The sequence below is a fragment of the Delphinus delphis genome, chromosome 5, assembly GCF_949987515.2.
Source record: "Delphinus delphis chromosome 5, mDelDel1.2, whole genome shotgun sequence".
Classification (NCBI taxonomy): Eukaryota; Metazoa; Chordata; class Mammalia; order Artiodactyla; family Delphinidae; genus Delphinus; species Delphinus delphis.
The window spans coordinates 111,602,128-111,746,306 of record NC_082687.1 but is presented as its reverse complement, the minus strand read 5'-3'; the positions used below and the strand labels follow the sequence as shown (position 1 = coordinate 111,746,306).

At 37.7% G+C, this 144,179-nt stretch overlaps 2 protein-coding genes and 1 pseudogene across 4 annotated transcripts; 1 reads left to right on the top strand and 2 right to left on the bottom strand.

The window, feature by feature from the left end:
* Nucleotides 1–41,635: 41,635 nt before the first annotated feature.
* Nucleotides 41,636–61,346, bottom strand: LARP7 (La ribonucleoprotein 7, transcriptional regulator). Of its 3 annotated transcripts, none has more exons than XM_060012910.1 (13): nucleotides 61,207–61,346; nucleotides 54,950–55,157; nucleotides 54,365–54,465; nucleotides 54,209–54,292; nucleotides 53,911–54,075; nucleotides 53,739–53,832; nucleotides 53,318–53,659; nucleotides 53,095–53,239; nucleotides 51,053–51,204; nucleotides 50,148–50,266; nucleotides 46,623–46,782; nucleotides 46,284–46,375; nucleotides 41,637–42,355 (listed from the first exon to the last, which is right to left on the bottom strand). In XM_060012910.1, exons 2-13 carry the CDS (start codon nucleotides 55,146–55,148, stop codon nucleotides 42,275–42,277), a joined length of 1,734 nt encoding a protein of 577 aa, XP_059868893.1. In that variant the 5' UTR covers nucleotides 55,149–55,157; nucleotides 61,207–61,346; the 3' UTR covers nucleotides 41,637–42,274. The 3 variants fall into 3 exon arrangements, with proteins under 3 accessions (XP_059868890.1, XP_059868893.1, XP_059868892.1); XM_060012909.1 differs by having other exon boundaries at nucleotides 41,642–42,355; nucleotides 53,318–53,662; XM_060012907.1 differs by having other exon boundaries at nucleotides 41,636–42,355; nucleotides 53,318–53,662; nucleotides 54,209–54,465.
* Nucleotides 61,347–61,605: 259 nt separating this feature from the next.
* On the top strand, nucleotides 61,606–132,718 carry ZGRF1 (zinc finger GRF-type containing 1). Its single transcript, XM_060011839.1, has 28 exons — nucleotides 61,606–61,725; nucleotides 65,103–65,190; nucleotides 66,324–66,404; nucleotides 72,714–72,773; nucleotides 75,089–75,274; nucleotides 75,580–77,791; nucleotides 87,768–87,841; nucleotides 89,403–89,453; nucleotides 91,312–91,395; nucleotides 93,517–93,702; nucleotides 106,581–106,731; nucleotides 108,523–109,175; nucleotides 109,901–110,039; nucleotides 110,536–110,720; nucleotides 112,356–112,552; nucleotides 113,751–113,890; nucleotides 115,657–115,800; nucleotides 117,080–117,194; nucleotides 118,619–118,881; nucleotides 120,599–120,758; nucleotides 124,266–124,343; nucleotides 124,548–124,695; nucleotides 126,316–126,443; nucleotides 128,330–128,453; nucleotides 130,878–131,054; nucleotides 131,193–131,327; nucleotides 132,046–132,307; nucleotides 132,483–132,718. The coding sequence occupies exons 2-28, from the start codon at nucleotides 65,170–65,172 to the stop codon at nucleotides 132,638–132,640; spliced, it is 6,312 nt and encodes a 2,103-aa protein (XP_059867822.1). The 5' UTR covers nucleotides 61,606–61,725; nucleotides 65,103–65,169; the 3' UTR covers nucleotides 132,641–132,718.
* A 5,829-nt stretch (nucleotides 132,719–138,547) lies between these two features.
* LOC132426317 (periodic tryptophan protein 1 homolog pseudogene) lies at nucleotides 138,548–139,638 on the bottom strand (annotated as a pseudogene).
* Between the last annotated feature and the right edge of the window lie 4,541 nt (nucleotides 139,639–144,179).

The following is a 144,179-nucleotide window of genomic DNA, read 5'->3' as shown; positions in this document are numbered from 1 at the left end:
ACGCAGGCCTCTCACTGTTGTGGCCTCTCCCATTGCAGAGCACAGGCTCCGGACGCGCAGTTTCAGCGGCCATGGCTCATGGGCCCAGCTGCTCCGCGGCATGTGGGATCCTCCCGGACCAGGGCACGAACCCGTGTCCCCTGCATCGGCAGGCGGATTCTCAGCCACCGCACCACCAGGGAAGCCCTATACATAACTTTTTTTTTTTTTTTTATACATAACTTTTGACTTCGAAAATAATCATGAACAAGAGTAAAGATTTTTTTCTACTGCAGCAGTCTTTATAATAGTAAAACAAATAAATAACAACCTGGAAATCACCTAAATATTCTAAAGGAAAAATTGAGTGCATAAATTATATAAATTCTGCATATTGGGATGTATAATGGAATGCTATTCAGGCCATTCACATAATACTTTAGGCAACTATTTCAGGTATAGTTGTTGTCATAATAAAATTGTTTCAAGTTATTAGTTGGTTGGGGTTCTTTCCCTTTAGTGCCTGCCCTTCCCAATCTTTCCACAGCTGGCCTTTGAGCCTGTCTCCTTCTGTTTCTCATTCATGTTCTTTTCCTGCCACTCCTCAGTTCTAAAAGCCAGCCTTGCCTGTGACCGGGGCCTCACACATGCTGGGTTCTCTCTGCCCAGAATGCCCTCACCTCTCTTCTTCATCTGACTAACATCTGTGTACCTTGCAACACCTAGATCAAGAGAAAGCCATCCTGACTCCCTCAGACCGATTAGAGTTTTGTTCTCTGGGTCCCACAAGCAATTTTTCCTAGTTCTATTTTAATACTTGACATCTGTAAATTGTCTGTCTACACAGTTATCTCCCCAACCAGACTATGAGCTCCCAAGGGTTAAGACTGGGTTTTATTTTTTTCTGAATTCTCAGTGCCTAGCATAGTTCTTCACATTTAATAAATACTCAGTAAAGCTTGTGATTTAAAAAAGCACAACTTCAAACAGTATTGAATCATAACCTATAACTAGAGATAGCTGATTGCACTGAGGTTCCACCAAACTGTGTGTGTGAAAGAAAGTGTGTGTGTGGGTGTGTGTTTGTATAAATAATTTGGAGAGATCATTGTATCAAATATGAAGCAAAGAAACATAACCACATAATTCTTAACTTACAGTTCTCAGAAGTCTTCTCAAAGGTCAATGCTTTGTTTCCTCTAAGAGATTATAACTTCTTACAGAGTAACAGGAATGTACATATAAAATTTTAAAAAATCAAAATAAATTTATTATCTTGTATTTTCTTAGATTCACAAAACTCCCCAAATAGTATTATATATAATGTAATATATATGTTAATAATATATTTTAAATATGTATTAATAAGCACTTCAATCAAGCTTCAAAACACACAGGGCCCCCAACCTCTCAAATGTTTCCAATTAGCTCCTGATCTCTATTTCATAACAGAGACTCATTACCCTCATTGCCAGAACACATAGATATTTGTGCAGGTCTAAAAAAGTAAAGGTATGTATTTTGGTGTGACAAACTTGGCTTTGAGTTTGGATTCTGTCTCTTATAATCTGTGACATTAGGCAAGTTACCTCTCCAAACCTCATGGGTTGTTTTGTGTGTGTATGTATGTGTCTAGTGGGGTAGAGGCTCTAAATGCAGTATAAAACACTCATTACTGGGTCTGGGAACTAAATGAGTGAGAAACAATATTGGGTATTATTTTTTCCTTAATCTGAAATTCCCATTAGGATTACTTTTTCATTTGCAGGCTTTTATACCTATCACACATTTGATCTTCACAAATACAACGTGGAGCAGCAAGACCACATTACACCTATGTTACAGTTAAGGAAAATAAGACCCAGCGAAGTTTAGTTCTATGACCCTGGTCACGTGGCTAGTAACGTTTTCAGAGCCCTTGTCAAGCACTTTCTGCTGAATTATACTACTGTGGAACTTTATTAAAATTCCCAGGTGTTTTCTAATTCTGACTAAAAAGCACTCTTTTCTTTCCTTTTCTTTTCTGACTCTGGAGCTTGATTTCCCTCCACCTGCTTTTACTCGTTTGCTCAGATGAACTGAAGACCATGTATAACATGAAATAAGTGCTTCAATGTGTAACCAGACTAGATCATGTGAAATGCTGAATTAAATTCCTAGGAAGTTATGGGTCTGCCACTAATGTGCCATTACTCTACCCCTTCTGATGTTTATCACAGGCTGCACTCCCGAGGATCAAATATATGTGATAGCACATTGTAAATGATAAGGGCCATGGCATACAAATGTCAAGGATCATTACCTGCAGCACACCACCTGGCCACAGCATTTGTAATTAGCTTACAGGTATTTCCTCCTCCTCTACCTCCATATATAACTGGAAAAGAAGCTAAGGACCCATCTTACTCATAAGAGAATATAGTTTTAATACAGTATAATTGATACTTTAGCTCGGATTTATAACCTAAAACCCTAGACCTTGGAACTTCCCTGGTGGCCCAGTGGTTAAGAATCCGCCTGCCAATGCAGGAGTCACAGGTTCGAGCCCTCGTAAGGGAGCCCTTAGTTGCTCCCACATGCCGTGGAGCAACTAAGCCCATGTGCCACAACTACTGAGCCTGCATGCCACAACTACTGAAACCCATGCACCTAGAGTCCACGCTCCACAACACAGAGAAGTCACTGCAGTGAGAAGCCTGCGCGCCGCAAGAAGAGCAGCCCCCACTCGCCGCAGCTAGAGAAAGACGCGCACAGCAGCAAAGACCCAACAGAGACAAAAATAAATTTATAAAAAAATGTATATATATATAAAAAAATAAAACCCTAGACCTTGCTTTCCACACTATACCCTAGCAAAGGTTTAAAAAGTCTCTCTCCAGTTTCCAGACAAAATTGAGAGGGTAGTAAATCTCTAAAGAGAATTGGGCCCTTTTCCAAATAAACATACTAAACCAATATGCAAAGGTCCAAAACAGTCTTAAAGCTGATCAACTAAAAGGACAGGAGTTTTAGTTACACAAAACGAATCAATAGGCTGAAATTCAGATATTCGATCTTACATAGATCTTGATCCAAGTTCTATTTTCATATTAAATATAGACTGAGGGCTTCCCTGGTGGCGCAGTGGTTGGGAGTCTGCCTGCTGATGCAGGGGACACGGGTTCGTGCCCCGGTCTGGGAAGATCCCACATGCCGTGGAACAGCTGGGCCCGTGAGCCATGGCCGCTGAGCCTGCGCGTCCGGAGCCTGTGCTCCGCGATGGGAGAGGCCACAACAGTGAGAGGCCCGCGTACCGCAAAAAAAAAAAAAAAAAAAAAAAAAAAAAAAATATATATATATATATATATATATATATATATATATATATAGACTGAACGTTAGGAAGGTGACATGAAGACTTCATATTAGGACTGATCTGCTTCTTTTCGATTTTATTTCCTATCTTTTCTCTACATAAATCTTTGTAGAGCTTAATCAGTCTACTCTCTCTTAAATAAGTCCCCACATTTATTTTGGCCTGCTAGCAAAAGTATTATTAGATTTTCCTAAACTTCTGTAACTACCTCATCCTCTGATAATTTACCAGCACTTACTGTCTGTAGCAAGTATATAACTCTTACATATATATAATATTTATGTATAACACTTATTATACAGTTATCTATATTTTATTTATATACTCTATTTCTCAGTAGCTATATCATCAACATCTTGAAGTCAGAGGCTATATCATATGCTTGCTTTTATTCTCAGAAACTAGCACATGTACTACAAATAGTGGGCATGAAATAAGAATGATGATTATTGATGATTTGAAGAAGTTGCCAGAAATAGGGAAAAAATGTTAGAAATGGGCTTTTTCTTACACAGGAACTTTTTTTAAAAAGGATTATTTTTCTCATTTTCAAGCCATTTTTGGCTTCATCAAAATAATAGGGAGCATAGAGAAGCAAGTTTTGAAGAACACGTTGGTCTTTAGTTGACAACTTATTGATACCATATTACTTAAAGTTATTCCAGATGTTTTTGACTCTCATGTTTACAAGTATCTCAGTACTTCACAAACTTTCATTAAGATTTAAGATAGTTATGAAGCTGTAATCTTTTTTGTAAAATGTTGATTATTAAAGGTAATAGGGGGCTTCCCTGGTGGCGCAGTGGTTGAGAGTCCGCCTGCCGATGCAGGGGACACGGGTTCGTGCCCCGGTCCGGGAAGATCCCACATGCCGCGGAGTGGGTGGGCCCGTGAGCCATGGCCGCTGAGCCTGCGCGTCCGGAGCCTGTGCTCCGCAACGGGAGAGGCCACAACAGTGAGAGGCCCGCGTACCGAAAAAAAAAAAAAAAAAAAAAAAGTAATAAATGCTCATGATAAACAACACACAAACATTACAAAACTATATAAAGTGAAAAATGAGTCCTCCATTCCCCATTATTCTAGTCCCATGACCCAGCAGTAAACTACCATAAACTGTTTCTTATTTGTCCTTCCAGAATTCTTAGCACACACATCTGCAGATATAAGTATAATTTAGGGATCGTGTTATACAGCCTACTTTTTTTTCACTTTACAGTATAGTGTGTTTCCATATCAGTACACATAAATCTACTTTGTTTCTTTAACTTTAATATAATACTGATACCTACAAACAACTTATGTAACAAATATATAATAATTAAAACAAAATATGAGCCTATTTGAGATAATTGTAGATTCACCTGTAGTTGTAAGAAATAATACAGCAAGATCCCCTGTACACATTGCCCAGTCACCCTCCATGGTAACATTTTACAGTTATAGCATAATATCACAACCAGGATATTGACTTTGATACAATCTACCAATTCAGATTTCCCCAGTGTTATATAAGGGGAATCATATAGTATGTTACCTTTTGAGATTAACTTTTTGTTAAATTCCCAGTCAAGTTGTTGCATGCATCAATGGTTCATCCCTTTTATTGCAGAGTGGTCTAAGTTAGAATCTTAATACTATAAGCAGCAAGGTATTATCAGATGCCACAGCATCTTCTATCACAACATGTTTCAAGAAATCAAATCGAAGTGACTCTAAAAGTCAAGGATTGTGTTATGAAATTAATACAGGCCCAGCTTGTTTTCAGGAGTGTAATGGGAACTTTATGAATACGGTCCTGGGTGAGGCCCAGGACAGTCTTTCCAGTAGAAAATGTATAAAGTTCAAAAATACCATTCCATTTGTACGTGTTTTATCATTTGGTAACATGATTTAATTTGAACTTAAGAGACAAAAACAGCAACCTTAGGTTGAAGGAAACCCAGAAGACTTCTGACCTTCTTCTCTACTGGGATATCCTCCAGCTCACCCAGGGCAGAATGCCTGGTACATGAAGAGCCAATGTGAAAATCAGCTATCTGAGTAGGTCAAACGGGTAAGCACCCTTTTATGGACTCGCTCTAGTGTTTGAAACAACTTCCTGAAGGACAGGGAGTATCTTAGTGTATTAAGATAATATTGCCCCTTCGGAGCAGTTAGCAAACTGTGAAAGAAAAGGAAGACTGAGGAAAACTACAAATTTAGGACACATTTAACCTCACAATTTCTGAAACAGCTATATAATGTGTTTCAGAAAATGTGAAATAATATGCTGTCAAAAAGCACTGTTCTAAAAGAGGAAACTAGAATAGAAAAAAAATTTACAAATATATAAGAATTCTTCCATAACGGGGCTTCCCTGGTGGCGCAGTGGTTAAGAATCTGCCTGCCAATGCAGAAGACACGGGTTCGAGCCCTGGGCCGGGAAGATCCCACATGCCGCGGAGCAAATAAGCCTGTGCGCCACAAGTACTGAGCCTGAGCTCTAGAGCCTGCGAGCCACAACAATTGATCCCACGTGCCGCAACTACTGAAGCCAGTATGCCTAGAACCCGTGCTCCGCAACAAGAGAAGCCACTGCAATGAGAAGCCCGCGCACTGCGATAAAGAGTAGGCCCCTGCTCACCGCAACTAGAGAAAGCCCGCGCACAGCAACGGAGACCCAACACAGCCAAAAATAAATAAAATAAAATAAATTTATTAAAAAAAAAAGAATTCTTCCATATTGGGGCTTTCCTGGTGGCGCAGTCATTGGGAATCTGCCTGCCAATGCAGGGGACACAGGTTTTAGCCTTGGTCCAGGAAGATCCCACATGCCGTGGAGCAACAAAGTCCATGCGCCACAACTACTGAGCCTGCGCTTTAGAACCCGCAAGCCACACTACTGAGGCCGTGCACCACAACTGCGGAAGCCCGCGTGCCTAGAGCCCGTGCTTCGCAACAAGAGAAGCCACCGCAACGAGAAGCCCGCACACGGCAGCAAGGAGTAGCTCCCGCTCGCCGCAACTAGAGAAAAGCCCGCGTGCAGCAGCGAAGACCCAACGCAGCCAAAAACAATAAATAAATAAATAAAAGAAATAAATTTATTTGTTTTTTAAAAAGAATTTTTCCATATGATAGAATTTTTTTCCTTAGCAATGTTAGTGCTTAGGAGGGAATACAAGCACAGGAAATCAAGTTAGACATAGGTTTATAGATGGGACAATGTGCATTTGACCTTTTATTTTCTTTTTATCAATTAAAATGTGATCTAAGGATCTGTAAATAGAAGTAGAATGTTCATAGGCAACTAGGAAAATTTGAAGAGCAAATTTCATTGGTTTGCAGATGGTACATAAATATGACTGTAAAAATAAATCAGAAAGAACGGGAGAGAAATGGAGAGTAGTTTATTTCAGTGACAAAGAAAATAATGTGTGGATCTCCAAACTAAACAATTATTTTCCTATTTCTGCAAAAATGCTTATATGTTAGCTTTTAAGATAAATATCTCTATTTTTTCAATTTGACACACAAGCAAATTTCAGTTTGTGTCCTTGAAATACTTTCTTCACTTATATGCATCTTTTTTTTTTTTTTTTTTTGCTAGGCCTTTTGGCTTGTGGGATCTTAGTTTCCCTACCAGGGATTGTACCTGGGCCCTTGGCAGTGAAAGCAAGGAGTCCTAAACACTGGTCGGCCAGGGAATTCCCTACATCCTTTTTTTTTAACAGCGCAAAAGGGGATATGGAGAATAATAATGAAAGACTAGAATGAGGATAAAACAGCCTTTATAGGTCAACTATTCAGGCCCAGGAAGCATCTCTAACTCAGCATGTCCACAACCACCTTGGCTGCTTCTCTGTGTTCTCATAGTGAAATCCCAGAGATTCAGGGATTATCCCAAATCTCCTTCCTCTTTTTGTCTAATCATCCCCACATCAGATATTAAATTCCCTTTATACCAATTTATTTTGTATCAGTTCCCTTCTCTTTCTTCACAGTTGCCATAATCTCAATTCAGGCTCTCACTGCTTTTTTTTTTCCTGTTTTACTGCAGGGATTTCTTTTTTTTTTTGCGGTACGCGGGCCTCTCACTGTTGTAGCCTCTCCCATTGCAGAGCACAGGCACCGGACGCGCAGGCTTAGCGGCCATGGCTCATGGGCCCAGCCGCTCTACGGCATGTGGGATCTTCCCGGACTGGGGCACGAACCCGTGTCCCCTGCATCAGCAGGCGGACTCTCAACCACTGCGCCACCAGGGAAGCCCTACTGCAGGGATTTCTTGACTGGTCTCTCCCACTTCAATCCTGTGATCTATCCTGGAATGATCTTTCTAAAATGAATGTTTAATCAGGGGGCACATCTGCTTCCACTTCTTCAAAGGTTCTGCATAGTATTCAGGATAAACTCTAAACTCCTTAGCTCAATGCACAAAGCTCTTCACAATCTGGCCCCTGCCTGTGGCTCTTGCATCATCATCTGCCATTCCTACACACTACACACTGCACACTGCACACATTTTTCACCATCTTGCCTTCAGACATCCTGCCCCCAGTAACTCAAATGCTTTTCCCCTCTTTAAAACACAACTTAAGGTCCTTTTTTGGGTTCTGCTACCCCTACCCCACCATCAGTTTAATTTAAATTCCTCTGTCTTGGGGACTTCCCTGGTGGTCCAGCAGTTAGGACTCTGTGCTCCCAGTGCAGGGGGCCTGGGTTCAATCCCTGGCTGGGGAACTAGAGCCTGAATGCTGCAACTAAGACCTGGCACAGCCAAATAGATAAATAAATAAATAGTTTTTAAAAAGATAAATAAATTCCTCTGTCTTATGCTCTCATTTTACCTGTGTTACTCCTTCATTCATTCAACAAATATTTGAGTGTCTACCATGTGCCAGGTATTATATTATATTGTCACAATGTGGTGATGATTTATGTCTCTCCTCCCGGCTTGAATGTAAACTCCTTGGATACTGGGTTCAATTTGAATACAGTGTCTAGTTGGTGGATGGGTGGATGGATGGATGGATGGATGGATGGAGATATTTAAGGATGGCTGACAGTATTCCTTATAAGCAACAAAAATATTTTTATATTAATCATTTTATGTAGAAAAATTTCTAAGACATATTATAACCTCCCTGCCTTCTAAAAAATTACTAAGACTGTTTGACTCTTCTAAATGACTCCTTATTACTATTCTTTGAAGTAGTTTTTTTCTATATTTTCTGTTAGCTTCCTTGCTGACATGAAATCGCTTGTCGCTTATTACTGCTGTCCATATGCCACCTGAGTCAGCTCTTCTTCCACTAATACCATTCTGACCTGTTACAAGTTTGGGAGACACATCATGAAAATTGCTGTAACTGTATGCAAAACACAAGTAGATTCAGAATGAGGTTCTGGACACTCTCTTATAAGAATCGTCATGAACTCTAGGGCAGTAGTCTTAATGACAATTATATTTGCCTAACAGAATACTTTCCTTACTTCATGACTCTTTGGGCTCTGGATAGGAATGGTATTAATGTATAAGATTTAGTACCGTTTCAGAAACTAAATCTGGGACTTCCCCAGCAGTCCAGTGGTTAAGACTCTGCTTTCCAATGCAGGGGGCACTGGTTTGATCCCTGGTTGGCGAACTAAGGTCCCACATGCCGCAGGATGCAGCCAAAAATTAAAAGAGAAGAAAAGAAATGAAAAACTACCAAATAGAAATAAATATCTGAACATATACCAAATTAGGAAATAGTGGTAAGATATGGTATTTTAAAAAGACATATCACAAAATCAATTTGATTTAAATATCTGACACAGTCTATGTTCTCTTCAATATATGGTGAAATGAAAAGAGCATGGACTTTGGAAACAGATAAATTCAGGCCCAAATCTTTGTTCATTCTTTGGATGACTTAGCTATTCTCCCTTGATTTCATCTATAAGATCCCTAGGCCGGAAAATGGAGATAAAAACACTCTTCTTACTGAGTTGTTAGCAAATAGATTAAGATAATAATTTAAATAGTCAACAGCAATGTACATTTAAAAATTTGTTGAGAGAGTAGCTCTCATGTTAAGTGGACTTAACAGTAAAACAAAAAAGTTTTTAAAAGATAATATTTAAGAGCAGTTGCCTATTTGGCATTTCCTCTTGCAAAAATGAGTACCTGCAAAATAAGATAGTGGTAACATCAGTAATTAGAAAAAGAAAGCTAAAGTCTCAGCAAAGTGATAGATCATTAATGTTTTACTGGGCAAATCTTGTAAATCCTTGCAAATGTATGCTCTCAGTGCCTCTTTCAAGCAACCTTGTGACCTTTGCTAACTCATGATTACAGCCTTACTCAGCCTCCTGTCAGGAGATCTCCCCTCCTCTACTCCGAGTGGCAACAAGCTCCTCTTCCCCTACAGACCACCAGGCCATTCTTGGAGAGGGTTTTGTTTTATAAACTCTGAAACTGTGCTAAGCACTTCATAACTAATAACATTTAATCACACGAGACAGGTCTTTTTTTTAATGTTATCTTTATTTTTTTAGTGAGGTATAATTGACAACATTGTATTAATTTGAGGTATACAACATGATTTCCATATTTGTATTACTGCAAAATTATCACAAGTCTAGTTAACATCCACCACCATACATAGTTACAAAATTTCTTTTTCTTGTGAGAACTTTTAAGATCTACTTTCTTAGCAACTTTCAAATATGCAATACAGTATTATTAACTATAGTCACCATGCTATCCATTACATCCCCAGGACTTATTTATTTTATAACTGGAACTTTGTACCTTTTGACCTCCCTTTACCCATTTCACCCACCTCCCCACCCTCCAGACCTTACCGTTCTTACACACACTTTACAGCTAGGAAAACTGAGGCAGAAGTTTAAGCCTGAGTTGTTCAACACAGTAGCCACTAGCCCATGTAACATTTGAGCACTTGAAATGTAGCTTGTGTCAATTGAGATGTAGGGGTGAAGCACATATAAGATTTCAAAGACTTAGCACACATTAAAAGATTGTAAACTACCTCATTAATATTAGTTTACATTAGGGAATTCCCTGGCGGTCCAGTGATTAGGAATCTGCGCTTCCACTGCAGAGGGCATGGGTTCGATCCCTGTTCAGGGAACTAAGATCCTGCAAGCCACACGGTGCGGCCAATAAGTAAATAAATAAATAAATACATGTAAAAGTTTACACTGATTGCATGTTCAAGTAACATTTCGTGTATATTGGCATAAGTGAAATACGTTATTAAAGTTGATTTCATTTGTTTCTTTTACTTTCTTTAACATGGCTACTAGAAAATTTAAATTGCTTATGTGTCTCCTATTATGCTTCTATGGGACAACTCTGGTTTAAGCAAGTTGCCCCAGATGACCCTGGTGGTGTCAGAGGCAGGTTAGAACCAGGTGGTCTGGTCCCAGAGCAAGAGCTCTTCATCGCTGGGCTCTAAATATGCATAAAGCACTTAGTGCTTCTGGGCATATACTGGTAGCACAAATTCAGTGAATGCAGGTTTCCTTCTATGTTCACTAATGATATATCCCTTTTCCTGCACCTCTGCTTCCTTCTAAAGTACTTAATAGATAGTATACGATTTAATTTCTATAATAAGCCGATTAATTGCCTGCTATCATTATCCCCATTTTACAGACAAGGATATTGCAGTTGAGAGAGGTTAAGTCCCATGGCCAAGATCACAAAGCCAATGAGGAGTTAAACTATCTCAGAATATGTACATTAACAAGGATCATAATATTCAGTCCATCTGAATTGCCTGAGACAACTGTATGGAGCATGCTCTGTGGAACCAGTGTTTCTAGGTAATTGTTAAGACAATCTGCTATCAGGAGGTTGAAATCAAGTTTCAAGTCCCCAGTAGTCATATTCACAGAGACACAACCTCAGAAAAGTATCAAGCAATAACTGCTGCCATATTTCTTCTGTCATAAGCTATATATCATTTTCAATATGAATTAATGTTAACCAATATATTAATTTTATTTATTTATTTATTTTTTTCCCGGTATGCGGGCCTCTCACTGTTGTGGCCTCTCCCGTTGCGGAGCACAGGCTCCGAACGTGCAGGCTCAGCGGCCGTGGCTCACGGGACCAGCCGCTCCGCGGCATGTGGGATCTTCCCGGACCGGGGCACGAACCCGTGTCCCCTGCATCGGCAGGCAGACTCTCAACCACTGTGCCACCAGGGAAGCCCTCATCAATAATCTTTTAACAGTTAGTAATTGTGTTTTAATTTTCAAAAAATTAATTTTGTGTCTAGCAGTAAAAAAAACAACAAGAAAATCCCCTGCGTCAATGGAGCTTACATTCTAGCCGGGGGATAGGAGGGGAGATAGATGTTACAAATGAATATGTATTATTTCAGGTGGTTAAAGGGGCTATGAAGAAAAACAAAGCAGAGTAAAGGCACAGAGAATGACAGGAGAGTGATGGATGGAAATGGTGCTATTTTTAGTAGGAGAATCTGGGAAGTCCTCTTTGATATGCTGACATTTACACAGGGGCCTAAATGAAGTGATGCACGCTTTGCAGTTATTCTGGGGAAAGAATTCCAGGCAGAGGGAAAGGCAGGGGCAGAGGACCTAAGGAAGGAGCAAAAAGCTAATATGGCTAGAATGGAGTGAACAAGGGTAGATCATGAGGTTAGAGAGATGTGGAGTGGGGGGCAGATGCAGAGTCTGACAGGCCGCTGTAAGGACTTTTGACTTCATTTTGATTGACACTGAAAGTCATTGGAGGTTTTAGAACAGAAGAGTGAGAAATTCTGAGTCACACTCTTACTGCTTTATGGAGAATAGATTGTAGGCAGCAAAAATGAAAGTAGGGGTGTCCGTTAAGAGGCTATTGCAATTGCCTAGTTGTGCAAGTGTGGTAGCTTAGACTAGGATGGTACCAGTGTAGGTGATGAAAAAGGTCGGACGTGGGTTATTTATGGAGTTAAGGCCGACAAAATCTGGTTGGATGTGAGATGTGGGAAAAAGATAGCAGTTAAACTGGCCTGAATGCATAGGACTTTGTTTTCTTTCATTCATTCATTCACTCGTCCTTTCATAGGCTCTGAACTCTGCCACTTGTCCTGTGCCCAAACCCAAACTCGTGCTCATACAGAGTAACCCCTCTTGCTCTTGGGTTTTTGTTTTGTTTTGTTTTTTATTTATTTTTGACTGCTTTGGGTCTTCGTGGCTGTGCCCGGGCTTTCTCTAGTTGTGGTGAGCGGGGGCTACTCTTCCTCACGGTGCGCGGGCTTCTCATTGCGGTGGCTTCTCTTGTTGCGGAGCACGGGCTCTAGGTGCATGGGCTTCAGTAGTTGTGGCTTGCGGGCTCTAGAGCACAGGCTCAGTAGTTGTGGCGCACAGGCTTAGTTACTCCGCGGCATGTGGGATCTTCCCGGAACAGGGCTCGAACCTGTGGCCCCTGCATTGACAGGCGGATTCTTAACCACTGTGCCACCAGGGAAGCCCTCTTGGGTTGTTTTTTGAGTGTTCTTTTTTTTTTTTTTTAGATAATTTTTCCCTTTTAAAAGCAAACTACATCTATAAAAAAAATTTTTTTTGAAGAAAATAGGTGGAAAATCAACCTAATTTCATCTCCCTAAATCTAATTTTAATATTTTGTATATTCTTTTCCTAGTACTTTGCAAAATGCCCGCATAGTTTTACATAATGACATTATTGGGAATAACCTATCATCTGTATTGCATATTCAACTTTGCCTTTTGTCTACATGGTATTCAAAAGTAGCATTTATAATTGTTGTATAATGCAGAGGATATATATTACTATTTCAGTCACTATTTCACTTACAGTTTCTTCTAATTCTTCCTTATTATAAATAGCCCTGAAGGAACGTTCCTATTTTGGGATTATAATATTAGGTCAAGTTTTCAGATTTGGATTGCTGGGTCAAAAATAATGAATATTTTGTCTAATATATTAAAATTCATTTAAAATTTATCTCTCTATTCAGTATCTGTATAAGACCAAAATTAAACTGAACTTGGTGAACATAAAAATTTTAAAAAGCTTCTAAATTTTCAGTGAAAGATCCCAATCTTTCTCAAATTGTTTGATTAATATATGAAAAGGAGTTACTTTTAAATTTGTATTACTATGGCTTTTCTGTTTATTTCAAATGTAACACACTTACTTTAAAATTTTTAGAAATGCTGAAAGATAGAAGTAGGAAAAACACTTTACTCATGTCCCATCCTCAAAGTCACTGATAGACTATTAGTGGATTTCCTTCCAGTCTTTTTTTAATGCTTAGATTATTTTTATTTTTTAAAAAACTTATTTGTATTCCTACTATAAATACAATTTCACATTCCAATTTATTCAACATTTTTCCACATAATTAAAGTTTTCATAAATATACTTTTTTTTTTAGATAATTTTATTTTATTTTTTAACATCTTTATTGGGGTATAATTGCTTTACAATGGTGTGTTAGTTTCTGCTTTACAACAAAGTGAATCAGTTATACATATACATATGTTCCCATATCTCTTCCCTCTTGCGTCTCCCTCCCTCCCAACCTCCCTATCCCACCCCTCCAGGCAGTCACAAAGCACGGAGCTGATATCCCTGTGCTATGCGGCTGCTTCCCACTAGGTATCTACCTTACGTTTGGTAGTGTATATATGTCCATGCCTCTCTCTCGCTTTGCATAAATATACTTTTTAAAAAATGTTTATTTATTTATTTATTTTGGCCATGCGGCTTGTGGGATCTTAGTTTCCTGACTAGAGATTGAACCTGGGCCCCAGCAGTGAAAGCACCGAGTCCTAACCACTGGACCACCAGGGAATTCCCATCGCAACATACTTTTTTATTTTATTTATTTATTTATTTATTTTGCGGTAAACGGGCCTCTCACTGTTGTGGCCTCTCCCGTTGCGGAGCACAGGCTCCGGACGCACAGGCTCAGCGGCCATGGCTCACGGGCCCAGCCACTCCGCGGCATGTGGGATCCTCCCGGACCAGGGAACGAACTCGTGTCCCCTGCATCGGCAGGCGGACTCTCAACCACTGCGCCACCAGGGAAGCCCCAACATACTTTCTTAATGACTGTAATGTTCTGTGGAATTTACTTGGATATTAGTACGATCTATCTCTGACTATTGTTAACCCAACCATCAGAGTTTAATCAGGTTGACCCGTCAAGCTAAGTGGTGGTTTTAGCCCTTCCTTAGCACACCATTAGGGTCCACTGAACAAATTTTCCCAAAAGTAGGCTTATAGACGTCTCCATGCTAGACCCTCTACAGATTTTCCTTAACTCTTCACCTATTATTTTTAGTTTCTTTAATTCTATCTTGGTGCTACATCTGTCCTTATATAGCCTTTCCAATTTATATATTGTTTTCCACTTTTAAATATATTGGTAAGTCATCATATATGCATTTTTTAAAATGAAATGTAATCTTCATCTCCTTTATTAAAGAAGCAATACCTGTTTACTAAAGAGCATCATAAAATATACAAGGGAAAAAAAGGAAAAAGAAATCCAAGAGATGTATTCCAAGCAACAACGTTAATTCCTGGCATATACCGTACTACATCTTTTTTTTTTTAATGTATGTATATATACCCCTTGCACTTCACCTGCACTTGTCTGTGTTATTTATCATCAACAATGGAGAATAACCTACTTTTTCATCTTGGAGGAATAAAAGCTGCCTCCTTGAGCTGAAGTTTCATATTGTTGTAATGTTTTTCTCAGAGGGATTTAGGAAGCCTCACCTATTCATTTCAGGGAACAGAAAACACAAAGTGAGAGAAGGTTGATGCTGGATATAAAAGAAAGTGGAAAAAATAAGTCAAGGTCAAAGAGGAAGGATGGGTTTCAGAGGCCCTGGATCCTCAGCTGCTGTTGCTTCTCATTTTGCACCTGGCCTCCTGCCGGACACCAGTGCCTGCCCTTAACCCTCCTCCTCCATCCTGCCCTTGAGGAGACACACATTAAGACAGGGTAAGCCTAAACTCCCACTCTCCTGTTCTAACTGCATAATGCAAATGCCCATGACATTTAGGCTGGTACTGAGTGATCCCTTAGGGTTCCTAATGATCAGCATTGCTTTAGGCAACCTCCTTGGGTTTGGGCAACATTCTCACCTCAATAAAAGATCAAAGAGGGGCTTCCCTGGTGGCGCAGTGGTTGAGAGTATGCCTGCCGCTGCAGGGGACACGGGTTCATGCCCCAGTCCGGGAAGATCCCACATGCCGCAGAGCGGCTGGGCCCGTGAGCCATGGCCGCTGAGCCTGCGCATCTGGAGCCTGTGCTCTGCAACCGGAGAGGCCAAAACAGTGAGAGGCCCGCGCATCGCAAAAAAAAAAAAAAAAAAAAAAAAGATCAAAGAGATCTGTCTTGCCATAGGGATACACAATTTAAAGAGTTTACTTATGTTTAATGTTCCACGAAATAATGAAACTATATATGGACTGTATGCTTGATATTTATATGCTATTTTACAAAATGTTATCATTGGTGCTGGTAAAACGTGGGCTTTGATGTCAGATAAACTTGAAATCTTACTCCTGACTTTGCCACTTATTAATTGTGGGAACTTCATTAAGCAATTTTTACTTCTCTAAAGTTCAATTTGTTTAGACGAATTGAAGCTAATAGTACCCAACTGCAAATTTAAGTGCTGAATGAAATAATATATTCAAAAAGACCAATAGAGTGCCAGGCAGATAGTTTTTTTAAACCTTTATTTCTTAGCACAGCTAGAATGGTGTCTCATGTGTATTCGTTGCAACTGAATTAAATAGATGAGCACGTATATACATGAGTTTAATTCTTTGCCAGCATGACATCTGAGAAGTTTTGCAAGGGAGAGAGAAATCTCCTTGGCCCTTCAATGTCACAAAATGGTGCCCAGCACTGCCACTCACATGTACATACCCCAGGTTATGAAGTCTACTTGGCTCCATGTCAAAGAAGAGAAAGGGGGTGAGAATTTAAGAGTGGCCAGTGGGACACAGATCCAGGAATTTTCTGCTGTGTTGCCATAGAGCCTGCACTACTGAATTGACAGCAGAGCCACACAGGACTTTGCATTAGCCATCAACTTCAGGGACTCTCAATATAAATCTGGTTCAGGCAGAGAATTTAGAAAAGGAAGACGAGAGAAATAATGGTCCTGCCTCATCCTAGAAAGAATGTAGGATCCAACAGGAGAGAGAATATGAAATGCTAAGAGTTGGTCAGCATACTTTTATGATGAGTTAGCAATGATGGGTCCCCATCTAATGATGGGTTCATACTAAGAATAATATTTCTGGAACAATGTAATTTGATACTTTTCTCTTTATTTCTTATTTTACCTCTAGTCACTAAAAGAAGACCTTCATTCTCACATCGCTAACAAAGTTCAGGGTACTACCTTGTTGGTCCTGTCTATAGATAGGGGAAGAGAGAAAATGAGGTGATTTCAGAAAGAAGATATCCCTTGCCCAAAAATATCTTCCTACCCCTGAAATTCTATTTCAGAATCTCCTTGTAAAATGCCTAGCACAGTGCCAGCACATATTTATTAATTGTTCAATATATCATGGCTATTTCTATTACCATATAATATATATATAATATTACATATTATCTTTACTTTTTTTTTTTTTTTTGGCCATGTTGCGTGGCATGTGGGAATCTTACTTCCCTGACCAGGGAACCAACCTGGGCCCTCTCAGTGGAAGCGCAGATTCCTAACCACTGAGCCACCAGGGAATTCCCTATTTTTACTTTATCTCTACAGTTTTGTAGTCTTGGAAGGGACAGTACTCTAAGATGTTTTAGATCACATCATTCTCCTCAAAACCCTCCAGTGGCTTCTCATCTCCCTTAGAATCAAAATAAAGAATTTTTACAGTGACCACCCCCCAAGTCCCTACATCATCTGATCTCCAGCTCCATGCTTACCCTCATATTCTACCACTCTTACCTACTCCGCAGCTGCTCTGCTGGCCTTCTTTTTCTACCTCAATATCCAAGGCACACTCCCACCTCAGCGACTTTGCATTTGATATTCCTGGACTTAAAACCTAGACTCCCCCTATCTCACATCCTTCAGGTTCTTTGCTCAGATATCATCTTCACAATGAGACCAACCCTCCCTGGCTTTATTTTTCTCCATAGATGTGTCAAAATCCAAAATAGCACATATGCATTTATATATTGATTGCTATCTCTGTCCACTTATGCTCTCTCCAGAGCATAAGCTCAACAGGGCAGATATATATTTTATTGCTGATGCTTAGCCATTAATAGCTACACAATAAATATTTGTTGAAAGAATAAGTGAATAAGTCATATACCTTGCCATTTGAAATGGATTACCTAAGAAAATATTTTCTAAAAGTACAATCATGAGAGGAAGCATGAGAATCAGATGGGACACACATGGAGGTAAAGGGCATGGAACAGGACAGTCTTGGAGGTCTGAAAATAAACTCGTCTACCTGATCATTTTGCAGAAAGCCAAGCCTTTTTGGTGGGCCAGAAACAATATTGCATTAATCCAGGCAATTGAAGAAAACCCAAACCTCATCTCAGAAATTCCACTGTATTAAAACTCTTTTGTGGCCATTTCTCATTCATGTTAATAGATCTCTCCTTTTCCTCTAAGAGCAGTAGAGGAAAAAAGAAATTTACTTCAAGGGCCCAGAAGGGAATGACTTAACTAAATATAGCCACCTCGTACTGTAAGAAATAAAGACTAGGCACCGGTCCGCACGGGGAAGCAGTAGGGACGGAGCCTGGCACCACCTCCTGGTTCTCCCTCCAGGGAAACCAGGAAAACAAGAACTAGCAAGAGCGTGACAAACGCCTGGCTTTGAACTGGAGACCATTCACCTGCCTATTGCTTCATTCCTGGAAATTTCATTGCAACTAAGTAAGGAAAAAAATACCAAGAAAGAAAACAAAGAACAAAATACCCGAGAATTCCTAAAGAACGATACACTAGAAATACATCTACACGTGGAACAACTCCTACAGAACACCTACTGAACGCTGGCAGAAGATCTCAGACCACCCAAAAGGCAAGAAACCCCCCACGTACCTGGCTGTGTGGATGAAAGGCTCTTGGAGCTGCAGCTAGGAGTCAGTGCTGTGCCTCTGAGGTGGGAGAGCCAACTTCAGGACACTGGTCCACAAGAGACCTCCCAGCACCACGTAATATCAAATGGCAAAAATCTCCCAGAGACCTCCATCTCAAAACCAGCATCCAGCTTCACTCAACTACCAGCAAGCTACAGTGCTGGACATCCTATGCCAAACAACTAGCAAGACAGGAACACAACCCCACCCATTAGCAGAGAGGCTGCCTAAAATCATAATAAGTCCACAGACACCCCAAAACACACCACCAGATGTGGACCTGCCCACCAGAAAGACAAGATCCAGCCTCATCCACCAGAACACAGGCACTAGTCCCCTCCACCAGGAAGCCTACACAACCCACTGAACCAACCTTAGCCACTGGGGACAGACACCAAAAACAACGGGAACTACGAACCTGCAGCCTGCAAAAAGAAGACCACAAACACAGTAAGATAAGCAAAATGAGAAGACAAAAACACACAGCAGATGAAGGAGCAAGATAAAAACCCACCAGACCTAACAAATGAAGAGGAAATAGGCAGTCTACCTGAAAAAGAATTCAGAATAATGATAGTAAAGATGATCCAAAATCTTGGAAATAGAATAGACAAAATGCAAGAAACATTTAACAAGGACCTAGAAGAACTAAAGATGAAACAAACAACGATGGACACCGCAATAAATGAAATTAAAAATACTCTAGATGGGATCAATAGCAGAATAACTGAGGCAGAAGAACAGATAAGTGACCTGGAAGATAAAATAGTGGAAATAACTACTGCAGAGCAGAATAAAGAAAAAAGAATGAAAAGAACTGAGGACAGTCTCAGAGACCTCTGGGACAACATCAAACACACCAACATTCAAATTATAGGGGTTCCAGAAGAAGAAGAGAAAAAGAAAGGGACTGAGAAAATATTTGAAGAGATTATAGTTGAAAACTTCCCTAATATGGCAAAGGAAATAGTTAATCAAGTCCAGGAAACACAGAGAGTCCCATACAGGATAAATCCAAGGAGAAACACGCCAAGACACATATTAATCAAACTGTCAAAAATTAAATACAAAGAAAACATATTAAAAGCAGCAAGGGAAAAACAACAAATAACACACAAGGGAAACCCCATAAGGTTAACAGCTGATCTTTCAGCAGAAATTCTGCAAGCCAGAAGGGACTGGCAGGACATATTTAAAGTGATGAAGGAGAAAAACCTGCAACCAATATTACTCTACCCAGCAAGGATCTCATTCAGATTTGATGGAGAAATTAAAACCTTTACAGACAAGCAAAAGCTGAGAGAGTTCAGCATCACCAAACCAGCTTTACAACAAATGCTAAAGAAACTTCTCTAGGCAAGAAACACAAGAGAAGGAAAAGACCTACAATAACGAACCCAGAACAATTAAGGAAATGCAAATAGGAACACACATACCGATAATTACCTTAAATGTAAATGGACTAAATGTTCCCACCAAAAGACACAGATTGGCTGAATGGATACAAAAACAAGACCCATATGTTTGCTGTCTACAAGAGACCCACTTCAGACCTAGAGACACATACAGACTGAAAGTAAGGGGATGGAAAAAGATATTTCATGCAAATGGAAAGCAAAAGAAAGCTGGAGTAGCAATTCTCATATCAGAGAAAATAGACTTTAAAATAAAGATTATTACAAGAGACAAAGAAGGACACTACATAATGATAAAGGGATCGATCCAAGAAGAAGATATAACAATTGTAAATATTTATGCACCCAACATAGGAGCACCTCAATACATAAGGCAAATACTAACAGCCATAAAAGGGGAAATCGACAGTAACACATTCATAGTAGGGGACTTTAACACCTCACTTTCACCAATGGACAGATCAGCCAAAATAAAAATAAATAAGGAAACACAAGCTTTAAATAATACATTAAACAAGATGGACTTAATTGATATTTATAGGACATTCCATCCAAAAACAACAGAATACACATTTTTCTCAAGTGCTCATGGAACATTCTCCAGGATAGATCATATCTTGGGTCACAAATCAAGCCTTGGAAAATTTAAGAAATTTGAAATTGTATCAAGTATCTTTTCTGACCACAACGCTATGAGACTAGATATCAATTACAGGAAAAGATCTGTAAAAAATACAAACACATGGAGGCTAATCAATACACTACTTAATAACAAAGTGATCACTGAAGAAATCAAAGAGGAAATCAAAAAATACCTAGAAACAAATGACAATGGAGACACGAAGACCCAAAATCTATGGGATGCAGCAAAAGCAATTCTAAGAGGGAAGTTTATAGCAATACAATCCTACCTTAAGAAACAGAAAACATCTGGAATAAACAACCTAACCTTGCACCTAAAGCAATTAGAGAAAGAAGAAAAAAAAAAAAAAAACCAAAGTTAGCAGAAGGAAAGAAATCATAAAAATCAGATCAGAAATAAATGAAAAAGAAATGAAGGAAATGATAGCAAAGATCAATAAAATTAAAAGCTGGTTCTTCGAGAAGATAAACAAAATTGATAAACCATTAGCCAGACTCATCAAGAAAACAAGGGAGAAGACTCAGATCAATAGAATTAGAAATGAAAAAGGAGAAGTAACAACTGACACTGCAGAAATACAAAAGATCATGAGAGATTACTACAAGCAACTCTATGCCAATAAAATGGACAACCTGGAAGAAATGGACAAATTCTTAGAAATGCACAGCCTGCCAAGACTGAATCAGGAAGAAATAGAAAAGATGAACAGACCAATCACAAGCACTGAAATTGAAACTGTGATTAAAAATCTTCCAAAAAAAAAAAAAAATCTTCCAACAAAAAAAGCCCAGGACCAGATGGCTTCACAGGCGAATTCTATCAAACATTTAGAGAAGAGCTAATACCTATCCTTCTCAAACTCTTCCAGAATATAGCAGAGAGAGGAACACTACCAAACTCATTCTATGAGGCCACCATCACCCTGATACCAAAACCAGACAAGGATGTCACAAAGAAAGAAAACTACAGGCCAATATCACTGATGAATATAGATGCAAAAATCCTCAACAAAATACTAGCAAAGAGAATCCAACAGCACATTAAATGGATCATACACCATGATCAAATGGGGTTTATTCCAGAAATGCAAGGATTCTTCAATATATGCAAGTCAATCAATGTGATACACCGTATTAACAAATTGAAGGAGAAAAACCATATGATCATCTCAATAGATGCAGAAAAAGCTTTTGACAAAATTCAACACCCATTTATGATAAAAACCCTGCAGAAAGTAGGCATAGAGGGAACTTTCCTCAACATAATAAAGGCCATATATGACAAACCCACAGCCAACATCATACTCAATGGTGAAAAACTGAAAGCATTTCCACTAAGATCAGGAACAAGACAAGGTTGCCCACTCTCACCACTCTTATTCAACATAGTTTTGGAAGTTGTAGCCACAGCAATCAGAGAAGAAAAGGAAATAAAAGGGATCCAAATCGGAAGAGAAGAAGTAAAGCTGTCATGGTTTGCAGATGACATGGTACTATACATAGAGAATCCTAAAGATGCTACCAGAAAACTACTAGAGCTAATCAATGAATTTGGTAAAGTAGCAGGATACAAAATTAATGCACAGAAATCTGTGGCTTTCTTATACACTAATGATGAAAAATCTGAAATTGAAATTAAGAAAACATTCCCATTTACCACTGCAACAAAAAGAATAAAATATCTATGAAAAAACCTACCTACGGTGACAAAAGACCTGTATGCAGAAAATTATAAAACACTGATGAAAGAAATTAAAGATGATACAAATAGATGGAGAGATATACCATGTTCTTGGATTGGAAGAATCAACATTGTGAAAATGACTCTACTATCCAAAGCAATCTACAGATTCAATGCAATCCCTATCAAACTACCACTGGCATTTTTCACAGAACTAGAACAAAAAATTTCACAATTTATATGGAAACACAAAAGACCCCGAATAGCCAAAGCAATCTTGAGAACGAAAAACGGACCTGGAGGAATCAGGCTCCCTGACTTCAGACTATACTACAAAGCTACAGTAATCAAGACAGTATTGTACTTGCACAAAAACAGAAAGATAGATCAATGGAATAGGATAGAAAGCCCAGAGATGAACCCACGCACATATGGTCACCTTATCTTTGATAAAGGAGGCAGGAATGTACAGTGGAGAAAGGACGGCCTCTTCAATAAGTGGTGCTGGGAAAACTGGACAGGTACATGTAAAAGTATGAGGTTAGATCACTCCCTAACACCATATACAAAAATAAACTCAAAATGTATTAAAGAACCTAAATGTAAGGGCAGAAACTATCAAACTCTTAGAGGAAAACATAGGCAGAACACCCTATGACCTAAATCACAGCAAGATCCTTTTTGACCACCTCCTAGAGAAATGGAAATAAAAACAAAAATAAACAAATGGGACCTAATGAAACTTCAAAGCTTTTGCACAGCAAAGGAAACCATAACCAAGACCAAAAGACAACACTCAGAATGGGAGAAAATATTTGCAAATGAAGCAACTGACAAAGGATTAATCTCCAAAATTTTTAAGCAGCTCATGCAGCTCAATAAAAAAAACAAACAACCCAATCCAAAAATGGGCAGAAGACCTAAATAGACATTTCTCCAAAGAAGATATACAGACTGCCAACACACACATGAAAGAATGCTCAACATCATTAATCATTAGAGAAATGCAAATCAAAACTACAATGAGATATCATCTCACACCAGTCAGAATGGCCATCATCAAAAAATCTAGAAACAATAAATGCTGGAGAGGGTGTGGAGAAAAGGGAACCCTCCTGCACTGTTGGTGGGAATGTAAATTGATACAGCCATTGTGGAGAACAGTATGGACGTTCCTTAAAAAACTACAAATAGAACTACCATATGACCCAGCAATCCCACTACTGGGCATATACCCTGAGAAAACCATAGTTCAAAAAGTGTCATGTACCAAAATGTTCATTGCTGCTCTATTTACAGTAGCCCGGCAATGGAAACAACCTGAATGTCCATCATTGGATGAATGGATAAAGAAGATGTGGCACATATATACAATGGGATATTACTCAGCCATAAAGGGAAGCAAAATTGAGTTATTTGTAGTGAGGTGGATGGACCTAGAATTGGTCATACAGAGTGAAGTGAGTCAGAAAGAGAGAGACAAATACCATATGCTAACACATATATATGGAATTTAAGGAAAGAAAAAGTGTCATGAAGAACCTAGGGGTAAGACAGGAATAAAGACACAGACCTACTAGAGAATGGACTTGAGGATATGGGGGGGGGAAGGGTAAGCTGTGACGAAGCGGGAGAGAGGCATGGACATATATACACTACCAAACATAAGGTAGATAGCTAGTGGGAAGCAGCCGCATAGCACAGGGATATAGGCTCGGTGCTTTGTGACCGCCTGGAGGGGTGGGATAGGGAGGGTGGGAGGGAGGGAGACGCAAGAGGGAAGAGATATGGGAACATATGTATATGTATAACTGATTCACTTTGTTATAAAGGAGAAACTAACACACCATTGTAAAGCAATTATACTCCAATAAAGATGTTAAAAAAAGAAAGACTAAGTTCTGCCAAAATTAGATCCTATCAACAAGGAACACATTATGTTATTCCTGGTTTCAACCTTGAGATAGGAAAGTTTAAGAAACTAAGATTTGCAATTCTTTATTTTCATATAATAATTAGAAATTTAAATGATCTGGTATTTGGACCATCTTTTCCAAGCGCAAACTGGATATTTAAAGGCAGGGGCTACGTGACTCCAGACAAAAATACTCTGTATCATATTGGAAGCCATGTATGCCTTCCCAGCAGCTGCAAGAACATTTGTCATGTGGTGACAGCATTCTTCTCACTTCTGATAGCACGCACACTCTCAAACCAGTACCCAGGGCCTCTTCTAGTCTTTGTAAGTCAATTTTCAATAACTCTTTCAGATTAGAACAATGTAAGAAAGGTCTTAAGTCCCCTACTACTTTTTCAAACCGTTTCAAAATTAAGAATGAGGTCAGTAGAGACTACATTTCAATGATATGCAGTTTGGGGCCAGAGGTGTAGTGAAACCAAACACTTCTTCGGCCCTGTGCAGGGTCCCACAACTCTAGGGTTAAACATCAGCTTTGGATGCCAACTAAATCAGAGTCATCCAAAACTTGCTCTGGAAAACTTTTAATTATAGCTCTTTCTTTCTTGGCATAGGTAAGTTAGGAAGCAGTGATGGAAAGAAACACTATTTAGAGGATGGTAGTCTTTTTTACTTAGAGGGTTTAGGGGAAGAAAAATTAAGTATAAATGAAGAGGGGTTATGTTGGAAGCAGACAATAGGTTACCTCACAAGGGAATACGATGTGGGGTTTAAGCAAGTAGAAGAAGCCAAATGATATGCAAAAATGTATTGTATGGGATAGTAATACACTTCCATGTATAATCATGAGATAATCTTGAGAACAGTGGTCCTAAAGTGTGGTCCCTGGACCAGCTGCATCAGCATCACCTGGGAACTTGTTCAAGATGCAAAGTGTCAGTCCCACCCCAGACTTACTGAATCAGAAACCCTGCGGGTAGAGTGCAGCAAGCTTACCCAGCCCCCCAAGGATTCTGCTGCACAGTAACGTTTGAGAACCATTGAACTAGTGAATCTCAAGCCCTGGTGCAGTAGTCCTGCAACCTTAATGAACATTAGGATCATCACCTGGTGATAGATCACAGCCTCTAATGCCCTGCCCAGAATAGGCTCTTCATCAATTCTTGTAGGCTTGTGGACAAAAGGAAAGGTGGGAAAGGAGGAACATATTCACATATATCAAAGAAGAAGAACTTATCAACTTCCATCACTCATCTCTCATGTTTTGGGTTTTGTTATACTCAAGGAAATTTACAAAGAGATACAAACTTCTATGTATAATAAATAAGTAACAAGGACATATTGTACAGCACAGGGAAATATGGCCATTAGTTTACAGTGACTTTAAATGGAGTATAGTCTATACAAATATTGACTATGTTGTATATCTGAAACTAAAAAAATATTATAAGTCAACTATACCTCAATTTAAAAGAAACAAATTTACAGAAAATATTAATCTCTAACACCATTTACATTGTATGAAGTACACACAATATTTTACCTGAGTTGAAATCAGTGTATATGTACTAGTTTTGCAATATGATTTTAATTTTTTTATTTCTGCTTTATGTTTATCTATTAAGGATTTGAGGCTACCGCTTCTTTTTCACTTGTTTTATGTACACACTTCCATGTATCAGTTTAGCCAATATGCTTTTTATTGTTATGCTTTACAGTCTTTCTGTGTGTTTCCTTTTCAGTGCCTTAAAAATAGAAAATAACTAATTTTGATTTTTATGACAAACAGTGGCAATAGCATTTGAATCTCCTGCAGAAAACAGCATTGAGTGCTAAATTCAACTCCAGTAACAGAGAAACAAAGAATCAGTCCCTGTTCTGTAGAGACAACAGTCAGTGAAGTAATTTAAGGAAATAAGTGAGAAGCACCACAGTACTTAAGTGATTAGAGAACACGCAGTAAAGAAGTGATCAGAATGGGAAGGCTTCCAGAAGAAAGTTAAGTTTTGAATCAGCACTGAGAGGAAGTGATGGATATGATTGGCAGAGAGTGGGAAAGCCATTCCAGATTTAAAGAATGGCCTTTCCAAGGTCCAAAAGAGAGGAACTAGCAAGTCATATGCTGGGTGCTATCTGCCAATTAACTTGGCACAAGAAGAAGGTCATGTTAGGGAATAACAAAAGTTGAGGTTGGAGAGTTGACAGTGAGCCCAGAATGCTAAACTCAGAGATACGGTAAACAGAGAACTCTGATAGATTTACAATGAGGTAGTGATGTGATAAAAACAATTTAAAAAGGTTCACATCCAAAATGAATACTGATATAGAAGTAAAATCCATGGGTTTATATTGCTGGCAATATAAGCCATTTAAAGCAAGAATTGTTGTGAATAAGACACATAATAATTATTTGCACTATTATGTCTTTCTCCTGTTTGTATACTTAATCTGCTTTAACAATTCCCTGCCCTATTCCCCCCAACCCAAGCATCAAACAATGTACAATAATTCTAATGTACATTTGTGCTGGAAAAAAATAACTTCTAATACACCAAATTTCTAGCATGCAAAAGGAGTTCAGGTTTTTTGAACCAATCCTAACACTGTATTTCTTTTTTTTTTTTTTTTCTAACACTGTATTTCTGAACTACATTTCTGAACCTCCACTTGCCTTGAGCTGTAAAGGCTGTACCACTTAACCTTGGTCAAACCAGTGAAGTCTCTGCTTGCTATATCGTTTGCATACAATGTCAGCTTCATTTAAGGCAACTGCATCTAGACTTGAATTTCACCATCTTTAACTGGAGCAGTAACAAGGCTGAAAATAGCTCTTAAAAAATCTTGATATTTTTAAATATGTCAAAGATATTAAATAAAAGGGAAAATGTGATGCTATACTGTCTAGTACTAATCCTGAGTTTTACTGTTCTTTTTAATTTTGATATTCTACATGCATAAGAAGTCATCTATAATTGAGCTCTAATTGTTCACTCTGGGGTCCACATAACTCAAGGATACTGTGGAGAATTTAAATCAAGAGCAGATTTGATGAATAACAAATCAGTGTAGGAATTTTGCCAAGACTTGATAGCCTGGAAGTGATGATGTCAAAGAGAAACTTTTCCAAACCTGTCTAGGACTCTAAGAGCTAGGGAGAGCAAAGTATTGAAAAGCAGAACCTGTAGATTTCATTCAACATGTGTTAAGGGTCAACACTAACTTTTGGCCAAAAGTATAGAGAAATGAGTTTTGCATTTTGGGAGAGTAAGTCATTGGGATGGCGAGAAAAAAAGTGTAAGGATTTCCTACTTGATATAAACCAAAGAAAATCACTGGGTAGTTTCCTCACCAGCAGATGCACATCATTCTTGTATTTTCTTCTATGTTCCCACTATTTCAGTTCCTCTTGTGGTTCTATGGGCCCATCAACTATGGTGGAGTCAGAAAATATGAACATTGACCTTAAATAGCAAACCATACACACTCAGAAAGAAGATAGGGAGAAAATGAGGGAGAGAGTGAAGAAGAGGAAGGAGAGGGAGAGGATTGAGAGTATGACAACGATGTAATTAGTATGGAAAAGTATCCTTAATTGGGAAATGGGAATATGCTCTTCCCTGAGTTTTTTAAAATAAATTTATTTATTTTATTTCTGGCTCAGTTAGTTCCTCGTTGCTGCGTGTGGGCTTTCTCTAGTTGTGGGGAGTGGGGGCTACTCTACTGCGGTGTGCGGGCTTCTCATTGCGGTGGTTTCTCTTGTTACGGAGCACAGACTCTAGGTGCATGGGCTTCAGTAGTTGTGGTGCATGGGATCAGTAGTTGTGGCTCATGGAGTCTAGAGTGCAGGCTCAGTAGTTGTGGCACATGGGCTTAGTTGCTCTGCGGCATGTGGGATCTTCCTGGACCAGGGCTCGAACCCGTGTCCCCTGCATTGGCAGGTGGATTCTTAACCACTGTGCCACCAGGGGATCCTGTTCCTTGACATTGTTTTTTCCTCACATTCCTCTCTGAGTGTGGGCATGAAGCTACACTTAGCATTTAAAGATTCATTTGTTGAGAGGGCAGACAGCAGAAGCAAGAACTACAATCCTGCAGCCTGTGGAACAAAACCCACATTCACAGAAAGATAGACAAGAATGAAAAGGCAGAGGTCTATGTATCAGATGAAGGAACAAGATAAAACCTCCAAAAAACAACTAAATGAAATGGAGATAGGCAACCTTCCAGAAAAAGAATTCAGAATAATGATAGTGAAGATGATCCAGGACCTCGGATAAAGAATGGAGGCAAAGATCGAGAAGATGCAAGAAATGTTTAACAAAGACCTAGAAGAATTAAAGAACAAACAAACAGAGACGAACGATACAATAACTGAAATGAAAACTATACTAGAAGGAATCAATAGCAGAATAACTGAGGCAGAAGAACGGATAAGTGACCTGGAAGACAGAATGGTGGAATTCACTGCTGCAGAACAGAATAAAGAAGAAAGAATGAAAAGAAATGAAGACAGCCTAAGAGACCTCTGGGACAACATTAAATGCAACAACATTCGCATTATAGGGGTCCCAGAAGGAGAAGAGAGAGAGAAAGGACCCAAGAAAATATTTGAAGAGATTGTAGTCGAAAACTTCCCTAACATGGGAAAGGAAATAGCCACCCAAGTACAGGAAGTGCAGAGAGTCCCAGGCAGAATAAACCCAAGGAGAAACACGCCGAGACACATAGTAATCAAATTGGCAAAAATTAAAGACAGAGAAATATTATTGAAAGCAGCAAGGGAAAAATGACAAATAACATACAAGAGAACTCCCATAAGGTTAACAGCTGATTTCTCAGCAGAAACTCTACAAGCCAGAAGGGAGTGGCATGATATATTTAAAATGATGAAAGAGAAGAACGTACAACCAAGATTACTCTACCGGGCAAGGATCTGATTCAGATTCCACGGAGAAATCAAAAGCTTTACAGACAAGCAAAAGCTAAGGGAATTCAGCACCACGAAACCAGCTCTACAACAAATGCTAAAGGAACTTCTCTAAGTGGGAAACAAAAGAGAAAAAAAGGACCTACAAAAACAAACCCAAAACAATTAAGAAAATGGTCATAGGAACATACATATCGATAATTACCTTAAACGTGAATAGATTAAGTGCTCCAACAAAAAGACACAGGCTCGCTGAATGGATACAAAAACAAGACCATATATATGCTGTCTACAACAGACCCACTTCAAATCTAGGGACACATACAGACTGAAAGAGAGGGGATGGAAAAAGATATTCCAAGCAAATGGAAATCAAAAGAAAGCTGGAGTAGCAATACTCATATCAGATAAAATAGACTTTAAAATAAAGAATGTTACAAGAGACAAGGAAGGACACTACATAATGATCAAGGGATCAATCCAAGAAGAAGATATAACAATTATAAATATATATGCTCCCAACATAGGAGCAACTCAATACATAAGGCAACTGCTAACAGCTATAAAAGAGGAAATTGACAGTAACACAATAATAGTGGGGTACTTTAACACCTCAGTTACACCAATGGACAGATCATCCAAACAGAAAATTAATAAGGAAACAGAAGCTTTACATGACACAAAAGACCAGATAGATTGAATTGATATTTATAGGACATTCCATCCAAAAACAGCAGATTATACTTTCTTCTCAAGTGCGCACAGAACATTCTCCAGGATAGATCACATCTTGGGTCACAAATCAAGCCTCGGTAAATTTAAGAAAATTGAATAAATAAATAAATATTCATTTGTCATATGACATGACCCTCATGCTCACTGGTGTCCACCTGAAGGAACAAGGACTGCTTCTAATAGTGGTAGAAAATTGGCTCTGTTGAGTTTCTTTTGTTTTGTGTTGTTTCATTTTGTTTTGTTTGCTTTTGGTCACACCACGTTGCACGTGGGATCTTAGTTCCCCAACCAGGGATCAAACCCGTGCCCCCTTCAGTGGAAAGTGCTGAGTCCTAACCACTGGCCAGCCAAGGAATTCCCTGTTGAGCTTAAAGAACAAGTTTTTCCACTGAGGCATATTCGTGGGGGATATTTTTCCCTAGGATAAATTTGATTATTAGTGGTGTTTCTCCTTTATTATGTTGATATACATTCTTCTGTACCTAATTTGTTGAGAGTTTTATAGTGAAAGGATGTTGAATTTTGGTAAATTCTTTCCCTGCATATATTGAGATGACCAACATATCTTTCTTGTTGCTTCCTATGCAGCAGGCACAGATCTAGGCACTGAAGAGATCTGGTTTGAAATCCCAGCTCTGCCATTTACTAGCTGTGCAGCCTTGGACAAGTTTCTTAATTTCTCTGAGCCTCAGTTTCCTCAAAGGTAAAATGTATCTATCTCATAGGATTGTTATGAGTGAATAAATGCATGTGCTTGTAACAGTGCCTGGCACAGTAAGCAGCTGTGAGTATTCTTTTATTGTTAATTAATACAGAAATGTATAATGTAAAAGGCGAAAATCCATACCCATCCCATACTGCATACATAACCAGTGTTAATAGTTTGGTTTATATGTGTCCTATTTTTATACGCATATACAAATTTCACATCTGAATGTATGTGCATAACTGTCTTACACGAGTGGGCTTATTCTGGTCTTGAACTTGTTTTTTCACTTAAATATATTTATTTTATCATCAGAAAGAAATATGTATATATATGTATGTATATATATAGAATTAAATTTACTATACATAAATTAAGCCCCTCCCATACATACTCATAATCAAATTTACACAGGGTACTGACTTCCAGGCTGCCTTGAACCAAGCTGTATAGTTTCTGGTTAGAGAGGATAAATGTGTAATAGAGAATATGGTCCTTTGGTAAGCTGGTAAATCTATTTATTCACTGACAATGATTGACGTCAGCTTTTGTTCTTTAAAAATAATCTAAGGAATCTTGATATATGATATATTAAACCTGAGACTAATGCTAGATCCAACCAAACCAAAATATGTCCATAGAAGCAGAAAACAGTCCTGAGGGCTGATCTTAGGATCAGTGGGGAATGTACGTGAATAGCATAATGTGATCAGAAACTTGCAGACAACTTATTCTTAGAAAAGCAGTGTTTTTAATCAGATTACTAAAACACTGAACACACAATTGGGAAGAAAGAGCATGTCTGAGTATCCATGCTGGCATCGATAGTGAGCAACAGTTCAGCTGGTGCTCAGAAACAGGACAGGCATACTCAGAGCTAAGAAAAATGTATAGTGTCTTAGAGATTTCTGATTAGGTGTTCCTTTCTTCCGGTTTCTCTTATTTCGTTTTTTTTTTTTTTTTTTTTGCGGTCCGCGGGCCTCTTACTGTTGTGGCCTCTCCCGTTGCGGAGCACAGGCTCTGGACGCGCAGGCTCAGCGGCCATGGCTCACGGGGCCAGCCGCTCCGCGGCATGTGGGATCTTCCCGGACCGGGGCACGAACCCGCGTCCCCTGCATCGGCAGGCGGACTCTCAACCACTGCGCCACCAGGGAAGCCCTCTTATTTCATTTTGAAGATGGAAAGTGAGATTCTTTAAAGTGGTAGGAGAGAGACATGCCCAGATTACTTCAGAATATGACACATATGTCAACTCATCAGGCATTCCAGTCAAGCCTGTGATGAAAGCAGTCCTGTTGGAGAACCACCCAGGAGCTCAGCTTGCTCTGCAGCGACCTATCACCTAAGAGAGAGGATGATGCTGTGTCCAGTGGTACACCGACTGGAGGGACTGGATTCCATCAGGTCAGCACACACGTGTGCCTTTGGCTCTGGTCTAGTCAGTCATGGTCACAGTAGCGAAGTAGATCCTTGACATGCATGGCACAAACCATATTAACTTTGCAGGAGGGGCAAAAAAGGCTTTTAGAAATATTTAGCAGGCCCTTACTTAGGACTGCATGGCCCAACCTCCTCTGTACTCTACAAGCTACCTGCCATCAACACTTCCAGGAATTTATCCTAAGCATACACAAAAACTTATAATAATCAAAAAATAGAAAACTAAATGTCAAGTAATGATGGATTGATTAATAAATTATGGCAGATGACATAATGGCACACCAGATAGCTATTAAAAATAAGGATGCTATTTGTAAGAGATTTGATGAATGCTTACCATATGCCATGTATGTGCTAGATGGTAGATAATATTACTATCTCTGTTTTTCAGATTAAAAAACCTGACCTGAAAGTAATATTTATTGACAGAAAAATCTTTACAGTATACTACTCAGTAAACATAGGAAGTTATGAAACAGTGTAATAATATGTATAGAATTCTGATGACTTCCTTTTCTTCTTTCCATATATATTTTCTAATATTTTTCCTCAGAATTTGTGTTATTTATGTATTTGAATTATAATAACGGGAAGAACTTTTTAATAAAAAATTTAAAGTTATTTTCAGTACTTGAGATAATTTAAAAATAAATATATTTTCATTCCTATATTCAGCCTTCCTTCCTTTACCCTTTATCAAACATTTTTGCTTTTCTTTTTTTTTTTTAAATCTAGAGAAAGGGCAAATAAAGTTGGTTTCCTTAGTAATAGCAACTAAAGCTTCCAAACATTCTTTCTTTTTGTTTTTCCCCATTACTTTCTTTTAAAACTGTTTGGATTTCCTGGGTAATAGATATGCATACTAATTATCAGTCTGATTTTATTCTAGGCGTTTGAAAATGATGACTGTGAAAATGGCCTGATTCAAAGTTTAAACCAACAATTTTAACAGCTTAAATAAACAATTTTAAGTGGGTCACCATTTCCTCCTAGAATTTTCAGACACTTTCCAATACTACAATTTAAGTTCAAGGGCCAATGTCTTAGTGCACAGATGGCAAGAAGGGTTCTCATATTAAATGTAAGGACTGTATTCAGAGGATTCTTCAACTTTCTATTCATATTTTTAAAATTAAATACAAGTAATGCATGTTTATTAGAATATGGAAACAGGACAGAAAGACATAAAAATTAAAAAGTCTTTGTCATTACTTCAGTTCTTCTTCACCAAAGGTATCACTATTATCAAATTTCCTGTGTATTACTCTAAAATGTGTTTAATGCATATAATAGTACATATATGATACATGCTTTTCTAAAGGAGATATATTCTCTTTAATATGTTTACCCAGATGGGATCATATAATATTATTGGTTTGTAAACATCTTTTCTCCACTTCAATCTTACCTGCTACAGAGCATTCAATTGTATAAATTGTACCATAATGAAAACAACCAGTCTCTTTTTGATGACTTAGGATTTTTCTTTTAGAAACAATCCTGGAATGAGCAAACCAGTGACCTAAAAAGAACATCTAAATGTCTGATTCTGTTTGGATCAAGCACAAAATCAGCTGAAACTAATCTATGCTGATTCCTCCCTTGGTGAAGGGAGTCGGAGTGACTGGAAGCAGGGGTTTTTCTAGGGTGCTTATCTGTTTCTCGATTTGGGTGCTCTGCTTACCCAAGTGTAGTCCTTTTGTAAAATTTCATTGATCTTTACTAAGCTTTAACATACAGTTTTCAGTATACATGTTACACTTCAATAAGAAGTTGAAAAGAGAGTTGTTACTGTAATTGCTATTTATAAGACTTAAACACTGGTGCTTTTTGCAGCACAGCAATTACTTAGGTTACTTTTAAGTTTTAGCTCTGTGCTTTTGCATATTTAAATGACTAAATATATAATAATTACAAATAAATGATTGACATGTGACCTTATACCCTCTTTTCCAAAATACTGCTCTAGCATCAGAGCCTCAGTAGCATAGCTATGTGGGAGAAACCCAAGTCCCTGTATTTGGCCTCTTGCTATTATCTAATCGTGGTTCCTATTTGTCCAACAAACTGTAGTATATTTCCACTTAGAATTCTACCCCCAAATTAGCACATACTAAAAAGCTAACAATCACACCTCCACCTCACTGGTCTGCCTCTTGAAAAATCAACTCTCATCTTAACCTTTTTTTTTTTTTTAAATCAACTGCTGTGTTCCGCCATCCAGCCTAAAATCTCAGGCTTTGGCTCTTCAACTTCCATCAACATTTATATCTGATCAGTCACCAATGATTGTCAGCTCTTCCTCAATAATACCCTTTCCATTTTCACTGAACTCCACTTCTTCATGACAGAGATATTCTAGTGGCTTTCTAATTTAGTTTCACTGATATCTGTTTTTTCCTTCATCACTTCAAAGAGTTACATATTGATGTTGGTTTTATTAGACTATATTTCATGATATCTTTCCCGTGTTTAGAATCTTCAGTTGCCTACAGGTCATACCCGAGTCTGCCATTCAAAAAATTTCTATAGACTGATCCTTATCAACTTATCCCATTCTTTATCTTTTCCTACTTTCTTTTTATCAATGTTTTCAGCTGCTTAGATTCTTTGCTGTGTCCCAAACATGCCAGACAAGTTCCAAATTTATTATTTTTACATATGCTGTTCTCTCAACTTTACTACTATAATAGAATTAGTTAGGTAAATATTCAACTAACAACCTTTGCCCTCTCTAAGAAATACTTCCAAACCTGTAATCAATCCTAGTGTGACTATTCAGAAAATCTACTCCTCTGGCCACAACTGATTGATCTAAGAATGCACCTGACCCGGGCTTGGTCTGTCAGAGTCTGTCTTCTGGGAATTGGAAATTTGGAATTGAGAGTTACAAGCCTGGAGAGCACTGCTACTGAGTCAAGTGAACAGTTGAAGTAGGCTCTCTAAAAACTCCTATTGTCAAGAGGTCCAGAGCTGCCCGGGGTCCTCCACTTCTTGAGGCTTTATTATTCATCTATCTCTTCCACAGAGTTCATGTGCCTCCCTTGTATTCTGACAATAATTTTTTTCCTTTGCTTAATTTAATGGAATTATTTTCTGTTTCTTGCAACCAAAAAAAAAACTGTAAATAATACAATTTCTTTCTCATTCTTGCACACTTATTCTGTAAATATGTTGCTGGGCCCCGTTTTGACCTAGTCTTACTCTGATTGACAGGTGAAGAAAATCAACAATCACTGAGTATTTATTTCATGAGCCGGGCAAGTTCCAGCACAGCACAAAAGCTCTGGAGTTATTCTTGTGTCCTATGCATGGCCCAGAAGTACCATGAGAACTATTGAGCCAAGTATACAAGAATACCTTTGCAGCTGGAGTGAATTCAAGATTTGTAACTTCATAAATGGAACAGTGGCCTTCTCAGATATATTTCTGGAGATGAATGGTCCCCTCAAACTTCATATTGCATAGCCTTGAGAATTTTGACTCAACACTAAGTGAAAGGGAGAGAACCCTAAATTGACTGAGATTAAGAACATTTGTGGGTGTATCAATTTACATTCCCACCAACAGTGCAGGAGTGTTCCCTTTTCACTACGCTCTTTCCAGCATTTATTGTTTCTAGATTTTTTGATAATAGCCATTCTGACTGGTGTGAGATGATACTTCATTGTAGTCTTGATTTGCATTTCTCTAATAATTAGTGATGTTGAGCATCTTTTCATGTGCCTCTTGACCATCGTATGTCTTCCTCGGTGAAATGTCTATTTAGATTTTCTACCCATTTTTTAATTGGATTGGTTGTTTTTCTGATATTGAACTCCATGAGCTGTTTATATATTTTGGACATTAAGACTTTGTTGTTTCATTTGCAAATAAGTCAGAAAGAGAAAAACAAATACCATATTGTAACACACATACATGGAATCCAAAAAAAAAAAAAAGGTACTGATGAACCTAGTTGCAGGGCAGGAATAAAGATGTAGACATAGAGAATGGACTTGAGGACACAGGGTGGGAGGGGGAAGCTGGGGCGAAGTGAGAGTAGCATCGACCATATACACTACCGAATGTAAAACAATTAGCTAGTGGGAAGCAGCAGCACGGCACAGGGAGATCAGCTCTGTGCTTTGCGATGACCTAGAGGGGTGGGACAGGGAGGGTGGGAGGGAGGCTCAAGAAGGAGGGGATATGGGGACATATGTATGCATATGGTTGATTCACTTTGGTGTACAACAGAAACTAACACAGTATTTTGAAGCAATTGTACTCCAATAAAGATCTATTAAAAAAAAAAAAGAATAGGGCTTCCCTGGTGGCGCAGTGGTTGAGTCCGCCTGATGATGCAGGGGACACGGGTTCGTGCCCCGGTCCGGGAGGATCCCACGTGCCGCGGAGTGGCTAGGCCCGTGAGCCATGGCCGCTGAGCCTGCATGTCCGGAGCCTGTGCTCCGCAACGGGAGAGGCCACAACAGTGAGAGGCCCGCGTACCGCAAAAAAAAAAAAAAAAGAATATTTGTGGGATGTGGGGCTTGAAATAAAGTTATATTTCTTGCACACCTTCGTTTGTGGGCTGATTTCTATTGCAACAGAAATAATGGTTTTGTAATATTTTAGGTAAAGATGTACATTATTTTCCATACTCATTGGTTCAGAATGTAATTTATCAATTGAATAATGAATTCACTAGTTAACCCACGAGATATGAAGATTAATTTTTAAATAGCCACCCTATTTTTGTACACTTCACTTTATATTAAAATAAGGATTTGGCAGGGGTTTGTTTGAAAGGTTACTTTATAAGTAATTCCATGAAATAAATGTTCTTTAAGTACAGGAAAATAAACTCCTTAAATCGCAACAATTTTTATTTACTCATGCCACTAAAGACTCTTGGAAATACAAATTCAGATCTATTCTAGTTAAAAGATAACAGAGCAAGAGGCTTATCAAATGGACTCAAGGCACAAAAAAGCCTTTTTTTTTTTCCTGGCATCAGCTAAGCCTATTGTAGGGATATAAGGATGCTGATATTGTCAGTTGATTCTTTCAAATAACTGTTCATTGGTATAAGCTATTATTCTAAATACTACCGTGGATTCCAGTTGCATGGTGGTAAAGTTCTATCAATTCACAATACAGTATATAATATTACCCCTTTACCCCTATCCCTGACCATACAGGATAATACTAATACTAATCTTTCTTTTTGTAAAAATTTTATTTATTTATTTATTTTTGGTTGCATTGGGTCTTCGTTGCTACCCACAGGCTTTCTCTAGTTGCAGCGCACGGGTTTCTCAATGCGGTGGTTTCTCTTGTTGCAGAGCACGGGCTCTAGGAGCGTGAGCTTTGTTAGTTGCGGCACACAGCTCAGTAGTTGTGGCTCCCCAGCTTAGTTGCTCCGCAGCATGTGGGATCTTCCTGGACTACGGCTCGAACCCATGTCCCCTGCATTGACAGGCGGGTTCTTAACCACTGCGCCACCAGGGAAGCCCTAATCTTTTTTATTTTGTCAATCTAATCGACCCATAAAAGGCAGGGTGCCTCATTTTATTTTCCTTTTCATTTTCTTGATTACTAGTGAGTTCATGGGTCTGTTCATTATGTTTATTGGCCATTTATACTTCCTTATCCTCATCCATTTTTCTATTAAGTTTAATCTTTCCTCATTGGTTTGTAGGATTAAAAACACAACACTTTTCTTAAGACCAAGCCTTGTTTACTCAAGACAAAACAAATCTAAAACCTTCCAGAAACATAAATTATATTCCATACCCTTGGAATATAGTTATGATTATAGCTCTAAGTATTTGCTACAGAAAGAATAATAATGAAAAACTAATATTGTCCTATAGTAGTTCAAAATCTCAGGGCGATGGACTACCTTTAGAGATCCCTATTTTAATTCTTGTCCCTGAAGTCTCTACTTAGATGATGATTTGGTCTATATTACAAATCATGCCTCTAGGTTTGGATCACCCCAGACCTGGACTACTTGTGATGATTTATAAGAATGTTAGTTTTTTGTTGTTTCCTTCAGTAGTGGAAGAATATTCTCAAATACAAAATACAAAAAGCTGAACATCCTTGTGCACTGGGCTGCCACGTATGGTGGGCAGATTGTGCACTGCACAAGAACATCAAATCCAAGAACATAGGTTCACATTGTAACCTATGCAAATGCTGCCATCAGTGCATGACTTGTGCCTCAATATGAAAAAGGCAGCCTTGTTTATGTGGTATCATTAAGAAGGTCAACAGACAAGTGGGGACTAAGTACAAGAGATAGTGTCGACTCTTTCCTAGTGTGACTCCTTTCTAGTCTTTCATTCCAATTGCTTTCCTGTATTATAAACTTCCTAAGGCATTTTCAAAAACGTGTGATTTAAAACCAACAGGGACCTACTGTATAGCACAGGGAACTATATTCAATATCTTGTAATAACCTATAATGGAAAAGAATGTGAAAAAGCATATATATGTATGTACATATAAATCACTTTGCTGTACACCTGAAACTAACACAACATTGTAAATTATACTTCAATTTAAAAAAATGGTTAAAAAAAAAGATGGAAATTTTGGGAAGAAAATTTTAGATGAATAGTATAACTTGGTCACAGCAGCTCTCTTAAATCCAGAGAGAGGTAAGGAAGCAAGATAGCACAGAAATATGTCTTTAAAAAGACCAAGGATGTGGTTATTAGCATGTGGAATTCTCTGGAATCAAGGAAGTCTACTGAGTTCTTGAGAAATTACTACTGCCTAAAAACTCATGAACCTAGACTAAAAAAAAGTGTGATTTATTTTTTAAAGAATGATATTCCTTTTAATTAAGGTTGTACTGGCTGCAGAGAATGGACTCACTCATGCTAACTCAAGAAAGATCTCTGCTTATGTCTCTATCTTCTGGATATCAAAAATCTAAAAATGAGGTAAAGACAGGATTCACAGGCTTCAGCCTGGGAAATCATGTTCTACTAACAGCAGATTAAATGATATGGAGCTGGGAATTCCCTGTCGGTCCAGTGGTTAAGACTCGGTGCTTTCACTGCCACGGGCCTCGGTTCCCTGGTAGGGGAACTAACATCCCACAAGTCATGTGGTGTAGACAAAAAAAAAAAAAAAAAAAGATATCACTCTGTAAAAATATAAAATATCTGTAAAATAAATGTTCCGTAAACCAAGTTGAAAGGCAAGAGATTGAATGGGAGAAAATATTTACAAGAACGTAGTTAACTGTTTCTGGCAGTGAAAATTTGTACAGCGTTTTTGGACTATTTCAGTCATGCAATGTAAAATATATTTCTGCCCTGGCAATTCCTATTCCAGAAATCTATACTGCAGACACACACACACGTCAACAAATGTGGAGGACACACAGCATTGCTTTTAGTAGTAAAATAAAGCAGATAACTACAAGAAATTGCAGTACATCTCTACTACGAGAGGCAAAGCATTGATTGAAAAGAAGGAAATAAGAAAGGAAGTGGGAAGAGGTCGGGAGAAAAGGAGGTGTTCTAATCATTTAAATATGTGGTCTTTACAGTAGGAGAAACTGAGTTTAAATCCTAGACTGGCTAGCTATTTTGACCTTGGGCAAGTGCTTCAGTTGAAGTTTTGAAGTGGTGATAATAGTGGCACCTACTTCACTGAAGTAACACAGTAAACAGGTTAACAAAAGACAATGACCATGGAGGTTTTCTTTGCGACAGTGGTACTGAGCTACTGCAAGGTGCTTAAATAAAATTAGCATCGCAGTTAAGGAAGGAAACCCCACTGACATGCACAAAGACAGGTATGTAGTAGGCACTTAAAAAAAAAAAAGGAACATGAGTACTGAGAATCAGCAACTTGAAAGAGAAAATATCCTTTATGCAACTAAATCAGCATCTGATCTCGGGGAACATCCTGAAGCACACATTCAATTAAACAAATACTTACTAAGCAATTACTAGGTACTAAGTGTTGGATAATGAAGGGAATACACTTACCCAAAGGATCGAAGGTTAGAGACCTTGAAAGGTCATGCAGAATTATGACTTTGCTTTCAGGAACCCATCCCATATCTGGAGTAACTTGTCCTGTCACTTATATTGTATCCCAACTTTATGTTGACTTGCCTGTCTTCCCCAAGGCTGTAAATTCCTCAAGGGCAGGGGACCTTCCTTACCTCTTCTTTGTATCTCTAATGTCTATAGTGTCAGTGTCTGATATATATAGCAGGGGCTAAATAAGTATTCCTTTAATTAAGTGAATTATAGAATAAATGAGGGCTTCCCTGGTGGCACAGTGGTTGGGAGTCCGCCTGCCGATGCAGGGGACGCGGGTTCGTGCCCGGTCCGGGAGGATCCCACGTGCCGCGGAGTGGCTGGGCCCGTGAGCCATGGCCGCTGAGCCTGCGCGTCCGGAGCCTGTGCTCCGCGACGGGAGAGGCCACAGCAGTGAGAAGCCCACGTACTGCAAAAAAAAAAAAAAAAAAAAAAAAAAAAAAGAATAAATGGAAGAATGAATGAATAGGGTTTTCTCCTTCTCCACCTTTTTCCCTTTGTCCCTAGGACTTATCTAACCAACTGTGTGATTTTTACTTATTTTTGTTTATTTTCTCTATCTACTGCTGAAACATAAGCACCACGAGGGCAAGAGTGTCTAAACACAGATATTTGTTGAATGATTGCTTCTCTTGTTTTAAAGACTGCCAAGAGGAGAAATTTTGAAATTTTATCTGATAACCTCTTCGAAGTCACCTTATGACAGTCTTCCTTGAGATTAACTCAATTCTTGAGACATACACCTACTTTTGATTATTTTAGATCAACTGGAGCATTATTTACTCACAATCCTCACAAAAGGGTTTAGCAACTATTAATTGATCATTCTTTTCCTTCACGAGTGTGTATGCTAGCTTTCCTTCATGGGGAGAGAAAAACTAGTGAGTCAGTGGCAACCTGTCAGTATACCTTTTTTTTTTTTTTAATAAATTTATTTGTTTGTCTTTACTTCTGGCTGCGTTGGGTCTTTGTTGCTGCGTGCGGGGTTTCTCTAGTTGCGGCGAACAGGGGCTACTCTTCGTTGCAATGCGTGGGCTTCTCATTGTCGTGGCTTCTCTTGTTGCAGAGCACAGGCTCCAGGCACGCAGGCTTCAGCAGTTGTGGTGCGTGGGCTCAGTAGTTGTGGCTTGCGGGCTCTAGAGCACAGACTCAGTAGTTGTGGCGCATGGGCTTAGTTGCTCCACGGCATGTGGGATCTTCCCGGACCAGGGCTTGAACCCGTGTCCCCTGCATTGGCAGGCAGATTCTTAACCACTGCGCCACCAGGGAAGCCCCAGCATACCTATTTTTGGTACTGATAAGCTGTTGCTATCCCAACCAGTGATGCAGTCAATTTCCTCAAATTTCTGGCCCATAGGAGTGAATAGATTCTTGATCCTTTGCTTCCCACAATGCATAGAAGGGACAGCCAAATTAGTCCTTCACTGCTGGACAACGCTGATGGAACTAAAAATGGGTTTATAACCCAAGAAAATGAACCCCAGGGCTGTCCAGAGTACTTTCCTGATACCTGGTGAGAGATTAACATGCCAGTCACATACATGCCCTTCAGGTTCAGTTCTGGGAAGGCCTTCAACATACCATTCTGTGATTTTCCCGAATAAAATGACAGACTTCGGTTATGCCTAAGGCTGATTCCTAGATTTTTTTTTTTCTGTGTTCACAGTATCTGGTACATTTTATTTTGTCTAACCAAAATAAAATGTTTATTAGCTTCATTTATGAAAACAAACTCACTTAACATTTTAATTGGAAACAGTTCATATGGTCTGTTCAGTGGAAGCTCAGATAGGCAAAGTGCAATAAGCAGAATGAAATATCAACATATACGTCTCTGCATAAATCAACATGAAAAAGTATTTAAGATGTTTCAAATGGAAAAAGCAAGCTACAAAATAATAACTACAGTGAGAGTTCTCTGTTAAACATTGTTTCCTAAACTATTTATGTAGTACTATTATTTTTGCAAAAATGTTATTGTTTTTGTAATACAAAACAGCAAAATTAATGATAATGTTTGGAAAAAAATATAATGTTCAAAACACATTTATTTTCTAAATCACTTTGAGGTTAATTTATATCAGATAATTTCAACAAATACAATGTTTAATGAAAAAACTGTGGTATACAGTGTAATTGTCTCTGGACAAACATCTTGTTTACAAATTAAGGAACAAAACTATTTCTTTTAATTAAATGTAGGTTTTAGAAAAACATTCATTACACATTACTACCGTAAAAAAAAAAAAAAAAGAATTCCCTAAGAATAGCTCTAGCATCCAGTGAAATCTTAAGAGGTGAACCAGAATGTTTTTTTCAATCATATTCAGAAAATCTAATGTGTTTACTTGCTTGTTGAGTCTTTTCGAGTCTGATCTTTTCGGCTTTGGTGATTAACTACAGAGAAAGAAATCAGAAATTAGAATGTACTGGATACGTAAAAAGAGAAAGATAATTATGACTAGAAAAATCTCATAACTATTAGCTTGAATACAACTTCTTAAAAAGGGGAAGAAGAAAACAAATGAGATAATTAAGCTTACATCAAATCAGTTACAGAGAGAAGTGTCTAGATTATGGCTTATTAAATAGATACTAAACCTTTGAATTACCTAAGATCCTCTCATTTTAGTTCCAGATTACTAAAAAAATTTTCAATTAAAAATAACCATTCCACCAACAAGGACCTACTATACAGCACAGGGAACACTCCTCAATATTCTGTAATAAACGAAATGGGAAAAGAATTTGAAAAAAGAATAGATACATGTATATGTATAACTGAATCACTTTGCTCTACACCTGAAAGTAACACAACATTGTTAATCAATTATGCTACAATATAAAATTACAAAAAAAAAAAAACATTCCATGCTCGTAATTTTTTTGACATTTTAGGAGGCTTAAGGACCAACATTTGTTGTTTTATAGCCCTTTGGGCTTGAGTATTAATTATCAAGACACTTCTTAAATGATGTGTGGTCTTTAATAATTATATTGTGCTTGAAAATTCATATATTATTTGAATGAGACAGCATATTTTGGGCTGAGTGCTACACAAAGGTTTGCTTACAAATTTAAAAAATATTCCAAATAAGAAACTGCTATTAAGAGTACTTATTAATTACACTCTTACATAAATACTTGAAAATTTTAAAGAAGGCAAATGAAATTATGTGGAATGCAGAAGAACATTTAAAATATCTTTATATTCCAGAAGTTTTCTTGATAAAAAAACTTAAGGTATCTTACTTAGCTTTGGAGGAAATGAAAATTTTATTCTCTTGAAAACACAGATTCTAATGAGTATTCATTAAAATAGTTTATTTAAACTGGTGATAAGTGGCCACTGGCAGGAAATCACTTTCAGATTAAACTAAAAGCCTTTTAATCAGTGAAGTGAGTCAAAATGTAAGTGTTTAAAACTGTCACACCGATATGCTCTTCACAGATTTTATGAATTCCACCTATACCTGCTTAATATGTAACCTATCAGTACTTTGTAAAGGAAAGAACATTTTGATAAAAACATTAAAAAATTCAAAAAAAAACATTAAAAAATTCAAATATGTTTTAAAAACTAAAGAGAAATGACAAAAGCCTTACTGTGTCTCCAGTACCTGTTATCTAATTTTACCAACGTGCTCAAAGCGATAGGGTACACTACAAAGATTTGGTCTGGGTAGAATGAATCAGACCCCTTTTGGCAGATCTTTCCTTCATCTTACTGATCTTTTGTCAGAGGTCTTAATTTAACTTTTCTGTACTCGATTTTTATGGGTAAAAATATCATACATAGAAAATAAAATATTTCTACCAATTCTTTTGTCTTTTAATTCTGTGTAAACTGACCAGAGCTCAGGAAAGTTTCCCCAGTAGCCTTCTCCTCCACAATGTGAAAATAAGAACCAGGATTTTTTTTAGTGCTTTTTTTTCACTCAATTATGGACCAAGTATAATGTTACTGTGGAAACGGTAGGCTGGCATGTCAGTGAGGTATTTATGCTATACTTTTGGCTGCTAATTTTTTCTAAAATACTTAATTTCCATTACTAACATGCTTGCTTCCAATACTCCAGCTAGTCTCACAATCTCCTTTCAAGACCTCTGCACTTTCTTCTTTTTTTTTAAAATATTTTTATTTATTTATATTTTTGGCTGTGTCAGTTCTTAGTTGCGGCACGCGGGCTTCTCTCTAGTTGTGGCTTGCGGGTTTTTTTCTCTCTAGTTGTGGCATGCAGGCTCCACAGCGCATGGGCTCTGTAGTCTGTGGTACTCGGGCCCTCTAGTTGAGGCGGCGGGCTCAGTAGTTGTGGCACACCGGCTTAGTTGCCCCATGGCATGTGCGATCTTAGTTCTCCGACCAGGGATCAAACCCTTGTACCCTGCATTGGAAGGCAGATTCTTTACCACTGGACCACCAAGGAAGTCCCAAGGCCTCTGCACTTTCTGTTGCCTCCGACTGGAAAGCTGTGCATCTACATTTTTTTTTTTTTTTTTTTTGCCGTACATGGGCCTCTCACTGTTGTGGCCTCTCCCGTTGCGGAGCACAGGCTCCGGACGCGCAGGCTCAGCAGCCATGGCTCATGGGCCTAGCTGCTCCGCGGCATGTGGGATCTTCCCGCACCAGGGCACGAACCCGTGTCCCCTGCATCGGCAGGCGGACTCTCAACCACTGCGCCACCAGGGAAGCCGTGTGCATCTAAATTTTCCTGACTTGCTTGCTCACTTCCCTAAGGTCTCCTCTACTGTCACCTTTGCAGATAGAACTTCCCAGACAATCTCATCTCATGTATCCCATTATACTTTTGAGTTTTCTGTACAGCACATGTCATCATCTGACTTATTAATATATTACCTCTAAGCCTCAACAAAGAAGGGGACTTTGTTATTCACAGCTATATACTCAGTTCCTAGAACAGTGGCTAACACAAACTGGCACCAAAAATATTAATTAAATGAATTAAGAAAGAAGTAAACTAAATTACGGTCTAACCCCCTCTCCTCTGAGAAGCTTCTCTGTGTGGTACCTTTTTTTCATTTCATGAAATGAGCAAACTAGTTATATCCATAGCTTTAGCTAGGAGTCTATACTTTCAGAGGTTTATCACACAAATCATGTGTATGATAAACCTGATGGTGTAAGAGGTAAATGAGAACTCTCCCAATGATAGAACTACTCACTGCTTTCCAACCCAATTTATAAAATTCCCTAAGTCAGTGTTTATTTCCTTGTCTCAAATTTAATTTGTGGAGATGGAATCTTTCTGAAAAATAAACTTTCTGATTTCTAGTTTTAAAAATATATACAATTTAAATGAAATTTCACACCAATTAGAAGGATAAGCATTATTTAACAAAATGATTTCATTTCAGTTGTCAGTTCTGGACTAATGATTTTATTAACATTTAAATACTCTCAAGCAGGCTTTGAAATTAACACCTTATGGATCTGAAAGAGTCCTTAAGAAGGGAGGCCTCCCCATCTCAGCAAATTTAGTCCACATTCACAGAATTAACAAAGACCAGTAGAAAACCTCCTCCTAAATCTTCTTAAATTCCAATGAATCCTAGGCTATCTAACGCTGATGAAAAAACTTAATTTTCCAATTAAAAAATAAACAACAAAGAATTTTATAAATAGGACCCTAAAGCAACAAACCTAGAACATAGGAAGTATGACCTTTCAAGTGCTAATCAATCATAAAAGGATGTACGTACATCGTTCCGTATTTTACCGATTTTTACAATATACATTAAAAAATTTATACTAGTAATATTACTATTATTATGTGCACATAATAGGACACAGTTATTATGTGCCCTATTTTATTCTAAGCACTTTAAGATGTTCTAACCTTTACATGTATAATAATGTTTTAAAAGAATAAACTAGACAGCTTACTAGCAACAATAAATATCTGATAAATTTAGTGTCATTTAAAATAAAATTATTGAAAGAGAGGCTTGTTTTAAATTATTTAATGTACTTATTTAAGTTTGTTTCTTTCACTTGTCAGCTAGCCTAGAGAAAAAGGAATAAAGCTTACCGTTGCTACAGGGAATGTTATGCATAGTCTCTCAATCTTATCTGTGGAGGCTCATATTTTTAAAAAGTACAATCTAAATACATTGTGTTTTTTACCATTAAGACAATCTTTAAATAATCATTCACCACAAAGCCATAAATGAAAGCAGCCAGAAATTTAAATTACATCACTATTTTCTTTTTTAAAAAAGATAAACTTATATACCCTTGTGTGGAAAATATTTCTAATTTCGTATATTTCAAAATCTAGAGAAAAAAAAAAAATGCATTGATTACCTTCTCAGTGCCTCTTTTCTTTTCACGAGGCTGATTAAGTTTGGCCTGCCTATCTACCAAAATCTTCTGCCAATACCTCTGTTCATGGTCACCTTAAAAAAAACAGAACAAAAAACCCCACGAAAATGCTGATCATAAGGATACAGATGAAGAAACATATTCAAGGCTTTATATTGTCAACAACCGAACCGGAATAGTCTCATTTTATTAATGCTACTTTATGCATATTATAGTACCAAAAAAACCCAACAACGTAGTTTCATTAGCCAAACTCAGAAATTATAGAACAATCACCCCACAATAAGAATTGTTGAAAAAGAATGTTCTATAAAGTTTTACCAGAAAGAATCTCTAGTTTCCAGCAGTGTTTCTTTTTAATTTCCGTATATGCATTTATTACCGCTTGAGCATCGTCAGGAGTTTTAAATCTAGCATGGCATTCTGTATCTCCTTCCAGCAAATCAACATAAACAACTTCTGAGATTACTGCCAAAGTATCCTGCGTTAGAGTTTAGAAAGGCTTAAAGTAAATAATAAAAATGTTTCAATATAATTTTAAAATTATTCCAATGGCTGTACTAGAATCTATTATAAAATTGAGCCATATGTCATTTAAAATGAGGAGAAACTATCCTATATCAAACATTTCTTCTAAATATATACAAATGGGGAATTTCCTGGAGGTCCGGTGGTTAGGACTCTGTGCTCTCTCTGCTGAGGGCCCAGGTTCAATCCCTGGTTGGAGAGCTAAGATCCCATAAGCCACACAGTGCGGCCAAAAACCAAAAAAAAAACCACAAAAAAACAGAAAACGAGAAAGAAAAAAAGCCCCCAAAACGAATGCTCTTAAAAAGTGACTTGGACAAAGCTGAGAACCAATTTAACATCAACTCTAATAATAACTTTCCTTCCTTCAACAGCATCCTTAAAATCTTAACTGGCATGGGAATATTGCATAAGGAAAAGAGATTTGTAGAGCGGAATGTACAAATACAACTCCAAATTCAGAAGAAGGTTTCCAAGTCTGGGTGTAGTTAAAGAGTAAAATTAAAAACAAACAAAATCGAAAAGGGATGAAGGAAGGTGTGTTTGCACTTACCTGTACCAAAACACTTATGACTTAAAATATATGTAACCTTTTTATAACCACTTGTGAAAAACATTTCAAGGAACATACAAAGTAGTTCCCAAGTAGTCTATGGGAATACAGATAGCTCAAGAGCTTTTATTCTCTGATAAAAACACCTAAGCAACCTCTTCTAAACAAGTTGAGTCACACAGCAAGGAAAAGTTTTACCTATACGGCCTGCTGTGAGGGCAAATTAACAAGATTCCTGCATTCCTAGTCTTTTTTTTTTTTCACAGCAGGTTCTAGAGTGTACGCAATGCAATTATGCAGGAATGTTACACTAATTCTTAATTCATCAACTTCCATTCATAAAGCTAAAGAAATAACTGAAGGTTCCCAACTGGGGGAAAAAAGCCTTACCCACCTCACCTCCTTTAGTTTTAACCCAAAATTTCAAGGCACAACTAATTTAGATTACTTTTATTTATTTATTTTAAAACATTTATTATTTTCTTTGGCCCCGCCATGCAGCTTGTGGGATCTTAGTTCCCCGACTAGGGATTGAACCCGGGCCCTCAGCAGTGAGAGCGCAGAGTCCTAACTAGTGAACTGCCAGAGAATTCCCTAGATTACTTTTAGACATTGGATTTTTAAAGTATGAATTACAAAAAGAACTGAGCAATACCTGGAAATATTTTTTCATAAGAAAAGTTTATAAAGTAGTAAAAACCTGTGCTTATGTACAAGCCAGGGACTATATCTTAATTCATACCAACACTTAAAACACTGCCTATCACAAAATAGGCTCTTAATAAATGTATGCTAATTCAATGAAAAAAAAATTAAGAGAACTGGAGAGAAATATACCTGCTAATTCTTCCCATTTCTCTATCTATTCAATATTAAATTTAGACACAAAGCAAGAAACTATGGTATGAAGTGATGAAATTTTAATGTGTTCATTGGTAGTAGCTAGAGTTTTATAATTGATTTACCAGACAGATTAGATTACTACAATTCAAAAGATATTTACTAAATATCCATTATAATGTCAGGCTAATCTCCGGATTTAAAACCCTTCTTAGAATGACAAATTAACCTGGTAATCACATGGGCAAGTCACAGACAGCAGTAACAATCGTAGCTCAGTTTTTGTTCCAGCAAAATGTAAGTAATTACTAACTTGGTTAATGCAGTTATTTTACGATTTTGGTGATCATAAATGAAGAATCTATAATTGACATAATTACCATTTAGATAATAAAAGCTATTTGATAAATATAATTAAACCTATGTCAGTCATTCCAAATAACAAACTTTGTGTAATTTTTCTGTTAAATCTTTTTCAATCTGACTAACCACAGCAGCGTTTACATCCTCAATTTTTTATCCTTCTTATTTGAAAGTCTATACTGTGACCAAACTTGAAATGCAAGCTGGTAATACCAATTTGGGATTGACCAGGTTTAATACTGTAATGAGAATCTAAATTTTGTGTTAGTGACAGCTACAGGATTTTAGGGGATAGGGTTTCAGATGAAGAGTGCTTACAGATGGTTACAATGAGCAACCTTAATGGTTATGCGAGTCAAAAAATGTGACTGCTAAGAGTCTATGCAAAAGCAAAACAATATACTACATGGTGCTGATGTCAGTATAAGAATTTTAAATATATTTGCTACGTTACAGAACATGTTATATAGTTTAAAAAGAAAGCGTCTTACCTAAATGGGTGACAAGGTTTAAAAGTAAATAAAATATGGTACTCCCACTCAAAGGAATATGTGAATAAGAAAGGAATATTGTTGTGCTGGTACAAAATGCTGTAAAAGATAACTTTATAAAGTGAAAAAAGAAGACTAGTACCATATGAATAGCAATTTAAAGTGTAAATTGTGTAGAAATAAAGATTTATTTGCATATGCATGTAAAAGTTTTGGAGCTTTGGAAAATAGTTCACACTTTTCTGTAATTGTTTCAAATTTTTAAAATAATCAGCATGGATTAAAAATACCAAAAATTTTTAAAAATAAAAAATTTAAAGGCTCTTTTCTCCAAAAAAACCCGTGCCTTTCAGGAAAAAAAATTTCTATTCCCAAGAGGATTCATTAACAGACAAAAATAAACTAAGCCCATGGTAAGTGAAAAATATGCATATTATCCCTTTTATTCCGAAATCGTTCTGACTTGTTTTAAGTCACAAAATCTTTTAGGAATCTATTGAAAGCTAAGAGCTCTAATGAAAACAAATTACAAATTCTCTAGTTTGCTCCAAACCAGACAACGGCAGATAATTACAATTTTATTTTAAAAATTATTTCAAACCAACTCTAATGTTGATTAAATATTTAAAAAAGTTTTAGCACTAAGTATTTTCCTAAAATCTAGTTTCTCTAGGTTTTTCTGAAAATAGAGGAAGTCCCCTAAAAAATGAATACTGGAAAACATTTTACTTTATCTACCCTATTAGTTATAATAACTATAGTATGGTTTCCTTATCCAACTATACAACCACCATTAAGGGCACCAATAAAAATAAGTACAAATTGCTCTTTTCCTATAAATGGATTAAACTATATTCACTGTAAATTTGATCCAGTGAGGAATTTCAGTCTTTAGAATTTGCTTCAAGTCAAACTTAAGGGTTATTATGGAATCAAAACCAGTAATCAGTTTATCACAAGAGAACAAATTCTAATTTGATTTGCTTCATTTTCCACATTCAAAACACCTTCACATGGGGGAGTTTTTTAGAGGAAAGAGAAACAACTATCCTGGGGATACAAAAGCATTACCCTGACTTGTTTCCTGCCAGGTAAAGGCTCAGCGCTAATGATCTTCACAATCACACCACTCACAAACTGTGGTCCTGCTGCATTAACCTTCTCCTGGGGACTACCCTCTTCACTGTCTGCTGTTTGAAAAGAAGAAGACCAGAAATAAATCTCTTACACTTAATAATTTAACCCTTAGGAGGCCCACTTTAGAATAACAATAATGATTTCTCAGCCTGATTTAAATAATTAAATTTACTCATAAAGTCATCATGTTGTAAGTTATACTATTTATTGCAGATCAGCATGAAGTAAAATACAAAAACCTTTATTATTGTAAATGCAAACTTTTACCATTAGAAGAGCACCTGTAAAACCTTAATAAAAAAAAAGCTCCTTTACAATGAACCAAGTAACAAAGTGCTTTACTAAGTGAAGAAATAAACAGGCATAGGATAATATATAAGAATATTGTATATAAATTACAATTCAAATGTGAAATTTATATTTTCAACTTACAGGAATTTAAAATATATCCTAATATTGAAGATTTCACAAAAATCTTGTTTTAATTTGTTCCTGCTTGTGGTTAATACCAAGGAGTAACATGTCAGGTGAGAAATTATCATCTTTGTTTCTATAAACCTGCTCAACTCAAACTAGGCACTCATTACTAAATTTGATTAATAATGAAAACTGTAGAGAAAACTTATATGATTAAAAAAGATTGTTTAAAATGAACCCTTCAAATATTCTTATGTTAAGAATAAATCACGTCAGGACAACTTGACAAATCAGTAATTTTTCTAATAACAAGCATTGTATAATCAAGTTTTTAAAACTAAAGTTTATCATATAATAACTCAGAAAGTACATTTAGTGTGAGTACAATATAATGATACAAAAACTATCACAGTGATGCTTACTTTTTTCATTTTTCATTTCGGACTTAGTAGGTACTCCATGGTTTGTTTCCATTTCTGACTCTAATTTTATTTGGGATATTGTTTTTTTTAAAGAAGCCATGCTAGCTTTTTGCAGTGCTAAATACTCTTTTTTCAAATCCAGCCATTGGGTCCTATAATGAAAAAACACTGTAGTTTTAAAATAGTGATAATAGATCATTAAATAAAAAGTAAGTATCTAATACAGACATTCAGTGACTTACAATCACTCCTCCTCCCAACCTTTCTTTCTTTAAATACTTACACTCAAATTATTTCCTGAGTTCTAAGTCCATCTGGCAAACAAACAAAGGGGAGTTCCCTTTGCCCCAACATTCAGATTAAATGTTTTATATTTGATGATTCAATTCTTGAGTATGTTTCAAATATCTGAATTGATGAAACTAAAAGTATTGAATTAATTAACTAGTAACATTTACTAGAAAAGTCAGTCAACTTTGGGGAAAAAATGAGAAATTAAAATTTAAAGATTTGTTAAACTGCTTCCAATTTGAGAGACAACATTCCTTAGTATTTACTTGAGTCAAAAGGAATTTCTAAGAAGAAAAAAACACCCCATGGAAGCAATTTATTTATTTACATACATTTAACGTGTAAGATGTTTCTTCAAACAGCTAGAGCTCCTCCAGATAGAAACACAATGCCTCGCCTGGCTCTGCAGGAGTACTCATTGTTACCCTAATCTATGCCATCAAACAAGCAGATAGGGGATTTTTTTTTTTTTTTTTTTAAAGAGGAGAATATCTGTGGTAATGGTTTTAGCTGTTAACATTGACATCTGTATACTTCAAAAAAAAAAAAAGTATCCAGACCCACCCAGGACCATACATTCCCTGAGAGCTGATACATTAGAATAACAAAGGGCTCTTGTAATGATTCTCTGAGATAAAAAGGCAAAAGGAATTCAGGAGTTAAGAATAGTATAAATAGAAGTACCCAAAGTCCTTGCCTTTTAACCCTCCAAGAGGAAAACTGGATTCTTTGGAAAGTAATCCAGGAAGGTTAAGAAAAACTCTCTTCTAAAAGGTATGCCATTTGCTTTCTTCTACTTATCTCTCACCCCTTGAGTAGATGGACTCCCTTTAACTTTAACATGGAAGTACTTTCTGTGACTTTTAAAATAGTAAGTGCTTCCATGTTTTAGTAGAAGTGAATCCAAATTATGCCTCCGGATTCGAGATGGCAACCTTTCTAATTTACAGAAGCCAAGGGGATCCCCTTTGCTTTAACATGGGGGTACCTGCTGTGTAAAACAAAAGTAAGTGCTTCCATGTTTCAGTGGAGGTGTCCCCAAACCGACACTTTCAAGGATTCAGATCTATTTTTATAGGATTAAACTGTTGAAACTGGCTACTAGTGAAGCTCTGAAAATAAAATAATGAAAATACAGCATTGCTTGTTAAATTTTGAATAAAGGATAAAAATATATAATCCTTACAATGAAATTTTACTTAATTTAACTTCATATATCTCTGTCGGACAGGTCCAAACTGACGCGTTTGTTCTGATCCAAGATTATTTTCTAAATTTCCTTTACAGGTCAAAGGACATTCATGATTTTTATTTTTCTTCCCAAGACTGGGCTCCCCACCACTTAAACGTGGATGTACTTGCTTTGAAACTAAAAAAGTAAGTGCTTCCATGTTTTAGTGATGGTAAGTCTTCCTTTTTCATTTTAACTTCAAGAAAACTTCAGGAGTACTTAACTGAATGGCCGGTCTATGATACATTAAAGCTGTGCTTCTAAATCTATTAAGGAACACCCTCTACTTTAACATGGAGGCACTTGCTGTGACTTGATAAAAAATAAGTGCTTCCATGTTTTAGTGTGGTGGTTCCTTTTTAAACCCCAATCGTGTTAAAGCAACTTGTCTGCAGATCATGGCTTCAGGCCATTACTGTTGCTAATATGCAACTCTGTTCAATACAAATTGGAATTGCACTTTAGCAATGGTGATGGAGTGTGTCAAATGCCAACAATATAATTTGTACCGCTGACTTACTTTGATAGTACTCGTAATGGTATAACCTCTTCTCCCATTTTATGCCTCTCTTTATGTTTTTTCTTATGCTTTCTTTTTGCTTTCAAGAGGGATCCATCTTTTATATCTCCAGTGTCTTTTTCCTCTTCAGTAGAGACTTCTAATTCTAAATTAAAAAATAAAGTCGTGAGTTAAGAAAAAAAGAACCTTATTTATCTAATCGTAAGCTTAAAGTTAGAAATACCTTTGTTTTCTTTACAAACTTCTGAAGCTTTTTTAATGTCTTTCTGAGCCACTTTTTTAAGTTTTGATTTGGGAGTTAGGTAATCTGCATCTTCAGAGCTACTTCTCTTTCTCTTCCCTGTTTTGCCTAAAGGTAAGCTGGATACTTCAGTTCTTTCTCGTTTTTTCTTCTTCTTTGTGGGTGGCTTTTGGGCTTCAGTAACCTCTACTTCAGAGCCCTCAGATGTGGTCCTCGATCTTTTTTTACAGACGCTTTCCTTGCTTGGGTCCATATTTGACTCTTTGGTCTGGATACTGTCTTCTTTCTTCATTCGGCCTTTCTTCTTCTTTTTCTTTTTCTTTTCTTCTGTAACAATTTTATCTTTTTATTATTTATTATTTTACTTCAACTACATCTACTTTAAAAATATTTAATAACTCACCAGCTACTCTAAGGGCAGGAATGGGCTTGTTTTTCACTGTCTTGGGAAATACACCAGGTTTTCTTGGTGCTTCCTCTGGTGGGTTATTAAGAAACTGAAATGAAATAAAATTTTGTTACTATTTAAAACAGTTGGTTATTTTCTTTTCCTTTGTTTTAGGTTCTGGACCTACCTCAATAGCTTTTGCTGCTTGTTCTTTTGTCTCAAATTCCACAAAGGCAAATCCCTTTGGATCTCCAGTAGACTTATAATGTGGTATACTTATATAAACAACATTGCCACATTTCCCAAATACTCTTTCAATCCAGCTGTGATTAACATTTTTGGGAAGTAATTCCTATGATAAATTAGAAGCAATATTAAATAAAATGTTAAATCTTAAAATAAAGTTTTACTTAACTGAATATTAAAATGTTTCTGTTGTTTTTTTGGGGACAACACTTCTGAGCTTTTCCAGAAAAATGGCTCACCACATACACAGTCCGCTCATCCTCATCCTTTGGTCTTTCACCCAGAGGCTTTTTTCTCCTGATTCTGGTGCCTTCTAAATCCAGCTTTAAAACAGTAAATAAGGTTAATACACTAATACAATATAATGTGACATAATAAGTTGTAACAATTCTTACCTCTACAACAGCTGAATTTTTCAGTGCTCTGGCTATTAACTTTCCATCAGTGGTCAATTTTTTCATTTTGTTGAATGACACGAGAAGTGATATATCAACATCTAATGAAAACAAGTTAAAGTGAATAAATATAATTAAAAAGAAAACATTAAAAATATAAACATTAAAAATAAAAAGAAAAAGAAAACATTAAAAATATAAACCAGCAGGATAAAATGGTAATTGGGATGAATTAAATCTGCCCCTTAAGTTAGACACAGCCTTACTGGTCACAGTTATACATTCATAACAGAAAATTGATACAACTTCCCTTCAAAACTAGTCAAAGGTGTTTTGAAATGTAGACTAGGTAAAATGCCTTTCTGTCTGAATCCTGCACATCTAGAGGCCTAGTGAGTCTTTAACTGTAAAAATATAAAGGCTATATAAAAAGTGGCCTACAATAGTTCTCGTAAAATTATACACATTACACAAGCGTAGTGGAGTTGATGTTATATATACACTACATTATAGAATTACATACACTATCTTAGAAGTAGATACACCTCTTAAAACTAGTTCAATTATACACTGAAGCAAACTTACATCCATCTCTAGATTTTTCTATCTGCTCTCGAAGAAATCTATCCTTGTGAAGATTTGCATCTCCAAACCAGAAGTCCACCTGCTTTGCAATATCTGCAAGCACCTGTTTTACCCGAGACCTTTTCTTTTTTTCTACTTTTTTCTTTTCAGTGCTTTCCTCTTCCAGTGCTTTTTCTTGATTTCCACTTCCAGTTTCCATTCCTGTCAACTGGGAAAAGGTAAATATCAACTCAGTACAAGTAATTAGTAATACGGAAAAAATGTTTAGTTTAGCCTTTGACTGAAGGGAAATGGACTCAAATTTGACTGCCAGAGAACAAACTTCAGGGGAACACTTCATTTTTCACCATCAGCTGAGGAAACTTTCATTGGTCTTCTTGAGTGGTTTTTTTTTTTTTAGTTCTTTCTCGTTCACTTCTCATTTGGCCTTGTTTTTACTTTAAAAATAATTTACCTCCTATGTTATGGAGCACAGCTTCAGGATTTTATGTCTTAAACTGCAGAACCAGATTATCCTAGTATAATTTATGTCTACATTTATATCTCAAAGTATATCATTAGGAACTGAAACATTTTGAAAAACCTCAAAAAAGTTATTTGCATTTTAAAATACAACTTCTAATGAAATAAAAATTGATTCTTGATTTTTAAAAATGTTAATTTGTTTACTAGAAGCAGAATTCAACTGATAAGTCACAGAATCCACCATCTCTTTTCCAGGTGACCTTCCTGTCCCAGTGTTTATTTCTTGGTCAGCAACTTTCAACCCCCTCATTCCTCAAGTCACTGTGCATGCTTCTTTGCTCCCTCCGCTCCAGCAGCTCCAGCTGCTTTTCTAGCTGTAGCTACAACTCAGCTGGCAAACTGAACTGAGGGATTTTTGAATCTTGCTATTCTTTCTAAAATTATCCCCTAGATAACATGGCTTGCTTCCTCACTTGCTTAAGTCTTGTTCAAATGTCACCTCAGTGAGATCTCCCATAACCCTATTACTATACATTTGTTTATTCTTTATCCTTCCTAGAATGTAAGATTGATGAAATCAGATTTTTGTCTCTTGCTTACTGGTGAATCCCCAGTCCCTGGTACACAGTACTCATTCAAAAATTTGTTGAATGAATTGTGTCATCTTAGTTGAATCACTAAAGGTATGCACACAAAAATGAGTAGATGAGCAAAGGCTTAACATGAGGCCTGGGGTGATGCAGCCTTGCCTAAGAATAATCTCGGTCTCCCATAACATGGTTTTTTGGAAACAGGAGCATTAAGACAAATGGGGAGAGTCATCTGTCTCCTCTGTCGCACTGGGTTGGGCGCTGCTGTTAGCTGATATGCAGCCCTTAAGGTTGTGACCAGAATGACACAGTAGATTGGTGGGCAAAAGGGCTAAAGCTTTTACATATCAAGGTGACCCAAAACACCGTTTGCCTTTATCTGTGGAAGCCATACTTGTCTACTGTAGATGGCAGGGCTGGGGGCAGGGGAAGCAGTGGATTTGAGTAAATGCTGGGGCTAGGACTCCAGATGAGATGAAGATTCTGTTTCCACTGTATCTTCTGCCTTGTATCCTTTAAAGCTCAGTAAACACAGTATTAGATTAAAGCCTATTTGTGTCTCCTGAGTCTGACTGTCAGCTAGAATCTGTCACTGCAGCAGTGATGTTGCAGACAGTACCAGAAATAGTGTTTCAAAGTGACATCCGGTAAGAGGGTACAAAGCCATTAATGCATTTCACTTCAATCTCCAACTAAATATGCCAAAGTCAATAGAAGAGTATTCTGGTATTTTTAAAATAGGCTTTTTGACTTTGGTTCTATTGACCAAAGTCAATAGAAGAGTATTCTGGTATTTTTAAAATAGGCTTCCGCTGATTGGCTAAGCACCAAGTTTTTAAATATACAAGTAATGAAGTATTTATTTAGATGATGCTAGCATAACTCATAAAATGGAGGAATATGGGGCTTCCCTGGTGGCGCAGTGGTTGAGAGTCCGCCTGCCGATGCAGGGGACACAGGTTTGTGCCCTGGTCCGGGAGGATCCCACATGCTGTGGAGCGGCTGGGCCTGTGAGCCAGGGCCGCTGAGCCTGAGCGTCCGGAGCCGCAACGGGAGAGGCCACAACAGTGAAAGGCCCTCGTAACGCAAAAAAAAAAAAAAAAGGAGGAATATGTCAGAATTAATCATTAGAAAGACAATCAGGTGTCATTCAGTGCTGCATAACCACAGTCCTCACCTCGCACTCCCACTCCAACCCATCCTGTCAGGCTTTCCTTTCCACCTTTCTAATGAAACTGAAAACAATTATCTCCGCTGTCTACCGGACCTCTCAGCAGCATCCGCAGTCGGTAACTCCCTCACTGAAAACGTTTTCTTCCTTTAGCTTCCAGGAGCATTCTTCTCAATTTCCTTTTCCGGACCCTCCTACTCCACTCTACCTTTACATGCTGCCTAGGATTGCATTCAGTCCTGAGCCCCCTTCTTATCTACACAGACCTCCTTTCAGAGGGTGTCTGGCTTGAAGCTCCTTGGCTCTATGCTGATGTTTCACAAATCTATCTTTTCCCTGACTTTTCCCATTAGCTCCCCATTCCAACATGGAACTGTCCATTTGACCTCTTCACTTGTTTATTTCTTGCGTATCTCAAGCTTAAATTGGCAGAAATTGAACTCTCTAATTTTAACAAACCTATTTTTTGCCTAGTTTTCCCCACCTCAGAAAACACCAGTGACAAAATTGCTGAGAGGGCAAAAACACTGAAATTCTTAATTCTTCTTTCCTCACACCCCATAGCCAATTCATTAGCATTTCTGTTAGCTCTACCTTTTCGAAATACATACTGAATATGAATGTTTCTCATTTCTTCCATCACAACCACCTGTTCCAAGCTATCACGGTGTCTTGCCTGAACTTCTGCAAACACATCCTAACATTTGCTTGCTTCTACTCTTCTTCCATTATCATCAATTTTCCAGATAGCAGCTGGAATAATCATTTAAATATGTACATAAAATGTCAATCTCTTGAACAAAATCCTCCACACGTTTCTTATCACACTCCGAATAGAATCCAAAATCCTTACTGTGGCCTACAGGCCCTATTCCATCTGGCCTGGGGATCTCGCTCTAACTTCATCACTCGCAACTTCTTCCAGGGTGCTCATTCCAACCACAACATACCATCTTTTTGTTCCTTTTTAAACAAGCTAAGGCCATTCCCATCTCAAGGTTCCTGCTGCTCTCTAGCTTCCCTGCCACACCTGCAGGGATTACTTCCTTGTTCATTCAGGTCTCTGCAAATGTCACTTTCTCAAAGAGGCTTTCTCTTTCACCCAATCTAAAATATCCCCTCCCAGCCAACCTTAACCCTACCCGCCCCCTTAGTCACCACTTTCTACACTTGTATCCTCTTATCCCTAACTGGAATTATAATTCTATTGCCTGTCTGCCTCACTAGAATAAAACACTATGAAGGTAGAGACTTCAGTTTGATCACAACCTCAGCATTTGTTGAATAGCTAAATAATATATCTAAAAGGATCTAATAAACTGTAAAGTGTTAAGCATTTCAAGTTATTTTGTTAGGGGGTCAAATGTAGGGTATGACTGTCACTACAGCAGGGTCCACGCTAACTTTCCTTCTGAAAAAACTACAAATTATAGAGGGCAGACTACCAGCTCTCCACTTCTTTGCATCGTCAAAGCCACCATCTAAGGAAATAGCGGACAGAACTGCATAAACACAGAAAGTCACAATTCTCCCAGAAATCAGACTTTTCCCATCATTCTCATATCTCAGCCCAGATACTCTCCTTCTTTCCTTCTCCTAAAGAATTTTTTGTGGCTTGGAGAATTAAGTTCAGAAAATCTTGCCTAGTGTGAATAACACTCATCTGCAAATTTTAATCTTAAAAATATATTCTATAGATAATCAAATATACCTTCACTTTAGGGGAAGACATGAATTAAACAGGAAATAACAAGCTATGGTACAAGTTAGCTTCCCTACACAATGGTTGCAGAAGATCAGGAAGTTACATGGCAGTATTTTTGTTACAATTTTGATCTTCATAGTTTACTTTCTCAATGTCCTATGATAACAAATATGTGTGTTGTCATTCCATATATTCCAAATCAAACTTATTATCTTTCTTACCCATGACTGTTCTTCTCACCATCCTCATTTTATTTAAGGATGACATATTCCACTTAGTTAACCAAGCAAGCTATTTACTAGCTGTATGGATTTTGAGCAAGTTACCTCATCTTTCTATGGTCTATAAAATGTGAATAAAAATTATACCTGCATAATAGAGTTGTAAGAATTAATCAAAATAAATAAACCATTTCCCATTGCTGCTATATAGCACACACTCAATAATATGTAAGCATTATTATTTATTATCATTTTATCATTTACCAATCTGTTATTAAGTACTATCAATTCAACCTTTGGAATGGCTCTTATCTCCATCCACTGTTTTCCACAACTACTGTCACAACAGTATGGAACTAGTTTATAAATTGTTCTAGAAGTCATCCATCCTTCACAGAAGCTGTGTAACTTGTCTAAAACACAGATCTAATTTTCTGACTCTGACATTAAAACTTCCAACATTAGAAACTCCTCAGCACCTTCTAGTAACATAATCTGTGGTTTTAAAAAATTGTTAAATGAATGAACTGGTTTCATGGGCTTTAAACAAATAAAAGTTACCGTGTAACAATGTAGTTACTTTACATACGTTGTTCTAAATCCTCATAATCCCTCTAGGTTCTTTTAACTTCTTTTTACAAAGGCTCAAAGATTAAGTGACTTGGCTAAAGCTAGCTGGGTAAGTAAGCTCAGGTATGCTTGACTCCCACACTGCCTACCTCTCAGTAGACCTTCTTGCAACCTGTTACCATGTGCTCTATGTTCTGACTCAGAAATCCTTAATCTGAAGCCCATGGAATTTGCGAGGGATTTCAAGAATTCTTGTGAATCCCATGAAATTTTCAAAAGATAAATTTTAAAGAAAAGGTGAAATCATGACTCTTCTACATATATAAAATGATCACATGTCAAAGATTTTATTTAAGCAATTAACCAGGGAACTAGCCAAGTGTTAAAAACCAGGAGTTTTTAACTCCTGGTTAAAAGGAATTACTCAAAAACTCCTTTTCAAAGGAGAACTCAAAAATTAGACATGCACAAGTACAAGCAATCAGGAATGTTGAAATGAATTTGTTAAAATAGATTGCAATACTAATCAAGGCAATAATTGCAAGACTGATTTCCATTATTGTTTTCTACAACTTACACAATTGTAAAATACCTCAATGACGATGAAAGGCAGAGATAACCTTGAACAGTGAGCTAGACAAGACACCACATATATGTGTGTGTGAATATATATATATATATATATATATATAAAATGGGCCATTTCAACGTCTTCCACAATTTTTCTTAGAAAAAGTTGTAGCAAAATGTTTTCACATGTACATGCATTTTCCTGGGAGGCTCATCCACAGCTTTAAAATCATGTTTTAAAAGGAAATGGTGTGCCCAAAAGGTTAAGAACCATTGTTCTAGTCACAGCTGACTATTCAGCAGTACCCAAAAACTTTGTCTCTTGGGCCTTCGCTTTAAATGAGTCTTCTCGTCTTCCTTGCCTTATAAACTTCTATACAATTTTCAAGGCCCAGGTTAAATGGTATCTTACTCTTTCTAGCCTTCCACTACCACGTCTCCCGTAATCAACTGCCTCCTCATCTGTTTTCTCTTAAGTAAGTCTATTAACGTACTCGGTACACTATTTAACGCTTATTATTTGTTCCTTCCATAACTGGATTTTCAGCTCTCTGAATGACAAGGACTAAAGTTCTGAGAAAGAAAATGACTTAATTTTAAAATACAAGTCCTCACATTCGGTATCTTTTAGCCAGCAAAACTCGAACCTGTGAAGTAAAGCAATTTCACTTTTGACTACTGCCTCTCTCGGTACCCGTGCTTCCGCACGGACGCCGCCAAACGCTGGACGGCCCCGAACCTTCCAACACCGGACAACACGCGCCCCCAATCACTGAAAATTGGGAACTACAAGGGCTGCCGGAGGACTTTTGCGCGTGCGCACAGAGCACTACGACGAGCAAACTGATGGTTGATGGGAGGGGGCGGGGTGAGGACAGATGATAGAATGGGCTGCATAAAAAAGGACTGACAGAAATTCAGACCTCACCTAACCTGGGCGACCCTATAGTCCACTTAGAACTTACTCCGTCCAATTCCCAAAATACAGGGCCAGAGACTGCGTCCTTCAGTCCTTCGCGTCTCCCGATCCTTAAAGTCGTAGTTGTTTTCGCGTCATAGGAGGAGCGACACCGTTCTTCCGTACGCCTCGGAAAAGACAGGCCCAGCGACTGTGCGTCTGTCGTTTACGTCACAGGCGTGGGCTGCCTCAGCGTGCGGGGCGGGGCATCGGAGAAGGCGGCCGCTGCGGAGGCTCGCAGACGATGAAGAATTTGATTGGCGGTTTGAAAACGGCGGTTCTCGCCGGGGCGGTGGTGGGCGGGCTAAATATTGGAGCTTGATCTGGTGTGGTCGCGAGCGGATGACGTCACGGGTTTTCGCGGGAGACGTTCGAAAATGGGTTTTGTGCAATAGATGGGTGAAGTGAGCTGTTTCACGGGGTTTCCGGGGAGTAAGGAGGATTAGGCTGGAGTTTTGAGCGAGAGGTGGTGTCACTGATTTTGGCGCGACTGGACGAAGGAATTTGCTCCGCCAGAAGCGGACCGGTAAGGAAGCCCTGTGGAACCAGGATTGGATCACAGGGTTCTCGGACAACTTGTAAGAACTGGTGTCTCCTCTTCACCGCCTTTCCCAGCCCTTGCTTTGCAGTTCCCACATACGTGTGAGAACCAGAGATGGTTTTGCTCTTTGTTTTTGGGACTGACAAAGGGTCAATTCTCCACTGTCATTTGGTTACACAGGATCATGGTAATTAAACTTTGGCAAATGAAATGGGAGCTTCTTTTGGTTATCTGGACTGGATGCTTTCTTAATAAGCTATCGGGTTCGTGACTCTTAAATCTGTGAATCATTTAGGGATTCGAAAGATCCTGCTTGTTCCAAAACAAAAGGACCAAAAACATCTCGTCGTACTTAACAGAAAACATCTCATTTTAGTGATAACACAGAATTTTATACATAAATCTATAACGCAGCACAATAATGTATGTGTGAAGATATGTATATATTTCTGTACTTAAGTATCACAGAACATCTAGGGTCTCCATGCCAAAAACTCATTTGCACATTAAGCTTTCACCCACTAGAGGTGGGTCAACACTTGAATTGTTTTAGAGATATGGATAGATGAATACTTTCAGAAAGCTTTTTATCTTTGCACCTCACTGAAATATATGATGCTTTTCGCTAAAAACGTTTTTCCTGTTTAATGGTAAGAAAGGGGTGTTGACTCACCTTTGAATGTGGGAATTAGGGCTTCTTCTAAATATTTTAAGAGCCAGTTAGTCTTTTTTTTTTCGATGTCTAGTCCTATAAACTAACTTACCACATATATGAGTTTGGACCTCCTCAGTTCCTTTTAAATTTTAAACAAGTAATATTTCTAATTTAGGAAAACAATGGGAAATTTTATTTTGCAATTTGTAAATAGCATATAAGCAATCCTAAATTAGTAAATACTGGATTTCTAATATGTAAATTGTGATGGTAATAATTACTTTTCAGGATTATGAGATGATAAATATTATATGTAAAGTATCTAGTCCCATTCCTGCCTGATGCAGTAGGTGTTCAACAAATAGTCACATAATGTAGTTTTTGTGAATATGAGCACCAGAATTTAGACTACTTAATTTTGAATTCTGAATCTGCCATTTATTTACTTCATGATCTTAGGCAGATTACATACCTATTATGCACTTCAGTTTCCTTTTTTGTAAAATGAATATGAAAAATAGTATCTATACCATAAGGTGTGAACATTTAAACAGTGTCTAGCATATAATTGCACTGAGTAAATAATAGCTGTTATTAAAGGGGCTTAATGTTAACAACTGCCACATGCCAGGCATTGTTTTGACACCATGTAGTCTTACCTACATATATAGGATGTCTAACCCATTCAGTGGCTAGAAGCAAGTTGCTATAAAAGCAGCAGTGAATGATGTATTTCTCTGGACCTCTCTGTTATCTTCTTGGCATTCATTGGACATCTAGCAATCCCGTGGGCTGCAGGGGAGGGATATCGGATATGGGAGTTATGTTTCTGAAACGCAGTGCCTCTGTAGGTCTGGGTCCTGTCCTGTGCACTGTGTTGTGGGGCAAGTATTCACATCTCATTTGCGTACCCCTTGCCACACCCTTTCTCCATTTGGCAGCCAGAGCAATCTTTGTAAAACCCAAGTCACGTTGTGTAATCTTATTCTTAAAATCCTGCTTTGGCCTCCTACTGTCTTTATAGAAAGTCCAGACAACTTAGCATAAAACAGAAGGCCCCTTGAATCCTGTTATTGCTCACTTTTTCAGTGTTATCTCTCACAACTCACTGTCTTACACTTGATTGTACTAGAGTTCCTTGATTATGCCTTGCTGTGTCTTCCACAGGCTTTTGGACATGTTGATTCCTATTTGGAAATACCTTCCCTGGCATTTTTCCTTGGTTAATGATTATTTCAGTTTACAGCTTAGATATGTCTTTCAGGGAACCTTGTTTCATGCCCTAGACCGAGTTGGGTGCCCCTCCTGTGCTTATTCCTGCTACATTTTATTGTAATTACCGTTTATTACCCTGCTATACTGAAAATTCCTTGAGACTAGGAATAGTATTTTGTTCAATTTAGTATCTCGGCCTGGCACAATGTCTGGCACGCAGTAAGTACAAATATATGTGATTTATAAATAATATGTAGGTGGCCTGTTTTTATATATATTATATGTATATAGGATGAATTTAATCCAGAATTGCAAATTATAGCTTTATTGAATCCGTCTGGGTTTCAAATTTGAGCATGTATCACTATCACCTGCAGGGCTTGTTAAATTACAGGCCATCCAGCCCCAACCCCAGACTTTATAATTTAATAGGTCAAGACCCAAGAATTTGAATTTCTAACTGGTTCCCATGTGATGCTAATGCTGTTGGCCCAGGGACCTAAGGCAGTGGTTAAAAATAACTTTCCTGGGGTTTCCCTGGTGGCGCAGTGGTTGAGAGTCCGCCTGCCGATGCAGGGGACACAGGTTCGTGCCGCGGTCCGGGAAGATCCCACATAACGCGGAGCGGCTGGGCCCATGAGCCATGGCCGCTGAGCCTGCGCGTCCGGAGCCTGTGCTCCGCAACGGGAGAGGCCACAACAGTGAGAGGCCCGCGTACCGCAAAAAAAAAAAATAATAATGATAATTTTCTTTGGCATCTCTACTTACTTCTTCAATTCACCCTCTGATTTTAGATTTCCAAATTTGTCCGCAGTAATAATTTTATCCAATAGCGTAGGATAACTACAGTACTCACTGCAATGATATTGGAAAGGTTTTTCCTTGGAGAGGTATTATAATGTATATTTGGTCTTAAATACTGTGTTATATTGACTTTAAAATGTAAAATGAAAAATTTGAAATGCAAGAGGGCCATCTTGTGGTGATCGTAGCAACTCAGAAAGTTTTAAAAATTGAAACTTTTTCTGTAAAGAATCAAGCTTGAGGGGAAGGGAAGAATCATATTTTCTGATACATATTATGGCAGCTGGAAAAATGTTTGCAGCCTACTAATTATTTTATATATTTTACTTGGTTTTGTCTTTACTTGGCAAATTCTTTTTCCACAGTGTAGTGTCACTATTCTATCGTGTCCTCAGTGGCAGATAATTTGATTACACCTGTGGGTTTTTTTTTTTTTTCTTGGCCATGCTGCATGGCTTGTGGGATCTTAGTTCCCTGACCAGGGATTGAACCCGGGCCCTTGTCAGTGAAAGCGTGGAGTCCTAACCAGTGGAGCGTCAGGGAATTCCCTATACCTGTGTTTGCCTTGATAGTTACATAGTCTCAGGACGCTTAGATGCCTCTCTCTGGTCAAGAGTTTGTGGGGGAAAAATTGTATTTGATACTCTGTTCATCAGGGTTGAATATTCTTTGTCATTTTTCATTTTAGGTGATATAAATTGTTGAACGACCACTGATTATTTTCTGGACCTGACTATATAATTTCAGAAGAAACAATGGAAAGCCAAGAATTTATTGTAAGTCTTACCAGTTTTCACTATTTCCTTTTTTCTTCCTTCTTTCCATGTTTCACAAATGTCTTGCCAGATTTAGCAAAAAAACCTAAAATAAATTAAAAAAAACCAAAAACCCAAACCTAAAAGAAGGGCACTCAGTTGAAATTGAATTTCAGATAAACAGTGAATAATTTTTTAGTATTAAGTATGTATGTCCCAAATATTGCCCTATATTGTGTCTGGCAACCCTACACATTGGTTATACAAAGTCCTTTGGAACAAATTCTTTGGAAGTTTGGGACCAGGAAATAATTTCTTTCTCTTGAAGGACTGGCATGACTCTTCTAGATTAGTGGTTCTTAACCTGTTTGGTCTCAGGACCCTTTTATACTCTTAAAAATTATTGAGGACCCCAAAGAATTTTTGATTATGGGCCTTATATCTAGTGCTGTCTTTCATATTAGAAATTATAATGGAAAATTTTAAAATGTTTATTAATTCATTAAAAATAATAAGCCCATTACATTTAACATAGATTACATTTTTAATGAAAAGTTTATGGTCCAATAACAACAGAAACGTATTGTAAAGAGTAGCAATGCTGTGCATTTTTTGCAAATCCCTTTAATATTTGACTTAATAGAAGCCGCTAGATTCTCAGATCTGCTTTTGCGTTCATTCGGAAATTGAATCTTGCAATATTGCATATATATAACCTTGGGAGCTTCTACTAAGTACATGATCAAAGGAGTGAGATTGAGATACATACAACATCATGAAAATAGTTCTAACTTCACAGACCCCTGAAAAAGTCTTGAGGGGGACACCTCCAGGAGTCTCTGTACTCCTGGACTTTGAGAACTGTACAATTTTTTCCATCCCACAAATGACTAGGAAGCTCAAAATAGTTTTTGTTGCTCAGTTAACTTTTCAGTTTCTTCCTTAGGTTTTACCTCTCCTTTCTCCCCTCCCTTGCCTTTTGCTACCAGGTATTTTTTGTTGTTGGTGTTTGTTGTTATTGTTATGATATCTGTGCTTTTATTTTGATAAAAGATGTCTTCAATATTTTTTGTAGGTAGGAAGGGTATAAAAATATATACATTTAATACTTGTAAATAGAAACCATTTCTTTCCTTTGTACTTTTGGAAATAAGGTACTATATACTCATCAAAAGATGAAGAAGTCAAAAGTGTGGCAAGATGGAATTCTGAAGATCACTCACTTAGGAAACAAAGTAAGTGCATAGCAGTTGACTATGGAGTCTAAGAGTTGGGTTCTTGCCTTTTGATTGAATATTAAGAAAACTCTGTAGATGATAAAATCTTAGATATGTCCATAAGCTGATGTGATATGAAAACAGAAGTTGTCAAATGATTCCCATACCACAGTGATTCATTTGTGCATTATAAAAGTTCAGTTAATACTATTTAATTGTGCTTCCCTGGTGGCGCAGTGGTTGAGGGTCTGCCTGCCGATGCAGGGGATGCGGGTTCGTGCCCCGGTCCGGGAGGATCCTACATGCCATGGAGCGGCTGGGCCCGTGGGCCATGTCCGCTGAGCCTGCGCGTCTGAAGCCTGTGCTCCGCAGCGGGAGAGGCCACAACAGTGAGAGGCCTGCGTACCGCAAAAAAAAAAAAAAAAACTATTTAATTTCTTCAGATTTTTTTAAAATTAGATTTTCTATGAAACTTTTCAGGAATTTTAGCACACTTTTTTCTTTTGTTTTTTTAAATTTATTTATTTATTTATGGCTGCGTTGGGTCTTTGTTGCTGTGTGTGGGCTTTCTCTAATTGCATTGAGCGGGGGGCTACTCTTCACTGCAGTGTGTGGGCTTCTTACTGCAGTGGCTTCTCTTGTTGTGGAGCATGGGCTCTAGGTGCACGGGCTTCAGTAGTTGTGGTACGTGGGCTCAGTAGTTGTGGCTCACGGGCTCTAGAATGTGCAGACTCAGTAGTTGTGGCACACAGTCTTAGTTGCTCTGTGCCATGTGGGATCTTCCTGGATCAGGGCTTGAACCCATGTCCCCTGCATTGGCGGGCAGATTCTTAACCACTGTGCCACCAGGGAAGTCCAGGCACACTCTTTTTCTTTGCAGGTAATAAGAGTTTAACTATACAGAAAAAACTACTATTAAAATGTATTTCTAGGGCTTCCCTGGTGGCGCAGTGGTTGACAGTCCGCCTGCCGATGCAGGGGACACGGGTTCGTGCCCCTGTCCGGGAAGATCCCACATCCCGCGGAGTGGCTGGGCCCGTGAACCATGGCCGCTGAGCCTACGCGTCCGGAGCCTGTGCTCCGCAACGGGAGAGGCCACAACAGTGAGAGGCCCGCATACCGCAAAAAAGAAAAAAACAAAAAACAAACAAACAAAAATATATATATTTCTAACATAATAATGCTCACAGTGTAATGGTACACACAGAGTTGACATACCATTTTAGAAAAGCTGCCAATTTCTGAAATTATGTATAGAATTCTTCTATTTTTGGATTTTCTTTGAATCTGTTATTTTATTATATGATCCTATCAGTCTTGAGAAAATTATTTACTAGGATAATCTTCAACCCTGCTAGATATGGTGATCCTTCCTTGGGTTTCCCACCCTGATTATCTCCATCTGTCAAATTTTCATGTTCTCCTCTTATCAGTTCTCGTGACCTTATTTAACACCCTTGTCTCTTCCATTCTTCACAACACTTCTTCATTTGACTTCTGTGACACCATGCTCTCCTGATGTTGCTTACTGCCCACTTCTGAGTATTTTCTGTGGGCTCATTCTCTTCCCATACTTAAAATTTTTAGTCAGGACTCAGGATTACATGCTCTTATATATAAAGATATATAAATTATCTCTGTCTCTCTCTCTTTGTTACTCCCTCTATGGAGAAGACAGAGATTTATTGTAAGGAATTGGCTTATGTGATCATGGAGGCTGACGAGTCCCACCATCTGTAGTTGGCAAGCTGGAGACCCAGGAGAACTAATAATGTGGCTTTAGTGTTTATGCCAACAGGCTTGAGACGCAGGAAGAGCCAGTATTTCAGTATGAGTCAGAAGGTAGGAAAAAACTGATGTCTCAGCTCAAAGACCGTCAGGCAGGAGGAGTTTTCTCTTACTTGGCTGTTGTGTTCTATATAGGCCCTCCACGGATGGGATGAGGCCCAGCCACAGAGCAATCTGCTGTAGTCATTTATTTTATTGAGGTATAGTTTTGACATTTAAGTTTCAGGTGTACAACTTAATGATTTGATATTTATATACATTGCAGAATGATCATAATAAGTCTACTTACCATCCATCACCATCCATAGTTAGAAAAATTCTTTTTCTTTTCTTTTCCTTGTGATGAGGGCTTTTAAGATTTACTCTCAGCAACTTTCAAATATACAATACAGTGTTACTAACTATAGTCACCATATTGTACATTATATCCCCATGACTTATTTATTTTGTAGTGGATATTTGTATCTTTTGACCCCCTTCACCCATTTGGCCCATCACCCTGTTTTGATTTCTTTAAAAAAAACTTATCAAGTGCTTACTGTGTACCAGGCATAATGCTTTAAATGTATCAACTTACTTAGTCTTTATAAGTCCCGTATTAGTTACGTACTATTTTTATCTTTATTTTATTGATGATGAAGCTAAGGCTCAGAGAGATGAAGCCCATAGATCTCACAGCTAGAAAGTGGAGGAGTTGTTTATTAATTTAGATTTTTTGGCTCCAGAGCCCATGCCCTAACCATTCTATTGTTTCTTTTAATATTACTAATTTAAAAGAAGAACTTTATTATAGATGAGTTGATAACATATAGGACACATTGACAAGATTGTGGCCTCCTGAATGAAGCCAGCAGTTAAAGATCTCCATATTCTGTCCTTATTCTACATATCTATCACTCTGAAATTATCACTAAGAGAACATTTTTAATGTAGAAAGACTACTTATCATTTTTTAAATTAACATTTGATTTATTAAAACAGAAAAGTAGGAATTCCCTGGTGGTCTAGTGGTTAGGACTCTGCGCTTTCACTCAGGTTCAATCCCTGGTTGGGGAATTAAGATCCCACAAGCTGTGCGGCGTGGCCAAAGAAAATAAAATAAAAGAGATGGTAGGGAAGGAAATGAGTACTGTTCTTTAAAAACAAAAAAAAAGAAACAACAAAAAACCAGAAAAGTAAAAGAAAAATTAGTTTTGCCTTAAGCCTTCAATTTCAGCTTACAGATCCTATTCAGTTTATAAACCTAGTTTAGTTTAACTTTTAGTTGAGTCCTAGCTTAATATTTAGTCAACTTAAGTCAAACAGGCTAGATACTTTTAAACTAATCCATTCACTGTCCAATGCTGTTCTGTAAAACTCTGGGGTTTTTTTTTGGGTGGTCTTCCTATTCAGTTAAGGCCAAGTCTTTAAAATCTTATAGTTTGTGTTATGTTAAAAAGACATATGATTGGATTCTGCCTGTCTTTCATGTCTTCTTTTGGCACAAAATCATAAGTATTAAGGTTATGCTAGTGGTATTATCCAACTTTATCTTCAACTATAGCTTATATTTATTGAGTGTCCATTATATACCTCACACTGATAGGTTACAGGAAAGCAAGATAAATACAAGTTAGTCCCAGAGAGTTTTTCTATGATCCAGGAAAATTAATAATCTCATATCCTAACCCTTGTTCCCAAATCCAAACTGTAAACTATAAACTATTGTTTACAGTATTTTTCTTGATAGTAATGCCTTTTCTCTATGTATTCAGATCCTTACTGTCAGGGTTATTCATCTTCCATTAACTGAGTCATCATTCAGTAAACATATATTGCTGCTGGGCAGTGGGAAAATTCAAATAAGACGTATGGAAGCAGTGTAGAAGAGCAGTTAATGTCCAATAGACATTAGCCTGAATCCTGCTCTTCACTTACTAGATGTGTAATCTTGGCAAGTTATTTAGTCCCTCAAGGCGTATAGTCTCTTCTTTGTAAAATGGGGAAAATGATACTTCATAAAGTTTTCTTGAGGATTAAATAAGATAACAAACCTCTTAACGAAGTACCTGGCACATTTTAAGCATGCAATAAATAGTAACTGTTATAGTTTTTGTCTTCAAGGGAATTTTATCTAAGTGCCTAAGGATTAGAGTATTTACAGAGATATGCTTAAGGGTCTATGAGATTACAAATGAGAGACATCAAAATTGGACTCTGGTTCAGAGAAGTCTTTCCAGATGAAGAGTATATTTTTGAGTATTTGTTTTGTTTTGTAAACAAAATTGATAGGTCGGAAGGAGGGGAGCTGAAGATTGAAGATTGTGTCATTGCTGTAACGGTGTTGAGGTGTGGAACAGTGTGAAATATTTCTGGGGAATTATAAACAATTGACTCTGGCTGGAATGAAGGTCCCATGTGGGCAAACTGTAGAATACACAGCTAAAGAGGTAGGCAGGAGCCATATCATGAAGGACTTTGTGTGCTCAGCTTGAGGAGCCAGTGAAGAATTAGGAGTAGAAGAATGACATAATCATGTCTCTATTTTAGAAAGATCACTCTGGCAGCAATGTCTAACATACCTTTTAAGTTATGTAGGATGAAAGATTGGATTTCGGAAGACAGTTATAATAAAGAGGCTATAAAATAATGTAGATGAAAAGTGATGGGGGTCTGACTAAGGAGGCCTTAGCACTGACAATGGAGAGAAAGGATGATTAGAGAGAAATTGTGAAAATATTATAGAATCTTAAGGTCTTGGATATGGAAGGTGAAGAGAATCCAGAATGACTTCAGGTTTCTGTATTATGATTATGGTATTGAGTGAGATAGGATATCTGAAAAAGAAAAGCAAGTTTAGGGGGAACAATGAAGATTTACAGTTTCATTTTGAACATACCAAATTTTCAGTGTCATCAAAACACTCAAGTAATTGGCGATAGGGACCTGGAACTCAGGAAACAGTTTTGGGCTACTGATGCAGATTGGGAGTACTTGGCATTTAGATGATATTTGAAGCTCCTGGAGTGGATTCGTTCATTCATTTATTTAACAAATACTTTTTGAGCACCTGTTAGGAGTTACACACTGTTCTAGTAGATGCAGCAGGTAACAAAACAGTTAAATCCCTGGCTTTGTGGAAATAACATGGAGGAGACAGACCAGTAAACTAAATGAAGATGTATGTCTAGTGAGTTAGGCAAACAACAAGTAGAGTGAGCAAGGGTAAGAATGAAGATAAAGGGGACTATGTAGGCCTTATTGGCTAATGTAGGGACTTTTGTCTTATTCTTTGGGAGCTGTGGAGACATTTGAGCAGAAGTGTGACATGAATTTTGTGCATAATATGCTCAGGGATGGAGAATAGAATGTAAAGAGTAGAGAAGAAAAGGTAGGAGACCTTAGAAATACCAAAATTTTTAACTGCTTTATTGAGATATAATTCACACATTTTTCATTACACCCATTTAAAGTATACAACTCAATATATTCACAGAGTTTTGCAACTATTACTGCAGTCTAATTTTAGAATATTTTTGTCACCCCCAGGAAGAAATACCATAAAGGCACTACTCAGTCCTAATCTACTTACTGTCTCGACACATTTGTGTATCCTGGACTATTCACATGAATGGAATGATACAATAAGTGGTCTTTTGCGAATGACTTCTTTCATTTAGCATGTTTTCAAGGTTCATCCATGTTGAAGCATGTACCAATACTTTATTCCTTTTTATTGCTGAATAATATTCTACTTTATGGATATATCCCACTTTGTTTATCCATTCATCAATTGATGAACTTTTTTGAGTTGTTCCTACTTTTTGGTATTATGAACAATGCTGCTCTGAACATTTGTATGCAACTTTTTCTGAAAACATGTTTTCATTTCTCTGTACGTATATCGTACTTAGGACTGGAATTGCTGGATCATGTGGTAACTCTGTGTTCAATCTTTTAAGGAACTGCTAACTATTATCCAAAGTGATGGAAACAGCAATGTTTAAGGGGCTAGTAGAGAAGCCGCTATGAAAAATGGCTAGAGAGCTAGAGAGACACGAGGAGAAAGCCAGAAAATGACAATCACCTTGGTTTCCTTTTTCTCCCATATCCTGCATGTTCGATAAGTTTTACTCTTTATGCCTCTTATACAATTGTCTTATCCCAGTGCTAATGACTTATTTCAAACTCTAATTATCTCCTTGATCCTTCATATCATACCATTACAATAATCTCTTTACTGATCGTGTTTCCTGTTTTGCCTCCTGTAACTCATTCCAATTCTGTCTTCTCCCTGATTCCATTCCAAGATTCTCCTGGTAGGGAATAAGTTGTTGAATTTATGTGTATGCCTTTGCTCTTTTGCACACACTGAATGGATGCTTAGAAAACATTTGAGATAGATGCACTTTCTAATCCAAGTTTACAAAGTGGGTAATCCTTTCAGTACATGATTTACTTATATAACAATTTTTGATTTGCTTTGAAGATGTTTAAGAAAAGTGGAATTGTGTTGTGTCCCTTTTTAACATTTTTAACACTTTTTTTGTTTTAATATAGGCAATTCTATACGATGACAAAGGAGAATGTTTGGAGAGTTTATTTCTTAAGTGCCTTGAGGTATTTTAATTTATCTTATTTTTAAGTTATTGTTAAATCTTAATTCCTTTGTGAATATTGTTAAATAGTATAGTAATGGTACTAATACTAGTAATTATAGCTAGTATTTATTGAACATTTATTATTAGCCAGACTCTGCTAAAAGCTTTTAGGTATTTTTTCATTTAACCTTTATACAACCCTGTGATTTTTTTTTTTTTTTTTTTTTGCGGTACGCAGGCCTCTCACTGTTGTGGCCTCTCCCGTTGCGGAGCACAGGCTTCAGACGCGCAGGCTCAGTGGCCATGGCTCACAGGCCCAGCTGCTCCGCGGCATGTGGGATCTTCCCGGACCAGGGCATGAACCCGTGTCCCCTGCATCAGTGGGCTGACTCTCAACCACTGCACCACCAGGGAAGCCCGGACCCTGTGATTTTTATAGATTAGGAGTATAGTGCTGAAAGTTTAAATAACTTGCCCATGCTTATAGAGTTAAAGTGGTAAGGCTGAGATTTGAACCCAGAAAGTGACTCTAAATCTATTATGTGGTTTTGATAAGCAGAGACCTACAGTGGGATATATTTTGTGAAATTATTCCTATTTAAAATATTTTCTCAAATATTTATTCCATGTTTTCCTCTGTTGGAAAATGGAAGGGAATATTTTAGTGTAAAGATTAAGGATATTAGAATTTGTTTGTTCTTGGTTTATTTCCCACTTTCACATACTTCCTAGCTAACCTAACCTCTCTGTGTTCAGCTTCTCGGCTGTCAAATGTAGACCGGAGACAGCCTACTCAGTTGGTGGGAAAGTTAGAAATAGCTTAGGCAAAGTGCTTAGCAGTTTAGTACAGTGATTTTCAAAGTGCTAAAATGCATACATATTCTTATTATCACTGTGTTGATTTTGGCCATGGTACTTAACCTGTTTTTAAATTTTATGACAGTAGTGGTTGTGGAATTTTTATACTTACCAAAAGAGGGTCTTGGAGAAGCCCTGTTTTAGTAGATACTTAGTGATGGTAATGACTGTTGTTATTATTTCATTTAAAATTATTTCATGAGTAAAGATTGAGCACATTATCTGTGATAATACACAGATTTTGTATATTATCAACTAGGTTGATAATCTTGTGTTTATGCTGCAGTCAGAAGTGGTCGCAAGTGCTGTATTTGTTAATTAAAGTGATTAAAAATTCTTTCTTGGGAATATGATTAAGAACTAACAATTAATAATTTGTGATAATTATGAGTATGTATGTAATTCACATTAATTTATAAAGATATATATATAACTGATTAATAACTTTAATTGTTTTTTAATTAATTTTTTTTAGCTGCATTGGGTCTTTGTTGCTGCGCACAGGCTTTTTCTAATTGTGGCGAGCGGGGGCTACTCTTCATTGCGGTGCGCGGGCTTCTCATTGCAGTGGCTTCTCTTGTTGCGAAGCACAGGCTCTAGGTGCGCAGGGTCAGTAGTTGTGGCTCACGGGCTCTAGAGCGCAGGCTCAGTAGTTGTGGCACATGGGCTTACTTGCTCTGCGGCATGTGGGATCTTCCCGGACCAGGGCTCAAATCCGTGTCCCCTGCATTGGCAGGCAGATTCTTAACCACTGCACCACCAGGGAAGTCCCTAATAGCTCTAATTTAAAAATTACATTTAGATTTATGAATTCTAGGTGAATTGAGAGGAGGCATCTTTTCCTTGCTTGTCTTTGTATCCTCGGCATGTAACAAAAGTTCTCACATAGGTCCCTAATATGTATTTTTTTTAGTATAAATTTATTTATTTATTTTTCGCTGTGTTGGGTCTTCGTTGCTGCGCACGGGCTTTCTCTAGTTGCGGTGAACGGGGGCTACTCTTTGTTGCGGTGCACGAGCTTCTCGTTGAGGTGGCTTCTCTTGTTGCAGAGCATGGGCTCTAGGCATGAGGGCTTCAGTAGTTGTGGCTCACGGGCTCTAGAGTGCCGGCTCAGTAGTTGTGGCGCACGGGCTTAGTTGCTCTGCGGCATATGGGATCTTCCCGGACCAGGGCTTGAACCCGTGTCCGCAGCATGGCCAGGCAGATTCTTAACCACCGCACCACCGGGGAAGTCCCCCTAATATATATTGTTGAATAAACAAATTAGTGAATTTTTTTTGTTGTATTACTTTTTTTTGTTCTTGTTGATAGTTAACTAGTGCATAGTAATCAATAATTTAGTTATTGATTCATTCATTCAACAACTATTTATTGAATATCCATTGTGTCTTTGCTTGTGCTAGAAGCTTATTGGAACACATAGGTAATCAAATAATTAGATGTATATGATCTTGATGTTAATTCTTTAAAATTTAGGTGAAACCTGGAGATGATTTAGAAAGTGATCGATACTTAATCACAGTTGAGGAGGTTAAAGTTACTGGAAGCACAGCTGTCAAACAGGATGTTGTTAAAGAAGCACCAGCATTGAATTCAAAGAGGTTTATATCTTCTGGCCGGTCCCTTGGGTGTCAGCCTGCTGGTTTAAAAAGGAAGTTTGCTGTAAGTTTCTCTGTTGAAAATAATAAATCAATATATATTTATAAAATTGTTTTAAGAAGTAGTGAATTGTGAAGCTATTGTACTGTATGATTAAAACAGTGCTTCATAGTATATGCTTAGGTAGGAAGGAAGTAAACCTTAATCTTAATACAAATGAGTGTTTGTATTTTAGCTTAGCAAACTTTATATCTTAATTATTACCTTGTAAAACATCCACATTCCTTTTTCTTTTTTTTTTTTAGTCAGTTCATTTTACATTTTCTTTATAGGATATAGAACAGCTAATAATTGTTTAATATTTTTAGGGTTTTCAAGGACCGCGTCAAGTGCCGAAGAAAATGGTTATTACAGAAAATAATGAATCGGCTGTTTCATTTGAAGCTAAGAAGCCTGGTCCTATTTTTCTTCCTCCATTGTACAGCACACCTCCTTTGTTTTCTACATTTGGCAAGAAAGATATAAATAATATACCAACAGACCCTGAGAACATTGTCACTTACAAGAACAGAGAGAGAAATGGCATACCTTTTTCTTCACTTGTCTCTACTTCGTCCTTCAAGGTTAACCCAGAAATGCTATGTGAAGAAAATTATTTTTGCTCTCCTGTCAGTTTTGTAAATAAGCATTCAGATTCTTTACTGACCAATGAGCCCATGAAAAGAGATAGTTTGGTATCTCACTGTTTAGGAGTTTCACAAAATATTAGAAGCAAAGCCCAAATATTAGCTCTTCTGAAGTCCAAATCAACTAGTATGTCTAAGGAACTAAATTCTGAGATTACAGGACATTTCCCTCAGATGCAACCACAAGGAAGTTTAAAAATTCCTACTAAACCAAAGTGCTTAATTGAACAAGAAGAGTATGCTGAGGTGAAGAGCACAGAAAGTTTACACTACCAGCATCAATCAGAAAATACCATGAGAAATAAAAGCCGGTGGGCCATGTATTTATCCTCACAGAGTTCGCCTATACATTCCTCTACGGTAGATGGAAATGATATAGAAAAAAACCCCAAGGCCCAAGTTGGTAATTTAAACTTGAAAGACCTTTTGGTGCAAAAAAGGATACAGTTCTTTGAAACAGGTGCTGAAAATGGAAAAAACTATAACGAAGACAAGCCAGTAGATGATAATGATCAGACCTGGGATCAAGAAGGAAAATTAGAAATTCCTTCATTCTGTGATAGCAGCAGCTTACCAGTTACCTGTAGTAACGCAGAAAATGATGGCTTTTTATCAGAATCTGACATTCAAAAAAATAATAAAAGACCTCTTAATCAAAATGACCAGATGGGCATAAAAGGGTCAATTCTCATTAGAAAAAAAGCTCAGGAGATAGATATACGTGGAACACCAGAAAAGGAGTATAAACATCTACAAATTGAATCTTCACTAAGTAACAATTCTGGGATCTCTGATGATAATACGGACATATTTTCTAAAAGTAGTACTAATAATGAACTCCTTAATAATATTCATGAACCTATGAGTAATGTAACACAGCCACTTGTGGAGGTCACATTTAATCTAAAGAATTTTGAAACCAGTGACACTGAGGAGGAATCAGAGGAAAGCAACAGAATTTCCCAGGATTCAGAGGGTTGGGTGAAAGAAACTTTGGTTAATGACGGCAATTCAAGATGTGAGAATATAAGCTGTAAAGAAGTTGGCAGTGAACACTTGCCTCTCTCAACGTCTACTGGGGACAAACTATCAGAGACATTTCCCATGAAAGAGATTCTGCCATCACAGTTTTGTGATAAAACGTGTGTAGGTTTTGACAGAGGACCTTGGAAAGCTGGAAGCACTGGAAAAGAAATAGAGGAGGAGTGGAGTGACACATTAAGCAATTTTGACTCATCCTTAGAGTGGACTGATGATGTATATGCAGAAAATAATGAAGGCAGTAATAAATCTATTAGTGCTTCATTCCCAAATAAATCTGAAAGTATAAACACGAATTTACATATTCCTCATTTTTTAAACATAGCCACTCATCAGAATCCTGAAAAAAACCTATTTTCAGAACAGGCTCAGCCTCGGCCTTTTATTATGGGGAGTGACTTGGACAAAAATTCCAAACAGGTTTTACCATTAACCTCTAGCAGTGACAACAGTATCCAGCTATTAAATGCCAGTCAGATTCACTCTGAAGAATGTATTGCACTTGATAAATCACATACCCAAGTTTCCAATTCTTTGTTTTACCCTTTGGGAAAAAAACATCCTATTTCCAAAGACACAGAATCACATGTTCCTGAATCTGAAGACTTGGGAAGGACTAGAAGTTTACCCCAGGACCATATTGATGTAGAAACTGCTGGAGAAAGCAAACAATACTGGAATAATCCTAGACATTCTTCAGAACTTTCCAGATTAGTAAATAGCATTTCCCTATTAAAATCATTGTCTGAACACAGTACGGCTTTGGAAGGCTTGGAAGTATTGAAAAAGAGGAATACCGCTTTTAAACAACAAGGAACTCGGCAGACCGATGAGCCAGATAGCAATCCTGAAGGTTAGAATGTCATGTCTGTTTTGGATTGTTCTCTTTATAGTTCAAAGGATGAGGAGATATTTGCTCTGGAGGCTACATTAAGAATTACATGGTATTTAAATAGGTAATACATGTACTTGATAAAATCAACTGTAATAGAGGATAATATAGTGAAAAGTAAGTCTCCTTCCTACCACAGCCCTTCAGTCCACTCAGAATTAGCAGTCTTCTTCCAGAGTATTCTTTCAAAAATATGTGTATATAAGCATATATAGGCACATATAAGCAAATATGTGTGTGTGTTATAATCCATTCCTGTCGTTATACATTTTTGGTCATGTGCTAGGAGATACTTTTTTAAGAAAAACGTCATGAGCTCATATTGATATCTCTAACTCCAGTTCTAAACCACAGGGTTCTTCCTTTCTTCCCTTCATTCCATAATTGTGTTTCTTTATTCTCAGAGTGGAAAGGGTCCTGGTGCCCAGCAGCATCAGTATATTTACTTCCTCAATTCTATGGTGTGCACCAAATGGTTTCCAAATTGTTAAACCAATATCACTACTGGCAAAAAAATTTGTAAAGCTTACAAATTCCTTGGAGTTTTTCTTTGTTTCCATTTTTTTTTAAACTGGTTGTGTTTTGTTTCTTTGTTTGTGTTTAGAGTATATCCTGAGAGTATAGAGTTGGAGTATTATGTTCCAAAGTTATTGGGTACTTTTTTTCTTTACCGTGATTATGTTATCATTTGATATATAGTTAAGTTCATCGTCTATATTTCGTATGAGGATATAGTTGATTTATTCTTTAAAAAATTTTTTTTTCTGACTATGTAGAATATTAACTGAGTACAAAAATCAAAACTGTATAAAGACATATATTCAGATTCCTTCCTTATGCCTTCCATCCTATTCCTACCTGCTGTAGGTAACCAATATATCATACTTGTGGTCTGGTTTTTATTTTTTACTTTTTTGCAAAAATAGACACCTCCCGGTATAAATTCTTGTTTCCCTTTATTCAACATAAGATACTGTGCTCTGTATTCTTTAGCACCTTGATTCTTTTCACTTAATAATATATCCTGGAAATCACTACCTATCACTTCATAGGACTCATCCTCATTTTATTTGTTTATAGCTATATAATATTTTACTGTGTGGATGAACCATCATTTTTGCAACCAGTCTCCAGTATTTTGCTATTGCAAATAATGTGACAATAAGTAACTTTATATATCTGTATCTATATAACTGTATGGACTTTTTGCATGTTACTGCAGGTATGTCTTCAGGGCAAATTCCTAGCAGTAAGGTTGTTGGGTAAAGTTGTGTCTTTGTTAGATACTTCAAAATTCTCTTGAAGGAATCATACCATTTCTCATTCCCACCAATAATGTATGAGAGTGCCTGTTTCTCCATAGCATTGCCAGTAGAGTATTTTGCCAAGCTTTTGAATTTTTACCAATCTAATAGATGAGAAATGAGAGTGTATTTTAAATTTGTATTTCTTTCACTACAAGTGAAATTGAGCTTTTCATATGTTTAAGCATCATTTGTATGTCTTTTTTCATGAATAGTCTGCTCTACTCTTTTGTCCAGTCTTTTGATGGTTGTTGGTCTTTTATTCTCTTTTACTTGGAAGAGCTCTTTATGTATTAGAAATAGCAGCCCTTTATCTATGTTGCAGATATTTTCTTTCAGTATGTCATTGATTGGTCTTTTGACTTGGCTTGTGGAACGTTGCCAATAGCATTTTTTTTAAGAAAAATAATATTATAGGACATAAATATTATGTACACATGAATGTGAATGAACAGTGTACTCAAAAGTTAAAATTGAACTCTTCTTTGAATATCTCAAGGAATCCCTGAGAAAAATAGGAATAAATTATTGTACCTAGTAAAATGTTTCTTTCAAATGTAGTTAAATATGATGACTATTATTACAGTTTATTTTCTTTTTTTAAAAAATAAGTTTATTTATTTATTTTTGGCTGCATCAGGTCTTCGTTGCTGCTTGTGGGCTTTCTCTAACTGTGGCAAGTGGGGGGCTACTCTTCGTTGTGGTGCGCGGGTTTCTCATTGTGGTTTCTTCTGTTGCGGAGTACGGGTTCTAGGCATGCAGGCTTCAGTAGTTGTGGCATGCAGGCTCGGTAGTTGTGGATCACGGGCTCTAGAGCGCAGGCTCAGTAGTTGTGACGCATGGGCTTAGTTGCTCCGCGGCATGTGGGATCTTCCCGGACTGGGGCTGGAACCTGTGTCCCCTGCACTGGCAGGCGGATTCTTAACCATTGTGCCACCAGGGAAGTCCCTACGGTTTATTTTCTAAAAAATTAAAAATAAGAAGAAACCTATTGAAAAATAAATATGGGTAGATGTAGTTATGCAATGTCATATAAGGATATAAATTCCTAATATGAAGGTTTAGAAATTACAGAATTTAGTTTTGGGAAATTTATTCTTTTTTCTCATCAAGTTGGAAAAGAGGATTACAGTTGATTCTCATTATTTGTGGTGGTTGTGTTCTATAAAGTTACCAAACAGTGGATTAGTGAAAAATAGGCCATTGCTTTTTGGAGAAATGCAGGGTTAGGTTCCTTCAAACCTCTGGTCAGAACATTTTCATCAACTGATCAGTACAAAACCTTGTTTTATGTGTGTTTTCATTTAAAGATTCCTTATTTAATATATATTGGTGATCGATTAACACTGAACTTATGACCAATAGCACTGTAACTAACTCATGCCTGAATGAAACTTACCACATGTTTCCTACATAAGGGACGTCAGAGCCTTCTTGCACTTAGGAACACTAGGCAGCACTATGCTTAGGGAACATTTTAAATAGCAAAGTCACCAATAAAAAGCCCCCAAATATGAAAAATGTACTAAGTAGATCACAAGAAGGACACTTGTTTGTAGCATGAGGGCTGGAATTAGAAGGCAGAATGTCGCCTTGTTCTACCTCAGCTGGGAATGTGCATGTCAAGCAACTCACTTTTCGTAGCTCTGCATGTCTGCAGATGACCTCAGAAACACAGTATTGATTTGGGGGTTACAAATAAATTTTAGCAAGTAGGCGGAATCTGTGAATAATGAGGATTGACTGTATTTTCTGACATAAATATATTTCTCTAAAAATGATTAAGTTGGTTTTCTTGAGACAATTTGAGAATTGGAATTATTTTTATTGGAATATAGCAAATGACTTCATGGATTTTAATACAGAATTAGAAAAGAATCTGTTTTACCACCATTTTAGAATGTGTGAAAGTGTTAAAAAACATTTTCTCGGGCTTCCCTGGTGGCGCAGTGGTTGAGAGTCCGCCTGCCGATGCAGGGGACGCGGGTTCGTGCCCCGGTCCGGAAGGATCCCACGTGCCGCGGAGTGGCTGGGCCCGTGAGCCGTGGCCACTGGGCCTGGGCGTCCGGGGCCTGTGCTCCGCAACGGGAGAGGCCACAACAGTGAGAGGCCCGCGTACCGCAAAAAAAAAAACATTTTCTCCATTATCTTCAAGTTTTTGTGAGATGGCTGGATATATTTTAGAAATGTTAATTTAGAATTTTATTCTTAAGTGAAGGCAGTAAAGGGAAAAATAATTTTCATCCAGTGCCTTTTTAAAATTCCTTTTATAAATAACCTCAAGTTCCAAAATGCACTTATTTTTGTTTCATTTGGTATAGTCTGAATGTTTACAGGAAAATAATGAAACCAAAAGTAACAATTGGCAAAAAGTGAAGTTTGCACTGGATATGGCTTTTTTTTTTAAGTTATTGAATTTTTTTAAAATTAATTAATTATTTTTTGGCTGCGTTGGGTCTTTGTTGCTGTGCGCGGCCTTTTCTCTAGTTGTGGTGAGCGGGGGCTACTGTTCGTTGCAGTGCATGGGCTTCTCATTGTGGTGGCTTCTCCTGTTGCAGAGCACGGGCTCTAGGCGCGCGGGCTTTAGTAGTTGCAGCACGCGGGCTCAGTAGTTGTGGCTCACAGGTTCTAGAGTGCAGGCTCAGTAGTTCTGGCACACGGGCTTAGTTGCTCCATGGCATGTGGGATCTTCCTGGACCAGGGCTTGAACCCGTGTCCCCTGCATTGGCAGGCAGATTCTTATCAACTGCACCACCAGGGAAGCCCCATGGCTATTTTTTTAAACGGTAGTTATCACGAAAATTATAGTCTTATTGGTGACTTTGCAAGAAACTGAGATTATTGAATTTCTTTTAAGGGAAAAATCCCAATTTAAACAGATACCTGATAAGGTGGTTTGGCCTAGCCACCCTGTCCTCCTTTTTTTTTCCTTTATGCACTTTCCTTTCTTTCTTTTTTTTTCCTTTTTTCCTGTAACATCTTTATTGGAGTATAATTGCTTTACAGTGTTGTGTTAGCTTTTGCTGTATAACAGAGTGAATCAGCTATATGCATATGTATATCCCCATATCCCTTCCCTCTTGCGTCTCCCTCCCACCCTCCTTATCCCACCCCTCTAGGGTGTAGCACAGCACCGAGCTGATCTCCCTGTGCTATGCAGCTGCTTCCCACTAGCTATCTATTTTACATTTGGTAGTGTATATATGTCATTGTTACTCTCTCACTTTGTCCCAGCTTACCCTGCCCCCTCCCCATGTCCTCAAGTCCATTCTCTACATCTGCATCTTTATTTCTGTCCTGCCCCTAGGTTCATCAGAACCATTTTTTTTTCTAGATTCTATATATATGCGTTAGCATACTGTATTTGTTTTTCCCTTTCTGAGTTACTTCACTCTGTATGACCAACTCTAGGTCCATCCACCTCACTACAAATAACTCAATTTTGCTTCCTTTTATGGCTGAGTAATATTCCATTGTATATATGTGCCACATCTTCTTTATCCATTCATCTGTTGATGGACACTTAGGTTGCTTCCATGTCCAGGCTGTTGTAAATAGTGCTGCAATGTATATTGTGGTACATGACTCTTTTTGAATTACGGTTTTCTTAGGATATATGCCCAGTAGTGGGATTGCTGGGTCGTATGGTAGTTCTATTTTTAGTTTTTTAAGGAAACTCCATACTGTTCTCCTTAGTGGCTATATGAATTTACATTCCCACCAACAGTGCAAGAGGGTTCCTTTTTCTCCGCAACCTCTCCAGCATTTATCGTTTGTAGGTTTTTTGATGATGGCCATTCTGACTGGTGTGAGGTGTAACCTCACTGTAGTATTTTTGTTTGTTTGTTTGTTTGTTTTTTTGTGGTACGCGGGCCTCTCACTGCTGTGGCCTCTCCCGTTGCGGAGCACAGGCTCTGGATGCGCAGGCTTAGCGGCCATGGCTCATGGGCCCAGCCGCTCCGCGGCATGTGGAATCTTCCTGGACCATGGCACGAACCCGTATGCCCTGCATCAGTGGCGGACTCTCAACCACTGCGCCACCAGGGAAGCCCTGGATTGGATTGTTTGTGTTTCTGATATTGAGCTGTATGAGCTGCTTGTAAATTTTGGAGATTAATCCGTTGTCAGTTGCTTCATTTGCAAATATATTCTCCCATTCTGAGGGTTGTCTTCGTCTTCTTTATTTTTTCCTTTGCTGAGCAAAAGCTTTGAAGTTTCATTAGGTCCCATTTGTTTATTTTTGTATTTATTTCCATTTCTGTAGGAGGTGGGTCAAAAAGGATCCTGTTATGTTTTTTTGTTTTCTTTGTGGTACGCAGGCCTCTCACCGTTGCGGCCCCTCCCGTTGCGGAGCACAGGCTCCGGAGGCGCGGTCTCAGCGGCCATGGCTCATGAGCCCAGCCGCTCCACAGCATGTGGGATCCTCCTGGACTGGGGCACGAACCCGTGTCCCCTGCATTGGCAGGTGGACTCTCAACCACTGCACCATGAGGGAAGCCCCCCTTGTTATGTTTTATGTCATAGAGTGTCCTGCCTACATTTTCCTCTAAGAGTTTTATAGGGTCTGGCCTTACATTTAGGTCTTTAATCCATTTTGAGTTTATTTTTGTGTATGGTGTTAGGGAGTGTTCTAATTTCATTCTTTTACATGTAGCTGTCCAGTTTTCCCAGCACCACTTATTGAAGAGGCAGTCTTTCCTCTATCGTATACTCTTGCCTCCTTTATCAAAGATAAGGTGACCATATGTGTGTGGGTTTATCTGTGGGCTTTCTATCCTGTTCCATTGATCACTGTTTCTGTTTTGTGTCAGTACCATACTGCCTTGATTACTGTAGCTTTGTAGTATAGTCTGAAGTCTGGGAGCCTGATTCCTCCAGCTCTGCTTTTCTTAAGATTGCTTTGGCTATTCGGGGTCTTTTGTGTTTCCCTACAAATTGTGAAAATTTTTGTTCTAGTTCTGTAAAAAATGCCATTGGTAGTTTGATAGGGATTGCATTGAATCTGTAGATTGCTTTGGGTAGTAGAATCATTTTCACAATGTTGATTCTTCCAATATAAGAACATGGTATATCTCTCCATCTGTTGGTTTCATCTTTAATTTCTTACATCAGTGTCATAGTTTTCTGGATACAGGTCTTTTGTCTCCTTGAGTAGGTTTATCCTAGGTATTTTATTCTTTTTGTTGCAGTGGTAAATGGGAGTGTTTCCTTAAATTCTCTTTCAGATTTTTCATAATTAGTGTATAGGAATGAGAAAGATTTCTGTGCCCTAATTTTGTATCCTGCTACTTTACCAAATTCATTGATTAGCTCTAGTACTTTTCTGGAAGTATCTTTAGGATTCTCTGTGTATAGTATCATGTCATCTGCAACAGTGGCAGTTGTACTTCTTCTTTTCTGAACTGGATTCCTTTTATTTTTCTTATCTGATTGCTTTGGCTAAAACTTCCAAAACTATGTTGAATAATAATGGTGAGAGTGGGCAACCTTTTCTTGTTACTGATCTTAGAGGAAATGGTTTCAGTTATTCACCATTGAGAATGATGTTGGCTGTGGGTTTGTCATATATGGCCTTTATTATGTTGAGGTAGGTTCCCTCTGTGCCTAGTTTCTGGAGAGTTTTTATCATAAATGGATGTTGAATTTTGTCAAAAGCTTTTTCTGCATCTATTGAGATGATCATATGGTTTTTTTCCTTCATTTGTTAATATGGTGTATCACGTTGATTGATTTGCATATATTGAAGAATCCTTGCATTTCTGGGATAAACCCCATTTGATCATGGTGTACGATCCATTTAATGTGCTGTTGGATTCTGTTTGCTAATTTTTTGTTGAGGATTTTTGCATCTGTGTTCATCAGAGATATTGGCCTGTAGTTTTCTATTTTTGTGACATTTTTGTCTGGTTTTGGTATCAGGGTGATGGTGGCATAGTAGAATGAGTTTGAGAGTGTTCCTCCCTCTGCTATATTTTGGAAGAGTTTGAGAAGGATGGGTGTTAGCTCTTCTCTAAATGTTTGATAGAATTTGCCTGTGAAGCCATCTGGTCCTGGGCTTTTGTTTGTTGGAAGATTTTTATTTATTTATTTTTTGTGGTACGCCGGCATCTCACTGTTGTGGCTTCTCCCGTTGTGGAGCACAGGCTCCAGACGCGCAGGCTCAGCGGCCATGGCTCATGGGCCCAGCTGCTCCACGGCATGTGGGATCCTTCCGGACCGGGGCACGAACTCACGTCCTCTGCATCGGCAGGCGGACTCTCAACCACTGCGCCACCACAGAAGCCCCCTGTTGGAAGATTTTTAATCACAATTTCAATTTCAGTGCTTGTGATTGGTCTATTTATATTTTCAGTTTCTTCCTGGTTCAGTCTCAGAAGGTTGTGCTCTTCTAAGAATTTGTCCATTTCTTCCAGGTTTTCCATTTTTTTGGCACATAGTTGCTTGTAGTAATCTCTCACAATCCTTTGTATTTCTGCAGTGTCAGTTACTTCTCCTTTTTCATTTCCAATTCTGTTGATTTGAGTCTTCTCACATTTTTTCGTGATGAGTCTGGCTAATGGTTTATCAATTTTGTTTATCTTCTCAAAGAACAAGCTTTTAGTTTCATTGATCTTTGATGTTTCCTTCATTTCTTTTTCATCTGTTTCTGATCTGATCTTTATGATTTCTTTCCTTCTGCTAACTTTGGGGTTTTTTTGTTCTTTCTCTAATTGCGTTAAATATAAGGTTAGGTTGTTTATTTGAGTATTTTCTTGTTTCTTGTGGTAGGATTGTATTGCTATAAACTTCCCCCTTAGAACTGCTTTTGCTGCATACCATAGCTTTTGGGTTTTTCTGTTTTCATTGTCATTTGTTTCTAGGTATTTTCTGATTTCCTCTTTGATTTCTTCAGTGATCTCTTGGTTATTTAGTACTGTATTGTTTAGCCTCCATGTGTTTGTATTTTTTACAGTTTTTTTTTTCCTGTAATTGATATCTAGTCTCATAGCGATGTGGTTGGGAAAGATACTTAATATGATTTCAGTTTTCTTAAATTTAGTAAGGCTTGATTTGTGACCCAGAATATGGTCTGTCCTGGAGAATGTTCCATGAGCACTTGATAAGAAAGTGTATTCTGTTGTTTTTGGATGGAATGTCCTATAAATATCAATTACGTCCATCTTGTTTAATGTGTCATTTAAAGCTTGTGTTTCCTTATTTATTTTCATTTTGGATGATTTGTCCATTCGTGAAAGTGAGGTGTGAAAGTCCCCTACTATTATTGTGTCACAGTCGATTTCCCCTTTTATGGCTGTTAGCATTTGCCTTGTGTATCGAGGTGCTCCTGTGTTGGGTGCATATATATTTACAATTGTTATATCTTCTTGGATTGATCTCTTGATCATTGTGTAGTGTCCTTCCTTGTCTCTTGTAACATTCTTTATTTTAAAGTCTATTTTATCTGATATGAGTATTGCTACTCCAGCTTTCTTTTGATTCCCATTTGCATGGAATATCTTTTTCCATCCCCTCACTTTCAGTCTGTATGTGTCCCTAGGTCTGAAGTGGGTCTCTTGTAGACAGCATATATACGGGTCTTGTTTTTGTATCCATTCAGCCAATCTGTGTCTTTTGGTTGGAGCATTTAATTCATTTACATTTAAGGTAATTATTGATATATATGTTCCTATTACCATTTTCTTAATTGTTTTGGGTTTGTTTTTGTAGATCTTTTCCCTCTCTTGTATTTCCTGCCTAGAGAAGTTCCTTTAGCATTTGTTGTAAAGCTGGTTTGGTGGTGCTGAATTCTAATAACTTTTGCTTATTTGTAAAGGTTTTAATTTCTCCATCGAATCTGAAAGAGATCCTTGCTGGGTAGAGTAATCTTGGTTGTAGGTTTTTCCCTTTCATCACTTTAAATATGTCCTGCTACTCCCTTCTGGCTTGCAGAGTTTCTGCTGAAAGATCAGCTGTTAATCTTATGGGGATTCCCTGTATGTTATTTGTTGCTTTTCCCTTGCTGCTTTTAATATTTTTTCTTTGTATTTAATTTTTGATAGTTTCATTAATATGTGTCTCGGTGTGTTTCTCTTTGGGTGTATCCTGTGGGTGGTACTCTCTGCTTCCTGGACTTGATTGACTATTTCCTTTCCCATGTTAGGGAAGTTTTCGACTAATCTCCAAATATTTTCTCAGACCTTTCTCAGAACGCTGAGTTCCCCCCATCCTCCTTTCCATTCTGTAGGCTTGCCAGCTTTTTCTGTCTCAGAGTCTTTACACTTGTTCTGCCTTTCACCTGAACACCTTTACCCCTACATAGCTAGTTTTTTCTTGTCTTCAGGTTTCAGCATAAATGTTACTTCCTGTGAGAGATCTCTTCAGGTCATCCTGCTAGCGTTACTCTCTCTCATTTCACCCTGTGTTATGAAACCCTTTTGTATCACAATCTGAATTTATTTATCTTCTGTGTCCCTTTCTTTTCAAGGGATCTTGTTTGTTTTGTTCACTGCTGTTTCCCCAGTGCCTGGCATACTGTATTTTGGAAATAATTGTTATATTCCTTGTTTCACTCAGTTTTAGATATAAGTTTTTAAAAATTTTAGAGCACTACTATATTTATGATGAATAAGATAATTGGATTTTGTCCATTCTAGCTAGGAAACCATTGACTGCAGTAGTTTCACAAGCTATACCAAAGTCTCCTCATCTGAACCAGGATCCTCAACAGGTACATATTTTTCTGTCAGTATATTTATTATTTTGATATAGAATGTTCTATAATTTGTAATGATACTATAGAAATACAGGAGTCTGAAGCTATGTTGGTTCATGACCTCTCCTGTATCTTAGTGATTTTTTTTATTGCATTGCTTGGCCAAAAGAAACCTAGCAGTTCCTTTTATTTAGTTAGTAGTATTAAAAACTTAGTAATTTGGTAAGCATTTTGTCCTTTTTTTCCAGTGTTATTGAGTTATAATTGACCATATAACATTGTATTAGTTTAAGATGTACAACATAATGATTTGATATATGCATATATTGTGAAATGGTTATGATAAGCATTTTATTTTTAAATAAACACAGTTACTAATGGAATGCATGCACTTGTTGGGCACTGTGCAACTTCTCAAAGCTTGGAATAGATTCAGTTTCTGGGTCCACATTGATTTTTGTATGGCAATTGATTTTTATCATAGCCATTTCCTAAAACCCAGCTTCACAAAGATATGATGTCACTGACAGAAATGACGTGAAATCTGATGTTGAAACTGAACTACCTTGAGTTTGCAGTTTGTTCCGTTTCTCACAGATGTCTAATGACACTGTGTTTCCCTCAAATTTAAAATATCTTGTGGAGCCTCTGTTGAGTTCACTGTGGCACCCCAAAGTACCTTGTTATACCAGTTTGGGAACCATGGAAATAATATAAAAAGTAATAGTACTAATTAGGATGAAATGAAATTCTACAATAAGTTATCTAGGTTAGTGTTTCTCAGTGAAGATGCTTTTAGCACTTTTGAAGAGACAGTTCTTTCCTTGTTTCATTTACCCCCAGTTTGTATCATATTCTATTTTCCATATTACTGTTTTTTTAATAATATCAATTTTTTCCTCCTTTTTTTTTAAATACAGAAAAAGGTAAAGAAAAAATAAAACTTACCATACCACCTGGAGATAATTACTATTAACATTTCCAGCATTTTTGGCCTAATTTAAAAAATATGGTTAGATTGATAGGTACAAATAGTTTTATATCCTTTCTCCTTAATATCATATTGTATTTTCTCACATTATTAAGAACACTTACACATACCTTTTAAAGGTTACTTATCATTCCATCTCGTGGATATCCTTTGCTTTGGACAAACAGTTCCCTATTTTGGACATTTAGATCATTTCCAGCATTTTGCTTTTGTAAATAAAACTTTAGTAGATGTTTTTGCACATAAATTATTGTTTACGTTTAGTTATTTCCTTAGATTTGATTCTTAGAAATGGAACTGATAATTTGAGAGGCCAAGAACAACTTTCTTAGATTGTTGATATAAGTCAAATCAAAATATCTTAATGTTTTACAATATGAATATTTGTTTCATTTCATATTTACCAGTACTGAGATCTTTTAAAATTCTTCCTAAGTGAAATAGTATTTAATCAACACTTAGTTTTTATTTCTTTGATTATTAGTAATGGTGACCTTATATTTCTTACATCTAAAAAAATCTATATTTTATTTCTAAGTTACGATTACCTTTTGGCTTATCTTATATTAATGTTCTATTCCTAAGATGATGAAAGAAAATGAAGTTGAACCAAGTAAATCACTTCAGTCTTTGCAGGTGAGTTAACTTTTAAAATGTAACATAGCCAGAAATTGTATTCGTATATATAAGTATGGCATGTAGTTATACGTTTGTATTCTATATTGCCAGTTTTCAAATTTATTTGTAATTAGTTACCCTTTTATACTCATTTAGATGAGCCTACTGTCTTGTATAAGTGTCCTGTGTAGTCAGTAGAATTTGGGTAAATAACAAATATTTTATCATAAAGCTAATTTTTCAAACTTGCAAGCATTACCTAATCCAAGAATTGTCATTGACAATTACAACTGCATCTGCAGGCTCTGTTGCCTAGAACAGTACAAAATAAAACAAAATCCATTGTGGTGACTCAATCATTTTTCACCCTTATATTACAAGATCAAGTATAAAATAATGAACAGTCAGCAGCTGCTTACAAATGATCACATTCTTACTGGGTTTTTTTCACTTGAAAAAAATACGGTTTAGGGCTTCCCTGGTGGCGCAGTGGTTGAGAGTCTGCCTGCTGATGCAGGGGACACCGGTTCATGCCCTGGTCTGGGAGGATCCCACATGCCGTGGAGCGGCTGGGCCCGTGAGCCATGGCCACTGAGCCTGTGCGTCTGGAGCCTCTGCTCCGCAGTGGGAGAGGCCACAACGGTGAGAGGCCTGCATACCGCAAAAAAAAACAAAACAGAAAAACAGAAAAAAACGTTTTCAACTTTTTCAAGTATAATTATCACAAAGTATAAATTGCAAATTAACACTATCACTGTTTTTCCCTCCAGGATGAGTTGCCATTTAAATAAATGTCATATATATATATATATATATATATATATATATATATATATATATATATTTTTTTTTTTAAATAAATGTCATATATTTTTAAAGCAAAATATTTTATAATCTCAAAATAATGAAAAAGGTCTTAGAATCTTTTGCAAAAAAAAATTTAAATCTTTTTAGCATTAATATCAAAGTACAGTTGTGTTTTTATAATAGCTTTCTTGCTACAACTCTCTGAATCAAACTCTTCATACACACCTAGTGATAGAAGGAACTTTCAAAACTTAAAATTAGGGTGCGCTTAATATTTAATGCCACCTTCACCTTATTGCTGTAAGTGTGATTAGTCACACAAAGCAAAGGAGCTAGAAGATACAATATACTAACTAATTTTTTAAACTCACTATATTCAAAAATGCTAGTTCTAAAATATGAGTTGAATGTTTTTAAGAGCTACCTGATTGGCAGTTGTGCTTATGTATATTGTTATAAAAGGAAAGTGACTATTATTTGAATAAATACACTATTTTACCTCTTTTAGTGGCATATTTTTTCTCCATATTTGTTAAACATAAAGAAATTACTTCTACAGTTGAGTTCATTTTCTGAGTCTGTAGTTCATATTAGAAATTATGGCTATTTTATATAGTTACTTGATGAACTAAAAATGACTAGTTGCTGTTGTCTGTATCTTGTGTTTTATGGTGGCTAGAAGATGATTCTCTCTTTAAATAAACTATTACACTTCTTTAATTTTACACTAATTTTTGAATTAAATAATCTGCATTAACATAAATATTAGTATGGGATTTATAACATACCCAGCAATGTTAAAAAAGAATTCAATTAAAAGTTTAGAATTCCAATTTTCTAATATGCTGAGTTTTTAAATTAACTAGTATAGTACTTTCTCTGCTAGAGCACTCCTTTGCCGGGGGTTGCTTATTGTATGTATGTATATAGAGAAGCAAGATGGAGATGACAAGTATCATCATTTTGAAAGGGCAGACTTAACTTTAAGTTTGAGGAATATTTTCCCATCAAACTCATAAACACCTACAAAACTATTTTAGCTAACATACTTATTGATATTTTATCCTAGTTCTTTTCCTTGGGCAGTGAAGAAGAGACTGCTTTTCTAGCTGTTATTCCTAAACAAATGGAGAGAGAAACCTGTGACCCCAAGGTAAAATTTGTGAAGAATTGATTTTCTAAGCCACAGTGTTTTCCTGCTGTTTTTTTACACAACTGTCAGAGTTTTCATAAGCAGAAGATTAGTGAGCAAAATGAATTAACCTGGTTTTAAGAACAAGAGACACTAATGACTCCTACCCCTTTTTTTGGTCTTGAGCCCTCTCTCTGTTACTAATGAACTAATAATGCGTTATGTATGCATAGGATATCCTAGGGATTGGGCACAAAGATATGTAAAGTACAGTTAATGAATGTTCTGTGTAGAACAAAGTGAAGATGTTTATAACTTTTAATTCATTATAGTTTACTCCACCACTTTTACTTCAGGCTGAAGGGATAGAAGTATATATAACCCAAGCTCTGAGTAATGCTACCCACTCCACAGCAAAAATTGATAGAGACAACAGCATATAAATGGTTGGGTTTTATAAATAGTGATTCTATTCTTAAAACTCAACAGATCTCTGGAAAGGATCTACATAGCATCAAAGAAAGCAAGGCACCTGTTTGTTTGTAGAGAATTTGTATTCCACATGAAACAAAGCAGAAATATACAGTCTTTAAAGGTTTAGACTTTTTTTTATTGATATATGTTATGTTTTAAAATTCAAAATAATGTTTTCAACAAAACTCTTGTTTCAGAGGCAATTTAGTTCCTTTCAAATGTGTGATTTAGAATCCTCATTTTTAAATAAGAGAATTTTCAGATTATGTATTTTTGCCATTCTGTTAATTTATCAGTTAGAAATAAATTCATTCTTTATGTACATTCCTTTGACTCTACATACTCTTATTTTTCCACATTCTGGGTAGGCTTTGTCACCCTGCACAGAGTAAAAATCCTAGAACCCTCAATGGGGCAGCAGAGAAAGCCATCTGAAGTCTGAAAGCTTCAGACCAAGTCTCTGAGGGGGTGAAAGCACCCCTCTGAGGTACATGTCTGTCTTGGTACTCTTAGGCCTTTGTTCTCAGAGCTATAGGATCAGATCATCTGGGAAGCTGGGAACCCAGCATCCCTCTTGCTAATATTCTGATAGTTTACAAAACCCTTAAAGGAAAATGCTTCCTCTGTTCCTTCTCTCTTCCCTTCCTATTATCATGTGTTTATTGATTGCCTCCTGTATTCCAAGCATGGTATTAAATGCAGGTGATATCCTGATGAAGCAGAAGCGTCTTTGCCCTCAAGGAGCTTGCAGTACAGTTAGTATACAGATAAGAAGAAACTTCATTGTAGTGTAATGTGATGTCTACAATGGAAAGTTGTGGGGAATTCCCTGGCAGTCCAGTGGTTAGGACTCCACGCTTTCACTGCGAAGGGCCCGGGTTTGATCCCTGGTCAGGGAACTAAGACTCCACAAGCCATGCAGTGTGGCCAAAACAAAAATAAAAAACCAAAAATGTTGTGTAATGTATAGTGGAAGCATAGAGGAAGGAGCACCTGTGTCTTTCTGGCTTAATCAACCCATTATCATTACACTCCTTGTGTTTGTAAAAAAATAAAAAAAAAATCATACTTATTAATGTTGACCTTGAATGCAGTTAAATCACTGCACTTTATTTATTTTTTAATGTTTTATTTATTTTTATTTATTTATCTTTGACTGTGTTGCTGTGCGTGGGCTTTCTTCTAGTTGCCACTAGCAGGGGCTGCTCTTCGCTGTGGTGCTCTGGCTTCTCATTGCAGTGGCTTCTCTTATTGCAGAGCATGGGCTCTAGGCGCGTGGGCTTCTGTAGTTGTGGCATGCAGGCTCAGTAGTTGTGGCTTGTGGGCTTTAGCGCACAGGCTCAGTAGTTGTGGCACATGGGCTTAGTTGCTCCGCGGCATGTGGGATTTTCCCGGACCAGGACTGAAACCCATGTCCTCTGCATTGGCAGGCGGATTCTTAATCACTGTGCCACCAGAGAAGCCCCAATCACTGCACTTTAAATTAGTCTACCCTTAACATATTTTAGGATAATAGGAATATTTCCTGGTTTTCAGTATTAGTCTCTTAGTAATTATTTACATTAACTAATATTCAATAGAAAGCCGAATTATGCATTATTTTCTTTGTATGTGTGTATTGTAAATATGTATACTTATGTAATACTCATTTTTAATAATTTACTATAGCCTGTTGAATTTCAAGGGCATCAAGTGAAAGGATCAGCTGCTAGTGCTGTGATAGTGAGAGGACACAGCTCACAGCTTGAATGCAGTCAGTTTCCAGATAGCATTGTGTATGAAAACTGCACGACAAACAGTTGTTTTTTGACACCAGAGTTGCCTAGCACTTGTATGCAGATTGACTTCTTTCAGGTAAAAAAAAAAAAAGTATATATATATATATATATATATATTTAGTTTATTTAATTTATTTATTTTTGGCTGCATTGGGTCTTCAGTTGCTACGCATGGGCTTTCTCTAGTTGCAGCGAGTGGGGGCTACTGTTCGTTGCAGTGCGTGGGCTTCTCATTGTGGTGGCTTCCCTTGTTGCGGAGCATGAGCTCTAGGCACGCGGGTTTCAGTAGTTGTGGCACGTGGGCTCAGTAGCTGTGACTCACGGGCTGTAGAGCACAGGCTCAGTAGTTGTGGCACATGGGCTTAGGTGCTCCGTGGCATGTGGGATCTTCCTGGACCAGGGCTCGAACCTGTGTCCCCTGCACTGGCAGGTGGATTCTTAACCACTGCACCACCAGGGAAGCCCTTAAAAATATTTTTATAGCTGCATCTTGCCAAATCATTTTCTTTATGTCAATACTAAATTTTGTAAAGAGAGTATATTTAAATCTTTGTACAGTTGTAAGTTAAAAAAAAGTTTAGTAAATTGACAAGAAATATCATATCTTAAATCAAACTAAATAAGACAAAAATATTTGAAAGATTTACTGCCTTTTTAGGATCAGGAATTTAAAGGATTACTTTTCACTTCAGACAATAGTAGAAATTTATGACAAGAACAGATAGGCAGATTACATATAGAAAATATATTTAACAGCTAGCAGATTTTTTTTCCTTCTAATATCCACCCCTCTCCCCACTAAGTAGGACACCAAGTACCTCTCATTGCTACCCAAATAGAAAAGGTTATGGAGAAAGGATGTATGCATATATTTGAAACAGTAACTGTTAAAGAGACTTTTTTAAACTTTTCCCTTTTTTATTAAAGCATAATGCACATACAAAATAAGTGCACAGACTGTAAGTGCTCAGCCCAATAATTACCACAAAGTGAACACACCCATGTAATCTCCACCCTTAAGAAATAGAGCATTACCAGCATCTCAGAAGTACCCCTTCTGCCCCCTTTCAATCACTACCCCTTCCATTCTCCCCAAAGATAACCACCATTTTGACTTATAATACCATATATTAGTTTTGCTTTTAAAACTTTAAATAGAGTAATACACAGTGTTTTGTGTGTGTGTCTGCCTTCTTTTGTTCAACATTGCAGTTTTGAAATTCATCCATGTTGTTGCTTGTCGCTGTAGTTTATTCATTTTCGTTGCTGGTGTAGGATTCCATTGTGTAAATACACCCCAATACATTCTTCAGTTGTTTAGGTCGTTTGCCTTTGGAGGTTATCACAGATAATACTGCTGTGAATAATCATGTACTATCGTGAATGTGTATACACATGACATGCTTCTGTTATTTACACTACCTAGAAGTGTGATTATTGAGTCACTAGATATGCATGTCTTTACTTTTAGTAGATAATGCCAAACTGCTTTCCAAAATGGTTATTAGAGTTTATATTTTCTATCAGGAATGTATGAGAGTCCCCATCACTCTACATCTTCATTAACACTTGGTGCTGACAGTTTTTTGTTTTGAATTTTAGCTATTCTGGTGGGTATGTAGTGTTATTTCATTGTGGTTTTAATTTGCATTTTCCTGCCTAATAATGAGGTTAGGACCTTTTTGTATATTATTAGCCTTCTCTGTAATCCTCTCTCATGAAGTGTTTGTTAAGCTTTCTTCCTCAGTTTTTTTTTTTTTTTTTAATTTATTTATTCACTTATTTACTTTTGGCTGTGTTGGGTCTTCGTTTCTGTGCGAGGGCTTTCTCTAGTTGTGGCAAGCGGGGGCCACTCTTCATCGCGGTGCGCGGGCCTCTCACTGTCGCGGCCTCTCTTGCTGCGGAGCACAGGCTCCAGACGCACAGAGCTCAGTATTTGTGGCTCACGGGCCCAGTTGCTCCGTGGCACGTGGGATCTTCCCAGACCAGGGCTCGAACCCGTGTCCCCTGCATTGGCAGGCAGACTCTCAACCACTGCGCCACCAGGGAAGCCCCCTTCCTCAGTTTTTAATTGGCGTGCTTATCTTCCCTGACTCTGACTTATCTTTCATTCTTAATGATGCCTTTGATGAATGGAAGTTTATAATTTTCAATACAATACAATTTATCTGTTGTTTCCTTTCTGATTATTGCTTTTTTGTCTTATTTTAGAAGTCTTTCTCTACCCTAAGGTCATAAAGATACTCTCATGTTATCTTGTAGAAGCTTTATTATTTTGCCTTTCACACTTTGATCTGTAATTCACCTATAATTGATTTTTTTTTTTTTTTTTTGCGGTATGCGGGCCTCTCACTGTTGTGGCCTCTTCCGTTGCGGAGCACAGGCTGTGGACGTGCAGGCTCAGCGGCCATGGCTCACAGGCCCAGCCACTCCGCAGCATGTGGGATCTTCCCGGACCAGGGCACGAACCCGTGTCCCCTGCATCGGCAGGCGGACTCCTAACCACTGCACCACCAGGGAAGCCCTTCGCTTGGATTTTTAATGTTATATTTAGTGGAATATTCTTTTATATTTATTTGAGCATAGTGTTTTATTGTATATCGTACTGTTTTGTTTTCTTGTCTTTCTGTGAACACAATACTTTTTATTAACCTTTTTAAATTTTTTAATTTAATTTTATTTTTTTATACAGCAGGTTCTTATTAGTCATCAGTTTTATACACATCAGTGTGTACATGTCAATCCCAATCGCCCAATTCATCCCACCCCAGCCCCCCAATGGCATTCCCCTCTTGGTGTCCATACGTTTGTTCTCTACATCTGTGTCTCAACTTCTGCCCTGCAAACCAGTTCATCTGTACCATTTTTCTAGGTTCCACGTATATGCGTTAATATACAATATTTGTTTTTCTCTTTCTGACTTACTTCACTCTGTATGACAGTCTCTAGATCCATCCACGTCTCAACAAATGATCCAATTTCATTCCTTTTTATGGCTCAGTAATATTCCATTGCATATATGTACCACATCTTCTTTATCCATTCATCTGTTGATGGGCATTTAGGTTGCTTCCATGTCCTGGCTATTGTAAATAGTGCTGCAATGAGCATTGGGGTGCATGTGTCTTTTTAAACTATGATTTTTCTCTGGATATAAGCCCAGTAGTGGGATTGCTGGATCATATGGTAATTCTATTTTTAGTTTTTTAAGGAACTTCCATACTGTTCTCCATAGTGGCTGTATCAATTTTCAATCCCACCAACAGTGCAAGAGGGTTCCCTCTACTCCACACACTCTCCAGCATTTGTTCTTTGTAGATTTTCTGATGATGCCCATTCTAACTGGTGTGAGGTGATAACCTCATTGTAGTTTTGATTTTCATTTCTCTAATAATTAGTGATGTTGAGCAGCTTTTCATGTGCTTCGTGGCCATCTGTATGTCTTCTTTGGAGAAATGTCTATTTAGGTCTTCTGCCCATTTTTAGATTGGGTTGTTTGTTTTTTTAATATTGAGCTGCCTGAGCTGTTTATATATTTTGGATATTAATCCTTTGTCTGTTGATTCGTTTTCAAATATTTTCTCCCATTCTGAGGGTTGTCTTTTCATCTTGTTTATGGTTTCCTTTGCTGTGCAAAAGCTCTGAAGTTTCATTAGGTCCCATTTGTTTATTTTTGTTTTTATTTCCATTACTCTAGGAGGTGGATCAAAAAAGATCCTGCTGTAATTTATGTCAAAGAGTGTTCTTCCTATGTTTTCCTCTAAGAGTTTTATAGGGCCCGGTCTTACATTTAGGTCTAGAATCCATTTTGAGTTTATTTTTGTGTATGGTGTTAGGGAGTGTTCTAATTTCATTCTTTTACATGTTGCTGTCCAGTTTTCCCAGCACCACTTACTGAAGAGACTGTCTTTTCTCCATTGTATATCCTTGCCTCCTTTGTGATAGATTAGTTGACCATAGGTGTGTGGGTTTATCTCTGGGCTTTCTATCTTGTTCCATTGATCTATGTTTCTGTTTTTGTGCCAGTACCATATTGTCTTGGTTACTGTAGCTTTGTAGTATAGTCTGAAGTCAGGGAGTCTGATTCCTCCAGCTCTGTTTTTTTCCTTCAAGACTGCTTTGGCTCTTTGGAGTCTTTTGTGTCTCCATACAAATTTTAAGATTTTTTGTTCTAGCTCTGTAAAAAATGCCATTGGTAATTTGATAGGGATTGCATTGAATCTGTAGATTGCTTTGGGTAGTATAGTCATTTTCACAATATTGATTCTTCCAATCCAAGAACATGGTATTTCTCTCCATCTGTTGGTATCATCTTTAATTTCTTACATCAGTGTCTTACAATTTTCTGCATACAGGTCTTTTGTCTCCCTAGGTAGGTTTATTCATAGGTATTTTATTATTTTTGTTGCAGTGGTAAATGGGAGTGTTTCCTTAATTTCTCTTTCAGATTTTTCATCATTAGTGTATAGGAATGCAAGAGATTTCTGTGCATTCATTTTGTATCCTGCAACTTTACCAGATTCATTGATTAGCTCTAGTAGTTTTCTTGTGGCATCTTTAGGATTCTCTATGTATAGTATCATGTCATCTGGAAACAGTGACAGTTTTACTTCTTCTTTTCCAATTTGTATTCCTTTTATTTCTTTTTCTTCTGTGATTGCCGTGGCTAGGACTTGCAAAACTATGTTGAATACTGGTGGTGAGAGTGGACATCCTTGTCTTTTTACTGATCGTAGAGGAAATGCTTTCAGTTTTTCACCATTGAGAATGATGTTTGCTATGGGTTTGTCATATATGACCTTTATTATGTTGAGGTAGGTTCCCTCTATGCCCACTTTCTGGAGAGTTTTTATCATAAATGGTGTTGAATTTTGTCAAAAGCTTTTTCTGCATCTATTGAGATGGTCATAATGGTTTTTATTCTTCAGTTTGTTAATATGGTATATCACATTGATTGATTTCCATCTATTGAACAATCCTCATATCCCTGGGATAAATCCCACTTAATCATGGTGTATGATGCTTTTAATGTGCTGTAGGATTCTGTTTGCTAGTACTTTGTTGAGGATTTTTGCATCTATATTCATCAGTGATATTGGTCTGTAATTTTCTTTATTTGTAGTATCTTTGTCTGGTTTTGGTATCAGGGTGATGGTGGCCTCATAGAATGAGTTTGGGAGTGTTCCTTCCTCTGCAATTTTTGGAAGAGTTTGAGAAGGACGGGTGTTAGCTCTTCTCTAAATGTTTGATAGAATTTACCTGTGAAGCCATCTGGTCTTGGACTTTGGTTTGTTGGAAGATTTTTAATCACAGTTTCAATTTGATTCCTTGTGATTGCTCTGTTCATATTTTCTATTTCTTCCTGGTTCAGTCTTTGAAACTTATACCTTTCTAAGAATTTGTCCATTTCTTCCAGGTTGTCCATTTTATTGGCATAGAGTTGCTTGTAGTAGTCTCTTCGGATGCTTTGCATTTCTGCGGCGTCTGTTGTAACTTCTCCTTTTTCCTTTCTAATTTTATTGATTTGAGTCCTCTCCCTCTTTTTCTTGATGAGTCTGGCTAATGGTTTATCAATTTTGTTTATCTTCTCAAAGAACCAGCTTTTAGTTTTATTGATCTTTACTTTTGTTTTTTTTGTTTCTATTTCATTTATTTCTGCTCTCATCTTTATGATTTTTTTCCTTCTGCTAACTTTGGGTTTTGTTTGTTCTTCTTTCTCTAGTTCCTTTAGGTGTAAGGTTAGATTGTTTACTTGCGATTTTTCTTGTTTCTTGAGGTAGGCTTGTATAGCTATAAACTTCCCTCTTAGAACTGCTTTTGCTTCCTCCCATAGGTTTTGGATCATCGTGTTTTCATTGTCATTTGTCTCTAGGTATTTTTTGATTTCCTCTTTTATTTCTTCAGTGATCTCTTGATTATTTAGTAATGTATTGTTTAGCCTCCATGTGTTTGTGTCTTTTACGTTTTTTTCCCTGTTATTCATTTCTAATGTCAAAGTGTTGGGGTCAAAAAAGAAGCTTGATATGATTTCAATTTTCTTAATTTTACTGAGGCTTGATTTATGACCCAAGATGTGATCTATCCTGGAGAATGTTCCGTGCACACCTGAGAAGAAAGTGTAATCTGCTGATTCTGGTTGGAATGTCCTATAAATATCAATTCAATCTATCTGGACTATTGTGTCATTTAAAGCTTGTGTTTCCTTATTAATTTTCTGTTTGGATGATCTGTCCATGTAAGTGAGGTGTTAAAGTACACCACTATTATTCTGTTACTGTCGATTTCCTCTTTTAGAGCTGTTAACAGTTGCCTTATATATTGAGGTGCTCCTCTGTTGGGTGCATATATATTTATAATTGTTATATCTTCTTCTTGGATTGATCCCATAATCATTGTGTAGTGTCCTTCCTTGTCTCATAACATTCTTTATTTTAATATCTATTTTATCTGATATGAGTATTGCTACTCCAGATTTCTTTTGGTTCCCATTTGCATGGAATATCTTTTTCCATCCCCTCACTTTCAGTCTGAATGTGTCCCTAGGTCTGAAGTGGGTCTGTTGTAGACAGCATATAGATGGGTCTTGTTTTTGTATCCATTCAGCAAGCCTGTGTCTTTTGGTTGGAGCTTTTAATCCATTCACGTTTAAGGTAATTATCGATATGTATGTTCCTATGACCATTTTCTTAATTGTTTTGGATTTGTTTTTGTAGGCCCTTTTCTTCTCTTGTGTTTCCCACTTAGAGAACTTCCTTTAGCATTTGTTGTAGAGCTGGTTTGGTGGTGCTGAATTCTCTTAGCTTTGCTTGTCTGTAAAGCTTTTGATTTCTCCATTGAACCTGAATGAGATCCTTGCCGGGTAGAGTAATCTTGGTTGTATGTTCTTCCCTTTCATCACTTTAAGTATATCATGCCACTCCCTTCTGGCTTGTAGAGTTTCTGCTGAGAAATCAGCTGTTAACCTTCTGGGAGTTCCCTTGTATGTTATTTGTTGTTTTTCCCTTGCTGCTTTCAAGAATTTTTCTTTGTCTTTAATTTTTGCCAGTTTGATTACTATGTGTCTCGGCTTGTTTCTCCTTGGGTTTATCCTGTATTGGACTCGCTGCGCTTCCTGGGCTTGGGTGGCTATTTCCTTTCGCATGTGAGGGGAGTTTTCGACTATAATCTCTTCAAATATTTTCTCGGGTCCTTTCTCTCTCTCTTCTTCTTCTAGGACCTATATAATGCGAATGTTGTTGTGTTTAATGTTGTCCCAGAGGTGTCTTAGGCTGTCATCATTTCTTTTCATTCTTTTTTTATTCTGTTCCGCAGAAGTGAATTCCAGCATTCTGTCTTCCAGTTCACTTATCCATTCTTCTGCCTGAGTTATTCTGTTATTGATTCCTTCTAGTGTAGTTTTCATTTCAGTTATTGTATTGTGCATCTCTGTTTGTTTGTTCTTTAATTCTTCTAGGTCTTTGTTAAACATTTCTTGCATCTTCTTGATCTTTGCCTCCATTCTTTGTCCGAGGTCCTGGATCATCTTCCCTATCATTTTTCTGAATTCTTTTTCTGGAAGGTTGCCTGTCTCCACTTCATTTAGTTGTTTTTCTGGGGTTTTATCTTATTCATTTATCTGGTACATAGCCCTCTGCCTTTTCATCTTGTCTGTCTTTCTGTGAATGTGGGTTTTGTTCCACAGGCTGCAGGATTGTAGTTCTTCTTGCTTCTGCTGTCTGCCCTCTGGTGGATGAGGGTAACTAAGAGATTTGTGCAAGTTTCCTGATGGGAGGCACTGGTGGTGGGTAGAGCTGACTGTTGCTCTGGTGGGCAGAGCTCAGTAAAACTTTAATCTGCTTGACTGCTGATGGGTGGAGCTGGGTTCCATCCCTATTGGTTGTTTGGCCTGAGGCAACCCAACCCTGGAGCCTACCCGGGCTCTTTGGTGGGGCTAATGGCTGACTCTGGGAGGGCTCACGCCAAGGAGTACTTCCCAGAACTTCTGCCAGTGTCCTTGTCCCCACGGTGAGCCACAGCCACCACCCGCCTCTGCAGGAGACCCTCCAACACTAGCAGGTCGGTCTGGTTCAGTCTCCCCTGGGGTCACTGCTCCTTCCCCTGGGTCCCGATGTACACACTACTTTGTATGTGCCCTCCAAGAGTGGAGTCTCTGTTTCCCCCAGTCCTGTTGAAGTCCTGCAATCAAATCCCACTAGCCTTCAAAGTCTGATTCTCTAGGAATTCCTCCTCCTGTTGCCGGACCCCCAGGTTGGGAAGCCTGACGTGGGCCTCAGAACCTTCACTCCAGTGGGTGGACTTCTGTGGTATAAGTGTTCTCCAGTCTGTGAGTCACCCACCCAGCAGTTACGGGATTTGATTTTACTGTGATTGCGCCCCTCCTACCATCTCATTGTGGCATATCCTTTGTCTTTGGATGTGGGGTATCTTTTTTGGTGAGTTCCAGTGTCATCTTGTTGATGATTGTCCAGCAGCTAGTTGTGATTCTGGTGTTCTCACAAGAGGGAGTGAGTACACGTCCTTCTACTCCGCCATCTTGGTTCAGGGCCACAAATTTCGCTTCATCCTTAATTTTCTCCCACCAAAAGTATCAGCTTTTGTGAAGGCACCGTCAGTGGCTGCTTGTTTGTTGTATTTCCAGTGCCTCACTCTGTGCCTGACAGATAGAAGCTATCCATGAATACCTTTTTTTGTTTCTAATTGGAGTATAGTTGCTTTACAATGTTGTGTTAGTTTCTGCTCTTTATTAATCTTTATTTTTGGCTTTATTGGGTCTCCCTTGCTACACGTGGGCTTTCTCTAGTTGCGGTCAGTGGGGGCTACTCTTCATTGCGATGCCCAGGCTTCTCGTTGTGGCTTCTCTTTGCAGAGCATGGGCTCTAGGCGCCGGGCTTCAGTAGTTGTGGCACACGGGCTCTGTAGTTGTGGCTCGTGGGCTTCAACAGTTGTGGCTCGTGAGCTCTAGAGCGCAGGCTCAGTAGTTGTGACGCACAGGCTTAGTTGCTCCACGGCATGTGTGATCTTCTCAGACCAGGGCTCAAACCCATGTCCCCTGCGTTAGCAGGTGGATTCCTAACCACTGTGTCACCAGGGAAGTCCCCACAGTACATTTTTTTCAATGCTAAATCCTAGTGTGATCTTTCTGAAGGCATTTAAACAGCAGAATTGCTTAATATGTCTAATGTTAACAATGCACAGTCATATTTAAGTCATCATTATTTGAATAGTATTACTACTTTGCATATAGTTGCACTTGCACAGGCAAAGACAACTATGTCACAGATGTTGCCTGTGCTGTTAGAGATGTAAAAATGTCATTTTTGAGGTGCATCCCTATTTCAAAGTTGTTAAGATGTAAGAAACTTGAGTCATAAGAATTGATGAAATATAATGTACCCTGCTTTTCCAGAATGGAACTGGCTTTATAACATATTTCTTTCTGTTTGTCTGTGTCTCAAGTTATAACTATAAACTATATGTGTAGAGAGAGATAGGTAAAGATATGGATATGCACACACATTTTTTCTGAACTGATAAGTAGATCTCTATTTTCTAGTTCCCAGATGAAGAAAACTTTCCAAAAGGAGGTACTAGCTTTAATATTGAAGAGAATTTTCAAGTGACAGCTGAGTCTAATAAGGACTCAGTTGAAAATGATTGTAAGTAAATTATAAATAAAATGTAACATTAAGAAGTTATTTGACATTGAACAAACTATGTAAAGATCCATGCTTTTTTTCCCCCCACAGCAATTTTAGATTTCCCTCCTAAAGATTCAGGACATTTATATAATTATTTGGATTATAATTTTAAATCAACAGAGAGGACTTCGTGGGAAGCAAATAAGGTATAATGTAAACAAAGGTTTTTTTGTTGGTTTTGTGGCCTGCACCCTGCGGCTCATGGGATCTTCGTTCCCTGACCAGGGATTGAACCCCGACCCCACCAGTGAAAGTGCTGAGTCCTAACCATTGGCCCACCAGGGAATTCCCTAAACAAAGTTTTAACAGTTGTGAGTAAAAAATTTTTGTGATCTTATAAGAAATGACTCTACTAAAAACTAAAATGATAAAATTCTTAAGACTAGATGATTTTTTTAACATGATCAAGAAAGTTCATGAACAACCAACCATGATTATTTTAGTAATGAAACAGCACAGAATAATTTTTGTTAGAATAAATAACAAAATGTGGATTACTGCTATCTCCTTTGTTATTCAGATGTTTTATTTTTTGCAATGTGACATGAAATGCGAGGCATACATAATTAGAAAGGAAAAAATAGAATTAGATGAATCAATTAAAAATGAGGGCTTCCCTGGTGGCGCAGTGGTTGAGAGTCCGCCTGCTGATTCAGGGGACATGGGTTCCTGCCCTGGTCCGGGAGGATTCCATGTGCCGCGAAGCGGCTGGGCCCATGAGCCATGGCCGCTGAGCCTGCGCGTCCAGAGCTCCGCAGCGGGAGAGATCACAACAGTGAGAGGCCCGCGTACCCCCCAAAAAAAAAGAAAAAAAAAAAAGAGAGGTTTAAAAATAATTTTGTAAAGGAGCTGAAGATAAGATAAACTTGAAAAGTTAATAGCTTTCTTAAACCAAGTAGAAAATATACCAGAAAAAGAGTCCCAAGAGTAGTAACAAATGATATGCAATGAAGTGCCTAGGCATGATCTTAATTGGAAATGTGTGGAACATGTGTGAAATGAGCAATGAAATTTTACTGCGAAATATAAAATTTATGAATAAATAGGAATTCAGCAGTGTTTACTAAATGTCTTCTATAGGTCAGGAACTTGTAAGACTTGAATATAGAATGTTGGACAAAACAGGAATGATCTCTGATTTTAAAGGCCAGCAGGGGAGAGAGATGTTACTCCAGAGAACAAACAAACTGAGATAATTGCTATACAGAAAAGTTGTGAAGATACTCCGAAATTATAGGGGAATCTACTTTATAGATGATTAGGAAGGCTTCTCCAGCTGTGGCAGCAGTAGGGGGAACATACCACGTACAGAAACAGCAAGTGTAAATACCCTGCGATTGAAAAGAGTTGGGTGGGTTCAAGAATGTGAAAGGAGATCAAAGTAGCTGGATTGTGGAAAGTGACAGGGAAAGTGGTAATTAAATGAAATTGGGAAAGGGAGCAGGACCAGACATACAAAGCCTTGCAGGTCAGGTTAAGAACTTTGATATTGCTCTGTGTTCCCCGGGGAAATCACTGAAGGGTTTTCAGCAGAACACCCATTACATTTACATTTTTAAGAGATCTTGCTGGCTGCTGGGTGGAAGATGCATGGGATGGGCACTGTGGTGGAAGCCAGGGAACCAGTCAAGAGGAGCCGTAGACTTGAAATAGAGATTGTGGCAGTGAAAGTGTAGAGCAGTTGATAAATAGATTTAAGATAAATTTTTGAGTTAGAAGCATGGATGTTGCTGGATTGGATGTAGAGAGTAGGATGAAGGAAGGGCAGGAGAAAGACTCCTGGCTATTTTGACTTAACAGCGTGGACTGAGGTGGGTTTACTGAGTGGAGTAAGATGCAGGACTCTATTAGTTGGCTAGGGTTGCTGTAACAAAATAAGCCACAGGATAAGTGGCTTAAACAACAGAAATTTATTTTGTAACAGTTCTGGAAGGTAGAAGTTCAAGATCAAGTTTCTGGTGAGAACTCTATTCCTGGCTTACAGATGGCTACTTTTCACTATGCCCTCTCACTATGTCCTCACATGTCCTTCCTTGGTATGTGCACATGGAGAGAGAGAGAGCAAGAGAGAGCACAGCGAGTGAGAACTCTCTTGTTATAAGGACGCTAATTCTGTCAGATTAGGGCACCACTCTCATGACCTCATTTAGCCTTTATTACCTCTTAAAGGCCCTGTCTCCAAATACAGTCACACTGGGGGACAGGGAAAGGAAGAAAGCAATAATAAAAGGTGTTGAGTCCAGCTGGGAACCCTCTAAGAGGCCTATAAAACAAAACTCAGAATTGTCCTCCCAAAGAATGAGGAAAGTAAGGTATTTATGCACCAATTCCCATCCCTCTTTGGCTGAAGATTACTCCTGGGCATATTAACCACCTGGCACTTCTGGTCTGCCCTACCTGCTGTCCCAGCGCGCTCCCGCAGCCGCTGTCCTCAGGCAGAATGATGCAGATGCTAGAGGTAGGAAGCCTGGGACAGGTAGGGGAGCAATTCCCCAACTGTAGATGACCTCATAGATGGGCCAAGGACACACGGCCAGGACAGCAGCAGCGTCTGCTACAGTGGTTAATGGTGGAAAGTTTAGGAAGTTTTCAGTGGGCTGTGCTTCCTGCCATGTGGAGGAATCTGGTCTACAGGGAAAGAGAGAGAAGCAGACTTTCAGAGAAAGAGACGGAGTTAGTGACAGCGGTGGAAGCCCTGATTCCAGCTGCCTGTGAGGCCCAAGCCCCAGTTTTGTCTGTTCAATTAGTATTAGATTTTTAGGGTGATTAATTTCTGGAAGCAGCAACAAAATTAAATACTGTTCTAAGGAGAATAACATAGAGAATAATATGACTGTTCAGATGTGGAATATATCAAAAAAGTCCTCCTAGACCTGAGGACCTAAGAGAAAGCTGTCCTTGGGTTTTCAGGAAGTTTTACCTTCACAGCTCCAAACATAAGATCTGATTAAGCCTGAGACCCTTAGACTGGAAACTGATCTTCACAACCAAATCCCCGTAACCCAGATCAATCCAGATCAGAATCTGACCCATTTCAAGTAAATCCAACAGGTTTTATGTTCTGTATTTCACTTTCTATTATTCTTGTTTATTTTAGTGAGTTTACTCTGTCCTGCCCCTTTTGGAGGAAGCTTTGCCCCACTATAGCTCTACACAATGTGCTTGAAAGCATTATTTTTACAATAGTTATTAGAATTCATTCAAACTATAGGGGAAAAGATTTTGATCTGTAGTTTTGTCTCTTCTTTCTGGATAGGTGACATCACCAGAACAAAAGATCTCCACATTAAGCCCTGTTTCTACTTTACCTTTGAACTCAAGAGATGAAGACTTCATACTGGAATTCTCTGAGGAGTCCCTGAAAGCAAGAACTTTACCTGGTGATTTTCACTTTCTCAACTTAGACAGTTGCTACCATATGGCTCTAATCTGTCTGTCCCTGTAAAGTGAAGTTTTTTATTTGAGAGATTGTTACTAAACTAAAAATAATCTTGAAACCAGATTCAATGTCTTAAGCCCTCAAACCTTCCCACACCCTCTCTCCCTTTTGACTTTTTCTATTGGAGACGGCTCTTATTTTCAAATACAATACTCCCAGCTTTCTAGTTCCTTCTTATTTCTTCTCTCATCTTCTCATCACAGACCTCTAAAAGTGTCTTCTACCATTGCCAACACTTCTCACAGCTGTAACTCCAGAGCCCGGCCCCTCTATAGCCCCTTCCCCTCTCAGGGAAAGGATTCATTGTGAATGTCTGGTCATGGTTGACCTTAGCATAACCTCTTAGTTCCCCTCTTTTGCTTTGGGATCCTGGCATATCAGGGAACTCTTCAGTTGCTGCTACCTCAATTGCATTCTCAGGCCTCTGTGTTTTCATACATTCTGACTCTTCCCTGTGAGTAATTTCCTGCTTCTTGATAAGTATAATACATTCTGTAGGATCCCTTTCGCTAACTTTTCTTTTTCTCTCTCTTTTCTTGTAATCTCATCCATGTATCTTCCCTTTATTCTGAAGTTATGTTGGGTGAGGGGTGAAGTTGTAGATAATTTTTTGGTCCTGGGTGGATGATATAAAAATAAAAACTAATGTGTCCGGGTAGCTGGGTTGAAGAAGGTTTAGTAGGTGTGGTTGATAGAGGAAACAAGGTAGGAAAGAGTCGGTATGGGAGCTGTGGGTATCTAAAACAGGTGAGGTGACAATGGCCTGTAGATGATTTACACAGTTATACCACGAATCTTTTACTATTTAATGAGGTTTTAACTTTTCTGTCAGTGTTGCTTGATCAGCTTGTTAGAATTACAAGGTAACAGTTTATAAAAAAATATCATTGACTCACCTGCTGTTCTACTACCTTCCCAAGTGACCTCCAGAGTTTATTCCCAACAAAATAGAAACTCTATCAAGAAGGTACATTATTATAAAATAGGAAACCATAGCATTTCAGAGAAAAACTTTAAGCTTATATAGTTCCCATGCAGTATTATTCATTATTTATTCAACAAATATTACTGCTTTTTACATTTTCAGGAATATATCAATTACTAACAATGCTGACAGAAGGAATTATAAAACTCAGCCAAAATCTGCCATAACATGAGTTTACCAGAGTTGAACTCTTATCACATAACAGTATATCAAAATAAAGCTAAAAGTCTTCTTTACCCTGAAGGTCAACATATTAGTCTGTGAATGTAATAAATACATAAAGGAAGTTGCAACACATCGATAAGCAAACCTTGAACTTCAGTCTCTGGAGAATATAAAGTTGAGAACAAAAAACTAGTTCTGGGTTCTTGTCTTAACTCTGCCAATTGGTAGTCATGTTACCTCTAGGCCTTGTTGGCAATCTTATCTATAAAATGAGAATGATGAATCCCTTCTCGGCTGTAAAATACTTTGAAAACTTCAGTGTTATGTAAATATAATGTAGTAATTGGTGGGGCGGTGGTGAGTGGAAATCCTTAGCTAAGAGGGAAAAGAAAAAGAGAAGGATTTCAAGTTTATTAACCTTGGAAAAGTTTCTTTATTTTTTGGAGACTAAAACCATTAAAGTTTTTTAAAGGAAATGTGATATTTTTGTTTGTTTTGGTACAAGGCATGTTGGTACTTTTTGCTTTTTTGTATGGATACCCACTGTTTTCTAGAGATTGCGTGATGTCCGTAATACATTTTTATTTAACTAGCTTTTTTTTTCTTTAGTAATGAAAAAATCGAGTTCTCTGGAGGATAAGAACCTTCAAAGGCTTTCATTAGTAAGTGGAACCCGAGTTCCACTTATTACTTTGCCACCTGCCAGTGGGCCACCTGATGTAGATTCTTGTTCATATGTGATCGACTGTGACAGGCAAGAGTCTTCTGGTTCTCCCATATTCAACTTTTGTGAAGAGTCAGAAGTTCCTTCTTTTAGCTTTGGGTCAGAGGACCAGAGCGAAACTTCTATCTCTAAAGAATCTATGGAAGTGACTCCGAGGGACGTTTCACTTTTTGATAATATATCTACTCAAAGCAAGTGGCTGAAATATCAAAACATACTCCAGTGCAACTTGACTACTCCAAACACAGTTGATCAGAAAGTAACAGATGGCTTCTTTGCTGAGGCTATTTCTGGGACGCATTTTAGTGACACGGGTGAAGGACAGAGTGGTGCTGTGAATGAGAGTTCTGTAGACTCTGTGCGTTTGCAAATCATGAAACACATGCTTCAGCAACAGCAGCAGGATTTTAGCAGTCAAGATTTGGTTTCCAGAAAGAAAGCGTCTTCTTTGAATTTAAAGCAGACTTCTAAGACTGAGGAAATTCAAAATGTGTTAAGAGAGTATGCCTGCTACAACTGCAGTGTAACAGATTTTCAGGTGAGGAAATGTACCAGTGTTTTGCATCTTTTTTCCAGTAGTTGTTATCTGAATTTCAACAAAAGAATTACCAAAATCATGTAGGTGCAATGATTTTAGTCTCGGAGCCAATGGCTTTGTTTTTTTGGTTTTTTTTTTAGAGTTTTCCAAAACTCTTGCTACACTCACATTTTCTTTGACTTATCTTTCCTAGAGTTTGTGAACGTTAAATGAAATTATATATTTGAAAGTGTCTGGTGCAGTATCTGGCACATAATAGATACTTAATAAATTATAGCTCTGTTTCTACCATCACTTCCACTACTACTGTTACCATGATTGTTTTCATTTTTCACTCTCAGCTCAGTTTTGCTGATCAGATCATTATTAGGGTAAAGATACATCTTATTATACATTGGTTACGAACAATTCTTACTATAGTTGTAACCAGAAATAGAGATACATAATGATTCACTCACATCAGTTAAGTTTTTCCTAGCAAAAATATTTAAAAACTTATTAAGGGGCAGACAAGAAAAGTTAGTCTTATTTATCATTAAAAGTGCCATGGCATAGCCTTTCTTGCTATACTTAGTTTCTCATTAAAAATTAGAAAATGGTTTTCATGGATTCTGGAAATCAAAAGAAAAATTTGTTTATTTCCTTTAACATATCTATGGAATTTGCTTATTAGTAAACAGTATTTTTCTGGAGTTGTTATAATAACTTGAATTATTCCATTTCAGGAGATAAATGACTCCGAGCTATGCTTCCCAAGTGGGAAGAAAATAAAATCTGCATATCTTCCCCAAAGGCAAATACACATACCAGCTGTTTTTCAGTCTCCTGCTCATTATAAGCAGATTTTTACATCTTGTCTCATAGGTATGACTATTATCTTTTTATTTTATTATGATTGATTGCTACTTAATGTAAATAGTTTAGCTGTAAGAAAGTGTATCTTTTATGAATTTTTACATTAAATTGTCTACTTGAGATTTGTTATTTTCTATATATTTAATCCAGTTTTTGACAGCAAGTTGTATTTTAATTTCAGATCAAAATTGAGTTTTGAGTGGGAAATGACAGCATTATCTTTTTCAAGGTGTAGTTTAAAAAAATTTTTTAACTGGAAGTGTTACAGATGGTTTTGTTAAATTAAGTAGGAAATTTTAAGTATGGTGCATAAGTTTGTTTTGTTCAAGAGTAAAACTGGACTTTTAAAAAATGGATGTTAGTATTAGGTTATAGTTTACTCTGTCAAAAGGCTATTTTCAAATTTAGCTAATACATATCTGATACAAATGTGAAATTATTTTGTATTTAATTTTCATCTGTACCTATGTATTTTTTAAAATTATCTTGAAAAATTTTTTTGTAGAACATTTAAATATATTGCTGTTTGGGTTGGCACAAAGGTTGCACAGAGCTCTTTCAAAAGTTGACATATCATTTTACACATCATCAAACAGAGACAAACTGAAAAATGTAGAAAATAATGTGCCATCCTGCCATCATCGTCAGCCTGCAAAACTTGTCATGGTTAAAAAGGAAGGTCCAAATAAGGTATTGTTCCCTCTTCCCCTCCTTTTATGAGACAAGTAAGTCTCATAAAAGGCTTAGGTACCTATTGCTTTATAACAAGCTTAAAGAGTAAGTCTTGACTGGGAGCCTTCTGCTTGAGACATTAGTAACTAACATATAGTAAACTCTCGATACATTTTTCCTGAAAGGTGATTTGCATTCGACGATACAAAAATATGAGTTAAAATCAACCTTCAAGTTGCTTAGGAACTTGTTGCACAGTAGTGGATGGAGAGAGATATATAAAAGGAAATTTTATATAATACTGTAATTGATAAAGTAGGAGGGATATGCCCAAATTACAGTGAGAGCACTGAGAAGGGAATATGTCCCAACCTGAGGGCTTAGAGAATGCAGAGATGAGCCTGAAGGAAGTAAAGGTTAAAGCTGGTCTACTATGTGATCCCTAGTATGAGTAACGTAACTGATAAGGCCAGGGGAATAGAAAAACATATTGATTTAATTTATACTGCTGATAACATTATTATGGAAGAAGTTAAGTTAGTAAAATGTTTGTAATATTGACAGATGGTTTGTACTCGTAAGACTGTGCTTTCACTCATAATAATACAACTTTCCTCCATTGCTTGCATATTCCACTTCATCATTTGTTGAGTATGTAAATTTGGTTTTAAATTTAGTTTTCAAAAGCAAGAATTCATAAAAATATTATAACCATAGAATAAAATATTATAGAGCCACTAAAAGTGTTTTTTTTTTCTTTTTAAGATTATTTGATGACATGGTTGTCATGCTCATAGTATGTTGTTGGGTATAAGACTTAGGTTATAGACTAGAAAATGTGTTGTTATCTGAGTTTTATTAAAACAATATACATGTGTGTATCTTTGTGTGTGTGTGTGTGTGTGTGTGCATGCTTGCACTTACGTGAGTGAGAAGAAAGTCTGGAAAGAAATGCACGAGGGGCTTCCCTGGTGGCGCAGTGGTTGGGAGTCCGCCTGCCAATGCAGGGGACGCGGGTTCAAGCCCTGGTCCGGGAGGAGTCCCACATGCTGCAGAGCAGCTAGGCCTGTGCACCACAACTGCTGAGCCTGTGCTCCAGAGCCCGCGAGCCACAACTCCTGAAGCCCGGGCGCCTAGAGCCAGTGCTCCGCAACAAGAGAGGCCACCGCAATGAGGGGCCCACACACTGCAGCGAAGAGTAGCCCCCACTCACCGCAGATGGAGAGAGTCCGCGCACAGTGACAGAGACCCAATGCAGCCAAAAATAAATAAATTTAAAAAAAAAAGTAAATGTTAAAAAAAAAAAAAGAAATGCACGAGATGTTCCCTATAGTTGTTTTGGGGCAGCTTTCAGGTTTTCTATAGTGAACATGTTAAGTCAGAGATCAATAAATATTATTTTTCAAATAAGACTGAATTTTCAGAATAGTGTAATTTTTGATAAAAAATGAAAAGTAGGTGGTTTTAAGTTTTAATTTATTGTTTAAATTAATAAAAAGATTAAGTTGTATAGCGACTAATTTATTAGAGTACATTAATGCCAAGCGGTCTTTATAAAAGTTTTGACAAACATAGTACAAAAACAGTAAAAAAAAATAAATAAATAAAAACATTATTTTTCTCACTAAAGTTTCAATATCTTTTTCCCCTTAGGGTCGTCTCTTTTATACCTGCGATGGACCCAGAGCTGACCGATGTAAATTTTTCAAGTGGCTTGAAGAAGTGACCCCAGGATATTTAACACAGGAAAAATCTCTACCTAGCATGGTTTTAAATGATATAAAAAGTATTGGCTTGTACTTAAGAAGTCAAAAGATACCCCTCTATGAGGAATGCCAGCTTTTGGTGAGGTATGTTTTATGGTGCCAAGTAATTGCCTCTAATTATATCAGAAAATAGTAACCTCACAGAATTATGATCAGTTTTCAAACAGACTGAGATAGGAAGAATGTCTAAAAGATAGAGTACCTCATTTTTTATGACTATAAAATGGCAATAATTCCCTAAAGCTATTTTTGGCCCCCTCTAAACATTGAGCAGTGTCAGCAATATCAGGATTACTGGTGGGAATGCCATTTTTCTAAGCATTTTTACATATAATCATAATTCTAAGGGAAACCCTATCAAACAAATCACAAGAATAATTTTTATCAGCACAGGATAATACATATTGGTCATTCACAAGCCTGAACTACATAGTTTATAGGATGATAGAATGCTACTTTTTGGAAACATGTCTTACAAAAGTTGGATTACCCAAAAAGTAAATATAATGAACATTTGCATGGTAATTTAATAATAACAGCATTTATTGGGAGTTTGTACATGCCAGGCACTCTTCTAAGCACTTTGCATGTATTATTTCATTTAATCATCATAATTTATAAGAAATGGTAATATGATAATTTATTATTCCATTTTTACAGTTATAGAAACTGAAGTACCCTGTCTTTTAGATACTATTCCTATCTCAATCTCTTTTAAAACTAATGATGTTTCTGTGAGACTTGCTATTTTCTTCCTTTGACACAATGTATTTTTATTGTGTATATATGTATGAAAGTATATAAACATACACATCCCTGGTTCTTGCCTCTTCATACTGTATTTTAAAGATTTAAAAAAAAAATTTGTACCTTCAAACTTCCAGTTATAAAATAAATAAGTCCTGCAGATGTAATGTATAGCATGGTGACTATAGTTAATATTACTTTACTGTATATTTGAAAATTGGTGAGAGAGTAAGAGCTCATTACAAGAAAAAATTTTTATTTGAAAAAAATTTTATACACGCAATGAGTTCTTCAGTGCTTTTTTAAAAAATTCAATTTATTTAAAAATAAAAACTTCATCCATTTTCTTCACAAGAAAAAAACTTTGTGTGGCAATGGATGTTAACCAGACTTATGCTGATAATTTCACAGTATATACATATATCAAATCATTATGTTGTACACCTGAAACTAATATAATGTTGTATGTCAGTTATATAAAAAAAAATCATACCTTAATATTCAAATTCACTTTTGTCTTTTACTCATTTTGCAGAAAAGGGTTTGATTTTCAAAGAAAACAGTATGGTAAACTAAAGAAGTTTACTACTGTAGATCCTGAATTTTATAATGAACCTAAGAGCAAACTTTATCTCAAGCTGAGTCGGAAGGAAAGTTCTTCGACTTACAGCAAAGGTAAGTTGATCTGATTATGTTGTGGCTGCGTCTAGCCTTGTATCTCAGTTACATACAGCCCTGTAAATTCTTTATATTAAAGAGATTTTTAAGAGTACAGTTTCATACTACATATTGTGAATTATTTTATAATAAATTAGACCATTTCTAAAAAGCATATTTTATTTTATTCCCCCCACCCCTAAAAAGCATATTTTAAATTTTAGTTTTTTTAAAAGCTATAAAGCTTTTAAAGCTTTTATAAAGCAAAAACTGTTTAATTTTGGTTAAAGAGTCACACCAAGCTCTTGGCATCATAAGTATACTGAATGAACTGTATCCTGAACCTAATATAAAAAATAAGCTGAAAATGTAATGAGTTTAGTGATACTTATGTCATTGCTGCACAATATGACAACCTTGGACCCCAAATTTTGTATATTTGGAAATAAAATCCTTAAAAATTTTTTTCTTTTTTTGGCTGCGTTTGGTCTTTGTTGCTGCGCACGGGCTTTCTCTAGTTGCAGTGAGCAGGGGCTAGCAGTCCGCGGGCTTCTCATTGCAGTGGCTTCTCTTGTTGCGGAGCACGGGCTCTAGGTGCACAGGCTCCAGTAGTTGTGGTGCTCGGGCTTAGTTGCTCTGCAGCATGTGGGATCTTCCTGAACCGGGGCTCAAACCCTTGTCCCCTGCCTTGGCAGGCAGATTCTTAACCACCACGCCACCAGGGAAGTCCCTAAGTTGGGTTAATTTTTATCTTTGGTTTCATGACCTACACTTGTCATTGATCCTAACCTAGCTTGCTTTTGTTATTTGATTAGTTATTTTAAATGATATAAGAAACTTTGAATCAACAAAGCAAAGCTAAATCTAGTACCTTATAGCTACCTACATTTAAAAAAAAATAAATTTATTTATTTATGGCTGCATTGGGTCTTAGTTGCAGTGCACGGGCTTCTCACTGCGGTGGCTTCTCTTGTTGCGGAGCACAGGCTCTAGGCGCATGGGCTCAGTAGTTGTGGCAGACAGGCTTAAGTTGCTCCGCAGCATATGGGATCTTCCTGGACCAGGGCTTGAACCTGTGTCCCCTGCATTGGCAGGTGGATTCTTAACCACTGTGCCACCAGGGAAGGCCGGAATGTAGTTTTCTTTAAACAACAAGTTTTTTCCTTCATACTCATAATGGGTCAAATAATATGTGATTAAGTTATGTAATTATAATAGCAAATACAACTAGTATAAATAAGTTTTAGAACAAATGCAGTTGACTCTTTGTAAACTCCACTGATGGTAGAAATAGTGCATAGATATTCTGGAAAGCAGCCTACTAGCTATGAGTGCTCAGTGTACTATGGAGAAGAAAGGAGAACGTTAATTAATCTGGAACATATGTTAAGTGGAAGTCTGTTACGAGAACTTGTATTCTATCCATGGATTGCCAACTTTATTTGAGCATAGAAACCTTTACATGGTGGAGCATCTTTTTAGACTAATATTCTACCTTGGGAAAATCAAATGTAGCTATAAGAGAAAAATGAGTTAGATGTTATCTTTGCTTTATTTACAGTTTTTTTTTTTAATTATAAAGTAACTTTAAAAACATTAAACTAATTGAGTTATAAACATGAGAATGAAATGTTATGTGTTTGGGTCTCTGGGTGTAATCTTGTTGGTGATAATAACCAAGTTTGTTTTTTTGAGAAATAACGTAGGACTAAGCATCAAAGAAATCCAAGGTAGCTTTGGATGGAGCATAGTTCTGAATCCTTTAAAAGTGTTTGTCTTTTCAGATGATCTTTGGGTGGTTTCAAAAACCCTGGACTTTGAATTGGATACTTTTATTGCATGTAGTACTTTCTTTGGTCCATCATCTATCAATGAGGTAGAGCTACTACCTTTGAAAGGTTATTTCCCTTCGAATTGGCCCACTAACAGTAAGTATTATTATGCCCATATTAATTTGTATTAAAAAAGAATGAAAGACATGTGATGCACTGTGAGCAAGAATGCTAACTTTGTGTGGGATTGTTTGATTAAAGCCAACAAAAAGCATCCACCTCTACTTGCTATTATTGTGTACAGTATTCTTGAAATGTGTATGAAAGTTGAATATCTAAATATTTCTGCAGCTCAAGTCCTAGAGGGCTAACAATATAATAAAATCTTGACCCCTCACTTAAGTATTTTGTTAAAGTTGAATTTTACATGGTATATACCCGATTTCTAAAAATATAAATATTAAACATATAAATAAGAATTTCCTTAAATAATTTCTTATATCAAGTTCCAGTTCTTCATTTATTTAATCCTCTTGGTTTATTATTCTAGTAGTATACATTTAGTAAACAAATCATTTATTTTTACATTGAGAAGGTCTTGTAGATTTTGCAAGAGATTTCGTGAGCAGTTGAGCAGGACGGTATGATTTTCATTTGAGGCTATTTTATCATCTGCCTTGAGAAATTCTCAATAAGACAGTAGGCTATGAGCCTTACTTTTCTTTTAATAAAGGAAGCTTTAGTAAGCTGAATCCCTATCCAGTTCTATGAATCTGTATACTTCTCTATACATTTTGATCTCTGGAGTAATTTCTGATGGTCGAATTTGGTCCATATCTAATTAAGACACAGCATTTAACGACCCATTTCAAATATTTCATAGACATTTTTAACTTGATTTTTTTTCTTTTAGAACTGAATAAACCTAGTCAACCAGCTTGAGTTGAATAAGAGCCTAATTAAGTGAACATTTGTCATTTTTTGAATGCATCTTTTCATATTTGTTGCAGTTGTTTCCTCACCAATAAAAGCATTCTAATTTTCTGCTTTCCATATATTCCTATAAAATAATTGAGGAAGAAATGCAAGAAAATGTTAACAAATTCCATAAACACTACTGTACTATGTATGCTGATTAAATCGAACTGGCTGTTAAGCAGTGTCACCACACCCTAACTCAAAACAGTTATTCTTATTCATTAACTGACATATGGAAGTCCAAATTTGATGTTAAGTTATGCAATTTATAAAGTATGAATGAGCAGGTAGTATAGTAGTTTAATGGATAAAAGGACCTCTGCATGTACTTAAGCGTTTATTTTATGTTGTGTGATTAATTCAGTAGCTGAACTCTGAGTTATGTGTACATTTAATAGATTTTTTTAATGGTTCATTTCATTTACATTAATGTTAATTTTCTGCATTCTGTCTACAGCAGTGGTCCATGCATTATTGGTTTGTAATGCTAGCACGGAGCTGACCACTTTGAAAAATATTCAGGACAACTTTAATCCAGCTACTCTACCTCTAACACAGTACCTGTTAACAATGTAAGTCATTATTTACCTTTGGGTCATTGGTATTAAAAAATGATGACTAATTGTAAATATGAAAATGTAATAAAAGTACATTACATAAATTTTTGCCAACAAAGTGTTAATTTTCTTTCAGTGATTATGAGGTTACTGTTTTGTCAGTGGTTCAAAAGAGAAAGGGGAATACACATCATTTCCACCCATTCATCTATCTGTTTATTTATTTATTGTGGTAGAGTCTAGTAAGGGTTACTGCAAATCTTTTTCCTTTGTCAAGGAATAATTTCCTAAGGGTCTTTTGAGTGTTTTTATTTATTTATTTATCTGTACTTTTATGCTACAAATTATTCAACATTTAAAACATTTAAAATTATGTAACATTTTACAGCTTGAATCCAGTATATATATTGATACTAATTTTATTCTTGACATAACCTATATCTCATTTTTAATTTCTCAAGCACCATGCCCCTTTTTTAAAAATTGGGAGCGACATTATATTGAATTCACTAAAATGATAGAAAAAGTCTAGTTTCTAATTTGTAATATTATGATCTAACTTGTGGTATTTCATTTTTTTTCACCATAATAAAGTCCTAGGTAAGAAAAATAAATATCCTTATCCATTATGTCATTTATCTACTTTGAAAGGAATGCATTTTTTAAAAATTTATTTATTTATTTTATTTTTGGCTGCTTTGGGTCTTCATTGCTGTGCGGGGGCTTTCTCTAGTTGCGTGAGCGGGGGCTACTCTTTGTTGCGGTGTGTGGGCATCTCATCGCAGTGGCTTCTCTTGTTGCAGAGCACGGGCTCTAGGCACACGGGCTTCAGTGGTTGTGGCTCACGGGCTCAGTGGTTGTGGCTCGCAGGCTCTAGAGCGCAGGCTCAGTAGTTGTGGCGCACGGGCCTAGTTGCTCTGCGGCATGTGGGATCTTCCCAGACCAGGGCTCGAACCCTTGTCCCCTGCATTGGCAGGTGGATTCTTAACCACTGCGCCACCAGCAAAGCCCAGGAGTTCAGTCTTAATAGAAATAAAACCAGCTTATTGCAGTTTTACCTTAAACGGAGGCTATATTAATTACCTAAGTCGGTTTTGTTTAATAGAACATGGGCTTTAAGTCAGTATATGACTTATTAGCTGTGTGCTTTGGGGGAAAAATGTTAATATTTCTGTACCTCTATTTGGGATAATTAACTACTTAGTACTGTTGTGAAGATTGCACCAAGTAACATGTAAAATGCTTAGTATAATGCCAGCACATAGTAGGTTTTCAACAAATGTTAGTTCTCTTCCACCCTCCTCCAAACTGGGGTATATGTTTATTTGTGTCTCCAAAAAAATGTTACTGTGATGCTTATAAAGTGAAGGCTAAGTTATGACTAGGTCTACTCACCTATTTCAAAAGCCTCTCATTTAAAAAAATTTTCATTTGCTTAGGTCTTCATCAACTACAATGAGCAACAAGAGAGTCAATAAGAGAAAATTTATCCCACCAGCCTTCTCGAATATCAGCACAAAATTAGAACTACTCAGTATAGGAGCAACATTGCAGTTAGCTAGTGAGTTAATTCAGGCACACAAGTTAAACACGGATCAAGCGACAGCTCTAATTCAGATAGCTCAAATGATGGCATCACATGAAAGTGGTGAAGAAGTGAAGGAACTGGGAATTCATACCCTCCCTATCACGATCATACATGGTAAGAAGCAAGAAAAGAAAACGGTTCTAGTAAATACACTGTCATATAAGCTTTTGTAACTCAATCTGCTCGCTTGTAATTTCCTAGTCAGACAAGATTCCAGAATAACTCTACATTTTTCAAATCTGGACCCATTTTAGTAAACTATTAGATGAGAGCAGAACTGACCACCCTAAAAGGGAGAATAGGCAGCATATCTGATGAATGGGTAGCATTATACTCTCATTATCAAAGTATCCAGATTTGATCTAGACATCTACGTGTTGCTCTCTATTAATTCCTAGTCAGCTCACCCTTCATCCTTCATAGTAGCTATTCCAAACCTTCATCCTTCCCATAATACCATCCTTGCCCCTGCCCCACTCTCTCTCTCTGAAATTGATTTTGCTTCTAAAATAGGAAATGGAGGTCATAACAGAAACTCCTTTCAATGTCCTGCCTTCCTTTTCCAACTTACCTAAGTATGGACCTATTCTTACTCTTCTGGTTCTGTCTCAGTGAAGGAGCTTTACTTTCTCCTCTTCAGAGCTACTACTTTTATCTGGAATCTGTTCCCTCTTTAACTCATTTCCTCTCACAGACCTTTTCCCTGAAGCTGATCCTACTTTTCGTTCTATTTTGAGGATTTGCTTCACATCCACTCTGTGGACCAAGCTAGACACTTGGGAGTCATCCTAGATTATTTTTCTCCCTAGATTAAGTGACTTTCTCTTAACACCCCTCCATCTCTCTGTTTCTCTCCCCTCATCAGATCAGTCACTGAGATGTCCCTTCTTGTTTGTACCCACTTTTCATATTGATTCTCTCCTCGCCAGCTCATTTGCACCTCCTCAATCCAAGCCTTCATCATGCCTCCGTATAGCCTAGTTGGTGAGACTACCCTGTAAAATGGGGTTTGATAATAGCATCTGTCTCATAGGTTTGGAGGATTAAATGAGTTAACATAAATAAAGGGCTTAGAGTGGTGTCTGGCACATGGGAGGCACTTAGTAAAGTTGGCATGTATTATTGTTATGATCACCTCACACAGTTTTCTAATTGACCTACCTTTAGTTTTACCCTTCTTCATATTTTCCCTCAAGTAGTTTTTCTAAAAAAAGAATCTGACTTAGTTCCATTACTTAAAATCCTTCGTTGATCTCCCCTGGTCTTTAAGATAAAATTCAAACTTTTAGCCATAGCAAGCAGAACTCTTGTGATTTATCCCCTTGCCTACCTTGTCAGACAGCCTCATCTCTTGCCTATTTGCTATAGGCTGTATGGAAATACTTGTCAGCTGTGTGCTTTGTCATGCCTCTGCCTAGAATGACCCTCTCTTTAACAGATTTATCTGTTAAATCTTATGTTAAATCTTATCCTGGAAGATTTAGTTCCGTTACTCTTTTTATTTTTAGGAAGCATTCCCAACTCTACCAAAGCAAAGAGAGATGTTCTTTCTCTGATACCAACAATGTTACTTACCATATTGTTTTATCATTGTTCTTTGCTCGTCTATCTTCCTAAGTAGACGATGGTCTCATTAAATATGGAGGTCTTTTGAATAATTATCTATGTATTTATCCCTTGTCCTAATTAAGCACATAGTGAGCACTCAGTTAATATTTTTCAATAAATTACTTAAATGAAGGAGAGAGGGAGATGGATGAAATATTTCTTGTGCTTTTCAGAAATTTATTTATGATATTGCCTTTATTTTTTTCCCTTTCAAAATAATTAGGTGTTTTTGGAGCGGGAAAGAGTTATTTGCTGGCAGTGGTGATTTTGTTTTTTGTGCAGCTATTTGAAAAGAGTGAAGCTCTTACCGTTGGAAATGCAAGACCATGGAAAGTTTTGATTTCTTCTTCTACTAATGTAGCTGTTGACAGAGTACTTCTTGGGTAGGTATCACAGGTATATTTCAGTACCTAATGTTTTAGGTTATTGTTGAGAGAGGTAGATCACCATAGGCCCTGAGTGTCCATGCACATTTTTCCTGGGTATACCAGACATGCAAGGCCTTTATCTCTGACTCAAGAACCAGCATCCATGAAACAGTAACAGGCTAACTTATTAGTTGCTCGTGTAAAAATTTGAGTCCAGCCCAGAACGTGTATTGTTGGGGGAGGAATCTACCGTGCAAGGCCCTGACCACTCTTACTCAGCACATTTCGTAGGGTTGTGTCTGCAGTGAGCAACCTTGACTGATGAGGTAGTATCTCCCTCCCCGACAAAGAGCAGGGTTACTTACTGCTTGTTATAAAAATAGTGGATTCCCAAGCTCAGTGTTCCTTTCCTACAACTCAATCCACTGCAGTGCAGGCGTCCATTTGGATTCTCTGTGTCTCCTCATAGGACAAGGGGACCAAGGGAAACCACAGTAGATATGTTGGTGCTTATGCTGCTTCCTGTGCCATAAGTAAAAGTCCTTTGTCTCTGACCCAGGAGCTTTGGGTTGTTACCTTGGAAGTAGGCTAAAATTGCAAAACCACGTCATGGGTTATTCTCTTATCCACCTGCCTATATGAACAAATAATGGTAAAATAGCCGAACAGTTTGATTAAATTATGTTTTTGGTTTCAATAAGAGGGATCTACCTTTAGTTTTACCTTCATCCCATCCCTGTACCAAAATTGTCAGGTTTTGTATTTGATTTTATCCTACTTACAGACTAATAAGTTAGCCTGTTGCTGTTTCATGGAAGGCAATAGCACAATCTGTTTTACAGGTGTAAAATTTTTGTGTAAATTTTATTAAAAATTGGGACTTCCTTGGTGGTCCAGTGGTTAAGACTTGGCGCTTCCACTGCATGGGGCCGGTTTGATCCCTGGTTGGGGAACTAAGATTCTTCATGCCGCAGTGTGGCCAAAAAAAAAGCAAAGAAAGTATTACGTAATGTTTTACCAATATTCCAATGTTTAATGATCTGAATTTCACACAAATGATAAAGTTTGATTAGGAGAAATAATCCGTTATTTGTAAGTGTAGACTTTTTAAAAATTAACTTTTATAATTATATAAGTTAATGCTTATGGCAGAAAATATGCAAGACAGTACAGAGAATATTTTATTATATTTCTTTACAGACTTTTAATACATATACACACACTCATTTTGTTTTCCAAACTTAGGATTCAACAGTATATATTGTTTTGGGTCCTGCTTTTTTTTTTTTTGCAGTACGCGGGCCTCTCACTGTTGTGGCCTCTCCTGTTGCGGAGCACAGGCTCCGGACACGCAGGCTCAGTGGTTATAGCTCACGGGCCCTGATGCTCTGCGGCATGTGGGATCTTCCTGGACCGGGGCACGAACCTGTGTCCCCTGCATCGGCAGGCGGACTCTCAACCACTGCGCCACCAGGGAAGCCCTGTCCTGCTTTTTTTTACTCAGTGATTATTTCTCTATGGTATTAAAGCTTAGAAACCAAAATTTTTCATAGCTCTATTAAATGCAATGATTTTCTTATACGATAAGCAATTTTTTTTTTTTTTTTTTTTTTTTTTTTTTTTTTTTTTGCGTTACACGGGCCTCTCACTGTTGTGGCCTCTCCCTTTGCGGAGCACAGGCTCCGGACACGCAGGCTGAGCGGCCATGGCTCACGGGCCCAGCTGCTCCGCAGCATGTGGGATCTTCCCGGACCGGGGCACGAACCTGCGTCCCCTGCATCTGCAGGCGGACTCTCAACCACTGTGCCACCAGGGAAGCCCCGATAAGCAATTTTTGATCAGTAAGTTCTTACCAGATTTTTGCCATTATAAATAATATTGCAACCAAGTTCCTTAAACATAAATCTTGGTATCCATTTCTTATTCTTTCCTGAAGAAAACGTCCTAGGCCTAGAATAAAAGATATGAACATTTTTAAGCTTCTTAATATACTTTGCAAGATTGCCCTCCAGGAAGGTTCTACCTGTGTGTACTCTTTCTTCTGAGTTATCGAAAACAGTGGCTGAGGACATTTTCTGATTCAAGATAATGACAAGTTACCTGGAGACTAAACAGCAAAGAACTTCAGATTGCTTAGCCTAAGATTAAAATTTAACTGTAGACTGTTAGAAAAGAAAAATCAAGAAGCTAGAAGAGTAAGTACTAACTACTGAAAAGTAACAGAAAACACCTAGAAGAGATTCTTTAGGGCTTCCCTGGTGGCGCAGTGGTTGAGAGTCCACCTGCCGATGCAGGGGACACGGGTTTGTGCCCCGGTCCGGGAAGATCCCACATGCCGCAGAGAGGCTAGGCCTGTGAGCCATGGCCACTGAGCCTGCGCGTCCGGAGCCTGTGCTCTGCAACGGGAGAGGCCACAACAGTGAGAGGCCTGCGTACCGCAAAAAAAAAAAAAAAAAAAAAAAAAAAACTACAAAAAAACAAAGTTGCTCCTAAAGACATAATAATATGGAAAGCAATAGCTACCATATATTTAGCATCGAGATTTAGTAGAAAGAGTGTTAGCTTCTTAACATACCTTATCTTGTTTAATACTCATTACAGCTCTGCACAATATCTTATGTTAGAGATGAGGAACTGAAACTCAAGTCAGGTATTTTGCTGAGGCCACATAGCTAATAAGTAGACTCCCAACCACTGCGCCACCAGGGAAACCCTGTTTTTTTGTAGTTTTTGTTTTTCTTTTTGGCCGCGCGGCTTTTGGGATCTTAGTTCCCTGACCAGGGATTGAACCTGGGCCACAGCAGTGAGCCAAATCCTAATCACAGGACCACCAGGGAATTCCCAGGGCAATTTTACTTGTGATAAATTCTAACATAAATATTTTATGAACGTTTCATGAGCCCTCAACATAAGATGATACATATTTTTGGGCTTCCCTGGTGGTGCAGTGGTTAGGAATCCGCCTACCAATACAGAGGATACAGGTTCGAGCCCTGGTCTGGGAAGATTCCACATGCTGTGGAGCAAATGGGCCCGTGGGCCACAACTACTGAGCTGGTGCTCTGGATCCCGCGAGCCATAACTACTGAGCCCACGTGCCACAACTGCTGAAGCCCGCACGCCTAAAGCCCGTGCTTCGCTATAGGCGAGGCCACCACAGTGAGAGGCCTGCGCACTGCAGCAAGGAGTGGCCCCTGCTCGCCGCAGCTGAGGAGGGCCCGTGCACAGCAATGAAGACCCAATGCAGCCAAAAATAAATAAATAAAGTTAAAATAAAAGAAAATAAAGGCATGCTTTAAAAAAAAAGATAATACATTTTTTTTAAATTCTCTGAAACACATTTTATAAAAAAGTCTTTCAACTACATTATATTTACTTTGAGGTTAGCCATTTCACATTGAACTACATAATATAAAATATACTGTTATGCAAAGTTAATTTTAATAATGTAAATATTATGTGAAACTTTTAGATTCCATTTTCTAAATAATCAGAATCTATTTTACCCTGTTTTCTTTAAAGGCTTCTTAGTCTTGGATTTGAAAAGTTTGTCAGGGTTGGGAGTGTCAGGAAGATTGCCAAGCCAGTTTTACCTTACAGGTAAGAATGCTAAATTCCAAAAGTCACAGAATGTTCACAGAAGTATAATTTTATATAAGTCTTACCTTAAATCTGGTTTCTGAAGAAGACTAGAGAAAGCTGTATCTTTTTCTTGGTGTTAATTTAGGAAATCTGTATTTTACTTTTTTGTGATGCTGTGAAAATGGGATCAAAGGGTATTCTTTTATGTAATTCTTTTTTAAGTTTGCATGCTGGCTCAGAAAATGAAAATGAACAATTAAAAGAACTACATGCGCTCATGAAGGAAGACCTGACTCCTGTGGAAAGAGTCTGTGTGAGGAAAAGTATTGAGCAGCATAAACTGGGGACCAATAAAACCTTGCTGAAGCAGGTGAGGGGAAACAGCTTCAGTTTGTCTGTTTATTTATTTAATTTATATATACGATTCAGATCCCTTTTATTCCTGTTGATAGGAGTATTATTCCTATTTATTTCCCTTGAACAAATGACAGTGATAGCTCAGATTCAACTGAAGTGTGCCTGTCTATCCAGTGCACGTTTTATTGCAAAGCGTTCTTCAAATTTGTGAACACATCCAGCTCTCCGTGACAGAGTCATCTTCTCTCTTTCTCCCTATATGCATATCTTTTTATAGGCTTAAGGGGAAAGTGAAGAGGTGGGAATAGATTCCTGGGAAGTTAAACGAAACTTGGCTTTTTTCTAGGAGAAACAGAGGAAGAGAAAGTCTGACACTCGGCAAAATATCCAAGTTCATTTTTATCTTTGGTGCTTTCCTAGAAACCAAACCAATCCTTTCAGGGTCTGTCTGAAATCTATCCTAAGAATCTAGGAGGCTCAGACACTTAATCCCAGGTGTTGGGAACCAACACTGGACACATAGGGTCTCCGGCTGCAACAAGTAGCATCATCTCCTTCATCAAGTTCTGATCCAGGCCAGTCTGGGTGTCAGCTGGGAGGAGAGAAAGAAGTCGTTTAGTAGCTTTCTCCTGTGAAAGGAGAGCCTGGGGGGAAGAAAAGGGAGTGGAGGAAAAGAGGGTTGTTGGCTTGTTGGACAATGTGGACATGGGTCCACTTTTTCTGCGAGAGATTTGGGACAGTCAACCTGTTTGGGACCCTGTTTTGGTCAGCTATTGCTGAAATCATGTTGCTTAACAAACAGAATCTCAATAATTTAAGACAACAAACTTAACAACTCTACAGGTCATTTGGTGTGGGTCAAGCCTCTCGTTCTGAGAACAGTTGTCTTTGGCATGATGCCCCTCTCCTGACAGACAGCAGAAGTGCAAGAGGGCAGGCAAGATCATACAAATACGTGTAAAGCTTCTGTTCCCAGCACGTCAGCTAACATTCCATTGCTATAACAGGTCATATGGCCAAGCCCGACATCAGGGGGCAGGGAAGTATACTCCACCTACTTCTCTGGTGGGAGACACTGCAGAGGCACGCAGCAAAGGGTGTGGATGAGTAATACTGTCACGGGGAAGGAGGGAATTGTAAATAATCATCCATCTACAACAAGTTTGGGTTCTAGAAGTCCTCGGAAGCCTTCAGACCAGCTTTTTATTATCTGAGTTATAGACTTACCTTTCCTCCCTTCTCCTCAACCAAATCCAGAGGGGCTTAGTTTGACTACATTCAATTAATGCAAATTAGTCATTTATGTAAACTACTTACCGTTTTACATCCTTATCCAGCACATTGATATGTAAGAATAATTATTAATGGTTTCTTTGATACCTTTCTAAGTGAAAGCCCGGTTTACTATAAACTATTGCTCATTGGTATCACCTGTTCATAAATAAAACTCTTAGAGGAATTTCCATTTCTTATGTGGGAATAATGAAAATGTAAAGTGGCCTATGATTTCTGATTGCCAGTGATTAAATTAGGACCTGCTCATTTCTGATTTTAGCCTGTAAGTTCTTTGGTAAATATATTCTCTTAATTTGTTTAATAGTTGTTAATGAATAACATTCTTACTGTAATAAAGGTCCGAGTAGTTGGAGTTACCTGTGCAGCCTGCCCATTCCCATGCATGAATGATCTTAAATTTCCTGTGGCTGTCCTGGATGAGTGTAGTCAAATCACAGAACCGGCTTCCCTCCTTCCCATTGCAAGGTAACCTAAAAGTTCTTTTCCAAAGATGCTCAGATGTTACGATTATTTCAAACATTTCCTCAGTTCAAACTCTTCCCAGACTTTTGTGAAAATTCCTAGCAACGCAAGTACTAAACTGATTTTTTGAAAGAATCCAGAGGGAAATTTGAGGGAGGGGTTAATGTATCAAAATTTTGTTAGATCACCTTTGAGGCAGTTGGATCACTACTTGGATCACAGTTTAGACATTCTTAAAGCCTTGAAAGTTCAAGTGCTAGGATTCTACTAGAACGTTGCAGGCTTCTCAACCAGACTAAAGGTGCCTCTTTAGTCATAGTTTAAGAACCTAACTCTACTGAAGAATGTTCTTTAGTTCCTTACCTTGATACAATTCCAGTGTTTAGGTTACGAAAATATTTTTTAGATTATGAAAGTAGATAAAGAAAAATAAGTTGAAAATGAAAATTTGTCTACTAAAATTTAGGAAACTATGAAATCTTCTAAGCTGTCTCAGCCAATTGAAACACTGTGCTTTCAAAGCATCTCTTATTGAGGAATCCTAAAGGTAGTGGAAGGAGTACTAGACCAGACTCAGTAGGCTTCAGTCCCAGGCCTTGTTCTGTCCCCCTTGTTGTTTCGTTTTCTTTCTTTTTTATAGTAAATATTTAATCTTCTGATTTCCAGTTTGTAAGTGTTGAAAACACACAAGAAAGATTTTACTTCACAAGTACTTTTATGTTAATATATTTTGATTCAATATATATGGCAATAAATCTCCACATGTCATAACCAAAAGTATGTTTTCTTCCCCTTAAAAAATGGGGATGTAACATTAACAACCACTGTAAAATAAAGCACACAATTATTTTGGTGAATTTACAGTTCTTTTTTCCCAGGTGTAAGGATGAGGGAGTAGGGCATCAACTGTCACGATCTGCCCGGGACTTGGGAGGTTCCGGCATCATGGGGTCTTCAGTGTTTAAACTGGGACAGTCCTGGGCAAACCAGAATGAGTTGGTCACCCTACTCAGGAGCCAGGGATGGAGAAAGTAAGGCCCTGCATGAGAGGGTGGAGGGTTAATACTGTGGAGCACCTACTGTCTACTAAACACATTACATACTTTATTAAGTCCTTACAACAGCCATGCATGGTATTATTATATCAAGATTACTGATAAGAATAGTGAAGCTGTAGAGATTAAATAACTTGCTGTGTCCACACAATATAACAGAGCTAAAATTTGGATGTAGGTTTTTCTTCAAAACTTGGACTTTTTCCCACTATATTCTATTCCTATTTAGAAAGACATTTTACTCCTGAGAGCCTAATTTGCTTCATCTCTAAAACAAGAGTTTAAGGCAGATGACTTCTAAGAATGTTTCTAAGTTTATAGATTCTAAAAATCATTGTTTCTCAAAGTGTGTTCTGTGAAACACTAAGTCCTTGCAGAGGCAGGGGACACTTACTGGGTTTTATGTGGAAAAAAGTAAAGTTATGTAAAGGATTTTTTTTTTTTTTTTTTTTGCGGTACGCGGGCCTCTCACCGCTGTGGCCTCCCCCGCCGTGGAGCACAGGCTCCGGATGCGCAGGCTCAGGGGCCACGGCTCACGGGCCCAGCCGCTCCGCGGCATGTGGGATCCTCCCAGACCGGGGCACAAACCCGTGTCCCCTGCATCGGCAGGCGGACTCTCAAGCACTGCGCCACCAGGGAAGCCCAAGGATTCTTTACTGCACAACTTTTTAAAGCCTTTTAATACACTTATTATCACTGTTAAGCCTTGTTAGTTCTGAGAACGTGTCATGGTATTCAAATTCTTTGAAATACATTTTAGAAAATAGTGCAGTAAATGATGTTAATGCATGTTTCTCTCATTGCTTAGATTAATTTTTAGAATTCTGTTTTTAGGTTTGAGTGTGAAAAGCTGATTCTTGTTGGAGATCCCAAACAGCTCCCGCCTACTATTCAGGGTTCTGATGCAGCTCATGAAAATGGATTGGAACAAACGCTTTTTGATCGACTTTGCTTAATGGTACTACTGCTAAATCCATACAGAACTATCATTTATTGATTATACACTGTGTAGGTTGATAGAAAGTGAAAATAAAAGAACAAGTCCTTGCCCTAAAATTATTTTAATTGGAATTGTTTAGAAAGTACTCATCTTAAAGATAAGTTGAACCCTAATAATTTAAGAATGAAATGAATCTTTTCCCTGTGTACTTTCGTAGTGGGTAGTAAGTATATTGATTTTGCTGTAAAATAAAAAAAAATCTATATGTCTCTGTTATCCATGTCCCCTATTGTAGAGCTGTTCTAGAGCTCTACTTCACATTTTTTTAATTTAAAAATTATTAATATAGTCTTAAGTTGAGGTGACATTCACGTAACGTAAAATTAACTATTTTATAATTGCTGTCATTTGGAGGCTCATTCTTCCATTTTTTTTCACTGGGATGGATGCAGATTTGGGGGGGCCTGGGTTTATACATTTTGGAAGTTCACTTTCAATGATGCAAAAATTAAAATTCAAAAGTGAATATATATTTAAATGTGGAAAGCAATCATAACAATAAATTTTACAAATCATCCCCCCCCAAAAATTAACCATTTTAAATGAATAATTCAGTGGCATTTTAGTACATCCACAGTGCTGTGCAACCACTACCTCTGTCTAGTTCCAAAACATTTTCATCCCCTCAAAATAAAACTGTACCCATTTAGCAGTTACTCTCTATTCCCTCCCTCCAGCCCCTGGCAAGCACCACTCTGCTTTCAGTCTGTATGGATTTATCTTTTCTGTATTTCATATCATACGGTCTTATAATTTTCGTATCATACAGCTTGAAATCATACAATATGTGACCTTTTGTGTCTGGCTTCTTTCACTTAGCACGACATTTTTGAGGTTTATCCACACTGGCGGCATGTAACAGTACTTTTACTTTTTTTTTTTTTTTTAAGTACATTTACAATGTAGTGCAACCATTACCCCATCCTTTTCCAGAACTTTTTCATCAACCCAACAGAAACTCTGTACCTATTAAACAATAATTCCTCATTCCCCTCTCCCCTGAGCCCCTGGTGACCCCTATTCTACTTTTGGTCTCTATATTTGCTTCATGTAAGTAGAATCATACAATATTTTCCCTTTTGTATCTGGCTTTATTTACTGAGTATAATGTTTTCACAGTTTGTCCATGTTTTAGTATATGTCAGAATTTTATTCCTTGTTAAGGCTAAATAATAGTCCATCGTTTTATGTGTACACCACATTTTATTTATCCACTCGTCTGTTGATGGACATTGGGGTTGTTTCCGCCCTTCAGCTATCGTGAATAATGCTGTTAGGAAAATTGGTATCAATTATCTGTTCAAGTCTCTGCTTTCAGTTGTTTTGAGTATACACCCAGAAGTGCAACTGCTGGATCTGATGGTAATTCTATGTTTAACTTTTGAGAAACTGCCAAACTCTTTTCCATCGCTGCTGCTCCATTTTACTTCCCAACAGCAATGTACAAGGGTTCTAATTTCTCCACATCTTCACCAACACTTGTTATTTTTCATTTTTTAAAATAACAGCTATCTTAATGGGTATAAAATGGTATCTCATTGTGGTTTCCCTAATGTCTAATCATGTTGAGCATCTTTTCATGCACTTATCTTTGGAAAAATGCCTATTCAAGCCCTTTGCCTATTTTTGAATTGGGTTGTTTGTTGTGTTGTTGAGTTGTAGGAGTTCGTTATATACTTTGGATATTAATCCCTTATCAGATATATGATTTGCAAATATTTTCTTCCATTTGGTGGGTTGTCTTTTCACATATTTATGCCCTAAAAGAGTATTGGGGATTGATTTTTTTCCTCACATATTTCTCCCCCATAGAAGATCCTTTGTCCATGTGATCAATAATCCTGCATTTTATTACATATTATTAGAGTGCCTTGTAACTATTCAAAATGTTCAAACAATATTACAGAACATTTTGCAAATAAAGAACATACTCAAGGAAAGCCCTGAAGTAGATGGGAGTTGGTTTATGATGTATTAAGAAAATCGGAAACTTCTTTGAAGATTCAGAATGAAAAATGGCTTGTACCTAAGGAGGATAGTTAATGAGTTATCAACAAGTTTCTAATTTTTTTAAAGATTTATTTTCAATTTAGTGTTAGGCCAGTTCCATATAGATTATGAAAGCATGATGTTAGGTACCATATTTATTAGATAGTCTAAGATTTGTTTATATTTTATAATTTTCTGGTATAAAAAGTTTACTATAAAAATATTTTTAGTAAATTCAAAAAAATTCTTTTTATTCATTTTATCATGGTTGTAATTTACTAAGATCACAATATGGCAGTATTTTTAAACTTTAAAATATTATTGTGGATTTTTTTCCACTAAGAAAAAAAATGCTGTTTTAATTCTTTATTTTTCTGCCCTTAAATTTCTTAGGGTCACAAACCAGTTCTATTGAGAACCCAGTACCGTTGTCACCCTACAATCAGTGCTATTGCTAATGATCTGTTTTATGAAGGAAACCTCATGAATGGTGTTTCAGAAACAGAGAGGAGCCCTTTACTGGAATGGCTCCCAACCCTGTGTTTCTATAATGTTAAAGGACTGGAACAGGTAAATGACATTAGTGTTGATAAGAGTCAACACAGTTTAGTTTCCTGTTATAATTTTATTGTTGTTGTTTGCATGCTTTTCATGGTCTTTCCGTAGTGTTTCTGGGAAATGTCATTTAGGTTCTGTTTCTTATTCCAGATTGAAAGAAATAACAGCTTTCATAATGTGGCAGAAGCTGCTTTCACACTCAAGCTGATCCAATCACTGATTGCAAGTGGAATAGTGGGCTCTATGATTGGGGTGATAACATTATACAAATCCCAAAAGTACAAGGTTTGTATTACCTATTATGATATTTATCATTATTAAATATAATTTCATATTATAATATTTTATATTACATTTGTAGTAGTTTGGTTTGTGTTGGTTTGGTGCTAGAAAAACTTCGGGGACCGTAGTTACTATAATAAAACAGCATTCAGACTTCTGTCTAGTCTGGCTTTTTTTCTGTATAATTAAATGTAAACCTAACAAGGTTTAATTAAATTCAGTTTACAGCTGTTGGGGCAAAAATGCAAATAAACAAATTAGAGGGAAGGAAATATGGTATATGCTTTGTGTTTTGGGACAGATGGGATTGAATCTGTTTTCCAAAATGTTCTTTCATTATTATTACATTTTATCAGTAAATCAAAGATAGATACCGGATATTAATCTACACACAAGCCAGTTACTTCTAACTAGTTTTCATTTATATTTATTTATTTTTAGTATTTTTCATCTGTTTCATTTAGTTTATCAGCTCTAAATTAGCATATCTAAATAAGTTTCCTAGCAAAAGATAAATCATCACTTTGATTTTGTTTCATAACTTACATTATCATTAGTTATTTATCATTTCAGAAATTAGCCAAATCTCTGTGAGTAATAAAAAAGAAAATGAAAATTACCCACTATTAGTTAAATGATGACAGCTGCTGTGGGTAGGTTGAGAGGCATAGGTTCTTCATGACATCTGCACCACATGAGCCTTGTCTTCTTTCCTCCACAGCTCTGTCATTTACTCAGTGCTGTGGACTTCGACCATCCTGATATGAAAGCTGTGCAGGTGTCCACAGTAGATGCTTTTCAGGGAGCTGAAAAGGAGATCATTATTCTGTCCTGCGTAAGGACCAGACAAGTAGGATTTATTGATTCAGAAAAAAGAATGAATGTTGCATTGACCAGAGGAAGGAGGCATTTGTTGATTGTAGGAAATTTAGCCTGTCTGAGGAAAAATCGACTATGGGGGCGTGTGATCCAACACTGTGAAGGTAAAATAAAAATGTATTTAATTCAAGCATTTTGAATTAAAACGGACTTTTGGGTTAGTGCTTGGGGTGGTTCAGGTAGGAACAGCTTTGAATTTGCCACTATGGGAGATGAGTGAAATGATAATATGGAAACTACTGTAAAGTATAGTTGTCTCATGTTTTGTATCTTTCTAAGGGAGGGAAGATGGATTGCAACACGCAAGCCAGTATGAACCACAGCTGAACCATCTCCTTAAAGATTATTTTGAAAAACAAGCAGAAGAAAAACAGAAGAAAAAGAGAGAAAAAGATAAATCTAAAGATAAATCTTATTTGCAGAAAGACATGATATAGTTTGTATTTATATAATTTCAAATTCATTTTACACTATACATTTGTATATTTTTATTACCCCAAACCCATTATTGAAATAAAAAAGATATTTAAACAAAAGTAAATAAACATATGTAAAATTTTGCTCTTCAGAAAAAGTATAGTTACTTATATTAAGATAGGCAGATGTTGAAAGTAATATATAATCTCACTAATAAAAGTAATTTTTTTCTAAAAATTATGGCTTCTGTTTGTTTGCTAAAGAAATGAATTTTACAAGGAGCAGGAAAAAGCCTTTATGGGGAATACCAATGTTACTTCAAAAATAAGTGAATATCTCAAAAGCTCATCTGTTAAAACATGTCTACACAGTTATACCAACACACTCCTTTCTGAGCTACAGCTCTAGCTGAATCTTTTAAAAATAATTATAATGCCCTGTCATTTTATAAGTAAAAACATATTCACAATAAAACTTTTAAGCAGTACAAAAGAAAGAAGAGAAATGAACTAAAGGTTCATTCCTGAAGACAGCAGTGCTCAAAACTGGCCATGACCCTGGTATAGTAGGTGCTCAATAAGTATCTGTGGGATGAATGAATGAATGGATGGATGAAAGACTCCCTTTGGCTCATTTCATTCTATAGTCTTTCCTGTGCATTTATTTGCATAGTAGTTATTGGTATATATAGTATATAATGGATTTTAAAATATTATAAAAAGAATACATTCCCCTTATAGAAAATCTGCAAAATACAGAAGAGTATACAATAGAAAATAAAAAGCACCTGGAGATTCACTACCCAGAGATAATAATTGCTAACATATTGCTTCAGTCTTTTTTCTATCCTTATATTCCATATATAAATAAGTTAAACCATTTGTTGTATGATTTTTAGCCATTATTAAAGGAACATTTACTTATCCTACATGGAAAAATGGCAAGGGCTTGATTATAATTAATACCAATGAAATATTTGTCTTTACCAATTAAAAACTCATATTTTTTATGAGTGATTCGAGTCAACTTTTTTTTTCTTTTTTTTTTGTGGTACGTGGGCCTCTCACTGCTGTGGCCTCTCCCGCCGTGGAGCACAGGCTCTGGACGCGCAGGCCCAGCGGCCATGGCTCACGGGCCCAGCCGCTCCGCGACATGTGGGATCCTCCCGGACCAGGGCATGAACCCGTGTCCCCTGCATCGGCAGGCGGACTCTCAACCACTGCGCCACCAGGGAAGCCCAACATTTATTTTAAAGATGCAGAAAATTGCTTACTTGAATTACTTCACTGTAAAACATGGCCAGTCTACCTCTATGAAACTCTTCTTTTGTTTGGGAGAAAAATAAATCTAATGAAGAAACAAAAGTTGTAATTCTCCAAGCCTTGTCCACAATGTGTTAATGATTGCAACAGCATTTGCTCTTTTAAGGTAAGTGAAAGATGTGACTCTCGAGTTCCAGGCAATACCTGACTGAATAGGAGACACCTCAGAAATTACTCATTGCCCCTTGGGGACCCTGGTGGGACCCAAAAGCCCCTTGAGCCCAGCACATCCTCAGTAGATTCACTAGGACAGAGACCCAGGCCTGAAGATAGCATGTGAGATGCTACCTGTAGGCTAGACTGGGTGGGTGCTCCAGCTGAGCTCCACATCACCATCTGGGGAAACAGGAGGGGAGAGAAGCCTTTAACAATCTGCCATTACCCCAAAGAGGCCTTGCTTAGTTGGAAGTTACTTTTCTACCCTGGAATTGCGTGTCTTACAACCAGAAGAAAAGGAGTAACCTTAATGGACCAGTTTACTTCCCAACTCTACTGAGAATGCAAACTTGAGTGCCACCTTATGTCAATTACATGGACAAGAAAGGAGCCACATTTTCACAAAACACAAGATGGCAGAACAGAAGGACCTTGAGCTCATCTTCTCCTACGAGGAGATTAAAAATGAAAAAGACTGAAAAAAAATATTAAAAAGACTGGAACCTACCAAAAAAGATGTTCTACATCCAAAGACATAAAGAAACCCAGCAAGATAGTAGGAGGGACACACACGATATAATCAAATCTCATAACCCCCGGGTCAGCAACCCCCAAACTGGGGAACAATTATATGACAAAAGTTCTACCACAGGAGAGTTCTGAGCCCCTCGTCAGGCTCCTCAGCCTGGGGGTCTGGCATCAGGAGGAGGAGCCCCCAGAGCATTTGGCTTTGAAGGCCAGCAGCACTAGAGTGCAGGAGCTCCACAGGACTGGGGGAAACAGACTCCACTCTGGGAGGGTACACACAAGGTCTCATGTGCACCAGGACCCAGGGCAAAAGCAATGACTTCATAGGAGCCTGGGCCAGACCTACCTGCTGGTCTTAGAGGGTCTCCTGGGAAGGTGGAGGGCAGCTGTGGCTCACTGTGAGGACAAGGACACCAGTGGTGGGCCTACTGGGGAGCATCCATCAGTGTGAACTGTCCTGGAGACTGCCATTTTGGGACCAAGACCTGGCCCACCCCAAAAGCCTGTGGACTCCAGTGCTGGGACGCCTCAGGCCAAACAACAGGGCAGGAACACAGCCCCATCCATCAGCAGACAGGCTGCCTAACAACGTCCTGGGCCCACAGCCACCTCTTGACACGCCCCTAGACATGGCCCCGCCCACCAGAGGGCCAAGACCCAGCTCCACCCACCAGTGCCCAGGCACTGGCCCCTCCCACCAGGAAGCCTGCACAAGCCTCTAGACCAGCCTCACCCACCAGGGGCAGACACCAGAAGGAAGAAAACTAAGATCCTGGGGCTTCCCTGGTGGCACAGTGGTTGAGAGTCTGCCTGCCGATACAGGGGACACGGGTTCGTGCCCCGGTCCAGGAAGATCCCACATGCCGCGGAGCGGCTGGGCCTGCACATCCGGAGCCTGTGCTCCGCAACGGGAGAGGCCACAGCAGTGAGAGGCCTGTGTACTGCAAAAAAAAAAAAAAACAAAAAAAAACACTAAGATCCTGCAGCCTGTGGAACCAAGTCAGCAGACATAGATCATAACCTACCCTGGGACCAGCTGGTCCCTGGCCCTTGGGTGACAAGAGGCAAGTGTACTGCTGGGACTCATAGGACACCTCCCATAGAGGGCCCCTTATCCAAGGTTGAGAAACATAACTAACCTTCCATATATATAAAAATACAAATATAAATGTAGACAAAATGAGATAGCAAAGGAATATGTTCCAGACAAAAGAACAAATCAAAACCCCAGAAGAACAACTAAGTGACATAGAGATAGGCTATCTACCTGAGGAAGAGTTCAGAGTAGTGATCACAACAATGATCCAAGAACTCAGGGAAAGAATGGATGCACAGAGCGATAAGCTACAAGAAGTTTTTAACAAAGAGTTAGAAAACATAAAGAACAACCAGAGTTGAAGAATACAATAACTGCAATGAAAAACACACTAGAAGGAATCAATAGCAGAAGAATATGAGGCAATATGAGGCAGAAGAATGGATAAGTGACCTGGAAGACAGAATGGTGGAAATCACTGCCATGGAACAGAATAAAGAAAAAGAAATGACGACAATTTAAGAGACCTCTGGGACAACATCAAATGCACCAACATTCACATTATAGGGGTCCCAGAAGGAGAAGAGAGAGAAAGAACCTGAGAAAATATTTGAAGAGATAATAGCTGAAAACTTCCCTAACAACAGAAAGGAAACAGTCACCCAAGTCCAGGAAGTGCAGAGTCTCATATAGGATTAACCCAAGGAGGGACATGCTGAGACACACAGTAATCAAACTGATGAAAATTAAAGATAAAGAGAAAATATTAAAAGCAGCCAGGGAAACCAGCAAATAACATGTAATGGAATCCCCATAAGGTTATCAGCTAATTTTTTCAGCAGAAACTCTGCAGGCCAGTGGGGATGGCACAATATATTTAAAGTGATGAAAGGGAAAAACCTACAACCAAGAATACTCTACCCAGCAAGGCTCTCAGATTTGATGGAGAAATCAAAAGCTTTACAGATAAGCAGAAGCTAAAAGAATTCAGCACCACCAAACCAGTTTTATAACAAATGCTAAAAGAACTTCTCTAGGCAGAAAAGACCACAACTAGAAACACGAAAACTACAAATTGGGAAAGGTCACTAGTAAAGGCAAACATATAGTAAAGGTAGGAAATCATTCACATACAAATATAACATCTAAACCAGTAATCATGAGGAGAAGAGTGCAAATGCAGGATATTTGAAATTAAGAGACCAGCAATTTGGGACTTCTTTGGTGGTCCAGTGGTTAAGACTCCACGCTCCCAATGCAGGAGGGCCCAGGTTCAATCCCTGGTCAGGGAACTAGATCCCACATGCTGCAACTAAGAGCCCGCATGCTGCAACTAAAGATCCCACATGCTGCGACTAAAGATCCTGCATGCCGCAATGAAGATGCTGTGTGCCACAACTAAGACTTGGCACAGCCAAATAAATAAATAAATGTTAAGAAAAAGAGACCGGCAACTTAAAACAATCATATATATATATACAGACTTCTGTATCAAAACTTCATGGTGACCACAAACCAAAAGTCTATAATAGATATACCACCACACACAAAAGAAAAAGGAATCCAAACACAATACTAAAGGTAGTCATCAAATCACAGGATAAGAGAATAAAAGAGGAAAGGAATAAAAAAGACCTACAAAAACAAATCCAAAACAATTAACAAAATGGCAGTAAGAATATACAAATCGATAATTACCTCAAATGTAAATGGATTAAATGCTCCAACCAAAAGACACAGACTGGCTGAATGGATACAAAAACAAGACCTGTATATATGCTGTCTACAAGAGAGGCACTTCAGATCTAGAGACACACATACAGACTGAAAGTGAGGGGATAAAAAAAGGTATTCCATGCAAAGAGAAATCAAAAGACACCTGGAGTAGCAATACTCATATCAGACAAAATAGACTTTAAAATAAAGACTGTTACAAGAGACAAAGAAGGACACTACATAATGATCAAGGGATCAATCCAAGAAGATATAACAATTGCAAATAACATGCACTCAACATAGGAGCACCTCAATATATAAGGCAAATGTTAACAGACATAAAAGGAGAAATTGACACTTATACAATAATAGTGGGGAACTTTAACAACCCATTTTCATCAATGGACAGATCATTGAGACAGAAAGTCAATAAGAAAACACAGGCCTTAAATGACACATTAGACCAGATGGACTTAATTGATATTTATAGAGCATTCCATCCAAAAGCAGCAGAATATACATTCTTTTGAAGTGCAGATGGAACATTCTCCAGGATAGATCACATGCTGGGCCACAAAGCAAGCCTCAGTAAATTTAAGAAAACTGAAATCATATCAAGCATCTTTGCCGACCACAACACTATGAGAAATCAACTACAAGAAAAAAACTGCAAAAAACAAACACATGGAGGCTAAACAATATGCTACTACACAACCCATGGATCATTGAAGAAATCAAAGAACTCAAAAAATATCTAGAGGTAAATGAAAATGAAAACACAGTGATCCAAAACCTATGGGATGCAGCAATTCTAAAAGCAGTTCTAAGAGGGATGTATATAGCAATACAAGCTTACCTCAGGAAACAAGAAACATCTCAAACAACCTAACCTTACACCTAAAGCAACTAGAGAAAGAAGAACAAACAAAACCCAAAGTTAGTTAAAGGAAAGAAATCATAAAGATCAGAGCAGAAATAAATGAAATAGAGATGAATAGCACCATAGAAAAGATCAATGAAACGAAAACTGATTCTTTGAAAAGATAAACAAAATGGATAAACCTTAAGCCAAACTCATCAAGAAAAAAATGGGAGAGGGCCCGAATCAGAAATGAAAAAGGAGAAGTCACAACTGGCACTACAGAAATACCAAGGATCATAAGAGTCTACTACGAAAAACTATATTCCAATAAAATGGACAGATTCTTCACATACTTGTCTGCTGATGCAGTCACAAGACAGCCCTTGATTTGACTGCTTAGATCAAGACGAGAAATTTCATCCCTGTGTGCATTAAGTGTAAAAATTGGCTTATCTGAGCATGCATCCAAATTATATACAAAACCATCATTTGTACTGGCCAAAAAATGACAAGGTGAAAAGTGATTCCAAGTCACTCTCAATCTGCCCACTGAATCGCCACAGCTGATGGCTTTCCTCTGGACCTCGGCAGTCATACAAAGCCACTGACTTATCACATGATCCAGAAATCAGAGTCTGTGCTTCAAATGGATGAAACTGGAGAGTCTGGATCTTGTCTGTATGTATGGCAAGGCTGGCTGCTGGTTTCCCCAAGGACGTATCCCACAGAATAACAGTGTTAGCTGATGCACTGGCCGGCACATTTCTGATCAGCTTATTCCAAGAAAGGTCAAGGACAGCATTGGTATGCCCATCTGCTGAGGAATTCACCTTTCCTTTCTTTTTCTTCTTTTTTGATAGCTTATTTCTAAGTGTAAAGACTGGCTCTAAAGAGTTCCACTATATCGAAATCCCACACTTCAATGACGGGGGTCATGTTTCCCACAGCAATGTAATTTCCAGTTGAATCATCTGGGCTAGGATCAAAATTCAGCCATTCAACACTCAAAGGGTATGCAGACAACAGGATATCATGGTGGACATAAAAAGAATCTTCTTATTGGTTATAAACATGTACCTCTAAATTGCATTGGTCCTGTTCGGCTCTGCCACAAACTATGAGAATGTCATTGGGCTTAATCAAGAAAACTTCACGTTCGTACTGCTCCATATCTTTCAGAGTAACGTAAGGATCTTGATCATTACTCCCATAGACTGTAAGATCCAAAAGAAATTCACCAAGAGTTTCAGTATCTGGGTCACCTTCTTCATTATATTTATCTAAGTCATACTCAGCCAGCTCATCATCCAGCGTCCCGTCATCCTCTGGGTCACCATCCTCCAGGGGCTCCTGAAGTCGGGCCTGGGTACAGACATGCTGCATGCCATCTTCTGAAGGATCGCCTGTCTCCTCTTCATCACTGCCACCTTTTTCTTGTAATTTTTCCTTTGCTTCAGCAATAAGATGTTTCACTTCTTTTTCATTAAGCTCTTCTAGGCAGATTCTTCTAGGTAGAAGATTCTTCTAGGTAGAAGAATTCTTCTAGGTAGAAGATTCTTCTAGGTAGAAGAAATGGACAGGGGCTTCCCTGGTGGCACAGTGGTTAAGAATTTGCCTGCCAATCCAGGGGACACGGGTTCGAGCCCCAGTCCGGGAGGATCCCACATGCCATGGAGCAACTAAGCCCACACGCCACAACTACTGAGCCTGCGCTCTTAAGCCCGCGGGCAACGACTACTGAAGCTTGTGGGCCTAGAGCCCATGCTCCGCAGCAGAAGAGGACACCGCAGTGAGAAGCCTGCACACCAGAACAAAGAGCAGTCCCCACTCGCCGCAACTAGAGAAAGTCCCTGTGCAGCAACAAAGACACAACACAGCCAAAAAAAAAAAAAAAAATCTTAGTAAGAAAAGAGTGTAAAGTAACCTAGTAATAATTAAAAAAAAAAAAAAAGAAATGGAAAGATTCTTAGAAAGGTACAATCTCCCAAGACTTAACCAGGAAGAAATAGAAAATATGAACAGACTAATTACAAGTACTGAAATTGAATCTGTGATTTAAAAACTCCCAACAAATGAAAATCCCGGACCAGACAGCTTCACAAACGAATTCTACCAAACATTTAGGGAAGAGTTAACACCTATCCTTCTGAAACTATTCCAAAAAATGGCAGAGGAAGGAACACTTCTGAACTCATTCTACGAGGCCAGCATCACCCTGATACCAAATCAGACAAAGATATCACAAAAAAGAAAATTACAGGCCAATATCACTGATGAACATAGACGCAAAAATCCTCAACAAAATACTAGCAAACCGAATTCAACAATACATTAAAAGAATCATGCACCATGCTGAGTGGGATTTATTCCAGGGATGCAAGGACTTTTAAAATTTATTTATTTTTATTTTTAATTTATTTTGGGCATGCTGCCCAGCTTGAGGGATCTTAGTTCCCTGACCAGGGATTGAACCTGTGCCCCCTGCAGTGGAAGTATAGAGCAAGGACTTTTCAATATCTGCAAATCAATCAGTGTGATGCACCACATTAACAAATTGAAGAATAAAAACTATAAGATCATCTCAATAGATGCAGAAAAAGCTTTTGATAAAATTCAACACCCATTTATGATAAATGCTCTCCAGAAAGTGGGCATACAGGGAACCTACCTCAACATAATAAAGGCTGTATATGACAAACCCACAACTAATGTCATACTCAGTGGTGAAAAGCTGAAACCATTTCCTCTAAGACCAGGAACAAGACAAGGATGTCCACGCTTGTGACTTTTATTCAACATATTTCTGGAAGTCCTAGCCATGGCAATCAGAGAAGAAAAAGAAATAAAAGGAATCCAAATTGGAAAAGAAGTAGTAAAACTGTCACTGTTTGCAGAAGACATGATAATACACATAGAAAATCCTAAAGACGCTACCAGAAAACTACTAGAGCTCATCCATGAATTCAGTAAGTCGCAGGATACAAAATTAATACACAGAAATCTGTTGCATTTCTATACACTAAAAATGAAAGATCAGAAAAGAGAAATTAAGGAAACAATCCCATTTACCATCACATCAAAACGAATAAAATACCTAGGAATAAACCTACCTAAGGAGGCAGAAGACCTGTACTCTGAAAACTATAAGAAGCTGATAAAAGAAACTGAAGATGACACAAACAGATGGAAAGATGTACCGTGTTCTTGGACTGGAAGAATCAATGTTGTCAAAATGACAATACTACCCAGAGCAATCTACAGATTCAAGGCAATCCCTATCAAATTACCAATGGCAGTTTTCACAGAACTAGAACAAATAATTTTTAAATTTGTATGGAAACACAAAAGACCCCGAATAGTCAAAGCAATCTTGAGAAACAAAAACAGAGCTGGAGGAATCAGGCTCCCTGACTTCAGACTATACTACAAAGCCATAGTCATCAAAACAATATAGTACTTGCACAAAAACAGAAATACAGATTAATGGAATAGGATAGAAAGCCCAGAAATAAATCCATACACCTATGGTCAATTAATCAATGACAAAGGTGGAAAGAGTATACAGTGAAGAAAAGACAGTCTCTTCAATAGGTGGTGCTGGGAAACCTGGACAGCTACATGTAAAAGAATGAAATTAGAACATTCTCTAACACCACACACAAAATAAACTCAAAATGGATTAAAGTCCTAAATGTAAGACCAGATACTATAAAACTCTTAGAGGAAAACATAGGCAGAACATTCTTTGACATAAATCACAGCAATGTCTTTTTGGATGTGTGACCTAGAGTAATGGGGAATAAAAACAAAAATAAACAAATGGGACCTAATAACTTAAGAGCTTTTGCACAGCAAAGGAAACCATAAAATGAAAAGACAACACACAGAATGGGAGAAAATATTTGTATATGATGTGACCAACAAGAGATTTATCTCCAAAATATACCAAAAAAAGAATACAACTCAATATCAAAAATACAAATAACCCAATCAAAAAATGGGCAGAGGATCTAGATACACATTTCTCCAAAGAAGACATACAGATGGCCCACAGGCACATGAAAAAATGTGCAACATTGCTAATTATTAGAGAAATGCAACTCAAAACTACAACGAGGTATCACGTCACACCGGTCAGAATGGCCATCATCAAAAAATCTACAAATAGGGCTTCCCTGGTGGCGCAGTGGTTGAGAGTCCGCCTGCCGATGCAGGGGACACGGGTTCGTGCCCCGGTCTGGGAAGATCCCACATGCCATGGCGTGGCTGGGCCCGTGAGCCATGGCCACCGAGCCTGCGCGTCCAGAGCCTGTGCTCCGCAACGGGAGAGGCCACAACAGTGAGAGGCCCGCGTACCGCAAAAAAAAAAAAAAAAAAAAAAAAAAAATATACAAATAATAATTGCTGGAGATGGTGTGGAGAAAAAGGAACCCTCCTACACTGTTGGTGGGAACGTAAATTGGTACACCACTATGGAGAACACTATAGAGGTTCCTGAAAAAACAAATAGAGTTACCATATGATCCTGCAATCCCACTCCTGGACATATACTCAGAGAAAGCCATAATTCAAAGAGATATGTGCACCCCAATGTTCATAGTATCACTATTTACAATAGCCAAGACGTGGGAACAACCTAAATGTCATTGCCAGAGGAATGGATAAAGAAGATGTGGTATATTTATATAATGGGTATTACTCAGGCATAAAAGAGAATGAAATAATGTCATTTGCAGCAACACGGATGGACCTAAAGATTATCATCCTAAGTGAAGTAAACCAGACAAAGAAAGACAAATATCGTATCACTTATATGTGGAATCTATATAAAAAAAGGATACAAATGAACTTATACACAAAACAGAAATAGACCCACAGACACAGAAAACAAACTTATGGTTACCAAAGGGGAAAAGGGGGAGGAGGGACAAATTAGGAGTTTGGGATTAACATATACACACTACTATATATAAAATAGATAACCAACAAGGACCTACTGTATAACACAGGGAACTATACTCAATGTTTTGTAATAACCTATAAGGAAAAAGAACCTGAAAAAAATAGATACTTATGTATGTATAACTGAATCACTTTGCCGTCCTGAAACTAACACAACATTGTAAATGAACTATACAAAGGAAGGAAGGAAGGGAGGGAGGGAGGGAGGGAGGGAGGGAGATGTGATTCTCAATAGTTCCTTACATTGGGTAAGGAATAGTTAAAGGAAGTATTACAGAGCCACGCTTTACCTCTGAGCTGTACAATCTGACAACACATATTTAAACTTTATTCCTGAATTTTGCTACCCAAACTTCCCCTATTTTTCATTTCTTTTCTTTTTTTTTTTTTTGTGGTACACGGGCCTCTCACTGCTGTGGCCTCTCCCGTTGCAGAGCACAGGCTCCGGACACGCAGGCTCAGCGGCCATGGCTCACGGGCCCAGCCGCTCCGCGGCATGTGGGATCTCCCCGGACCGGGGCATGAACCCGTGTCCCCTGCAGCGGCAGGCGGACTCTCAACCACTGCGCCACCAGGGAAGCCCTATTTTTCATTTCTTGAGTCAATCCATTCTTGGCCATCTGGAGCTAGGTCTCAAGGAATTTTTTTTTCCAAGAAGAGTGTATAAATGACATAACTTTTGAGGCTTGGTATATCTGAGGATATATTTTTGTTACATATACTTATGAGAGCTATCTAAACACCGTGGGAATTGCCCTTGGACTCACTTCCTGTTCATTTGGATGACCGTTGACTTTCCATCTCAGATCTACACCATATGGCAGGCTGATTTTGCACAGCTCGTCGTCTAATTCCTACTGGTTTTCATCTAATACTACTCAAAGACTTTGATACAGTCTTCCCCACCTGTGCTCATGCTACCATTAGTTCCCACATCCAGTCTCATTTTGTCAGTTTTCAAGAAATTTTGATTTCTG

Excerpts from the sequence above, each read along its gene's own strand:
- LARP7 (XM_060012907.1), bottom strand. The coding sequence starts at position 55,148 with ATGGAAACTGGAAGTGGAAATCAAGAAAAAGCACTGGAAGAGGAAAGC. Across the intron at positions 54,466-54,949 it reads AGAAAAATCTAGAGATGGAT|ATGTTGATATATCACTTCTC; the intron begins GTAAGTTTGCTT and ends TGTTTTCATTAG. Across the intron at positions 53,240-53,317 it reads AGTTTGTAAAGAAAACAAAG|AATTAGAAGTCTCTACTGAA; the intron begins GTATTTCTAACT and ends TTTTTAATTTAG.
- ZGRF1 (XM_060011839.1), top strand. The coding sequence starts at position 65,170 with ATGGAAAGCCAAGAATTTATT. Across the intron at positions 124,344-124,547 it reads AAGCCAGTTTTACCTTACAG|TTTGCATGCTGGCTCAGAAA; the intron begins GTAAGAATGCTA and ends TTCTTTTTTAAG. Across the intron at positions 131,328-132,045 it reads ACAAATCCCAAAAGTACAAG|CTCTGTCATTTACTCAGTGC; the intron begins GTTTGTATTACC and ends TTTCCTCCACAG.